The 144179-nt window shown below is 45.7% G+C and overlaps 1 protein-coding gene across 1 annotated transcript; it reads right to left on the reverse strand.

Moving 5' to 3' along the window:
* Positions 1-7657: 7657 nt before the first annotated feature.
* On the reverse strand, positions 7658-106272 carry LOC147737241 (uncharacterized). Its single transcript, XM_086923322.1, is given in 2 exon segments — positions 7658-9634; positions 105419-106272. Coding segments are annotated over 2 exon segments (2703 nt in total). The 3' UTR covers positions 7658-7785.
* Positions 106273-144179: the final 37907 nt, after the last annotated feature.

Consider the following 144179-nt stretch of genomic DNA (forward strand, 5'->3'; position numbering starts at 1 on the left):
CTTTGTGGCCGCAGGAATGTGCTGGGCCACCCTTTCGCGCCTTGAAGGTAACGAACCCTCCCCTGCCATTGGCAATGTGTGCTTACCAGGTTCGACCGTCGTGTCTGCCGCCTTTTCCCGGCTAACCGCAGGTCCTCCCAGTGCCACCTGTGGGGGAACAAGAGGAACATTCGCCGTCGCGGCCTCTCTCGACTGCCGTAACTGCTCGATTATTAGTCTGGCCTCCTCGGCCGGGTCCCCCGCGGCCACTGCCCCCCCCCCGCTTTCTTCTTGAGCCATGGCAACACTGCTGCTAACTGGATGGCTAGTTCAGGGGGCATCTCTTCATTATTAACAGGAGTAATTACAACGGGAATTGGTAAACCCATATCTGCGTTTGGTACCGGACTGTCCGCCGGTATGATGGGGCGATTGGGGGTACCTCGGGAACCGGATCTTCCCCAGAAACCGCCCTCCTCTTAATACGCTTTCCCCTACCCTCAGGGACGACTCCCGGCAATGCCGGGCCTATTACCTTCTTGGGACGGCCTGAGTTGTTCAGGGCCGCCAACTGTTTTTTCACATTGGCCAAACCTCGGCCGATCGTCTCAACTTTACCAAATTTTCGGTCCATAATCGCCATTCGGTTCGACAAGGTGCGCAGTACCTTCTCCAACTCAGAGCTCTTCCCTGCTTTCTTGCCGGCCATAGCTTCGTGTACTCCGCGTTGGTTGATCAACGAGGTCCTGATCTTTCGTACGCCAAATAACTGAAAGAGAAACAACAAGATTATAAGTTCTCAAAATTGCTGCTTGTTCCGTCGAGGGCTCACGAGCAACGAGTTGGTGCAGCCTTCAGAGCACAGGAACAAGAGGACGCTTCTTCGGATTCCCGCTCTTTTATCCGTCTGCGGGAGGGCGGGGACCCTCCTCCGGTACGCCTACTGGGCGTGGTCTTCCGTGCGGGTGTCTAGGACAACCCCTCCAGGGCGCGCCCCGGCTACGCCACTTCGGGCATACCAGCCGAGCCACGCCCCCCGCCCAAAATGGTTTCCCGGGGGGATCGGGGCACCCAACCATACGTTCGGGGGGACCGAGTGGTCGCCCCTTTCCATAATGAATGGATCAACATTTTTTGCACAACCAAGAAAGAAACAAGGGAGTGTGGCTTTGCTTTCTGTCAAGCATTCACACACGAGGTTCTTGTTGTTTCCTTCTTGGAGATGCATGCTCCCAACCCCCCTATGAACTAATCAGTCAGCAAGGAGTTAAGCACTTGCACAACTGTGCAATCCACAAGGGAAAAGGGAAGTGGATAGAGAAACAAGACAAACAAAACTGGATTTCTTCCTGAGATGGCAGCTCGGTTTCTCTTTGAAGTGTTCAGGACTTCAGGTTCATTTGTACCTTCACAAAATAACAGCGATCCTTCAAGTCTCAAAATAACACTTTGCTTTTCTTTTGAAATAATGCTAAAATTACTATTACACACCCATATCTGTGAAGCCCTTTCTAACACTCCTATGATTGTCAAGTTTCAATATTTCTGGATAATGCCTTAAAGAACAATACGCAAATAAAATGAATAATCAAAACAATGCACCAAGATATCAGCAATCATTGGTTAATGGTTAGTGTTTGATTTAGTATTCAATTTAACACCAAGCGTGGCCGACCTGACAAGTGTCTGCTGCTGTCCTTAAAAGGGATTCTGAGAATAAAAGACAAACAAAGAAACAACAACAATATCCTCCTTTTAGGAAGTTTAACCTCGGTCCTGTATACGAATTCTGTCCTGCATACGAATTCTCCTATGTCAAATTATACATTGAATACACATGACTTAAAGAATCTTCAAAACACTGTTTAGGGTATTTTTTATAAAACAGTTATTGTCGCTGCTGAAATGTCAATAACAATTTTCTATATTGATTTGTCCATCAACTATGTTCAGAAGAAATGACAATGGAAAATGAACTTGCTTTAAAGATATGCCAAGTTCCAAAAATCCGTTTTACAATCAAGAAAAAAGATTTTCCTGCTCTCGAGTCTCTTACAAATAAGAAGCTTGTCTTTACCAATGCTTGTTTTTTTGTCCTGAGTTGCTTGGTAACCAGATCTCTTACTTGTTTACACAGGAAATCGGATCAACGAGAGAAGGCTCAACCGGAACTGAAGATCGAGGGAACTGAAACCGCCGATGCCTTTCGGAGATCGGAGGGCGACGAAGGAATCACAAAAGGGGAAGGTACGTTTTTAAAGGGAAAACGGGAACTGAGGTTTTTTAAGGGAATCGGGAACAGAAGCTAGCAGGAAGAATTCCAGACGGGAGGGAAGCGGAACCAAAAGAAAGAGACTGAATCAGACCGGTCTCAGATGCCAAACAGGAACACTCGCGGTGATGCTGTTGCACGAAGCGAAGCGTCACTGTGAGCGAGGGCAGGGTATTTATAGTCTTTGCTTGGGCGTTCCTTCACCTGCTCACGTGTATTCAGGAAACCATTCAAAACGTGAGAATGAAAAGGCTCTTGTATTAAGTTCTACACCTGCATAAAACTTGAACAGTAACAATCATTGCTAGCTGCAAGAAAATGTACCAACAAACATTGCTAGCTACAAATGAATCACTAGCAGTACTTGCCACACAATAAACAGTACTTGTCACACAATACGAGAACATGCATAATTAAAGGGATTAACTTGCAATGGCATAAGAACCCACGACACCCTCACGGGTAAGTAGCGCGCTTTACAAGTACTCTGATTGATTGATTGATAAAAGTATCAGTTACTGTCGCCTTCAGATATGGCCGCAGTGCTTGCCGCACTATTGTAACCTCCGCTGCGCTGTCGAGCAGCGTTAATGTCCATGTCAGGTTCCGAAGCTGTGTTCTCACTAGCCGTGGCATACCTTACGGTTAACGCAGCAACTTTCTTTTTCTGAAAATAAAGGCGTTAACGAGGCAAGTCGTCCTGCTTGCCTTTACCATCAGAGGGGCGGGGCTGCTCACGTCCTTCTGGGGCACCCCGACCCCTGCCGTGTTCTCCGCCACCGGCTTGCGTGCCCGATGTTTCCTCTGAAGAACGACGAGAACGTTGCTCAGGTACCTGAAATCTATCAGGAGACCTAATTCTTGCGTGGTCGCACAAATCATAAGTGCGCTCAGTAGACACTAGTATCGGCGACGCCGGATGCGACCCCTGTTTCTATTGCTGCTTCCTCTGTTTTTTATTCTTCCAATTCTGTTTTGGAAAATTTGGACGGTCGTCTTTAGTAGACTTTGCCATCTGAGTCTGCGGTTGAGTTGCCGTTTTAGCAAAAGGCTTAACACCCAAACTATTGCGGCCAATGGTCTTATAAGCCTCTGCAATAATTCTCGGTAACGCTCGGGGTTTGTCGACGTCTGGGAAAAGGCGCAAAGCATTCGACACCTGAAAGTTAACCGCATCTCCCTTTACATTACAAAAGATGACATCAACAACTACGTCAAACACTCCAAAGAGCCTCATTCCCAACTCGACAGCCACCTCCGGACTGTGCTCATCCGGAACACGCTTGATCACAGAGGGCAAGACAGTCATAGACGGCGTGCCGAAACACTTTGCATATACTGCTGCAAATACTTTACCCCAAATCTCACAATCTGTTACCTCTGGCAATAAGTCTGTCTGCAAACTAATTGTGAGAATCCTGTGTTTTCCACAGGAGTGGTATTAGGAAACACTGCTTCCAGTTGGTGTCAATATCATCTCCTATGCGGACGACACCCAGATGGTGGTCTCCCTTGCACAGAAGAGCGGCCTCCAGTCTCCGCCAGATTTAGGGGCTTGCCTGGAGGATATAAAGAACTGGAAGATGAGCTCATGTCTGAAGCTCAACGACGACAAAACTGAGCTCATGCTCCTGGGCCCGGCGGCCCCTTCCACCTTGGAGCTGATATGGCCTCCAAGCATGGGCACGGCCCCACCCCCCAGAGATAACATCAAAAGCCTGGGAGTATGGCTCAATAAATCGCTGAGCCTTAATACACAGGCCACCAAGGTGTCAGCCATTTGTTTTGGCCTCCTTAGGGTGATCAAAAAAATCCTTCCCCTTCTTCCATTCGAGGCCAGACAAATAATCATACAGGGCCTTATCCAATCCCGTCTGGACTTTAATAATGTCCTCCATCTTGGAGCACCAGACTACACCCTACAAAAACTTCAGCGCACTCAAAACTGTGCTGCCCGGGCGCTATTGGGAGTCCCACGGAGGACCTTAATAAAAACTGGCCTAAGAACTTTACACTGGCTGCCTGTTAAGGACAGAGTGAAGTTTAAAGCTCTATGCATTGCCCACCAGACTTTTTGGAAAATTGGCCCAGAAATCAACCGCTCCCTGATTTCTCCATACCTGCCAAACAAGAATCTTCGTTCCTCAACCGCATCATTAGCCAAAATTCCCAGAATCTTTAGAGCCAGAGCAGGAGGACGCTCGTTCTCGTACAATGTATCCAAACTGTGGAACGCCCTCCCTCTACAGATGCAAAATAATTCCAACCTAACTAGTTTCCGGAAACAGCTCAAAACTCTCCTGTTCAATAAATAGTAACCTTGTGAGGGCATCTTCTGTTTTCCAGCGCCTGGACGCCTCAGGGCAACTGCAGAGCTCTACAAATCCCATTTTCATTGAATTTAATTTCCATTTCAAATTTTCGAATTAACCAAATTAACCACGACGGGACTAATCGGCATCCCCGCCGGTCCAACTTGTTGAGCTGCAAGGAACATAATGAACTAAAGCCCTATGTACCCCAACAAAAGAGGTATAAAGTTGACACAAGTCGTCAATCGGGGCATTGAGATAACGTGGATATGGTGTGAACCCGGCTAAGACTGGCAAAGTGGCCCCAGGAATTGACAAGGGACCTAACTGAACCGGAGTTACGGTGTGGGGGAGGGTACCATTAAACCAAATCTCTTGTGTCCTATATGGAGTATAGTTCATAGGAATCGCAGTGTAAGTGTATGTTTGGAATATATCCTCATCCGCATTTATTGCAGGAAACGTAACCCAAGAGAAGAAAAGCTTAAAGGGGAAGGCTGAATCAGCACTCACCACAAAGATAACAGACATACCATCGTCTGGTACTCCAAACTGCGTCAGATGACGCCGGAGCGCTGCCCGACTATGCTGAGCTATATCAATATCACACATAAGGATATAGCGAAGAAAAACAATTTAAATAAATTGCAGCACAAAAAGAGTAGTTATTCAAAATGTGAACCTTTTTATAAATCTCAAGCTTGAATTAACCTATAACACATTCTTATAGGTAGGGTAATCCGTCACGCCTGTTAACTGGAAACAGTGGTGAGGGTATTGCGGACAGATACAAGCACTAATCAAGACGTTGGGCGCCATGTTGCGGGGATTCTGCTCATGCACAGAACTATGCGCAGGAAACCAGGACCTCAGTGTATTGTGGTGTACCAAAACTCACCTCAGTGCCCAGAATCCCTATCCAACTAGCATTAGTGTCTCATTCGTTCTCCGTACTACAGCAAAGCTACCAATGATTAGAAAACCCAGAACAAGTGACTTTGGGACTTCTCAGGAATAGTGGGAATCAAGAACGCTCTTTCATTTTTATTCTCATAAATGTTTGCAATGTGAGTAATCAGAGACAAGGTATAGTTTAAAATGTTTATTTCTACTACGTGCTCTAAGATGCAGTATATTTGCTAACATAAGTAAAAATATGCAAAAAATCAATACAATCGGCATTGTTACAATTCCATAAAATACAAAGGGAGGAATCATATTATAATGATAGTGGAACCAGGTCTATAGCACCTTGTGTACCACCCTCCCCTTGCTAGGTATTATAATAATAGAGGATCTCTAGGTTAAAACGGGGACCGCATACCTCCAAAGTCAGGTGAAGTGAATCACATCCCAGATCAGCACAGCTCTTTGTCGATGGAAAGGTTTTATCCAAGTGCTAGTCTCATGTATGCAGTGCAATATTAAAAGCACCTGAGTTTCAGAAATGAGCAGCTGTGTTTGTGTTGTGTCTAGAGCGTGGGCCGATCAACCTGCATCAACAGCATACATTGTTATTTTAACCTTGAACACTTTGTGCAGACTTGAGGTTGCAGTGTGAGTCTGGAGGTGTGAAAAACAGATCATTCTCATGTGAAGGAAAAGCAAGCAGTTTGTCTTTATAAAAACAGAGACATGTAGTGTCATGTGCAAAAGCAGCAAAATGGCGTTTGAGCAACGAACCCACTTATACTAATATAGCAATGTGTGCAGGCAGAATCGTATTCATCCCTACACTTTTACAGGTAGCATGAACAGGAACACTTGGATGTTTTTCTTTGTAACTCTTCATCACTAAATAAAAACCACCAGTGTTTAATTTCTTTTATTCCACATTGTGCTAGTCTCCCAGTGGATTTCCTGTTATATCAAATTTTTTCTATGTGTACCGAAGTGAAAAATCACTGGGAACAGACACTTTTATTATTCTACAAATCTTTGGTTTTCTTCTTTTCTTTTAGTCGAGTCTTCATTCATCTGGTATTTGAATATCCCACATAATTATATATTTGTTCCTGTAATTCCTTCATCTCACAATAACTGCACTGTTCTGCTCCTGTCTATGTCCTCAGATGAGTCAATATTATTGTTAATGTTCTTAAGTTCTTTTTTAATTCAATGCAAAATCACTTCTGACATTCATTGCAATGCTCTTTTTTACTCTGTGTGAGTTAGTTGATGTATTCGTAGGTTTAATAACTTACTGAAGATATTCACACATTCACTGCACCTGAAAGGATTGTACTCTGTGTGCATTAACTGATGAATCCTTAATGCGGAAGATGTACTAAAGGTAATTCTACACTCACTACAGTCGAATGGTATTTACAGAGAGTATGTAAGCTGATGTCTACATAGGCTTGATAATTGACAACATTTGTTCACACATTCATTGCACTTGAAGGCTTTTCTTCTGTGTGTGTTCGCTGATGCCTGTTTAGGATTGATAATGGACTTCAGCTTTTCAAGCATTCATGGCATTTAAACAATTTTTTTCCTCTTTGTGAGCTCGCTGATAATTTCTTAATGCTGAAGAGTAAGTAAAACTACTTCCACATTCACTGCAATTGTATGTTTTTTCCCCAGTGTGCATTTGCTGAGGTCTCCGGAGGTCTGTTAACTGACTGAAGCTCTTTACAAATTCACTGCAATTGTAGGTTTTTTCCCCTGTGTTTATTTTCAGATGACTGTGGAGGTTTGATTGTAACCTAAAACTACTTACACATTCATTGCAATTGTATGGTGTTTCCCCAGTGTGTATTCGCTGAGGTATCCGGAGGCCTGTTAACTGACTAAAGCTCTTCACACTTTCACTGCACTGGTATTGTTTTTCCCCTGTGTGTATTCTCTGATGTGTGCGGAGGTGTGCAATTTTACTGAAGCTCTTTACATATTCATTGCAATAGCATGGTTTTTCCCCTGTGTGTGTTCGGTGATGTCTCCGGAGGTCTGTTAACTGTCTGAAGCACTTTAAACATTCACTGCACTGGAATGGTTTTTCCCCTGTGTGTATTCTCTGATGTGTGCGGAGGTGTTCAATTTTACTGAAGCTCTTTACAAATTCATTGCAATGGTATGGTTTTTCCCCTGTGTGTGTTCGGTGATGTGTTTGAAGTTCTTGTAACCGACTGAATTTCTTCACACATTCACTGCAATGGTATGGTTTTTCCCCTGTGTGTGTTAGCTGATGTCTCCGGAGGTCTGTTAACTGTCTGAAGCACTTTACACATTCAATGCAAAGGTATGGTTTTCCCCTGTGTGTATTCGCTGATGTCTTTGGAGGTGTTCTAACTGACTGAAGCTCTTTACACATTCATTGCAATGGTATGGTTTTTCCCCTGTGTGTATTCGCTGATGTCTTTGGAGGTGTGATAACCGACTGAAGCTCTGCACACATTCAGTGCAATGGTATGGTTTTTCCCCTGTGTGTATTCTCTGATGTGTGTGGAGGTCTGCAATGTTTCTGAAGCTCTTTACACATTCACTGCAATGGTATGGTTTTTCCCCTGTGTGTATTCGCTGATGTCTCAGGAGGTTGGTTAACTGACTGAAGCACTTTTCACATTCATTGCAATGGTATAGTTTTTCCCCTGTGTGTATTCGCTGATGTCTCCGGAGGTCTGTTAACTGACTGAAGCTCTTCACACATTCACTGCAATGGTATGGTGTTTCCCCTGTGTGTATTCGCTGATGTCTCCGGAGGTCTGTTAACTGACTGAAGCACTTTACACATTCATTGCAATGGTATGGTTTTTCCCCTGTGTGTGTTCGCTGATGTCTCCGGAGGTCTGTTAACTGGCTGAAGCTCTTTACACATTCATTGCAAAGGTATGGTTTTTCTCCTGTGTGTATTCGCTGATGTCTTTGGAGGTGTGCTAACTGAATGAAGCTCTTTACACATTCACTGCAATGGTATGGTTTTTCCCCTGTGTGTATTCGCAGATGTCTTTGGAGGTGTGCTAACTGACTGAAGCTCTTTACACATTCATTGCAATGGTATGGTTTTTCCCCTGTGTGTGTTCGCTGATGTGTTTGGAGGAGTGATAACTGACTGAAGCTCTGCACACATTAATTGCAATGGTATGGTTTTTCCCCTGTGTGTATTCTCTGATGTGTGTGGAGGTCTGCAATGTTTCTGAAGCTCTTTACACATTCACTGCAATGGTATGGTTTTTCCCCTGTGTGTATTCGCTGATGTCTCCGCAGGTCTGTTAACTGACTGAAGCTCTTCACACATTCACTGCAATGGTATGGTGTTTCCCCTGTGTGTATTCGCTGATGTCTCCAGAGGTCTGTTAACTGACTGAAGCACTTTACACATTCATTGCAATGGTATGGTTTTTCCCCTGTGTGTGTTCGCTGATGTCTCTGGAGGTCTGTTAACTGACTGAAGCTCTTTACACATTCATTGCAAAGGTATGGTTTTTCTCCTGTGTGTATTCGCTGATGTCTTTGGAGTTGTGCTAACTGAATGAAGCTCTTTACACATTCACTGCAATGGTATGGTTTTTCCCCTGTGTGTATTCGCTGATGTCTTTGGAGGTGTGCTAACTGACTGAAGCTCTTTACACATTCATTGCAATGGTATGGTTTTTCCCCAGTGTGTGTTCGCTGATGTGTTTGGAGGAGTGATAACCGGCTGAAGCTCTGCACACATTCATTGCAATGGTATGGTTTTTCCCCTGTGTGTATTCTCTGATGTGTGTGGAGGTGTGCAATTTGACTGAAGCTCTTTACACATTCAGTGCAATGGAATGGTTTTTCCCCTGTGTGTATTCGCTGATGTCTTTGGAGGAGTGATAACCGACTGAAGCTCTTCACACATTCACTGCAATGGTATGTTTTTTCCCCTGTTTGTATTCGCTGATGCTCTTTTAGGGTTTCTAATTGGCTAAAGTTCTTGACATATTCAGTGGAATTGCACGATTTTTCTCCTGTCCGTGTTTCCTGAAGGGTCAGCATAGTTAATAAACCACTTGCATTATTTTCACATTCCCTGTATGTGTGTGATATTTTTGGTGCTTGATTCCGATTTAACAATAAAATACAAGACTCACTAAATACCTGCCACCTTCATAATATCAGTAAGGTTTCCTTGTGGGTGATTGCATCTTTAGATTGGATAATGGCTTCGCATGCTTGTGGGTAAAGCTTAATCTTCCTTCCGGTAAGTGCAATTTGGGACAATATTCTGTACTTTAGAGAGCAGAACTCCCCTTTCCTTCAGCCTTCAGTTGTTAGGCTCCACTTTGTTGTGCTTTTCCCTGGTGCCTGTGGTTTTGGCTAGAAAGAGTTAACAATACACCTAGAGCACTGAATGCTGGTCTGTTACCAGTTTCGATAGCGAAGCACTGCTCTAGCCACATCATGATGGTGAAGCGACTCGTAATGTGTACAGCTACTCCAAAGAGTGTCCTGGGGCCAAGCACAGGTCAGAAAAGAAAGTAAATCTGCTTGTTTCAAACATGGACAAAAAGCCAAGTTTTCAATCTTTCTTTAAACATTGTCATGTTGCTGAAGAGGGAGTTTGTTCCAAGCTATGGATCCCAAATAGACACAAGACCTTCCTCCAACTCTCATACGGGCCTCATGATCAAAGCTGGTGTTGGATGCTTGTTTATACAGGAGGTGGTTTGTCTGTTTTGTTGCCTTAATTTTGTTGAGGTCACTTCTTTGTCTTGGGGTGTCGAGGTGTAGATCTCAGGCTCGGACACTCACTGAATTGCCTTTGACTGATTCTTCCTGGATCTGTCCTCTGTCTCTGATTGCACTGATGTTTTTGGAGCTCCTTATTTTTGATAATTTTTGCAGGTTTGATGTGTTATCTTCATTATTCATGATCAATCCGTGCATTCAAGGCTTATTTTCTGTTGGATGTAAAGAAATGCAATACTACTAAATTCAAATGTAATAGAATGTGAATACACAATATTTAACCAGCTGTAGAAGACATCTCTTCATTATTTGAAATTTAGTGAGGAACATTTTACCATACATGGATATTTCATTAAAACTGTGGTTGAACATGTCACATTGTATTTACTTCTGAAAAGGCAGTGATTTACCATTATTCACAGAGTAACTTACTAAAGAAAGGGCAGCCACAGAACACTTGTGCTACAGGTAGAGTTTTGGGTAGATACATATAGACAAGATTTCATTTAAACAGAACAGATTGTGGAACAAGCATTTACAATGCAATGGTTTCGCCTTTGGAAAAGTTAGAGCTATTGGCATTGTAAATGACAAAATTTGTATTTATGTGTTGGTTTTGAAAATGTTTAAATAAATGGCAGTGTCATTTACATTGCCATTAGCTTAATCTCTGCAGTTCCTCTGCAGTGCCTAGCACTCCCTATTCCCTCTGCACTCCCTATTCCCTCTGCACTCCCTATTCCCTCTGCACACTCACTACTCTGCACACTCACTACTCTGCACACTCACTACTCTGCACACTCACTACTCTGCACACTGCACAAAGATCCGTTACAATTAAAATAAAATAAAACAATGTGTAAAAGAATTATATGAAGTAATCTTCCTCGAGTTTTTCTAGCACCCGATTCTCTCCCTTCCTTCCCCCTTCTAGCTGCCCACCTCACCTTCTGCCCACACTTTTTCAGATAATGCTGTGAATGGGTGCAAGTATTTATTTTACTTAATGCAGTTTTATATAGCGTAAACTTTTCTAGCACCTGATTCTCTCCTTTCCTTCCCCCTTCTTGCTCCCCACCCCACCTCACCCTAATCAGGGCATATTACTGCAGAGACACCATTTGTACACAAACATAGCACCCCACTGCCCTCTATGGAAGTACCACCGAAAAAGTGAAAAATTTCCGGCAGATTAAAGATGACATATGAACCCCCATACCGATTATTTTAATGTTTCCATCTCATTTTGCCTCGTTTGTGTGAAGGTACGTTGAGTGGAGTAAAGTGATCTATAGTTACTAAGGCGACATTCCATACGATTAATTTATACGGCTCAAAGAAAACTATTATTGTGCCAGCAGAACAGCTTTATACTGTAACCACTACATCAAGCCCAAGGAGAAAGCAGATCAGCAATGAAGCAGAAGGTAAATTGTTGGAGCAGTGCAAACCTAAAACCATCTTAGTACAGGATGAGTTGTGAACATAAGTGTGGCAGAAGCAACTAAAAATAAGTACTGTCAACACCAATAGGTCTGGCTTAAATGAGCCAATACAGGCCCGAACAAACACAGTTTGCATGCGTTGCATACACAAATGCTATTCAGCACATTAAAGCTAGTCCTTCTGGATTTGCCAATACTGGAACAAAACAAAGGATGGGTTTCTGCATATAGCGCACACAGGAGATAGAGGTAACTTGAAAACAATGATTTAATATACTTTTCAGTATTTGCACTTTTCTGATGCCTCGTGCATCCCAATGGAAGCACTTTCTAGAGTGGAATGCAGCAGGACACAGCCAATGGCATGTGGTGAGAAAAACACTTGTAGATCAATACAAAGCTACGTATATTTTTAACAATATGGCTATGCAGCCAGAATCACTAACAAAATTCAATCAATACCACTAATTCATGCATCCTTTCCAACATTACAGGGGAGCCATTTGCTCCCGTTATGTGAAATGCACTTATCATAGGCTCCAATTTCAGAAACAGCTGTGGGATGGACGTGTCCAACCTGCCAAGGTCAATCAGCCCAGTGAATGAAGTATCAAGAACAATGCCATATTGGTGTGAACAGCTCCTGACTGCACTCATGCCTAGTCTTCACAGGCACGATCGCGCAAGTGCGACTTCAATAAATATTTCGAGCCCCTTTTCTTTTTTTAATTTACCAATCCGAAAATGGTCTTGAGATTAAAACAAAAATAAATAGTGAGCAAGTGAACTTACACACACACTCATTTATATCACAGCACTTTGGTGAAAGGAACTGAAGCACACACGGGTGGAGGAGCAACACGGAGCACAATGGAGAGCAACAAAATGCGCAGGGGAAAGAAGTACAAGCGACAGAGCAACAGAATGGCATGGTGGGTGCATACTTACAGATGGAAGAACAAAATACAGAGCAGAGAGAAGCACGAGTGAGAACAAAAAACATGCGCCATCACGGGGTTCTTAATAAAAAAATTTTTTTAAGTAGCTCCCTAAAAGCTAGCAGTGAAGGACACGCACAAGTTACGCTTAGGGGAAAGGACAATGCGGCATCATTTACATTTTTGACAAATAATTCTGATTTAGTGACATAATTTGGCCCACCATGCGTCAAAATCCTAGTGGGACTGACAAAGCGAAGGCAAAGATCTGCAGAGGGATTGGGAGCCATCACTGTGATAACCCCAAATGGACACAGAATTTAACCTATTTTGAATAATTCATGGCTTGCTGTGAAATACGTGTTTTTTTACCACTGTATTTTATGCCATAAAAGCACCTAAACCGGTATATATACATACACTTGAGCATTAGTTTCCCAAGAGCCAGCAAATAAAAGGCTGGAACTTAATTCAGATTCCAAAATGTTTGGTTTGTGCGAGTTTTTTTTAATAATGGACCTCTATACGAAGGTTTAGACATGGCAAAGTCACTATCCATGGGTCGAGTGAACATAAAAGGCATTCTTAGCACAAACAGCTGGTTAAGAAATTTTGCCTCCAGCTACTTCAAATACAAATTTACAATTCGCTAAATAAAGTACTTTCATTTGGGCTTGCAGATCCAGCCAAAAATCTCCAATACCGGCCACCACAGCAGAAACTCCTAGCACCACAAGATTAGGCGATTTGGAAAACATTTCTTAAGCCGTCAAGAAGATGTCTTTTCAACTCTTCAAATCCCCTACCACCTCCAAGAGTGTCTCAATTCCTCCCCATGATAACTAGGATAGTCTTGAACACCAGCAACCTGGTTATCTCAGTGAAATACAGCAATAGTGCGTCTCTGGCTACCAGTGGAAAAGGATACAGAGGTATATTCCCAGTAACCACTGACTGCCCTCGGATTCCATTAAAGGTCTTGTAGATACGCTATTCCCTAGACCATATCACTTGCGTCAGGAGACAACAGAGGTTATTTGCACCTCCCTGGCCTGGCCAGACCCAATTTCAATGGACTCTACGTGCGACAACGTGGCTGTTGGATTAGCAAATAACACATTGAAAGACCAAACAAAACCAGGGGCTCAAAGTGCAAGCCAAGAGCAACCGAACTGCTGGGATCCCGCCAGAGTCCTACAAGCAAGCCCCACTGCAGACAGAGCGACATGCTTTCGTCCGGACGGTGTGAAAGGTGAGTCCCTTTAAAGTACAGCATGCAAATAGGCACAGACATCAGGAGAAGAGAGACTGCAGAGTAAACCGGAGGAAAGCACCTTACCTTGGCTGAAAGCACCGGCGTGTACTGACTGAGTGGAAATGACATCTAAACATGCGTGTCACGTGTAGTAGAATGTAATTCGTGCCATTTCTTGTTTGGGAAGATTGCACATTAGTATGGATGGTGCTTTGAAATTGTGAAGCAAGCGTTTATATCAATTTCTGTTCTAAATATTTTAAATAGACTTGGACAAGACAAAATTGCATTTTGAAAGATAGTTAGGTCGCTGGCAGATGGACATTAGCTCCTGTGTGTCTTTAACATGCCAGCTCCTTCATGTCTGTTTAACCCTTGCATTATGGAGGAAAGAGCCTGCCCGGGATCCGGTTGGTGTTTGTTTTCGCTAATCAAATAGGCGTGTACCTCTACACAGGTTTTCTAGGTTTCTCATTCTACCTGCCTTTCCTCCCCACTATTGTCTATTTTTCCTTTCTACCTGCCACTCTCTCCTATCGTTTTCCTTTCTTTGTACTCTCTTCCCCTCTTCTGTCTCCTACTTGCTCATAACACCCTCCTCCCTTGTCCCTTCTCTCGCTGACATCTTTGTGTGTCACATTTCTCGTGTGCCCCCTACGGTCGTCCTTATCTATTTTCTCTCCCCTCTTTCTCCAGTTCTGTCATTTTTACCTTCAATTCACTCTCTTCTTTCTTTTGATTCCTCTCTCTTTCAAACCTCTCATCTTTCCTCCACTCCCACTATAACCACGAGCCCTCACCAAAGTGTAAACACAGAGCTAGGCCCCAGGCTGGCAGTGTAAAAAATAATCAGAGCCTGTGCCCCGGTGCCACCGCACCGGCTGCACCGATGCTAGCTACGTCCCTGTTTGGCAGTGTACCTGAGTCTGGCTGTGCTGATGCGTGTTTTGTCTGTCTCTCTGTCTAGGTTCGGGCTGGAAGCAGGCTCCATGTAAGCACCCTCGCCCCAGCTGCGAGTTTCTCAACCTCTGGCCGCAGTTCACGACTCCCCACAAGGGAAGACACTTGTCAGTCAGCATGAAGGCGCACTCCTGCATCCCGGCGCTGCTGCTCGCCCTCGCGTGTGCCCTGCTGGTGTTAGGGCAGGACAGCGGGCCTTCCAATGGCGAGGCCCCGGCCTCGGGGGCTGCGGCTGCCCCCGTGACCTCGGCAGCGGGTCTCGGCTCGCCCTCGGACACCTCTAATGTCGCTGCGCCCCAGAACGGTTCGAAGACGCTGAGGACGGCGGGGTCCAGGCCCCTCTCCCCTCCCATGTGCACTTCCGGCCGGCAGCGCTAGGATTGGCCGGCCGGCTGAAGAAACCCCCGAACGGGGATCGAGCAGGCCCTGGGTCCTAGTGCCTCCCACAGGGCTCGGGGGGGGGGGGCGGGCGGGAGAGGACGAGGGGGGCGGGAAAGGTCACGGACGTCGGGAGGGAGGCGGGAAACGTGGCGGACGTCGGGAGGGAGGCGGAAACGTGGGGACGGCGGGAGGAGGGACACAAGGCAGGACAGCAGCAAGCACGGCCCGGCCGGACCAGACTCGGGGGCGTTCCCGGCGTCGCGTGACGTCGCCAAAGCCAAAGAATCTCGGGAACGCCCCCGTGTCTGGTCCGGCATTGATGGACAGGCCCCTCGTCCAATGGCTAGGCTCCATTTATGGAGCTAGCCAATGGGACGGGGGGGCGTGTTCCATAGTGCTTACTGTACTCAATAGATTTCTCTGGAGGAGGAGCCTAACGGCTCCGCCCCCCAGCGAAACCTAAAAAGAGAGGAATCAGAAAGCACTGCCGTTAATTCAGTTTCAGAAAGTATCTTCCAAAGGTAGCTCTTCAGGAAGTGTATAACAAAGGTAGGTCTTCAGGAAGTGTATAACAAAGGTAACTCTTCAGGAAGTATTTAACCAAGGTAACTCTTCAGGAAGTGTACAACAAAGGTAACTCTTCAGGAAGTATTAACCCAAGGTAACTCTACAGGAAGTGTATAACAAAGGTAACTCTTCAGGAAGTATTTAACCCAGGTAACTCTTCAGGAAGTGTACAACAAAGGTAACTCTTCAGGAAGTATTAACCCAAGGTAACTCTTCAGGAAGTGTACAACAAAGGTAACTCTTCAGGAAGTATTAACCCAAGGTAACTCTTCAGGAAGTGTACAACAAAGGTAACTCTTCAGGAAGTATTTAACCAAGGTAACTCTTCAGGAAGTGTACAACAAAGGTAACTCTTCAGGAAGTATTTAACCAAGGTAACTCTTCAGGAAGTACACATAAAAAAGGTAATTCTTTAGGAAGTATAGATGGCAAAGTTAACTCCAGACACCGTCTTCCACAATGCTTTCATGTTCACACTGGATCAGCTCAAATGCCAACTCCTGCCTTTACCTTGCAGCTCATTAAGGCCCTTACTACGAGTGCGGCGGCCCTCATGATCACCGTACTCACGTGGTGGTCCAACTGCCACCATCCTGGCGGTCTGACCACCGTATTATGAGTGTGGTGGGAGGACCGCCATGAGACTGCCACCCCACCAGGATCAAGGATCCCGCTGTGGAGGCGGTCTGCAAACACCCTGAATATGTTGGCAGTGCCGATGCCGACATCGCCGAGCATATTACGGTCTGCATATCCACCGTCCTTTTCCCTGGCGGGGACCCTACCATGAAAAGGATAAAGGACATGCAGGTAAGGGGGCCCCCACAGGGCCCCGGAGGATTCTGCTCCTGGGGTTGCATGCGGGGGGCACATGTTGCGCCACCCCATGGAATTGCGCCCTTGTCCCTGCACAGTGTGGCATGCATGACATGGTGCAGGAACGTGCTGCAGGCACTCTTAAGGTGGTGGTATGCTGTTTAGACTCTCCAATGAGCCTAATACAGCCGCCGCAAGACCGCTGCTGCACCGCCCACCCACCCTGGATTTAGGTCATAATCCGGCGGGCTCTCAATGGTCTTGGCAGTCTGCCTGGTACCGCCGCCGTGGTAGTCCCATTGGAAGACCGCCACACTTGTAATAAGCCCCTAAGTCACCTTCAACACATTTACAGCCCTCCGGGCTCAAGCATTTCTGGATCCTTCTAACCTGCAAGACTGGAGCATTATCCCGAGTTGAGGTGGATTTTCAATCAGCGGAATATATATCCATCTCCCTTGAACTATTGACTGATTCTGCCCTGAAAGACAACTTAAAAAGTAAGACTTTAGTTCTTCCTAAAGTAGGTAAAGTTAAGATCCTGTTGTATTTCAATCAGCAGCTCCTTCCAGGGTTTATTATAAAGGCCGTCTTTATATTGCGCACACAGATATGGCAAACACACATTAAATCATGACATTTATCATTCATTTATTTCTTATAGAGGATCCATCACAACCAATAATTTAACTGAAATATCAAGCATATTAATAATTGTTTTTGTTTTTCAACATTTACAAGATATTTGACTTATTGTTGTCTGTCTGAAGGCCAGGATGCTACTTTGTGACTCAACAGGGCTTTGGTAGAGCGGGAGGAGGTGTCTGTTGTCCACAGGTGAAGTCTCATTTCTCCCATCCCATCTTTCTTTTATCCAGGTATACCTCATTCCATGTCCACCTCATTCCATGTCCTTCAGCTCCCTACTCCCCTCGGTCTGTGTACTCATTTCACAGGGTTCATTGTTAGCTGTTACAGGGGACACACTTGAAGCATGCACACAGCGGATGCAGATAATGGCCTGATAGTCAAGAGGCCGTGGTTGGCAGTACAGAGCTCAGAAGCTTCATTTCAGAAGCTCACCTGGGAGGTACTAACTGAGGAGGTGCACAGGAAGAGGCCTATTAACTATAAACAGAGAGAGTGCACAGGTGAGTTCTTGTGAGGTATAAACAGATGAGGTGCACATATAGGTACCTATGAGGTATAAACAGAGCAGGTGCACAGGTAGGTGCTTATGAGGTATAAACAGAGCAGGCGCACAGGTAGGTGCAAATGAGGTATAAACAGAGGAAGTGAAGAGGTAGGTGCTTCAGTGCCTCTGGGACTATATCTGCCTCTAGGCCCTCTTCCTATAATGCTGGCTCTCGCTCCTTCTACAACACTTGCTGCAGACAAGGGGCCTGATTTAGAGTTTATCGGACAGGTATTTTGTCAAACATAACAGATCCCGTCTGTTTTATTACAAATGCCAGAGGATATAATGCACTTTTTATAGGGTGGACGGGATACCTGCCACATTTATGACAGAATAAACCATCCGCCTAAATATAAATCGGGCCCTTGGCGGACATTGTGTCCAGTGTCTTCTCAGTGTTGGAAAGCATCCATTTTATTAATGGCACAGTATTATCTCACCACTGCTGTGGCTTGCAGTCATAAGGCCATTATGAACGGACTAAGTTGTGTGCCAGAATGCCTGTGAATAGTTTAGCATGAGCGTTTAGGAGGGAGATGGGCCTTTATGATGAGCAGGACTAGGGGGCTTTCCAGGGCCTGTGAATAAGTGTTATTATTGTTTCTCTCTTGGTGTCAGTGGGCTTATCTGTGTCCCAAGATGAGTTGTTTACAGCTTATCTTATTTATGCACAAATAGTTGTAGTTTTTAGGGTTAAGCAACTCTTTCAACAATGTTTAAAAACAAAACTAGTCAAATGATCTCTGCCAGGTGTACATGTTTTGCATGCGTAGAATCACACACTAGTAAATGTAGCGCACTCATGCTTCGCCGTGCCAGTTTGTGAATGAACCCTAACTTGTGAGTAAGTGAGAATTCACAGACTCCAAACTGACTCTTTCTGACACTTAGAGTTTCACTTTAACAAAATGCGGGAGTAACTCTCTGCCCAGGGTAGGAAGAGAAATGGATCACCCTCTAAACGTGGTGGCGAGTAGTGCTATACAGTACATTGAACCATTTATCAGGGGAAAACTGGGGAAATGGTACAATGCGCTGGGAAAATGGCATGTGATGACAATGTGACATGACATTCCCACTACATGTTCTTTTGCACTTTTTTTGGGCTGTCTTTGTCCAGTTTATCAAGGCTCAGGGTTTAGTTTCAAGTCAAGAGATAGTGCAGGATTAGACTAATTATACCGTCATACATTCCAACAAATGCCTTTACCACGTATGCCTTTACCACGCAATGCCTTTACCACGCAAGTCTTTACCAGGTACCACGCAAGTCTTTACCATGCATATGCCTTGACCACGCATAAAGAAAGATTTACAAAAATGGCCCTGCCGATAAAGGGTGGGTGCCCTTCAGCCCACCCAAGGCACCAACATGATCATTATTGGGGGCCAGGGGGGGTCCCAAAGCCCCCGTGATGCCAGCGGGAGCCAGCATTGTTCCTACCCGTAGAGAGAAGCTTACAATCCTGTGCTCTACGGGCAGGAGCAATGCCCAGGTAACTATAACTGCTGAGTTTATATGGTTGTGTGTGTGTAAAATCTGATCCTAAGTAAATGCCCCTGTACCCTTTTTTTCTGTGAATTTCTAAAGTTTTTGATGCTATTTCCTACCTATAACGTCCCTGTAACCTTTGCTTTTTTCAGTGAAAATATCTCTCTTTCTCTTTCTCCTCTCTCTCTCTCTTTCTTTCCCTCTCTCTCTCTTTCTTTCTTCCTCTCTCTCTTTCTTTCTCTCTCTCTCGCTCTCTCTCTCTCTCTATATATATATATATATTCGCCTATTACACATTTAGTGGTATCCTTCTCTAATTCCTCAATTCTCTCACATTTTCACACACAAATGTTGGCAGTTTTCAGCGTTAAAGTAAATAGATTCTCTGTGTTTCTGAATTTCATATTTCCCATAAAAACCAAATAGGCTTCTTGTACTTAGGGCATGAGGGTACACGGGGGCTGACTTCTGGACTGCCCTGCGGCTTGTCTTAACACCTTAATATGGTGTACTTGCAGCACATACAGTCATACAGGTGGTGGCAGCTCCTGGGGCTCATTGGGGGCTCTACGACTCTGAAGCAGCATTGTTGGCTAGTAATACTTTTTAACCTGCAGTGATCGATACTGCTGACCATTTTAAACCACTCCTCATTTGTTTTTCAACTTTGCTGAAAGCAGTCAGCTCTCTGCTGATTCGTTTCGTTTTATTTTAAAACTGTATTGTTGCATTGTAATCTGCTTGCAATTACTTACTGTCTTGGCCTCCTCTGCCCCGGTCCCGCGCGGCTCCTAGTGCCGATAGCCTGGAGGGCAGCTCCTTCAGCGCGGCTTCCTGTGCCGGTCAGCTGAAGAGCAGGCGCCATCTTAGCAGTAGCCTGAAGGGCACGCACATCGCAGGCAGCGGCCTAGCGGCCCGAGGCTGCTCCCTACAAAGCGTGCATGTGTTATCGGAAGCGCAGCAGATGAGCGCAGCGGGCACGCCTTTTGCGCGCCGAAGGTGCGCCTAAGGTAAGCCCGTCTGCGCCCGTCCACGGCCAGACGGGGCAAGGGGCACGGCATTATGCCAATTTTCGCTCCTACCCGGCTGACCAACTTTGCTCTTATCAAGGTCTTTGGCACTTAGATTCTGCAATTCGGGGTCATGTCTGTGACATGGGCATTGCTAGAGTTCCAGCCTTGCCTTCCCTTACTTTTAATATACCCTCTTTGTTGCTGCCATCCACTTCCCCTCCTTCCGTGGCCACCCCAAACACTGTCATTATCCCCTCACCTCTCTCTTCTGGAATTTTACCCCGACTATTTCAGCCTTCTTGTTAAACACCCGATCGGCTGTTAAACATCAGTCAGACCTGTTTATTTTCTTGGACACCTACAAACTGGACCTATTGTTCCTAGCGGAAACTTGGCTACGCCCTGAATCTCAGCCTAGCTTATTTGCGGCTCTGCCCACCGCATACTATGCTCTGCGAGTAGACCGGCCCTCTGGCAGGGTAGGAGGAGGGGTGGCCATGATTGTCCGCTCTGGCATTCAGTTCCAACTACTTTCTTTTCCCTCAATTTTAGAGGTTGATTTTCTGGTTGCCCGCTCTGTGTCTTTTAAAACCCCTATTACTAGTGTTCTGATGAATCGTCCACCCCAACTTATGTCCCATTTTCTCCCAGCTTTTCAGGAATTACTAGCTACTCTCGCAGTAAGCCATTCATCAGTTCTGGTGCTTGGGGACTTTAACTTCTGGCCCTCTGATTCAGCGGAAAATGCATCTTCCAGAGATTTCACTGAACTGCTTGGTAGTCTAAATTTTATCTCACAAGTTCATACCCCTACTCATGTTCAGGGTCATACCCTGGACCAAATCTGGTCCCTTAACATTCGTATTCCTGTCCCTATTGTTACCCCCTGTTTGTGGTCTGACCACTATTTGATCTCCTTCTCCCTGGATTTGAGGTCAGCTCAGAAGTCACCCCCTCCAAAGAACACCTGGGCGCGTAATTGGGGTAAAGTTGACATTCCATCTTTGTGCTCCTCTCTCTCAACCTCTAGTCCAGCCATTGACAACCTCTCTATTTCATCTCAAGTTGAGGCCATTAATAAATGGTTGTCTAGGACATGTGATCAGGTGGCCCCCCTTAGGCGTGTTAAGGTGAAGCGCCCTCACTATGCGAACAAGTGGTTTAACCAGGAGCTTAAAGAGAATAAATTGGCGGTCCGCCAAGCAGAGCGCACCTGGAGACGTACCTATAGTGAGACCTCTAAAATCTTGTATAACTCTATCCAGGTAAGGTACAAGAAAGCTATTCTTAAGGCAAAAACATCCTGTTTTTCAGGCAAGGTTCTCCAGGCGGAGAACAAACCGAGGGAAATTTTTTCCACAGTGTTCAAATTGGCCTCCTCGGACAGAACAACTGCCAAACCGGTTCCCTCCCAACAGTTGTGCGATTCCCTGAACGATTTCTTCATTAGTAAAATTGAAGACATCAAGTCCAATATCCCTTCCCCTTCTACATCATTCTCCGACATTGTCCCGCCGAATAACTCTTGTCATTTTGACCAAATAACTCTGCTATCTGAGGAGACTTTTCTCTCTATTCTCCTTAGTGTTAAATCTGGTTCACCTGCAGATGTTTGCCCAGCCTACATTATGTGTGACATCTTCCGGAGCTGCCCTCTCCCTCCCCTTACCTTTCTTAACGAGTCCCTAAAAACAGGAACTGTCCCTTCTTCTCACAAGTCAGCCACGATTGTTCCCATTTTAAAAAAGCCTGGCGCAGATCCTACAGTATTGGCAAACTATCGTCCCATCTCCCTCCTTCCCTACCTGGCTAAGGTTTTGGAGCGGTATATCACCATCACTCTTAGTTCCTTTATTGAGTCCAGTGGGTTTCTTGCCCCCTCCCAAGCGGGTTTTCGCCCCCTCCACTCCACCGAAAAGGTGGTGGTATCCGTTATGGATACACTCAGAGAGGGGCTTGATTCCAATCTCCCACAAGCAATGATTCTCCTCGATTTGTCTGCCGCTTTCGACATGGTTGATCATACCATCCTTCTTTCCCGTGTCGGGGCGGCAGGCATCGGGGGTTCCGCCCTGGCTTGGGTGACCTCATTTCTTAGTGATCGCACCCAAGCCGTCCATCTGGCGGACTTTTCTTCTATGGCTCATAAAGTACAATGTGGTGTCCCTCAGGGCTCTTCTCTTTCCCCGCTTCTCTTCAACTTGTATATCTTCCCACTTATTTTTGCTTTACAGCGGATGGAGGTCACAGTGTTTAATTACGCTGATGACCTCCAGCTTATTTTTACTTTGTCAAATTCATCTCACTCAGTTCACAACTTCCAGTCAGTGATGGTTTTTATCAGGGATTGGATGAATTCCAACCATCTGAAACTCAACCCTGATAAGACTGAGCTCGACCTGACTGGTGGTAAACGTAATCCTTGGTCTTCTGCTTTTTGGCCTTCCTCATTTGGTTCCCCTCCTCTTCCCTCTTCTTCTGTCAAAACCTTGGGGATCACTCTTAATCAACACCTTACTCTTCACTCGCACATTAGCATGGTGGTCTCTTCTTGTTTCTTTGTGTTGCATACTATTCGCAAGATTTCACGTTTTTTTTCTTTTTCAGCCCTTAAATTTATTGTCATGGCGATGGTTCTCTCTTGCCTTGACTATGGTAACGCACTGTACAATGGCATTCCCAGCTATGCCCTCCGTCGACTCCAGCTAGTGCAGAACTAAGCTGCCCGCTTGGTTCTTAGTCTACCTAGATCCCAGCACATTACCTCGTTTCTTTGTTCCTTACATTGGCTCCCTATAAAAGAAAGAGCCCTGTTCAAGCTTGGATGCCTGACTTTCCAGGCTCTTGCCGGGACAGCTCCGGCTTTCATCAAGTCTAACATTCATTATTACATTCCTAGTAGGCATTTACACTCCTCTTCCCTATCTCTTTTAGTGGTACCCCAATTTAAGAAAAGCAGGACAGGAGGCTGCAAGTTCTCTGTTCTCGCCCTGTCCTTTTGGAACTCCTTACCCCTCTCCATTCGAACATCAGTATCCTACATGGAGTTTCGTGGGAGACTGAACACTTTTCTGTTCTTACAGGCCTTCTCTACTTGATCCAACTTTGAGCCTGCATTTGAAATTGAATTGTCCCCGCAGCGCCATGAAACCACGAGGTAAACGAGCGCTATACAAATATTTTTAAATTCAAATTCAAATTCACATAGAGGAGATCACCATATCTACTTAAATTCACCAAAAGTTATGACAAGATCTTGAACACAGGCACCTATAATGCACTGGACAACCTCCTGTACTTAGCTGTGTTCACATTCAGTCCTGTTAGGCACTGCCATGCTCCCCGATGGAACTTCCCGCCACTGAGGGGCTGATAATCATTTCCAACTCTTAAGCAGATGTATTTCACAAGTAGAACAATATCCAACGAGGCTTTAGACTTCCATACAGCATCCCTCTCGCAAATAACGTTCTCCAGCAAGGCTAGGTGACAGCAGCAGCCAGTGTGTCAGGGGCTCTAGTCCAAGAAAGAAATGCCCTCTTTGGTCCCTGTTTAAACTGAGAAATACAGCAATAATTAGAGTTCAGTGGGCCCTGGTGCCACTGCACCTGCTGCACTAATGGAAGCTATGCCTCTAGTTTAGGCGTTGTATTTGAGAGTAGGAGTGGAAGATAGGCAATTTGTGTTGAGATAAAAATAATGATTTAGAAGTACTGTTTTTACACTGAAAATCTTATCCTAATAATTGATTGTGAATACATAGAAAATTGCGTGTGCTAATGTAATTTAATGAAATGAAATGAAAAATTCCACTTATATAGCGCATAACTACCCAGAGGCCTCGCAGCGCTGTTGACTGATTACTGTGTCCGGCCACCGGGTAAATTAGTACGCCTTTGAAAACAGGTAGGTTTTTAAATCTCTCCTAAATGACATCAGGTTGTCGTTTTGTCTGAGTCAAGTCAAGTCAAGTCAAAATATTTATATAGCGCACTATATACCCAGAGGGTCTCAGGCGCTTGAAGAGGGGTGGGGAACTACTTGTCGAATATCCAAGTTTTAAGTTGCTTTCTGAATGTTAGGTGGTTCTGAGTGAGACGAAGGTGAGTGGGAAGTGAGTTCCAGGTCTTAGCTGCCAGGTAGGAGAAGGATCTACCTCCCATTGTGGTTTTGTTGATGCGAGGTACGATAGCAAGGGCTTGGTTGGAAGATCGCAGCTGGCGGGGGGGGGGTGTAGAAGGAGAGTCGTGTGTTGAGGCATTCGGGTCCAAGGTCGTAAAGTGCTTTGTGAGCGTGGGTCAGGAGGCGGAAAGTAATCCTCTTATTGACGGGGAGCCAGTGGAGGTTTTTCAGGTGACCAGAGATGTGTTCTTTGCGCGGGATGTCTAGTATGAGCCTGGCTGAAGCATTCTGGATGCGTTGGAGTTTTTTCTGGAGTTTAGCTGAAGTACCGGCGTATAGGGTGTTTCCGTAGTCCAGGCGGCTCGTGACTCGTGCGTGGGTGACCGTTTTATAGTTTCGGTGGGGATCCAGCGAAATGTTTTTTTGAGCATTCGAAGAATGTTGAAGCAGGATGATGAAACGGCGTTGACTTGTCTGGTCATCGAGAGTGAGGAGTCCAGGATGACGCCCAGGTTTCGTGCGTGGTTCGTCGGGATGGGTGCTTTTCCATGGGCCTCTGGCCACCAAGAGTCATCCCAGGCGTAGGGGGAGGTGCCAAGGATGAGGACTTCTGTTTTGTCTGAGTTCAGTTTCAGACGGCTGTGCTTCATCCACTCGGCTACTTCTTTCATTCCTTCGTGTAAGTTGGTTTTGGCGGTGTTAGGGTCTTTGGTGAGTGAGAGGATCAGTTGAGTGTCGTCAGCGTAGGAGATGATGTTGAGATTGTGTTGGCGAGCGATGGCCGCAAGGGGGCTCATGTAAATGTTGAAGAGGGTGGGGCTGAGTGACGATCCTTGTGGCACGCCGCAGATGACTTCAGAGGCCTCAGACTTGAATGGTGCGAGGCGGACTCTCCGGGTTCTTCCGGTGAGGAACGAGGTGATCCATTGCAATGCTTTTCCTTAGATTCCGACGTTTCTTAGGCGCTGAAGAAGGGTGTTATGACAGACTGTGTTGAAGGCAGCGGAGAAGTCGAGGAGGATGAGGGCGACTGTGTCTCCATTGTCTAGTAGAGTTCGAATGTCGTCTGTTGCTGCGATAAGTGCGGTCTCAGTGCTGTGTTTGGCTCGGAAGCCGGACTGTGAAGGGTCGAGGGATTTGTTTGTTTGGAGGAAGGTGGCGAGCTGGTTGTTGACAGCTTTCTGGATGACTTTGGCCGGGAATGGAAGAAGCGAGATGGGGCGGTAGTTTTTGAGTTCGGTGGGGTCAGCTGTGGGTTTTTTCAGAAGGGCGCTGAGTTCCGCTTGTTTCCAGCTTTCCGGGAAGGTGGCGGAGTTGAGGGAGCAGTTGATGACATCTCGGAGGTGTGGTGCTATGATGGAGTCTGCTTTGTTGAAGATATGGTAAGGGCATGGGTCAGTTGGGGATCCTGAGTGGATGGAGTTCATCAGGCGGATGGTGTCCTCAGAGGAGATTGGGTTCCAGTCGTTAAGGATGTTCAAGGGGGGTGAAGGTCCTGCAGCAGGTTGGGTGGGTTGGTCTCCGGGTCGGTTGTCGAAGCTGTTGTGGATGTCAGCGATTTTGTTGTGGAAGAAGGAAGCTAGAGAGTCGCAGAGGGCTTGGGAGGGGATGATGTCGTTGGAGTTGGCTGATGGGTTGGTAAATTCTTTGACGATATTGAATAATTCCTTGCTGTTGTGAGCGTTGTTATCTAGTCGGTCTTTGAATGCGGCTTTCTTGGCAGACCGGATTAGTTGGTGGTGTCTGCGGGTGGCGTTTTTGAAGGCGTCTCTGGTGCTGGTGTTTGGGTCTTTTTTCCAGGCCTTCTCGAGGGATCGACAGAGTTTCTTCGATTTCTTAAGATCATCGTTGAACCAGGAGGCGATTTTGCTGCCTAGTTTGTTTTGACGTTTTTTCAACGGTGCTAGGATGTCAGCGCTGTTGGATAGCCATTGGGTGAGGTTGATGGCTGCTTGGTCGGGGTTTGAAGAGTGGGCGGGGGGGTTTAGAAGAAGCGATGAGGAGATCTGGTCGATGGTGATTTTGTTCCAGTTTCTTCGCCGGGTGGGTTGAGGATGGTTGTGGATTGTAGTCTTATTGTAGGTAAAGTGAACGCAGCTGTGGTCCGTCCAATGAAGAGCTGTGGTGTGGCTGAATGAGACATGTTTGCTGGAGGTGAAGACGGGGTCGAGCGTATGACCTGCGATGTGGGTGGGTGTAGTGACAAGTTGTTTGAGTCCGAGGTTGGCGAGATTGTCCAGAAGGGTGGTGGCGTTGCTGTCATTGCTCTTTTCCAGGTGAAAATTGAGGTCTCCCAATAGAATGTAGTCCTCGGAGGGGAGGGCGTGTGGGGTGATAAATTCAGTGATGTCGTCACTGAATTGTGCACAGGGTCCTGGAGGCCGGTAGAGGAGGGTGCCCCTGAGTGTGGTATTGGGGTCGGTGTGGATCTGGAAGTGGAGGTGTTCGGCGCTGGCAAGATTGACGTCTGATCTGGTTGAGATGTGGATGGAATTCTTATGGACGATAGCGATGCCTCCTTCTGTTTGCTCGATGCGGTCCTTACGGATGATCTTGTATCCTTCCGGGATGGCAATGGTGATGTCTGGGGCTGAAGAGGCATTCATCCAAGTTTCTGTTAGGAAGGCGACGTCCGGTGAGATGGTGTCTAGTAAATTCCAGAGGTCGATGGCGTGTCTGTGGACCGAGCGTGTGTTGAGCAGGATGCATTTTAGGTGGTTGGTGTCAGGTCTCTGTTTGGTGTTGGTGGAAGAGGAGTTGGTTTTGGTGCCGTCGAACTTGCAGGAGTAGCAAGAGAAGGGTCCATGGGTGTGTCCAGGAGCGGCTTGGGCGCAGTAGGGGGGTCGGCCGGGGTTAAGGGCTAGGAGGGTGGTGGCATCGTATGTAATGCGGGAGGGGTGGGAGGAGCGAGGACCAGGGGTTCTGGCGCTGGGCGCGGCCTTGGTGCGGACGGGGGTAGACGGGCTTACCTTTGGCGCACCTTCGGCGCGGCCGTAGCGCGTGGACGCTGCGCGTGGGACCATCTGACATAAATGGACAGTGGAGGGGGCGGAGCGTGGGAGGGTCAGCAGGGAGGCGGGATCAGAGAGGCGGGTCAGGGGAGAGCAAAACACAAAATGGAGGAATGAAAGTGAAAACAAACAGCGAAGGCACAGTACAATGCTCGCCAGCAATCTATCAAAGGCACCTAAATCCTGCACAATGTGTACACCTAAAGCGCTATCCACAAAGCAACCAACCTTGGAAGCGTTACACAACACAGATGTCAAAGCGATAAATACACAGCGCTAATTAAATGAGCACAATTGGGTTTCCTAAGCGCTACACGATAATGATCTTCAAATCGCAATTAGAGTAGGAGACGCTACGGTGCACGCCTTAATATCCCAGTGAAAGAAGCACAGAGCGCGAGGCAGATGATACAATGCAGTTTCCAAGGCGCTGCAAGAGCGAGAGCTTCAAAGCGCGACTATGCACAGAGCGCGAGGCAGATGATACAATAAAGTTTCCAAAGCGCTTCCAGAGTGAGAGCTTCGAAGCGCGACTATGCTGTCTGAGGCTACGATACCAGGTGCAGTTGGGAGGTCGAGGGTGCAAGAGGCTTCAGCTGCGGGCTGTAAGGGCTGCAGATAGATCGAGCAGGGAGCGTGGGGGAGCAACCGTTCCGGACGGAATCCAGGCGGTCACAGCTGGCCTTGGGCTGAGGAGAGTCAGCTATTCGTGTGTGGGAGGGTCAGCAGGGAGGCGGGATCAGAGAGGCGGGTCAGGGGAGAGCAAAACACAAAATGGAGGAATGAAAGTGAAAACAAACAGCGAAGGCACAGTACAATGCTCGCCAGCAAGCTATCAAAGGCACCTAAATCCTGCACAATGTGTACACCTAAAGCGCTATCAACAAAGCAACCAACCTAGGAAGCGTTACACAACACAGATGTCAAAGCGATAAATACACAGCGCTAATTAAATGAGCACAATTGGGTTTCCTAAGCGCTACACGATAATGATCTTCAAAGCGCAATTAGAGTAGGAGACGCTACGGTGCACGCCTTAATATCCCAGTGAAAGAAGCACAGAGCGCGAGGCAGATGATACAATGCAGTTTCCAAGGCGCTGCAAGAGCGAGAGCTTCAAAGCGCGACTATGCACAGAGCGCGAGGCAGATGATACAATAAAGTTTCCAAAGCGCTTCCAGAGTGAGAGCTTCGAAGCGCGACTATGCTGTCTGAGGCTACGATACCAGGTGCAGTTGGGAGGTCGAGGGTGCAAGAGGCTTCAGCTGCGGGCTGTAAGGGCTGCAGATAGATCGAGCAGGGAGCGTGGGGGAGCAACCGTTCCGGACGGAATCCAGGCGGTCACAGCTGGCCTTGGGCTGAGGAGAGTCAGCTATTCGTGTGTGGGAGGGTCAGCAGGGAGGCGGGATCAGAGAGGCGGGTCAGGGGAGAGCAAAACACAAAATGGAGGAATGAAAGTGAAAACAAACAGCGAAGGCACAGTACAATGCTCGCCAGCAAGCTATCAAAGGCACCTAAATCCTGCACAATGTGTACACCTAAAGCGCTATCCACAAAGCAACCAACCTTGGAAGCGTTACACAACACAGATGTCAAAGCGATAAATACACAGCGCTAATAAATGAGCACAATTGGGTTTCCTAAGCGCTACACGATAATGATCTTCAAAGCGCAATTAGAGTAGGAGACGCTACGGTGCACGCCTTAATATCCCAGTGAAAGAAGCACAGAGCGCGAGGCAGATGATACAATGCAGTTTCCAAGGCGCTGCAAGAGCGAGAGCTTCAAAGCGCGACTATGCACAGAGCGCGAGGCAGATGATACAATAAAGTTTCCAAAGCGCTTCCAGAGTGAGAGCTTCGAAGTGCGACTATGCTGTCTGAGGCTACGATACCAGGTGCAGTCAGGAGGTCGAGGGTGCAAGAGGCTTCAGCTGCGGGCTGTAAGGGCTGCAGATAGATCGAGCAGGGAGCGTGGGGGAGCAACCGTTCCGGACGGAATCCAGGAGGTCAAGGCAAGGAGTTCCATGCCTTTGCCGCTGAGTGAGTGAATGAACGGCCACCCCAACGGGCTTTCTTAATTTTTGCCTTAGTTGCCAAATGCAATGAAGCCGAACGAAGGGTTCTAGGCGGCGCATAAGGCAACACTAAGGGGTACAGCACTGCCGGGCCAGTTCGATGAAAAGATTTGTGCAGAATGTACATGGCCTTAAACAGTGTTCAGCCACTGGGAGCCAATGAAGCTCCTTTAGGGCAGTTCTCGCTGACTGCCAGCGAGGGATGTTAAACAATAGGCGTGCGGCACAGTTTTGAGTGACTTGGAGTTTTTTTGTCACTGTTGCGGGGGCCCCTAGGTATAAAACATTTCCATAATCCAGGCGAGAGAGTATCAGGGCCTGTACCATGACCCTTCTCGCCTGGAATGGAAGTAAGGGGAGCACTTTCCTGAGCATTTTCATTAGCCCCACACATACAGAGGCAGTTTTAGTAGCTTGGACCGAGAAATCCAGTGCTCTATCCAGCCAGATTCCTAAGCTCTTTATCTGGTCTTTAGGGGGAGGGGGAGCGCCGAGACACGAAGGCCAGTTCGACATCAGGGAGGTAGGAGAAGAGTTGCCTAGTAACATAATCTCAGTCTTCTCCCCGTTGAGTTTGAGATGGGAGAGTTGCATCCACCCAGCAACAGCCTCTAAACACGGGCCCAAGGTGTTAGACGAGCCCTCCTTGTGGTCCAAAGAGACCACAAGTTGGGTGTCGTCTACGTAGGTGACAATCCGCACACCAAAAGGGAGAACTATCTTCTCTAGAGGCTGCATATAAACATTGAATAATGTGGGGCTCAGGGAAGAGCCCTGTGGAACCCCACAGCTGAGCGGATGCTTTGATGATACCACCTCGCCTTCTAATACCTGGAAAAAGCGTTCCTCTAAAAAAGAGGTCAGCCACTTCAGGGCCGCGCCCAACACCCCATGCCCTTCAGACGATGTAGTAGTGTGGCATGGTTAACAGTGTCGAACGCGGCACTAAGGTCCAGAAGTATAATAGCAGTTTTTCCACCTTGGTCCATTATAGCTCTGGCTGCCTCTGTGACTGCCAGGAGGGCGGTCTCAGTGCCATGCTGAGGACGAAACCCTGTTTGGGAGACCTGTAGAAGTTTATTGGACTCCAAATAGTCCCCTAATGTTTTGTTGATATGTCTCTCCAACAACTTACTCATCCACAGAAGCAGCGATATAGGGCGGAAATTGGATAGATTGTTAGAATCCAAGTTCGGCTTTTTCAGCAAAGCCCTGACCAACGCACACTTCTACGTAGATGGGACAGAGTTGGAGGTAATGGAGGTATTAAGAACCTCCTGCATAAACGGGCGAATGGCGTCAATTGCTTTTACTAAGGTCTGGGGCGGAGCTGGGTCATTTGGGGATCCTGAGGTGACCTTCTGGACCAAAGTATCTAAGGTATTGGAATCCAGGTGAGGAAAGGTGACCAAAGAGCATGATACATGCGAATCTGAGTCTAAAGCAGAGGGGGAGAATATGCCATCGCCATTCATCGCTAGTTGGGAATAGATGGCCTGAATCTTCTGAGAGAAGAAAGTGGCAAGATCCTCACAGCGGGCCGGTGCACCCTCTGATGGTGGTCTTTCAGACAGAGGGGATATCAAAGATTTTGCAATTTTAAAAATTTCCCTAGGGGAGTTGGCTGCCATATTAATTTTAGTTTCATAAAATTCAGCTTGGGCAAGTTTTATCTGGCTCTTATAGTGCCTTATCGCTGATCTATACTCTGAACTCTTAAGTTGAGAGCGGTCTTTCCACCATGCTCTCTCTGCTTTCAGGCAAGCTTGTTTCAACGTCCTAAGGGCAGGAGAGTACCATGGAGCAACTTTAGGTCTTTTTATTGTTTGCAAAGAACACTTCGGGAGGACTGAATCAAGTGTGCTGGAAATCCAGTTGTGAAAATTAAGAACTGCTAGGTCAGGATTCTTAGTTTTTTGGGGCGGCTGTTCAGAGAGGGCCTGTTGCCATGTAGGAAGCGGAAGAGCGGAATAATTGTTTTAATGTGTAGGGCAGGCATGGGGAATACCTTATTAAAAGAGGCTATCTATCTTCTAAGGAAGAGGTTAAGTACATTGGTAAAGACATAAAAGAAATACACATACAAAGAGATGCACAGACCCACAAACACACACACCAAAAATGAACACACAGACAACTAACTACCCACAATGGTGCACACAAACACATAAATACAAATAGAAAAAAACTAACAGCCACAAACAGATATTCAAATAGACGCACACAAACATGCACACACAAGCAAACACACAGGCTAAAAGACACTCAGACACGTACACCAGCAAACAACTTTTTGACACTGGAGTAAATAGGTAATAATGAGACAGTGGCAGGCAGGGACATAGGTTGGGTAGTAAGATTGGAGGGGTGAGCTGTAGATTTTCCATGAATGGAGCTGGCATATAATGTTAAAACACATTATATGACAAGCAGGGGCAATGGAAAGGAGACACACGCGGAGTGAGAGAAAACACGTTATTTTGTAATACAACCAACATTGTTCAAGACTTTCAAAACAGAAAGGGAAAAGTGTGTGCGCGCGGCTGTGTCTGTGGGTCGATAAAAATTCCTGTTGAAATGCGACAGACATCTCACCATACCCGAATGAAAGCATTTGTGCCCAACTATTTAGCTGAAAATACACTTACTAGTGAGATGTAACACTCCAAATACCACCCACTGAAGCTGCGCCCCTGCTGGCATGGCAGAGAATGACACCGGTTATGAAATGAAGTAGAATTTCAAGTACAAGGGTCTCTACAGCAGCACACAGGCTGGGGGCCTAACTTGGCCTGGTGATCTAGGGGGTGCCGTTCCCACTAAATCTGCAGCCCATTATAACACCGCCCCCATCTCTCTCTGTTGTTAATTGTTAGTGCACACAGTCACATGTGACCACCTTGCATGCTTGACATCACTAAGCCTGGAAACCAATACATTACCCAATGGGATGTCCCCCAGGGCCGTCATTCATGCAGACCACGAAAACGCTACCAATGACGGCCCTGGGCTTGATTTGGTCAGCCCCTGTGGTTCCCATATAATGCAGGCACTGACGTGAGCACGTTCTCTTTTGCCTGCCTGTGCTGCGGTGACAGACAGATCGTCGAAAACACCCGAGACTCAGCGAAACCGCAGCCTTTGAAGACACATCAAAAGACGACAGAAGCAAAGGTAAGAGAAGACTTCACAACATCAGCCTCCACTGTATATTGTATATGCATAATGCTATTTTGTTCTCCTTCATATGGCTTTCATATGGCTTTCCTACCCCTCAATGGTTTTAAATTGTGCTTACATAATTGAAATATTTCTTTATAAGTCACAAGTTCCTATACACCTCTAATTTTAAAAATTGTGCGTGCATAAATTTCTGTGTTGTATTTCTGTACTACGCCACGTGCTTAGGCCTCTATTATTAATAATTGTGCGTCCATGATAGTATTTGTTTTCTGTGTCACGAGGCCGTCCCAGGTCTGTATTAAGTTATTGATCTTCCTTTGTTTGCTGAAGCTGCAACAGTCTCACTACGGAATATTAAGAATCCACATTAAAATTCACTTTTGAACGTAGTTACGCAACTCAGTTTACGATGACTAATCAAAATATCCTTTTGTATCCTTCACCAAACATTGTTCAGAAGCAACCACGGCCTATCGAGCAACAGCAATGGAATTGCCTCCAACGTATTGAATATACTTTGACGTATAGAAGCAGAGTTCAAGTTGAGTGGTGAACTCCGGTGGCCGCACTGTTTATACAAGGTAGGCACAGCAGCCTAGATCTACAAAGCCTTCATAGCAATGCATTAGAAATAAGTCGGCATAACGGGCGGCAGTAACGCAGTAGGTACTTCCATATAGACACCACTTGAACGTGGCACTATAACAACTGAAATGTACCAGGTATACTGCACTCGTAAAACTGTAGTGTTAGCTTTATTTGTGAAACGAGAGAGGGCCTTGGTGACAAAATTATCCCCACTTTATCGGCAGCAAAGTACTGCTAAAGTGGCAATAATGGGTTTGATAATATGCTCTATGCAATTCCAATCGAAGCTCATGTTAGATGTGAAGGACATCTAACATGAGCTTAGATTGGAATTCCATAGAGCATATTATCAAACCCATTATCGCCACTTTAGCGACACTTTCCTGCCGATCAAGTGGCGATAATTTTGTCGCCTAGGCTTCATATTATGGCCCAGAGTGCGTGGTGTACAGCAGCTTCTCTGTAAAATCTATAATTACCTCCAAGCAGTGACAACAGATAGGTTACAACAGTATGACAAACAGATCCACAACCTTATTATGCCACTTTTGAGTCACTTTTAACATGGGTAAAGTGATGCAAGGAGCTAGAAAATCTCCGTCTGACAATTCAAGAAAAAAATCTCAACTCCAGACTCTGTGACACAGTTTTAATGTTGTTTTCTCTCTCTTTCTCTCTCTCAGTCTCTGTGACATCATTTCTCTTTCTCTCTTAAACTTATAGACACTGCTGCCTGCTTGGACGTGTAGAAGATTTGTTCAAATCAAGTTCAGTCAGTCTGTCAGAATACTTTATTTCGATAAATCAATATCATAAAAAGGCAACGGTACAATGCAAAATACTCATTATTTACACGAATAGAATAGAAAATTTGTAACCATTAAAAGTTTCCTAAAAATTTCATAAGATTTCATAAAATCAGAATATAAAAAACCATCAACCAATTTAGTTACCTTTGCGATCAATTTTACAGGATGAAATAACATCATTCTAATTAACAACAACCAAATTCATTTAGGTACAATTAATCCTTTTCCTGATCCGGGCAGCACCCACTAAGAAACTGGCAACATGAAAAATAATACGGTGGCTATTTAGTAATTGTAAGTACAAGAGAGCAGGCTTAACTTTCAAGAACCCTGCCTCTTTGAGTATAGGAACCAAAAATGTCATCCTTAATTCCATATAATGTCCACAGAACATCAAGAAATGCATTTTGTTCTGAGTGGAAAAGTTGTCACAGTTACATGGCATAGCATTTTCCGGGGTACTCCATTTCGGGAAGTAGCCTAGGTTCAGGTGGATCAAATTAAAACGAAAGCGAGTTAAAAGATGCCTGAGATAGGGACGGTTCACCAGGTTACGGTAAGGTTCGGATCCTGATGAATTAACTAAGATGAGGTTAGCCCTTACAGTGTGTTTTCTTAGTTCTAAGTCCTCTCTCTCAAATGCCAGCATCTGTGACATAGCACCCTTAATTTGTGTAATATCCTTAGATGTTATTAACTCTGGTGAGGAGAAAAGCTCCGGTCTCCCAAGTTTATAAAAACTATTTTTAATATAAGTCAGCCACCGGATCTTACTTACATTTTCTAGTAGGAGACAATCTTTCATGATAATGTGGTTCAAGGAGATTTCCTGGTTCAACCAGGTCTTCATCCAGCATATTAAAGGAGCTATTTTTATCCTGTCAGAAATGGAGCCTGCCCTTGACTCAGAATGGATGGTGTATGAGGGAGTGGACTGTGGCACTGTTAGGACAGATCTCATAAATTTGTTCTCAGTCACCTGCATACGATCTAGGGCACTATAGCCCCATATTGAACTACCATATGTGGCGACTACAAGGCATTTGGCTTTGTACATCTTCTTTATGGCTTCTATTGGCCTTGCCCCCAGTTTTTTTGTGAAGCCCAGAAGTGCCGAAGTAGTACGTGCAAAGGCAATATTTCTATTTTTAAGTTGCGGGCCCCAGTTCCCTCTCTCGTCAAAGATGATACCCAAGTATGGGAATGTGGGTACTCTGCTAAGTTCTTCCTTGCAACAAAAAAAAAGGTTTTAACTTGTTTCTTCCTGGAACTCCTCCCCATGATCATAACTTGTGACTTTTTTGCATTAATTTTAAGATCCAGGGACCTCATAAAATTCCCAAAGGCATCTAGCAGCCGTTGTAATCCAACCCCCGTACGTGAAAGAAGAACAGCATCATCCGCGTAAAGGAGAACTGGAATACCAAGTTCCCCTATACGCGGTGTGTTGTGTGTTTCCTCCTTTGGCGCCTGCTTCAGGGCATTGATATATACCGTAAAAGGGAGGGGGGGCCAGGATGCACCCTTGCCTGACCCCTCTCTCTGAGTTAAAATGGCTGGAACAGCGCCCCTCAGCAGTGACCCGTACAGAAGCCAATAGGCCAGAGTGTAAATCCGCCAAGAGGTTAACCAAAGCCTGGTCAAATCCCATATTTAGCAGGATTTGCCATAACTTTGACCGATTTACAAGATCAAATGCCGAGGAGAGGTCCAGGAACCCCTGGTACATTGACCCCTCCTTTGCCTTGGTGTATTTGTCTAATAGTAATTGTAGGTTAAGGCATTGGTCTAATGTGCTCCTTTTGGATCTAAAGCCATATTGTACATTCAACAGTACCCCTCTATCGTCAAGCCAATCCTTTATTTTATGCAATATAACCCGTCACAGGATTTTGACCAATGAGTCTATTAGGGAGATAGGCCTATAACAGGAGGGGTCCTGCCTATCTCCCTTTTTAAAGACCGGGATAATAATGGATTTTTTCCAGGACACCAGTATGTTATTTTGGTTCAAAGCATTAAAAACACTACACAAGATCATGGACCAGAATTTCGGTGCGCATTTAAATATATCGGCACAGACCCCGTCGGGGCCTGGTTGCTTATTTTTTAAAGTCTGTTCTATCGCTCTTTCCACTTCTTTGACCTCAAAGGTCACAGGGGAACCCTCAATTCTGGGAAGATCAATAGTCGTGTGATTCTCAGAGCCTGGGGTGCAATATATTTTCCCAAAGTGCGCTATCCACCCCTCATCTGGTATATTGGACTCGAGGAACGAATTCTCATCAGCCGAGAACAGTGGTTGATTTATAATTTTCCAGAACTGTCCACTGTTTTTTAAAACCTATGGGGCAAGTAATTGTATCCAGGCCTCTTCTTTCAGCTCTTTTTTTCCTTTCTTGAATAGCTTTTTTATAAGCAATTCTTGTGCTAGCTATTAGTGCTCTATCTTTTGGAGTGGCCTTCAGGGCTTTGAGTAAATCTGCGTGTGCCCTAGAACAACTTTTATTGAACCATCTCTTACCATTATATCTAGTCTGTCTGGTTCCTGCAAGTAGACTATGGTTTATTTGTCTACAAATGTTATCAAAAGCAATAACCACATGTGTACTTTGAGCTTGCTTCTCTGGGCATATGGCCACATGATCTTCAACCCTGTTTAGTACTTCCTGCAAGAAAGTTTCAGTGACTATTTTTGACCATTTTAGCCTACGTCCTTGATCTTTAACAGTCAAATTCAAGCCGCCCTTATGTATCACAGTTTTGTAGCTCAACAGGTTCCCAAGCATCATCTCTATTAGAACAGGATTGTGGTCGCTAAAAACCGAGACCTCAGTCTTATACCATAAAACCTTGGATAAAATAAAAGAAGACAAAAAAATATAATCAATAATTGTACCGTCAGCTGTTCCTTTAAATGTAGGGGTCCTAGAGCCACATTCCCCGCAACCTGACTCATCGAGATTCCATGTCGCCAAAAAGTTTTCAAGGGCCTCCCCCCGTTTTGAGTGTTCAAGATGTATGGGTAGAGAATATAGGGGGCCCTCCTCTTCTATATTGGCACACGGTTGGTTGCAAGCGTGAATGTTAAAGTCCCCCATAAATATTATCTCAAAAGCATTTACAGTAGTGCTATATACTGGCAAAAATGTCTCCAATAAATCCAGATGAAAATTAGTGCTCTCATTGGCACACGAATTATAAAAATTGATAAATAAGATTTTGGAAGTATCGGAGGAGGATAGTTCCACTATTAGGCCCTTTTTTGTGTTAATTTTAAGATCCAGGGACCTCATAAAATTCCCAAAATTGAATTGCACTGAGTTAGCATACCCTTCAAGTCAAGTTTAAATAAACTAAGTAAACCTCCCTTGGCTCTACCTGCCTTTCTAGTGGTTGCTGGGATACAAAAATGTCTATAACCATCCAGGGAGAAGCTGTTTATTGGGTCCCAAGTCTCTTGGAGGGCTATGATATCAAAAGTTTTCAATGAGTTGACCCAAGTTTCATTTCCTGCTTTAGCCTTGATGCCAGCAATGTTCCACGTCATGATCCTACAAGTAGGGTGCGGGGGCTGTACATCAGTCCCCGAGTTATGTACTAGTCAATCATTCTCCTCCATTGTTGTGAAGGGACTATATTGATTGACCAATGGCAGGGCTTGATCAAGTTGTCTGTCAGGCAACGGAGGTGCAAACTGCACCCCGGAGGAACTCTGTTGGTGCGGGGAAACATTCCTTCCCTGCGTGTACGGTTTCTTTGGCCGCCCAACAATATGCCATTGTTTTTCAGTTTGGGGAGGGTAGAAATATCCCAGAGGGAGTGGCCTGATGCCTGAATTTTTTTAATCCGAGCCGTCCCAGAAAAGGTAGTCCGCCAGGTTATTTTTATCAAAGTTTAGGACAATACAGTCCCCATCCAAGTTCTTATGGGACATGCCTACCCATCCTACTCTTCGTGCCATGATGATGTTTTTTGATATATCTGTACCCCCACTAGAATACTCTCTGTACCATTTTTTAGATTTGTCCATCAGCTCTTGTGTGGTCTCCGTTGTTTCAGCCCCCAGTGGCGGAACTCCTGTTAGTACCGCCACGAGAGGAGCTGCGCTAGGAGGGAGGTTTAACTTAGTAGAACATGAACCATAATCCTGGTTATGACTCAGTTTGGCAGTATAACCCGCCATTTGCGAGTTTGCTTTAACTACGGGGTTGGCCAGGTAAACAGGAGACTTAGATCTTAACTCCGGAGTATCTGTGGTGGGTTGTAAAACAGCACTAACATGTGAATTACTTGTAGTAGCTATAGGGCCCTTTCCATGATTCTGCCCCACATTATTTAAGAGAGAGGGTTTCCCTGTCCCAAGCGCCCCACGATACTCCTGTATGAAGACATCAATAGCCTCACATCTGTTTAGTAGCCCTGCAACACAAGTATTTAAGGTATCTATTATATCCTTTGCCGTTGCCACCACGGCAGGTTCTAATATGGAAGTAAACATTTCCTCCATTTTCGAACTAAGTTTCTTAAGTATTGTGTCTTCAATGTGATTAGAATGGGGCAACAGATTTTTTTAGTCTTTCTCTGACATTTCTTGGTTGTTCGCCCCCCTTTCTCCTGTTGCTGCGGTAGTTTAGGATTAGATTTTTGTGGTGAGGGAGGTATTGGCAAAGTTTCCAGCCCTACATCAGGAATTATATCAATGTCTGAAGTCATGGGTCTGCTCAATCCAATACTGTGCAATGATTGCGATTGGTCAGTGTCTAGAGTCCCTCTGTCTGCAACAATATCCAAAGTGCTCAGGTCTGTCCTCGTGGCCAACATAGAAGGCAAAGCCAACTCTTTCTCTGCATCAGCAATTTCTTTTGTGAATACGCCCACCGCAGAGGTCAGATAAAAGATAATGGATTCAGCTGTCTTTGGTACTTTGGCCTTTTTCCCCCCTTGACCGTAGGTGCTCAGCTGTTTCCTCTTACCCATATTGTAGATGTCAGAGATGTGGCCCAGCCCGGCCTCCTCTGGCCCCTGATGGCCCCAGATGGCCCGCCCTTGTCCCGGGTTTCTCCCGGTCGCTCCTGCAGGTGACTCATGGGGGCGAGAGGCACTCCTGCAGATAAGGCGCCTCCTGGCGCGTGAACAGCGTCAGTCCTGCCGTACTAGCCCCGGGGCAGCTGGGTGTTGTGGTTCCCCAGCTGCGTGTGGCACCGGGCGACTGACGGCAAGCGCAGGAACAGTTCCCCTCACGGCAGGATTGGAAGGTGAGGAGCTGGTTTTCAACACCGTTTCCTTCACGGCTGGCTTGGTACTCCGGTTAGATGCCCCCCGAGCGCTTCGGCGCTCCTGCAGATAAGGCGCCTCCTGGCGCATGAACAGCATCAGTCCTGCCACGCGAGCCCCGGGGCAGCTGGGTGTTGTGGTTCCCCAGCTGCGTGTGGCACCGGGCGACTGACGGCAAGCGCAGGAGACGTTCCTCTCACGGTGGGATTGGAAGGTGAGGAGCTGGTTTTCAACGCCGTTTCCTTACGGCTGGCTTGGTACTCCGGCTCGGTACTCCGGTTAGATGCCCCCCGGTTAGATGCCCCCGAGCGCTCCAGCGCTCCGGCAGATAAGGCGCCTCCTGGCAAGTGAACAGCGTCAGTCCTGCCGTGCGAGCCCCGGGGCAGCTGGGTGTTGTGGTTCCCCAGCTGCATGTGGCACTGGGCGACTGACAGCAAGCGCAGGAGCCGTTGCCCGCACGGCGGGATTGGAAGGTGATGAGCTGGTTTTCAATGCCGTTTCCTTCACGGCTGGCTTGGTACTCCGGCTCGGTACTCCGGTTAGATGCCCCCCGGTTAGATGCCCCCCGAACGCTTCTGCGCTCCTGCAGATAAGGCGCCTCCTGGCGCGTGAACAGCATCAGTCCTGCCGCACGAGCTGTGAACTCCACTTTCTTATGTGTTTGGCCGCAAAGTTTACACAACGGTAAGCACTGAGGCCTAGATCTACAAATCCTTCATAGCAATGCATTAGAAATAAGTCGGCATAACGGGTGTCAGGAGATTTTCATAACTACCGAGTGAAATGGGGCCTTTTTCGCCCATATCGATGTTTTCTTTGTTTCTTAGTTCTAATTTATCATCAGTATCATTTACTGGGGCACAGCGATTCTTCGTGTTAAAACAAATTGCTATTACTCACGCCCGGTTCTCATTGCGTTACTGTTCATGGTCATGTGACTCTGGTCCAATCAATACCGTATGACCATAATAAATATGGTGACCTTCCTCCCGTTCGGTACCTCCCCAGTCGGCTTGGATGCTGGCGCGAAGTACCGAGGAGAGGTAAGTGACCGCCTGATGGATTTCTTCAAAGATCTGTTCTATACTTTGGGCTCAAACTATCATTTCTTTTCCTGATAGACACTTTGTTTAACGTCAGCCTTCTCCGGGGTACGCGGCTGGCTGGGTCTTTCATGAGCTGAGCCCTAGCTTCTGTCCGCCTTAAGCGCGGAGGTTCCGGAGTTTTTCCAGAGCTCCTCCTCCTCATTCGCTAGCTTTATGCTTTGGTTGCCAGCAGCATAAACCACTACCCATTTGAATTTGGCTAATGTGTCCACATGGTACTGCATTTTCGAGAACATTAAGGTTTTTATTTCAGGATTTGGGACATTCACCTCCGGGTCTTTGTTTCCCTTATCCTATTTTTTCTAAGCGGTGCTTCTTCCTCCTAAGTCACTGCCAGGTGGGGTGAGGCACATTTTTCCTGCACCAAAGGTAAGCAGGTTCTGCAGTACATCTTTATGTAGTAATCACTCTAAGATGTTACTGTATTCAATATTTTCACACATAGTTCGTGCTAGTGGGGTTCGACCACTTGGCGACCTAGATACTGTTGTCTTTTTTACATGTGTCTTTTTACGAGCGACTATATGGTGCATATTTTGACTTATCATACTATGTTCTTTTCCCTCTAGTGGTACAAATAAACCATGTGCAGGTTGAATACAGACACCTAGGATCACAGGTGATCACGTTCCTCTATATTTACTTATTTCACATTGTGTACTTTATTTTTCACTATTACACATTGTAGTAGCATTACAGACAAGGTCCTGAGGAAGGCAGGAACTATCTGTTCCATTTTTGCTGAAAATGTCGTTATTTGTTTCAAACTGCCCTATGCTATTTTGTTTTAATAATGGAGTATCGGGCATTAACAAGAATAAAGTATTAGTTGCTCCATCATCCAATTTTATTACACTTTTTTCACTACACACTAGCACTGCAATCCAATCACCCACTAGAAGAACTTTACTAAATCACTATATAAGGACCGCACTACGGGCTACTTGGTTTATGAAGGATTTTCCAACTTATCCTCATATATCACCTAGAGTCCTTATGTAAGCAGGTCCCTGAGGAGTCCCAAATGATGAAGGGCGGTACCGAGTGGCGTCTGATGGGTATCTCATTTGTTGAGGGTAGCTTAGGATTGTCAGATTTTACTTTCCTTTAGTTTATTGTTTTTGTAGTTGATAGGTCATTATGGCATCATTAAGTCCCTTTGTTCTGCAAACAATGCAATAACACAGACAAGGCACAAGGAGAATCTGATGCAAACAATGCAATAACACAGACAAGGCACAAGGAGAATTTGATGCAAACAACGCAATAAGACAGGCCAGGCACTAGGAGTATCTGATGCAAACAATGCAATAACACAGGCCAGGCACTAGGAGAATCTGACTCAACAATACAATAACACAGGCCAGGCTCTAGGAGAATCTGACTCAAACAATGCAATAACACAGGCAGGCAGTAATAGAATGTGACGCAAACAATACAATAACACAGGCAGGCACCAGAAGAATCTGATGCAAACAATGCAATAACACAGGCCAGGAACGAGGAGAATCTGATGCAAACAATGCAATACCACAGGCCAGGCAGTAACAGAATGTGACGCAAACAATGCAATAACACAGATAAAACATGAGGAGAATCTGATGCAAACAATGCAATAACACAGGCCAGGCATGAGGAGGATCTGACGCAATCAATGTAATTTCAGGTGCAGATGCTAGTTCTGTATACTATAGGTACAGATTCACACCAGGTCATGGTATCTTTGCATAGTTTAAGCCAACAAGGTTTCTGATCCACTAGATTGTAGGTCTACGTACTCTAGGTCTTATGGACTCTATTGTGACAGGCATTAGGTGAGACATGGCTCTAGTTCACTGGGTGAAAAAGGAGGTCTCCGCTCAGGGCTCAAATGGGTTCTTCAGACACCAAGCACTGGACTTGCCGATCTGAGCTCTTCTGTGAAATGATGTCCGTCACACCCTCTTCCATCGTCACACGAGGTGCAACAGGCTGGATTCTACAATAAGCCAAACCAGAGGACCTTTCTTGAATTTGCCTTTCAACCAGTCTCCAATCAGTCAAGAAAAGAGGATCTTTTTGTTTCACCTCTGCCAGGCTTCCTGCTCTGAAGTGTAGACAAGTGGGATGGAACAGGCTCCAGAAAGCCGGATGTGTATTCCACCTCTATGCCAGACATCCAGTGAACAACAAGGGGTTCCTCAGAGAAGCTATCAGGGGCTGCTTTCTGAAGCAGGCCACGTAAACAGAGACTGACCCTCATGTAGAAACTAATCCAATTCCCTCCCCTCTTAGACATTCACAAGATAAACAAGGTTCTGGGTCACACAGATTGAAGTATGCAGCACTGGTGAGTTTGGAAACCTTTGGTGGAATTATAGTGAATCAGCCTAGTTTATAGAAGGGAATATGCAAAGTGAATCTCCAGAAACTATCAGTTGGTAATAGTCTGAGTAACAGAAAGACTGGATATCAGAATGAATCTAGATCTAACCGAGATTATTCATGTCCTTATTTCCCTTCCACTGTCAGTAAAAAGCAGAGCCAGGTGGAAATATTACTTCTGCAAATGCCTCCTCAAAGTGAAGTAAAGTAAAAAGTAGTGCAGAGTAGCCATGTTGACCTCTGCAATCCTTACAGTGACAGTAAAATGCAGTGCAATGTGCACAGATGTGGTTCCGTGAATTCTGGACCCGTGTCATAAACATCGTCGGATCATGACGATTTTGGTATCAATAGACCGAGAATGACGAGAATACTATACACAAGTGTTTTCGTCATGTTCGAGTGACGTGATCAACCAGAAACCAGAGATTCCGTTCTGAACTCTCGGGTTCCATTTTGTGTACGGCAGCCATTTTGTGGTTGCCCTCAAATAGGCCGATGACTAAGGCCGAACGAGTCTTTGGGACACGTACACCTTTAACTGACTCCTGTGTGACCTGGGCAAGCTGACTCCACTGCCCGAAGCCAAACCTGTCCGGCCAGTTCCTTTCCCAGTGGCCGACCGAGATTAAGATCAAGGCACAGCCTGCCATAAACCCTTTACTGCACAAAACTATGTCTAATCTTACACACACCTGTCTCTGCTCCGTTCTTTATGACCTGCTTTACGATGAGGAGGTGCCAGTTTTTATTAGGGGTCCGACCATCTATCTGATGAAGAGTGTTGGGGTTCTGCCAAGTCATTGATGGTGGGCTGGACGATGAAAGGTGGGTTTGTCATGCAATACGTGATGGTGGGCTGGACAATGGAATGTGGGCTTGTCATGCAATGTTTATTGTACACATGGGATTGGTTTACAGTAAAGAAGAAATGTTTGCCTGAAGCATAATATTTCGTATAAAAAGGGTTCACTGACTTTGTACATTTGAGCAGTCTCCTACGACAATACAGCCACTGTACTTTGTGGACCTCTGTTACTGGTTGCAGCCAATAAATTAGAATTTTGACGTGACGTCACCAAGAAGTTGCCGCGTTTCTGTAACTCTGAGACAGATGAATCTAGGAGATTTCAGGTGTTTTCCCCTGGCACCACTGGGTCCATAAAAACCCGGTTCTCCACAGATTCCCTTGTATAATTAAAACTCATGGGTGTCAGCAATAAGTGGTGCAGTTTATAAATGTTCCCACATTAAATGCCCCTCGTAGTGTGAGTAAAAAGCAGCACACATATATTCTGCACTTTAAACACTTCTCGAAGTGTGCGTAAACATCCATGTATTTTACAGATCGATAGGTACTCTTTATAATGTAGTGAAAAGCATTGCTTTGTACACAGATTTCCTCTTTTGTAAACACCCCTCATTGTGTTTGGGATTTGGGACATTCACCTCCGGGTCTTTGTTTCTCTTATCCTATTTTTTCTAAGCGGTGCTTCTTCCTCCTGAGTCACTGCCAGGTGGGGTGAGGCACATTTTTCCTGCACCAAAGGTAAGCAGGTTCTGCAGTACATCTTTATGTAGTAATCACTCTAAGATGTTACTGTATTCAATATTTTCACACATAGTTCGTGCTAGTGGGGTTCGACCACTTGGCGACCTAGATACTGTTGTCTTTTTTACATGTGTCTTTTTACGAGCGACTATATGGTGCATATTTTGACTTATCATACTATGTTCTTTTCCCTCTAGTGGTACAAATAAACCATGTGCAGGTTGAATACAGACACCTAGGATCACAGGTGATCACGTTCCTCTATATTTACTTATTTCACATTGTGTACTTTATTTTTCACTATTACACATTGTAGTAGCATTACAGACAAGGTCCTGAGGAAGGCAGGAACTATCTGTTCCATTTTTGCTGAAAATGTCGTTATTTGTTTCAAACTGCCCTATGCTATTTTGTTTTAATAATGGAGTATCGGGCATTAACAAGAATAAAGTATTAGTTGCTCCATCATCCAATTTTATTACACTTTTTTCACTACACACTAGCACTGCAATCCCATCACCCACTAGAAGAACTTTACTAAATCACTATATAAGGACCGCACTACGGGCTACTTGGTTTATGAAGGATTTTCCAACTTATCCTCATATATCACCTAGAGTCCTTATGTAAGCAGGTCCCTGAGGAGTCCCAAATGATGAAGGGCGGTACCGAGTGGCGTCTGATGGGTATCTCATTTGTTGAGGGTAGCTTAGGATTGTCAGATTTTACTTTCCTTTAGTTTATTGTTTTTGTAGTTGATAGGTCATTATGGCATCATTAAGTCCCTTTGTTCTGCAAACAATGCAATAACACAGACAAGGCACAAGGAGAATCTGATGCAAACAATGCAATAACACAGACAAGGCACAAGGAGAATTTGATGCAAACAACGCAATAAGACAGGCCAGGCACTAGGAGTATCTGATGCAAACAATGCAATAACACAGGCCAGGCACTAGGAGAATCTGACTCAAACAATACAATAACACAGGCCAGGCTCTAGGAGAATCTGACTCAAACAATGCAATAACACAGGCAGGCAGTAATAGAATGTGACGCAAACAATACAATAACACAGGCAGGCACCAGAAGAATCTGATGCAAACAATGCAATAACACAGGCCAGGAACGAGGAGAATCTGATGCAAACAATGCAATACCACAGGCCAGGCAGTAACAGAATGTGACGCAAACAATGCAATAACACAGATAAAACATGAGGAGAATCTGATGCAAACAATGCAATAACACAGGCCAGGCATGAGGAGGATCTGACGCAATCAATGTAATTTCAGGTGCAGATGCTAGTTCTGTATACTATAGGTACAGATTCACACCAGGTCATGGTATCTTTGCATAGTTTAAGCCAACAAGGTTTCTGATCCACTAGATTGTAGGTCTACGTACTCTAGGTCTTATGGACTCTATTGTGACAGGCATTAGGTGAGACATGGCTCTAGTTCACTGGGTGAAAAAGGAGGTCTCCGCTCAGGGCTCAAAGGGGTTCTTCAGACACCAAGCACTGGACTTGCCGATCTGAGCTCTTCTGTGAAATGATGTCCGTCACACCCTCTTCCATCGTCACACGAGGTGCAACAGGCTGGATTCTACAATAAGCCAAACCAGAGGACCTTTCTTGAATTTGCCTTTCAACCAGTCTCCAATCAGTCAAGAAAAGAGGATCTTTTTGTTTCACCTCTGCCAGGCTTCCTGCTCTGAAGTGTAGACAAGTGGGATGGAACAGGCTCCAGAAAGCCGGATGTGTATTCCACCTCTATGCCAGACATCCAGTGAACAACAAGGGGTTCCTCAGAGAAGCTATCAGGGGCTGCTTTCTGAAGCAGGCCACGTAAACAGAGACTGACCCTCATGTAGAAACTAATCCAATTCCCTCCCCTCTTAGACATTCACAAGATAAACAAGGTTCTGGGTCACACAGATTGAAGTATGCAGCACTGGTGAGTTTGGAAACCTTTGGTGGAATTATAGTGAATCAGCCTAGTTTATAGAAGGGAATATGCAAAGTGAATCTCCAGAAACTATCAGTTGGTAATAGTCTGAGTAACAGAAAGACTGGATATCAGAATGAATCTAGATCTAACCGAGATTATTCATGTCCTTATTTCCCTTCCACTGTCAGTAAAAAGCAGAGCCAGGTGGAAATATTACTTCTGCAAATGCCTCCTCAAAGTGAAGTAAAGTAAAAAGTAGTGCAGAGTAGCCATGTTGACCTCTGCAATCCTTACAGTGACAGTAAAATGCAGTGCAATGTGCACAGATGTGGTTCCGTGAATTCTGGACCCGTGTCATAAACATCGTCGGATCATGACGATTTTGGTATCAATAGACCGAGAATGACGAGAATACTATACACAAGTGTTTTCGTCATGTTCGAGTGACGTGATCAACCAGAAACCAGAGATTCCGTTCTGAACTCTCGGGTTCCATTTTGTGTACGGCAGCCATTTTGTGGTTGCCCTCAAATAGGCCGATGACTAAGGCCGAACGAGTCTTTGGGACACGTACACCTTTAACTGACTCCTGTGTGACCTGGGCAAGCTGACTCCACTGCCCGAAGCCAAACCTGTCCGGCCAGTTCCTTTCCCAGTGGCCGACCGAGATTAAGATCAAGGCACAGCCTGCCATAAACCCTTTACTGCACAAAACTATGTCTAATCTTACACACACCTGTCTCTGCTCCGTTCTTTATGACCTGCTTTACGATGAGGAGGTGCCAGTTTTTATTAGGGGTCCGACCATCTATCTGATGAAGAGTGTTGGGGTTCTGCCAAGTCATTGATGGTGGGCTGGACGATGAAAGGTGGGTTTGTCATGCAATACGTGATGGTGGGCTGGACAATGGAATGTGGGCTTGTCATGCAATGTTTATTGTACACATGGGATTGGTTTACAGTAAAGAAGAAATGTTTGCCTGAAGCATAATATTTCGTATAAAAAGGGTTCACTGACTTTGTACATTTGAGCAGTCTCCTACGAATATACAGCCACTGTACTTTGTGGACCTCTGTTACTGGTTGCAGCCAATAAATTAGAATTTTGACGTGACGTCACCAAGAAGTTGCCGCGTTTCTGTAACTCTGAGACAGATGAATCTAGGAGATTTCAGGTGTTTTCCCCTGGCACCACTGGGTCCATAAAAACCCGGTTCTCCACAGATTCCCTTGTATAATTAAAACTCATGGGTGTCAGCAATAAGTGGTGCAGTTTATAAATGTTCCCACATTAAATGCCCCTCGTAGTGTGAGTAAAAAGCAGCACACATATATTCTGCACTTTAAACACTTCTCGAAGTGTGCGTAAACATCCATGTATTTTACAGATCGATAGGTACTCTTTATAATATAGTGAAAAGCATTGCTTTGTACACAGATTTCCTCTTTTGTAAACACCCCTCATTGTGTTTGGGATTTGGGACATTCACCTCCGGGTCTTTGTTTCTCTTATCCTATTTTTTCTAAGCGGTGCTTCTTCCTCCTGAGTCACTGCCAGGTGGGGTGAGGCACATTTTTCCTGCACCAAAGGTAAGCAGGTTCTGCAGTACATCTTTATGTAGTAATCACTCTAAGATGTTACTGTATTCAATATTTTCACACATAGTTCGTGCTAGTGGGGTTCGACCACTTGGCGACCTAGATACTGTTGTCTTTTTTACATGTGTCTTTTTACGAGCGACTATACGGTGCATATTTTGACTTATCATACTATGTTCTTTTCCCTCTAGTGGTACAAATAAACCATGTGCAGGTTGAATACAGACACCTAGGATCACAGGTGATCACGTTCCTCTATATTTACTTATTTCACATTGTGTACTTTATTTTTCACTATTACACATTGTAGTAGCATTACAGACAAGGTCCTGAGGAAGGCAGGAACTATCTGTTCCATTTTTGCTGAAAATGTCGTTATTTGTTTCAAACTGCCATATGCTATTTTGTTTTAATAATGGAGTATCGGGCATTAACAAGAATAAAGTATTAGTTGCTCCATCATCCAATTTTATTACACTTTTTTCACTACACACTAGCACTGCAATCCCATCACCCACTAGAAGAACTTTACTAAATCACTATATATGGACCGCACTACGGGCTACTTGGTTTATGAAGGATTTTCCAACTTATCCTCATATATCACCTAGAGTCCTTATGTAAGCAGGTCCCTGAGGAGTCCCAAATGATGAAGGGCGGTACCGAGTGGCGTCTGATGGGTATCTCATTTGTTGAGGGTAGCTTAGGATTGTCAGATTTTACTTTCCTTTAGTTTATTGTTTTTGTAGTTGATAGGTCATTATGGCATCATTAAGTCCCTTTGTTCTGCAAACAATGCAATAACACAGACAAGGCACAAGGAAAATCTGATGCAAACAATGCAATAACACAGACAAGGCACAAGGAGAATTTGATGCAAACAACGCAATAAGACAGGCCAGGCACTAGGAGTATCTGATGCAAACAATGCAATAACACAGGCCAGGCACTAGGAGAATCTGACTCAAACAATACAATAACACAGGCCAGGCTCTAGGAGAATCTGACTCAAATAATGCAATAACACAGGCAGGCAGTAATAGAATGTGACGCAAACAATACAATAACACAGGCAGGCACCAGAAGAATCTGATGCAAACAATGCAATAACACAGGCCAGGAACGAGGAGAATCTGATGCAAACAATGCAATACCACAGGCCAGGCAGTAACAGAATGTGACGCAAACAATGCAATAACACAGATAAAACATGAGGAGAATCTGATGCAAACAATGCAATAACACAGGCCAGGCATGAGGAGGATCTGACGCAATCAATGTAATTTCAGGTGCAGATGCTAGTTCTGTATACTATAGGTACAGATTCACACCAGGTCATGGTATCTTTGCATAGTTTAAGCCAACAAGGTTTCTGATCCACTAGATTGTAGGTCTACGTACTCTAGGTCTTATGGACTCTATTGTGACAGGCATTAGGTGAGACATGGCTCTAGTTCACTGGGTGAAAAAGGAGGTCTCCACTCAGGGCTCAAATGGGTTCTTCAGACACCAAGCACTGGACTTGCCGATCTGAGCTCTTCTGTGAAATGATGTCCGTCACACCCTCTTCCATCGTCACACGAGGTGCAACAGGCTGGATTCTACAATAAGCCAAACCAGAGGACCTTTCTTGAATTTGCCTTTCAACCAGTCTCCAATCAGTCAAGAAAAGAGGATCTTTTTGTTTCACCTCTGCCAGGCTTCCTGCTCTGAAGTGTAGACAAGTGGGATGGAACAGGCTCCAGAAAGCCGGATGTGTATTCCACCTCTATGCCAGACATCCAGTGAACAACAAGGGGTTCCTCAGAGAAGCTATCAGGGGCTGCTTTCTGAAGCAGGCCACGTAAACAGAGACTGACCCTCATGTAGAAACTAATCCAATTCCCTCCCCTCTTAGACATTCACAAGATAAACAAGGTTCTGGGTCACACAGATTGAAGTATGCAGCACTGGTGAGTTTGGAAACCTTTGGTGGAATTATAGTGAATCAGCCTAGTTTATAGAAGGGAATATGCAAAGTGAATCTCCAGAAACTATCAGTTGGTAATAGTCTGAGTAACAGAAAGACTGGATATCAGAATGAATCTAGATCTAACCGAGATTATTCATGTCCTTATTTCCCTTCCACTGTCAGTAAAAAGCAGAGCCAGGTGGAAATATTACTTCTGCAAATGCCTCCTCAAAGTGAAGTAAAGTAAAAAGTAGTGCAGAGTAGCCATGTTGACCTCTGCAATCCTTACAGTGACAGTAAAATGCAGTGCAATGTGCACAGATGTGGTTCCGTGAATTCTGGACCCGTGTCATAAACATCGTCGGATCATGACGATTTTGGTATCAATAGACCGAGAATGACGAGTATACTATACACAAGTGTTTTCGTCATGTTCGAGTGACGTGATCAACCAGAAACCAGAGATTCCGTTCTGAACTCTCGGGTTCCATTTTGTGTACGGCAGCCATTTTGTGGTTGCCCTCACATAGGCCGATGACTAAGGCCGAACGAGTCTTTGGGACACGTACACCTTTAACTGACTCCTGTGTGACCTGGGCAAGCTGACTCCACTGCCCGAAGCCAAACCTGTCCGGCCAGTTCCTTTCCCAGTGGCCGACCGAGATTAAGATCAAGTCAAGTCACAAAAATTTGTATAGCGCACTACATACCCAGAGGGTTTCAAGGCGCTTAGGAAGGGGAGGAGGATTATTTGTCAAATATCCACGTTTTAAGCTGCTTTCTGAACGCTAGGTGGTTCTGGGTGAGGCGAAGGTAAGCGGGGAGAGAGTTCCATGTTTTGGCAGCCAGATATGAAAAGGATCTGCCTCCCATGGTGGACTTGTTGATGCGAGGTACAGTTGCGAAGGCTTGGCTGGAAGACCGTAGTTGGCGGGGGGGTGTAGAAGGACAGTCGTGAGTTGAGGCAGTCTGGTCCGATGTCGTAGAGTGATTTGTGTGCGTGGGTAAGCAGTCGGAAAGTGATCCTCTTATTGACGGGTAGCCAGTGGAGGTCTTTAAGGTGACCAGAGATGTGTTTGTTGCGTGGGATGTCTAATATGAGCCTGGCTGAGGCGTTTTGGATTCGTTGGAGTTTCTTCTGAAGTTTGGCGGTGGTACCTGCGTAGAGGGTGTTTCCGTAGTCCAGTCGGCTCGTGACCAGAGCGTGGGTGACTGTTTTCCTTGTTTCGGAGGGGATCCAGCGAAATGTTTTTCTGAGCATGCGAAGAATGTTGAAGCAGGAAGAGGATACGGCGCTGACTTGTCTGTTCATTGAGAGTGAAGAATCCAGGATGACGCCCAGGTTCCGTGCGTGGTCTGTCGGGATGGGTGCTTTTCCGAGGGCTTCCGGCCACCAGGAGTCGTCCCAAGCAGAGGGGGATGTACCTAAGATGAGGACTTCTGTTTTGTCTGAGTTCAGTTTCAGACGGCTTTGTTTCATCCATTCTGCGACTTCTTTCATTCCTTCGTGTAGGTTAGTTTTGGCGGTGCTGGGGTCCTTGGTGAGAGAAAGGATCAGTTGAGTGTCATCCGCGTAAGAGATGATGTTGAGGTTGTGTTGGCGGGCGATGGCCGCGAGGGGGCTCATGTATACGTTGAAGAGGGTGGGACTGAGTGAGGATCCTTGAGGTACGCCGCAGATGACTTCAGAGGCCTCGGACTTGAATGGAGGAAGGCGGACTCTCTGGGTTCTTCCGGTGAGGAACGAGGTGATCCATTCAAGTGCTTTTCCTTGGATTCCGATGTTATTGAGGCGTTGTAGAAGGGTGCTGTGGCAGACTGTGTCGAATGCTGCAGAGAGGTCGAGGAGGATGAGGGCGACTGTGTCTCCATTGTCCAGTAGAGTTCGAATGTCGTCTGTTGCTGCGATGAGGGCGGTCTCAGTGCTTTGTTTTGCTCGGAAGCCAGATTGTGAGGGGTCGAGGGATTTGTTGGCTTCGAGGAAGGCGGCGAGCTGGTTGTTGACGGCTTTCTCGATGACTTTGGCCGGGAATGGAAGAAGCGAGATGGGGCGGTAATTTTTGAGTTCGGTGGGGTCCGCTGTTGGTTTTTTCAGAAGGGCGGTGAGTTCAGCATGTTTCCAGACTTCTGGGAAGGTAGCGGAGTTGAAGGAGCAGTTGATGACGTCTCGGAGGTGCGGTGCTATGACGGAGTCTGCTTTGTTGAAGATGTGGTGAGGGCATGGGTCTGTGGGGGATCCAGAGTGGATGGAATTCATCAGGCGGATGGTTTCCTCAGTGGAGATTGGGTTCCAGGCGTTAAGGGTGTTTACGGGGGGAAGATGGTCAGCAGGTGGTAGGGTGGGTTGGTTTCCGGGTTGGTTGTCAAAGCTGTTGTGGATGTCTGCAATCTTGTTGTGAAAGAAAGAGGCTAGGGAGTCGCAGAGGGTTTGAGAGGGGGTGATGTCGTTGGAGTTGGCCGAGGGGTTGGAAAATTCCTTGACGATGTTGAAAAGTTCCTTGCTGTTGTGGGCGTTGTTGTCAAGTCGATCCTTGAATGCTGTTTTCTTGGCTTTTCGGATCAGTTGGTGGTGAGTGCGGGTGGCGCTTTTGAATGCGTCCTTGGTGCTGGTGGTTGGGTCTTTTTTCCAGGCCTTTTCAAGGGAGCGGCAGAGTTTCTTGGATTTCTTAAGATCATCGTTGAACCATGAGGCCTTCTTGTTGCCAGGTTTGCTTTGACGTTTTTTCAGTGGTGCTAAGGTGTCGGCGGTGATGGATAGCCATAGGGTGAGGTTGGCGGCGGCTTCGTTGGCGTTAGAAGAGAGGGCTGGGGAGTTTCGAAGGAGCGATGCGGAGATTTGGTCCGTGGTGATTTTGTTCCAGTTTCTTTGCAGGGTAGGTTGGGAGTGGTTGATGGGTTTCGGCTTGTTGTAAGTGAAGTGAACGCAGCTGTGGTCGGTCCATAGGAGATCCGTAGTGTGGCTGAAGGAGACATGATTGCTGGAGGTGAAGATGGGGTCGAGTGTGTGACCTGCGATGTGGGTGGGGGAAGTGGTGATTGGTTTACAGTAAAGAAGAAATGTTTGCCTGAAGCATAATATTTCGTATAAAAAGGGTTCACTGACTTTGTACATTTGAGCAGTCTCCTACGAATATACAGCCACTGTACTTTGTGGACCTCTGTTACTGGTTGCAGCCAATAAATTAGAATTTTGACGTGACATCACCAAGAAGTTGCCGCGTTTCTGTAACTCTGAGACAGATGAATCTAGGAGATTTCAGGTGTTTTCCCCTGGCACCACTGGGTCCATAAAAACCCGGTTCTCCACAGATTCCCTTGTATAATTAAAACTCATGGGTGTCAGCAATAAGTGGTGCAGTTTATAAATGTTCCCACATTAAATGCCCCTCGTAGTGTGAGTAAAAAGCAGCACACATATATTCTGAACTTTAAACACTTCTCGAAGTGTGCGTAAACATCCATGTATTTTACAGATCGATAGGTACTCTTTATAATATAGTGAAAAGCATTGCTTTGTACACAGATTTCCTCTTTTGTAAACACCCCTCATTGTGTTTTCCTCTGTAGATGTTCCTGGTAGTGTAATACACAGCGGTGCACTGCACACAGCTTTCCTCCTGTCACTGCCCCTCATAGTATCGGTAAAAGCAGTGCAGTACTGACAGATTCTCTCTGTAAAGGCCCCTCAAAGTGTCATTAAACTGCAGTGCAGAGTCTACAGATCTACTCTTTTGTACCCACCCCTCATTCTCCTCCTGTTGTCCTAACACTGCTTCTAGTGCAGTGCCCAGACTTCCTCTTCTGTAAACGCGCCTCGTGATGTAGTAAATAACTAAGCAACGTGCACAGGTCATCGATTCTGAAAATACCACACTTAGGGGCATATCAAAGAGCTGCATCGGCCTTGAGCCGCACAATGAAGCGCAAGAGCGACGCAGCTCTTAAGTTAGATTTATCAAGACACGCAACCTCGCCCTGCATTTCCATATGAAGCCTGATAAATCTAGAGTAACGCACCGCAGCACAAATCGCTGCTTTGCTTTACTCTGCCCCAGTGACGGGTTCCATGGGCGGAGCCTGGGTGTTCCCACGCATCGCCCCATAGATTTTGCCGCATTCCCAGATTCACCAACACTGGCAGACCTGGGAGTGCGTCATAATGGTACGCATCCCCATGAACGGGGTAACGAGGATAAATATCTGCATTTCTCCTTGTTCCTTGCTTTCGTTGTGTGCTGGATTCTGCAGCACACATGAAAGAGGAAAATGCCTCAGGGGATTGCTTTTGTGCAGGAAGGTGCCCCTTTCTGCACAAAAACAGTCCTGTTTACAACGCACGCTTGCACCAAGGAGCAGGGGTGCCTGCTTTGGAGCTAGGTAGAACATTGTGCGCCAGCGCAGGGAAAAACAGGAATGTGCTGCATGAATTTTTGAATAAATATGCCCCTACGTGTAGTAAAAGGAAGTGCAGTATGGACAGTTTTTTCCCAGTGGAGAGTGAAGAGTAAAGAGCGGTGCAGCGCGCCCAGGTTTTCTCTTTTTTAAACGCCCCTCGAGCTGCTGTAAAACTGATTCCGTTTGCAGACCACAGATGGGCTCTAAGCATCCTTCACAGAATAGTCAAAGGAAGAGGAGTCTGCACAGATTTCCTCTTTTATTTTAAATCCCCTGCACAGTGTAATAAAAAGCAGTGCAGTGAGTGCACATCAGCTTTCCTGTCAACAGCCCCCATAGAGCAGGGAAAAGCAATGTAATATACAGATTTTATCGGTTCACAGAGATTAGTAATATAGCAGAGCACACATTTTTCACAAGGTAGCAAAAAGCAGTGCCCTTTTCATAGACATCCTCTTCTGTCAATCTAAGACACAAAGTGTAGTAAAAAAAATGACCAATGTGTGCAGATTCCTCATCATGAGGTACGATGCTTGGCAGGGTTCGCAGATTACTCATTATGCAGCACGATGCAGGGTAGCGTGAACAGATTCTTCATTATGCAGTAAGATGCAACGCAGTGTGCAGATTCTTTACAGTCTTAAACACAAATGATGCCCACAAAGACCACCAGGGCCAGAAGAAAAAGCCCCCCCCTCTCTCCCAGAGGTCCCAAGATAGATGAGCCCAGCTGAGCCCCAGGGGCCCCCGGATAGAGTAGCCCAGCTCAGCTCCAAGGCCCCCCAGATAGAAGAGCCCAGCTCAGCCCCAGGGCCCCCCAATAGAAGAGCCCAGCTCTTCCCCCAGGGGCCCCGGATAGAGGAGCCCAGCTCAGCCCCAGGGGCCTGGGATGGAAGAGCCCAGCTCAGCCCCAAGGGCCCCGGATAGAAGAGCCCAGCTCAGTCACAGGGGCCCCAGATAGAAGAGCCCAGCTCAGCCCCAGGGGCCCCCAGATGGAACAGCCCAGCTCAGCCCCAGGGCCCCCTGATAAAAGAGCCCAGCTTAGCCCCAGGGGCCCCCGGATAGAAGAGCCCAGCTCAGCCCCAGGGCCCCCGGATAGAAGAGCCCAGCTCAGCCCCAGGGGCCCCTGGATAGAAGAGCCCAGCTCAGCCCCCTCAGGGCCCCCGGATAGAAGAGCTCAGCTCAGTCCCAGGGGGCTTTGGATAGAAGAGCCCAGCTCAGCCTCAGGGGCCCTGGATAAAAGAGCCAGCTCAGCCCCCACGGACCCCCGGATAGAAGAGCCCAGCTCAGCCCCAAGGCCCCCGAATGGAAGAGCCCAGCTCAGCCCTGGGGCCCCCCGGAAAGAAGAGCCCAGCTCAGCCCCAGGGCCACCGGAGAGAAGAGCCCAGCTCAGCCCAAGGGGCCCCGGATAGAAGAGCCCAGCTCAGGCCAGCTTCTGGCAGTGATTTCTCATAGTTCTGTAAGATGCAGTGCACACAGATCCCCTCTTTAAAACAAATGATGCCCACAAACACCCCCAGACAGAAGGAAAGCCCCTCAGGGGCCCCCGGATAGAAGAGCCGAGCTCAGCCCCAGGGCCCCCGGATAGAAGAGCCCAGTTCAGCCCCAGGGGCCCCCGGATAGAAGAGCCGATCTCAGCCCCAGGGCCCCCGGATAGAAGAGCCCAGCTCAGCCCCAGGGGCCCGGATAGAAGAGCCCTGCTCAGCCCCCCCAGGGGCCCCAGATAGAAGAACCCAGCTCTGCCCCAGGGGCCCCCGGATGGAAGAGCCCAGCTCAGTCCGGCTCCTGCAGAGATTCCCTCCAGGATTATTCAGTCTATTTCTACAAACACAGCAGAAGGTGCTGACAATCTCCTACCTGAGCAGAGACCTGTGCAGACGTGTCCATGGCTCTCTCCTTCTCCTGCGGCTTGGGGGGGCAGAGCTGGGGTTTGAGGGGGGCAGATCTGGGGTCTGAGGGGGGGGGGGCAGATCTGGGGTTTGAGGGGATCTGAAGATGGAGGTAGCTGCTCACCAGACAGGGCTCCTTCCTCCTCTGCAGCACACGAGGAGAGACAGCAAATGATGTCACCAACGCTGCTGGTGCTGTCTCTGCCGCTGCTGACCCGGAAGAGGAAACTGTTCTCCCTTTCACCTAATGTGCAGCTCAGTGTTTCATCAGCAGGCGAGGAGCCCCCTCTGGTGGCCAAAGATGGAACCGCCGCCTCCAGTCTCCAGGACTGAATTTGAAATGACAGCCTGAATTTCATTAAATAGATGAAAATGTGTATGCAACTCACTGCTAGAATAAATCCAGACAGCGTTTTTCTAATTTCCCTGTTTCTGTGGGTAAATCTTTATATTTGTTAGGGCTGTGTATACTCAAACAGCATTTCAACGGTTTGCCCCAAATTAAGTTTTGCATTTGTCTGCATTGTTTACCACCTCACTCCCTTCAAAGTTTCACTTATAAAATAAAGAAAGATTAAGAAGATTGTAGTCACAATAACTTCATAATACAGAAAAATCAGGTTTGACTCAGACAGAGTTCTCCCTCAGTGGATGGTCCCATGGCAATGAGTGAACGGTGCCGGGCCTGAGGATGAGAGGGTATTCCAGCACTAACTACTGCCAGACTCCTTCATACAGGCTCTTATTAGAGTTACCACCTCTTGGTCATGTTTTAAGAATTTGCAAAGGCTCGGATATTATTCTTCAATAAGACTTTGTGTAAAATTGTTTGTATTATTTATTAACATGGCTCTGCTGTCTTTGTTTACTTTAACTATGAGTCATGATTCATTAAGGCAGTTCTAGAACACATTGAACAAGTGATTTTTACTTATATTTGATATTTTAACTTTGCACTTATTGAAGAAAACAATACCAGCGTTAGGTTATTTTCCTACTTATTGTACTGGCCGGAACATTAAAATACTGGCCATGCCACGCCTATAATATACCAGCCAGGTGGTAACCCTCTCTCCTGGCATAAGTCACTCCTCGACCACGCACCATCAATGTGCGGGTGCAGGAGGGCTTCGTAGCACTGTCAGGCAAGTTGCATTTGTTGCCTTCGCAGTGACATCAGATCCGACAGGCACACATCAGAGCATTCAAGTCTCACTCATCATGAGTGACACTCACACATTTAGAGGTTGTGCTGAAGTCTCACTCACACCTTGCTGAATCTTATCACTGGGAGACGGGCCTAGTACTCCATATGTTACTTTGCTCGTACTTCCACTGTGTGCGGAGTAGCCGCTTACAACTAAAGAGGGAGACACTATTCACTTCAGCAAACCCACTGTCCTACATTTTGATATCACTACTTTTTCAATATTTCACCTTGACGGCTGCACAGATTATACATTCCGTGTAATGTTAATTTTGATGTCTGTATTAATGATTAGGATTTTACCTGTGTACTCATCATTCCTATAATTTCACTAATATCTCTTCCTCTGACATTATCATAGTCAAATGTTATGTGACATCAATTCATGTGAGGTCATCAGTAGGATAGTTTATTTCGGCTCCTAAGAATGTAAAAGATTCGAGCTCTGTGAAGCACATACATGAGCGCTCCTTTGGAGTAAGGGCTGGCACACAACGCCCATAGGGCTCAAAGGGCTTCAGCCTCCCTCTCTCCCCCCCACCCCCCCGTCGTGGGTGTCAGCCCAGGCTGAGACAGCTTCCCGTGCACTCACACAGACAGTTTTTAAGCTGCTGTAGCCCGGCAGGTCTAGCGTCCCTCTAATTGCCGCCGCACATGAGTACTTCACAGGTCTTTAAAAGGCCATTTACTTGTTAGCGAGGCTGTGTTGCTTTTTCACCCCTTCTTAGAGCTCCTGCAACTCCACTCTGCCTATTGCTGGAAGAATTAGACCCCCCCCCGAAAATATTTGTAGCCCCCCACCCCCCTCGAAATTTGGTTCTAGTTGCGCCTCTGAGTAAGGGGGAGGAGCATGGTCTTTGCTGACAGATGAACACATCTGGAAGCAGTACAGGCGCTCCCCTGACACGTTTCTGCCAAGCTATGCTACCAGCATTCAGACCAGAAGAGTGCTGATCTCTGCAAAAAGATATGAAATGTGTGTTTCAGTTTAATTACACTTCATGTCAGTGTTGTTGAACTTTAAAATGGTCACAAAGTGCTTCCTCACTTGCGTTCCTACGAGTACCTTCAGTCTCTTAATTTTCACGCTGTGCTGTTTCTCCAACTAAATTGCCCTCCAAAAGAGCATACAGTCTTTTCTGAGAGAGAAGTAACAGTTATGTTTCCTGGAGAAAGTGGTTAAAGGCGTTGTCTATATTACTGCTGATTCTTGGATTTGACTAAAGTGAGTCAATTTCTGTGCAGAGGTGGGTTCACTAAGAGAAGCCCTTCCAAATGTACATTGACGCTGTATGAATATGGCTTTGTATATGGTTTGCCCACTAGGTTGTCATTCCATGCACAGAGATCAGGGGTTCCCCAAAAGTGTACAGGCCTCAATGTAAATCCCAAAGTGCTCTGTTAGTGGGAGTGCGGGCGAGCAGCCTTAGGCCTCAATGTAAATCTCAAAGTGCTCTGCTAGTGGGAGTGCGGGCGAGCAGCCTTAGGCCTCAATGTAAATCCCAAAGTGCTCTGTTAGTGGGAGTGCGGGCGAGCAGCCTTAGGCCTCAATGTAAAACCCAAAGTGCTCTGTTAGTGGGAGTGCGGGCGAGCAGCCTTAGGCCTCAATGTAAAACCCAAAGTGCTCTGTTAGTGGGAGTGTGGGCGAGCAGCCTTAGGCCTCAATGTAAAACCCAAAGTGCTCTATTAGTGGGAGTGCGGGCGGGCAGCCTTAGGCCTCAATGTAAAACCCAAAGTGCTCTGTTAGTGGGAGTGCGGGCGGGCAGCCTTAGGCCTCAATGTAAATCCCAAAGTGCTCTGTTAGTGGGAGTGCGGGCGAGCAGCCTCAGGCCTCAATGTAAATCCCAAAGTGCTCTGTTAGTGGGAGTGCGGGCGAGCAGCCTTAGGCCTCACACAGAGAGTGGAAGACATTTATTGCACAACATTGACCAATAATGGACACACGGCTCAATGAGGAGATCCACACCACTTTTGGAAAAATATACTTTGTTTGTATTTTATTTTAAGACCAAGATCTTCGCAAAAAGGTAAGTACGTTTTTAAATAAAAATACTTTTCGCTTTTAAAAGTTGGCATTTAGAATATGTTTGAAGCAGTTCAATGTTCCCTATGGTGAAAACAATAATGCAGTTTAACAGGTAAGTTCCACGCGTACAAATCCAGTATTCAGGCCCAAAGGTCAGCAAGGAGCACGGGTTAGGTGAGTACCAACACTGCACCACTAGCAGCACAGTGGCGGCTGAGTGCAGAGGTCAGAGTCAGAGTTCGGCCTAATGCTTTTCAATCAATCAATCAATCAGAACAATTTGTAAAGCGCGCTACTCACCAGGAAGGGTCCCAAGGCGCTGGTGGGGTTGTGGGGGGGGTCCGTTACTGCTCGAAAAGCCAGGTCTTGAGTTGCTTCCTGAAGGAGAGATGGTCCTGGGTCAGCCGTAGGTGAATGGGGAGGGAGTTCCATGTCTTGGCCGCCAGTTAGGAGAAGGATCTTCCTCCGGCGGTGGCTCTGCGGATGCGTGGTATGGTGGCGAGGGCGAGGCTGGTCGATCGCAGCTGGCGGGTGGGCGTGTAGAAAGTGAGGCGGTTGTTGAGGTATTTGAGGCCCAGGTCGTGGAGAGCTTTGTGTGCGTGGGTGAGGAGTCTGAACGTGATCCTCCTGTTGATGGGGAGCCAGTGCAGGTCTCTCAGGTGGGCGGAGATGTGGTTGTGGCGGGGGATGTACAGGACGAGTCGTGCGGAGGCGTTCTGTATGCGTTGAAGTCTTTTCTGTAGTTTGGCTGTGGTTCCCGCAGTCCATTCGGCTGGTGACGAGTGCCTGGGTGACCGTTTTCCTGATTTTGGTGGGGATCCATCGGAAGATCTTACGGAGCATGCGCAGGGTGTTGAAGCAGGATGACGATACGGCATTGACTTGTCTGGTCATTGCGAGGGTGGAGTCCAGAATGAAGCCCAGGTTTTGTGTGTGGTCCGTTGGCTTGGGGGTGGTGCCCAGGGCAGGGGGCCACCAGGAGTCGTCCCAGGCGGAGGGGGATGATCCCAGGATGAGGACTTCCGTCTTGTCTGAGTTCAGCTTCAGGCGGCTGTTCTTCATCCATTCGGCGACGTCCTTCATTCCCTCGTGTAGTCTGGCTCCGGCGTTGGCTAGGTCATTGGTGAGGGAGAGGATCAGCTGGGTGTCGTCGGCGTTTGGGATGATGATACGGTTCTGTTGGCGTGCGATGGCTGCGAGGGGGCTCATGAAGATGTTGAAGATGGTGGGGCTGAGTGAGGATCCTTGAGGTGCGCCGCAGATGACTTCGGTGACCGCGGATTGGAATGGGGGGAGGCGGACTCTCTGGGTTCTTCCGGTGAGGAATGAGGTGATCCACTCCAGTGCTTTCCCTTGGATTCCGATGTTGCTGAGGCGCTGTATTAGGGTGCGGTGGCAGACTGTGTCGAATGCTGCAGAGAGGTTCAGGAGGATGAGAACAGCTGTTTCCCCATTGTCGAGCAGGGATCTGATGTCATTGGTGGCTGCGATGAGGGCGGTCTTGGTGCTGTGGTTGGCTGTGAGGGGTCCAGGGATCCGTTCGTCTCGAGGAAGGCGGTGAGCTGTATGTTGATGGACTTCTCGATGACTTTGGCAGGAAAAGGGAGGAGCGAGATGGGGCGGAAGTTCTTGAGGTCAGTGGGGTCCGCTGTCGGTTTCTTCAGGAGAGCGCTGAGCTCGGCATGCTTCCAGCTCTCCGGGAAGGTGGCGGTGTTGAAGGAGATGTTGATGATGTTCCGGAGTTGGGGTGCGATGATGGAGCCAGCCTTGTTGAAGACGTGGTGGGGGCAGGGGTCAGTAGGGGATCCGGAGTGGATGGTGTTCATCGTGCGGGTAGTGTCTTCGGCGCTGACCGGGGTCCAGTTGCAGAGGGTGGTGGTGGGGGCGTTGTTTCGGTGGTTGGGTGCCTGGTTGGTGCGTCAAAGCTGTTGTGTATGTCGGCGATCTTGCGGTGGAAGAAGGAGGCGAGTGAGTCGCAGAGGTCTTGCGAGGGTGTGATGTCGTTGTTTCCCGCGCTGGGGTTGGAGAGCTCTTTGACGATGCTGAAGAGTTTCTTGCTGTTGTGGGTGTTGTTGTCCAGGCGTTCTTTGAATGATGTCTTTTTGGTGGTGCGGATCAGCTGGTGGTGTGTGCGGGTGGCGTTCTTGAGGGCGGTCATGTTTTCTGTGGTCTGGTCGTGGCGCCAGGCTTATGCGAGGGTGCGGCAGTTTTTCTTGGATGTTTTGAGTTCGTTGGTGAACCACAAGGCTTTTTTGCTGCCGTGTCTGCTGGGAGGGTTCTTCAGTGGTGCGAGGTCGTCGGCGCAGTTGATGAGCCACTGTGTGAAGATGCGGGCTGCTTCATTGGGGTCCGTCGTGTTGGTGGGAGGGTTCTGGCTGAGGGAGGTGGTGAGCTGGTCGGCGGTGATCTTGCTCAGCTCCTGCAGGGAACCTGTTGCGGGTGGTGGTGGGTCGTGGTTCTCTTGGTGCTGAAGTGGACGCAGCTGTGATCGGTCCAGTGAAGTCCGGTGGAGTGGCTGAAGGCGATGTGCTTGCTGAAGGAGAAGACGGGGTCAAGCGTGTGGCTGGCTTAGTGGGTAGGGGTGTTCACCAGTTGCTTGAGTCCGAGGTTGGTGAGGTTGTCCAGCAGGGTAGTGGTGTTGTTGTTCTCCGGGTGGAAGTTGAGGTCCCCTAGGAGGATGTAGTCAGAGGAGGCGAGGGCGTGCGGGCTGATGAAGTCTGCGATGGCTTCGCTGAATTGTGTGCGTGGTCCCGGGGGTCTGTAGATGAGAGTGCCTCTGAGGGTGGTCTTGGGGTCGGTGTGTATCTGGAAGTGGAGGTGCTCGGCGGCGGTGAGGATGTTGTCGGAGTTGGTCGTGGTGCGGATGGTGCTCCTGTGGACGATGGCGATGCCTCCTCTGGTCTGGTTGACGCGGTCCTTCCGGGTGATCTTGTATCCGTCCGGGATGGTTATGGCGATGTCGGGTGCTGAGGAGGCGTTCATCCATGTTTCCGTGAGGAAGGCGACGTCTGGAGATGTTGAGTCGAGCAGGTTCCAGAGTTCGATGGCGATTAAATGGTAACTTGATGGTTCAGCAATAAGTAACAGTGTTATATAAGCCAAACAAGGCAAGTTATCATGAGTAAATAGTTATTTTGGGTGCAGCCTGGCAACATGAGATTTGATTTTAGCGATAATAAAGCATTTTTGAAAATGTGTTTATTTGTTTTGTACTACTCTTAGTCACCGCCTCTTCAGAGGTCATAGAGGCTGGTGATGACGGTGTAGGATGGGAGAGGTGAGCAGGAGCCTGCTGCCGGTACTGAAGCATTCATGACACAGGGCTGTACGACGCAGACCGAGACAAAAGCATCGCAAAGCCAGCATTCCATCATTTTCAGCTCCCCCTCTACCCCCTTTCTTGCATGTGTGCAGAACACCAAAATCCAACGCCCTTGCACTTCAGGTACAGTAACACACACACAATGTACCATGCAAACACTAGTAATCTGTACACGCGCTTTCTTGCACAGAGTTGCCTATTTAGTGCCACACACAACCACGCAGTCATTCATACCCAGGCCTCTCTCATACAAATCATCACGTGTGTCCTTTTACTCTCCCATCACCAAAGCAGCTAAAATTGTGGCCACAAAACAACACAAAAGAAACAGCGGAGGTGGTTTCACATGATAGAGCGACATGCCTAGGGAATAGGGGGAAAGGGGATGGGGAGGGAGAGGGGTTTGTTCACTTTATAGTTGTTTAGATAGATATGTGTGTAGATGAGAACAGACAACCGAGAAGCTGATCTCCGATATAAAGACATTGAATGTAAAGTTGCGGGAGTTGTTCGGAATTTGGAGGGTGGTTGCCATTGCCGTGACAGTTATAAGGGGTGAGAAGCGGGGAGCAGGACTGAATAGATGCAACCAAGCTTGTTGACACCCGCTGCTTAAGTTAAGATGAGACACTCTTGTTGAAATGTACTGTGAATGCAATTGCATCCTGAATAACAACTGGCTTCTCATCACCACTGTAGTGGCCGTGGTGCTTCGTATTTGCTCCTCCATTCCTCATTTCTCCACACAAATCCCATCAACACCCATGGTGACTAACCGTCCCTACTTTTCACGGATTCTCCATAAGAATGACTTTATACAAAGCCACGTCCATAATTTTTATTATTTTGTGTGACAGCCAATGAAGCGTTGTGTTTCACCCTCTAATGGTCGCACCAGACTTTTTGTGGAGAGCTACTATGATTGTCTTGAAAGCCATCAGCCACTCCTAGTGCTTGCTGATCCACTGCAGGAATTATATGGACCAATGATAAAAACTTTGGTTACCCAGCCTTGGGTTGCTTTAGCTCCCGCAAATCACGCTTTCAGTGTTATTCTAAATTGTTTACAGTGTCCTGCACTTTTGAAACTGCAGCTCCGTTTGAAACCGGTCACCAAGTCAGCCATGGGCTTCATTACCCCCTTCAATCAACTTCTCCAAGGTAAGTGGAATAATTATGCTTTTCATGTTTTGAAGTTTTACATTTGCATTTAGTTTCAGTATAGTTAAATTAAATGTATCTATGGTCACAGTCTTTTAACTCTTTTTCTCTGTCTCCACATGCGTACTCGTTCCTTCGCTCCTTCCATCTTTCTCTTTCCCTATATCTCTCTGCTGGTTCCCATTCCCAGTGCACTAGGTCTCGCATTTACGAGAGTTTGTGTTATTGGCATTGCACATGATAATCCCTTTCATTTACGTTTTGTTTATTAAAACATAAATAAAAGGCAACGTCATTTACAATGCTTATAGCTGAAACTCTCACAGATAGGAAACCTATTGCATTGCAAATACTCATTTAATTAATTTAGTATGTCGCTGAGTCTGGTAAAGGCTGCCAAAACATATTGTTCAGGTTGAAACCAACCAATCAGGATTGACTACTTCCTCCTAATTTGGTTAATCAGAGCACATCTGCACACCAACTGCCAAAATATACAATTATTTTTGACACTTCATTTCTCAAAAACTACTAATCGGATCTACGCCAAATAACAAAAAGCTAAATCTGTGGGCCAAGATCTAGCTTCATGTCAAAGTTAGTGCAATGATGTTCAGCAGTTTTTGCTACAGCACTGTTTAAAGAAGTCAATGGAAAAACCCCTGTTTTTCTCGGCCCACATGATGAATCACCTCAAAACTTTCCAGGAAGGAGCTGAAATGAGAGGCCTACTTGTTTTTTATAATGCCCCCGGGTGGGCCTGATTCTGTGGGGTAATTAGCTTCAGAATTGGGAGAGAGGGGGTGCACGTGGCTCCACCTCCCCAGACCAGTTATGGCCCTGGAGACCACTATTCCCCAGCCATCCAAACTTAAGGGGAGGGGGCACGTGGCCCCTCTCCCGGGCTGATTTCAGCCCCGGGGACCACAATACCACCGGGGCCTAGCTATCCAAATCAGGGGTGAGGGGCCAGATGCCCCCATCCTGGGCAAATTTCAGACCTGGGAACCACATTACTTGGGGCCCAGCCGTAATTGTAATGAGGGGAGCCATGCAGCTCACCTCCCTGGGCCGATTTCGGATCTAAAGGGGGGCATCCCCAGGCACAAAGCAAAAATCATGAGGGAGGGGGAAACGCAGCCCCCTCCCTAAGGTCAATTTCAGCCCCAGGGACCCCATCCTGGGGGCAGGCTGTAAAAGCAAATGGGAATGGGGCAACATGCAACCCTCCCAGAAATATAAATAAGCCTGGGGACCCCATACTCCATAGCCGGCTTGGCTATGCACTGGGGAGCCCACACCCAGAGCATTGCAGTTTCCCTGCCCGCACTGGTCCGGACACGGAAACCTGTGTTTGCTCTCGCTTCGTGGGAGCAATTTTTAAGCTCCTGCAAAGCGAGAACAAACACTACGTCTGCGCCCAGCAGGCAGGAGCATTACAAAATACACCTGGCTGCTGGGAGCAGACTTTACAATTGCTTCCCTGCCCGCTGTGAAGTGAGCAGAGAAACAGATGAAAAAATTGCTCTCGCATGCAGGGAGCAGCATTTTTAGCTTCTCCCTGTGAGCGGGAGCAATGCTTTTTCATGCCGGAGGCGAGGTGCATCTGGGGGAGTGCCCTAAGGTAACTACAACTCGCACACTGGCTGTGCACTGCTAATTACCCCACATATTACATCACTCATGAGAACTTCCATGCCATCATTGATGATATAATTTGTAAGCATGGGCGTAAAATCCGTTCCGCTCGTGGATTTTCGGTAAATTCGCAATCCGCGAGATTCGCGAATTTCCCGCAAAATCCGCGAGCGGAACGGATTGGGTCAAGAGTTCAAGCTGACTTTTGTAGCTCTTTTAGAATGGCGCCGGCAAGCTGCCAGAGCCATTCTAAAATAGTTACAAAAGTCAGCTTCAACAGGAAGCTCTAATAGATAAAGTAAAGCAGGTACTGCTCAAATTCAGTTACACAATCGTTAATCACCCCAAACTTGGGGTGATTAATGATTGTGTAACTTAATTTGACCTTCAACTCGAGCACCAGCTTTACTTTATCTATTAGTGCTTCCTGTTGAAGCTATTTCTAGCTATTTTAGAATGGTGTTGGCAGCTTGCCGGCGCCATTCTAAGTGGGTATGAGGGCAGAATGGCACAAAAGTGGGGCAGAGGGGCACAGAAACGAGTGGTACAGAGGGCAGATGGGCATAAAAAATGAGAGGGTGGCAGTGATTAACCAGGCAAAAAAAAACCCCCGCGAAAACGCGAAGCGCCTCGCGAACACCAGCGAACACGCAAAGCTCCTCGCGAACACCCGCGAACACGCAAAAATAAAAAAATTCGCAAATTCGCGCGAGTTTGCAAATTTTGCGGATAGCGAATTCGCAAATCTGCGAATTCGCTGATCGCGAATTCGCAAAATTCGCTCATGCTTAATAATTTGCAGTAAAATTATTGATAAGAAAACTGCATGGTGGGCGCGCAAGTTATAGTTACCCGAGGGCATGTGTTATAGTTTCTTGAGATAACTCTAACCATTACTGCTGAATTTCTATGGTTTTGTGTTTAAATTGTTAACCAAACTATACCGTCCCTGTAACCTTTGTTTTTTTAGCTAATTTCTCAGGTTTTTAAATTCTATTTCCTAACTAGAATGTCCCTGTAAACTTTCTTTTTTTGTGGATAAATATATAAATATATATATAATATTTATAGTTAAGCACCCATAGAACTATGGAATTACTAGCCCCTAGACAACCTCATAAAATTCTCTTTTACAGGTAACTTGGCAAAGGTGTAAAACGATCTTACTCAGTAATCACAGTGAAGTAGCTCCATAGATAGCCTTTGTTGGGACTTTATCATTGTAAGAACAAACAAGGGCTCAGAAAAAGAGCCTCTCATACTATGAGAAAAAGTATAAAACGATGAGTTAGTCCGAGACCGAGGAGGAGCAACATTCTGGATTATGACCTTTGCAGGAGTGTTTCAACAAAAGCCAAAAAATCAAATATCCATTACTTTAAACTGCTGACCCTTCACCCTTACTTGGTGCTCATAGGTTTATGCGGAGCTCTTTGTACTGAGCTCCTCCATTTCACAATAATTCCGATCAATAATTGTGCTGTCATGCATTGATTCTGCCCTAAACCAGTTAGAATTTGGTTGAATCAGTCTCTTTAAATAAGAAACTCATAACATATATTTATATAATGAATCTAACTGGGGCTCATTTACACAGCCAGCGGTGACCAAGATCGCGCTCGATGATAAACACCTCTGTTATATATTATTCATCTAACCAATAATCATTTCCACAGCCAGTGGTGAGCCAAGATCAAGCTCAATTATAAACACCTTTGTTGTACACAATCCATCTAACCGTGAATCAGTTACATAATCAGCGCTGGGTGAGTTAAGATCCAGCTCGATGATAAACACCTCTGTTATATACAATTCATCTAAGCATGACTCGTTTTTAGAACTAGTGGTGAGTCAAGATCCTGGTGTAACCTAAGGAGAGGTTGGTGGACTATGGGCTTGCCTAAGCTTGTGCAGGGGGGAGAATTAACCAGCAAGTTGTAGATGCTGTCACCTTAGAGAAGTGTCCCGATTGTGGATGGACATTAAGCATGGGCCAAAAATCTGATCCGCTCACGAAATTTGCGGATTTTCAGCAATTTCGCAATCCGCAAACCTCGCAAAATTGCCCCAAAATTCGCAAATTTGCTCGCTGGTGGATTTTTTTTTTTGATGGCCAGCTCACTCAAGGGACCAAAGTTACAGGCACACACGGTCACTGGAGGCAAATCTTCTGGCCTTTTACGCAGCTGCAGTGTAGGAAAAGCACTATACATTTACCCAACGAGGTAGCACTTATTAATTAGCCAGTAGAAAGTACTCCAGTTCAGTCGAGGTATTGCACAAAACGGAGGCATCTTCGTGGATAACTATGCAGGGCAGGATTCATTCTGGCACGAAGGCTCCTGTCACAAAAATTAAACCTCAACAGGAAGCACTTACAGATATAAATAAAGCAGGTACCCGAGTTGAAGCTCAAATTCAGTAACGTTTTAATCAGCCCAAAACATTAGTGAGCACGGTCGAGACTGGCCAAGTGTGCTTTAACCCCATATCTTCAGTCGAAAATTAGCTGTAATACTCGAGGGAGGTCTTTGCATCCATGGGTTTCTCGAGCGCAATCCCCGTGTAGTTCCTGTGACCAGGAGGCTGCTTTCTCCTCACCTGCTGCCCTGCTCGCTCTCTGACCCTTTATACACAAGAGGCATGTTGACACACATAGAAGTCCCACTCGTTTGGCTCCGCATCACACACTAGCGGTATTAAATCACGTCAAGTCAAAAAGGCTTTAATGCGATAAAAGCATATCATAAAAGCTTCACATTAAAAACTCAATTTTAAAATAAAAACATGAGATAATCTATTTACGCCAATTTTTGAATTCATTATTTACAAAAAGACATTCCAGGCAATTAATTAAAATCCAATTAAATATTTCATTTACGGTAAGCCTTTTGGTTCTAATTTGCCATGCCCATGCTAAAAATTTGGACAGGCCACAAGCATACAGTGGCTGTGGGTCTGATATTAAGATGCGCAACGCCTCCCTCATTATGGGACCTGGTGCCTAACAGCCGACACAGTGGCTTCAGCCATCTATCTCTTGGGTGCGCGTACTCCAGACACATAAAATGCGCTATAGTTTCTGGCCTGGTTAGGCAGATGGGGCAAAATTCTGCTGTCTGGGCCGGGGGTTTCCAGCGAGCTGTAAAGGCTCGCACAGGAAGTGCCCCGTCCCTGAATCTAAAGTAAAGGGCCCTGTCGAATGGTTTGGAGATGATATCCAAATAAAGTTCGCGGATCGGTAGATCCTTAAACTTCAGGAAATCATCCGCAAGTCTGCCCAGATCGTGGTTATTGCGAGTTTGAAACGCAACCCAATTCCAATACAGACTCTTTAGTGTTGCTTTCGGGGGAGAAGACCTACCATCCCAAGCCTCGCCTAAACCCAGATTGCCAAGCAAGACTTTAAGGTCTTTTAACCACTTTATTTTGTACCATCCAGGCAAAGACATGACTTCTGATAGCCCTTTGGCGTATTTAGCCAATTCCGGTACTTGCCACAGCCGAGCCCATAAGAGCAACGGCCGCAGTTCTGCCAGGTCACTAATAGGACGACAACCTAGATCAAGGATAAGTGGTGTCATGGGAATGCTCTGGGGAAGTGACATAAGGGCCCTATAGAATTTATTTCCGGACCTTGTTAATTCAGTTACGCTATTTGCACCCCATAACTCTGCCCCATAGAGTGCAGCACTAACAGCCTTAGCTTTATAAATATTGATTACAGGGGCTATTGGTCTTGTTAAGCAGGAACGCTGCTCCTTGAGCAAAGCTCCAGCTACCCTCTTATGGGTTAGCAGCATTTTGCTAAGGTGTGGGGTCCACTGCATGGTATGTGATATTCGTAACCCAGGTAGCCAAACACAGTAACCCTTTCCAAGGGGACAAGATTCAGAGTAGGGACTCGGACAAGATTTTTAGGGGGGTTCATCCCTAGGTATTTTGTTTTATCGGTGTTAATTACTAGGCCCCGCTCCGAGCAAAAGGTCTGGAAGTTGTCGAGGAGTTTTTACAAGCCCATGGGAGATTTGGACTAGAGGAGGGTATCGTCCGCAAATAGGAGGGTAGGTATTCGGTCGCCCGCCAGGGATGGTTCATCTGAAGGATCTTTTCAAAGGTGCTCAACCACACCATTAACATACAGAGAAAAAAGCGTGGGAGCAAGAACACATCCCTGGCGGACCCCTCTCTCTACCGGGATTCTGTTGGTTTTTTCGCCCTCTGTACCCCAACTTATCTTGGCAACGTTGCCTTCATGGAGCCTGACCAGCTTGGAGAGAATATAAGAAGGTAGTCCCATGTCGGCAAGTACTCCCCCAAGGACCTCCCTCCGCACAAGGTCAAAGGCAGTCTTTAGGTCGATAAAAGCGAGATAAAGACTGCCCTTGCCTATAACCACCACCTTCCAATAGATTAGAATTAACCTGAACGCTTGCTCTATTGTGCCTGTTCCTGCCCTGAACCCCGCTTGGAAGTCGGAGAGAATTTCATTTTCTTCCATCCATTGTATTATTCTCTCCAACAACACCTTGCCAATAACCTTCTGAGTTGTGTCTAGCAAGCTTATGGGCCGATAATTAGAGGGGTCATCCCTCATCCCCTTTTTAAAAATCGGGATTACCTCGGCCCCTTTCCAAGACTGGGGAATAGCAGCACCTTTATCAATTGCAGTAAGCAGAGAGTGAATGAACTTCCCCCATTTCAACTTGTCCGAACGGAGCAGATCCCCTGGGCTGCCATCTAAGCCAGGTGCTTTTTGGGGCACAATAGTACTAATTGCATATTCCACCTCCTTAATTGTAAAGGGAAACTCATTTGGGTCACCTATCGAGGCATAAGATTTGGATATAGTTAAGACACTAGTCTGGTGCTGATCGGAATACAAAGCTTGGCTAGTGATACTACACGTAATAAGATCACTATCTGGTCTGTTTCTAGCTCTTATGGTGTCCCAGAAGCGCCTGGTATCCTTACTAGAGCTAGCCTCTTTTAGTGTTTGCCAATACTCATGTTCCCACTCCTTCTTGGCATTAACTAACGCCTGTTTATATTCTTTCCTGGCGTATTGTATCAAGGGTTGTGACTTTTCTTTAATGGCCTTAATCAGGGCAGATTTCTTATGACGACAAGTAGGGGTGAACCAATCATGCTGGCCCTTGGGTTTCTGAGTCCTAATGGGCTTACCCCGAGACACTTGCTTCAGGAATAATTTCCCTACTGTCTTAATAGTTTCCTCGAACACAAGTGTTGCCCTGGCCGGGACTAGGTGGGCTTGGAGGATAGTATCCATCTCCCTCAGTGAGGTTGTCATTGCTATGTCAATAGCTTTTAGCTTAGGTTCATCTAAAGCAACTTTACACCATTTAAGGCGTCTCCCACATTTAGATGGAAAATCTTTGGGGACAGGCTCCAACTTATTAGATGATTTTCCATTAGTTTTACTTGACCACAAACTTTTAAGAGTTAGTGAAAGGAGATTGTGGTCTCTATCTATAGTAGGTAAGAAAACCATATCCTTAACAAACTGCCATTGCATAAAGTCAAGGAGGATATAATCAATCCTTGACGTACAGTTCGTTCTGTTGAAAGTGTAAATGTAAATTGATATATGTAAATTGATACTTGTATAGCGCACTACTCACCCGCAAGCGTCTCAAGGCGCTTGTACGAATACCGCTGTGGAACCCATCCTGGCTTTCCCTGTGAGGCGTCCACTACTGGGCACCCCCAAGGTGGAGGCCAGGCATCCTTAGCGTTGTGGGGGCCGTTGTGGAGATTAAGCAAGCTGTTGCCCAGAGTTGCAGAGTGGGACTCCATGATTGGAATAGGCACCGAGGCGAGAATTATCAGGTCCATGGAATTTTTTGAGCCCAAGACCCGCCAAGGCGGGGAATTGAACCCTGGTCCCGGGCTAGACCTCTGCATCAGGGTCTGCCACTCTAATCATTGAGCCACACTTCTCCAAGTGTCGGCACCCAAAGGGTCCGAAATAGTTCGGCCATTTACAGCTCTTAATCCGTACTCCATAGTCAGTGCGTTTAGTTGGATCACTCTTTCAGACCATCTTTTGATTGGTTCGATGGATAACATGGGTATGCCCCTCCTTATGTCATCTTCACCTAGATCTAAGATGTCCTCAGTCGCAAGAGGCTCATATGTACAATTGAAATCTCCAGCGACCAGAACTTGGCTGCCTTCATTGCATCTATTGAGTTCGCTTTCAAGAATGGTTACAGTCGGGGACATAGAACCATTTTTTGTTCCCCTGGCATAGACGTTGAATAACTCGATGAATTGTCCCCTATTAGGGCCCCTCAGCAAAATTCTTAGAATGTCTGGGGAGTTAGTCTGTTTTTGTATAATATGACAACGCAGGGAGATGCTTACCCATATGAGATGTCCACCCGAAGGGCGGCCCTTCCCTGAAATTGGAAGTGTAGCAGGCAAGGAAAAAGTGACATAGCCAGCTCTGTGGAGGGGTTTCAGGCTCCATGTCTCTTGGAAAATACAAATCTAGGGTGAGTGATGGCGGACTGACGGACGCCGCCAATACAGAGAGCGGTTACTGCGAGGGTCTGGCTCTGTCTGGCTCTGTCTGGCTGTCTTTGACCATGAACGGCTACGTGAAACAGCTATGGCTAAAAAACTCCCTTTCTGAAACGAACGAGTGAAAGAGCCTGAGACAGACTTGAAAGGCTTGTAAGGATCTAACAGGAGTGACTTAATTTGTTTTAAATGTCCGGCTAAAACAAAAGAACAAAAGTGAGCTCAGCCCGTATTAACTGTTTCTGCCGGTTGATTGCATGGGCGGTCCCGGCTACGGCTCTGGCAGTGGTGTGTGTGAACGGAGAATGGTGGCGGCTGAATATTCACGGGAGATTGAACTGAGGTTGAACTGAGGTACTGAGACCGGCCGAGCCGAGGAATCCTGAGGCAAATGGTTGTGGCGGCGGCAAGCTCCGGAACATTAAAACATCAAAAAAATTAAAAAAACAAGAAATACTGGGACCAGCTGAAGTGTAGCAGGGGCAGCCTACCTGTTCTCTGGGACGAAGGCGGAGGCGGAGGCGGAGGCTCCAAGGGAAACGAGCAGAACAAGGCAGAGAGGAGGCTCTGAGCAGAGAGCAGAGAGGCTGATTGAGAGCCGAGGGAGCCGAGTGAGTGAGTCATATGAGAAAGGATATGAAGGAGAATTGGTAAAAACTGTCCTGTAGGGAGAAAGTGAGAACTGCGAGAGGGGCCAAGGCACTGATCTGGGGGCACCCAAAACGGATTTCTAAGCAGTGAGGGCTGGATGTGGCTGGATGTGGCGTCTGCGGCTGATTGAAAGCCCAGTAAAGGCAATACTTAGAACCATCCGACTACAACATATCTCCCCTATAACTTCAAAGGGCTGGACGGCGTTTGGTCTATTTAATCGACAGACTCACTGGGGGCTAAGCCTGGGCTCAGGCTTTGGATCTGTAACTACCTCAGAGAGACTCGCTATGGCACCAAAGCCCCCGACGACTACCAGGATTACACGTACCACAAAACAGACGGAGGTGACTACAGGAATGGAGAGCAATCCTGTACCTATACCTGAACCTGTACCTGTAATAGCAGGAACTGTCATGGAGATGATCGAGGCAAAAATCCCCGATGGCGGAAAGAAACCAGGTAAACTGGAGAAACCTGCGCCAAACGCCGGTAAGCCACCTAACTGTTTACCAGCTCTACAAACTTTGCCAATTCCTGTTAAACCTATCGCATCAAAAGCGCTTTCTAATGATTCTATACCGACACCGAACATCTCTCTTGGGACACAGGGCAAAACCCTAGTGAATCAAACAAAAGGGGAGAATAATTCTGTAATTACTGACTCAGATACTGTCTTAGAGAGTGCACTTAACACTTTAAACGGTTCAAATACAGCATCACTAAAAGGTTCTGTACAGGCTCAGTCAGCGGTCCAACTAGAGGCCCTTGTGGATATTAATATTAACATTAACGCTAACGCTATTGCCAAAGCCAACACCAAATCTTTTCCATCTATGCCGGCTCCTATATCAGCGGTAGTCTCTGGCGGTAAAGAAACAGCTGATGGAGAAGAGATGATAAGACCGGTAGGGCAGTTGTCAGCTGTAGGAGAGGAAATAAGAATACAAGATGTGAAGAGAGTAGCTGAGACTGAACAACTTACACCGGCTGAGCTTCTGTTTGAGCATCTGATGGGACACTCGGAAGATACTGAGACGGATGAGGATTATATTGATTACCCTGAACTTGGTAATAGCACACCCCCGTGTTCAGCTAAGGAATTCTTGAGCGGCATAAGGAAAGGGAGAGGTAAAAACAAGAAGAAGACGAAGAAGACTACATGCAAAACTAAAACTACTACAATAAAAGCAATAGCAGAGAGTAGCCCTATAAGGAAATGGGCACAGGCTAAATCTTTGGCATTAAAGCCTTTTGAGGACAGTCTCTCCGGTGCGGCTGCTATTCCTGGGGAGACAAACTGCCCCGCGGATGAGATTACTTCTGTGGTGGCATCGGTGAGAGGAACTGATAGTGTGATTGCTACGGCGGAAACAAAGGGTGCTCTGTCTTCTCCTCCCCCTACCTCCAAAATGTCAATACCAGGGGTGATCTCCACCCCTAGCTTTGTATCTGGAATATCCGGAATACCTGTGCCAGCTTTAGCTACAACCGCTAGTCATGGCTTCACTGGGGTAGACTGTACTAATGACATACCCCCCCTAAATATATCTCAAAATGAAGCATCCACTGATTGTAATCTTCATGGGGAGGTTTCCTCGTCTTTTCAAATGATCCTGCAGCTGCTCAATGAGCAGAAACATGAAGCGCAATCCCACTACCAGCAGATGCGGGATGACAGTAATAAGACTCAATCAACGCTACGTGAAATGTATCAGAAATTAGGGGCTATATCTCAAGAGATGGAAGAATTACAACAAAGGGTCGTCTTAACAGAAGAAAAAACAACCCGCTATGAAACAACAGTGAACAAACACGAGGCTCGGATCTGCCAAATGCAAATCAAACTTGAAGACTTAGAAAATCGGCAACGTAGACAAAATGTATGCGTATTTGGCATTGCGGAAGGGGCCGAGGGAGCTGATCCAAGAGCATACATCGTTCACTTGTTTCAGAGAGCTTTCCCAGAGCTATCAGATTGGGACTGGGACTCACAGATACAACGTGCCCACCGACTCCCTCTGACCCAAAGAAATAAAAACAGTCAGTACCCGCGCCCTATCTTGATTTTTCTGGGTAATTTTCTTCTTCGTTAAGCAGTCTCATCAAAAGCAAGACCAAACACTCCGGTCACTAGTGACTCAGTCACGTTCTTCGTACGATCGGATCTGAGTAAACTCACGATGGATCGTCAATGGAAACTTCGACAATACATTGACCCCATCAAGGAGTTGGGAGGTCAGGCTTACTTGCAAGAACCAGCTAAGCTAAAAATTCTAAAGAACGGGCGTTCATTTTTCTGTATGGAAGAAAGGGAGGTAGAGCAAATAGTGGATCAATGGAAATCGGAAAATAAACAATGAAAAAATTTCTGATCAGCAATCAAAATTAGACTGAACTAAGGCACACATTGGCTAGTTTGATTGGATTGTGGACATTAATTAAGAGAATCAAATACTGAATCTGAATATATTACTATATCATGATAAAAGATACAGTTGGATAACATACATGGTCTGGAGTTGGTAACATTATACAGCTAGACCCTCGGGCCGCAGCTCCGTCTCTTTTGCTGCCAGTACAGCGGCAGTTGGGTTAGTATATTTGGGAGGGGTACCCCTTTTTCAGGAGGAGGGAAGGGGTAGGAGGGGTGGGGGGGTCAGGAATGTTCGGGGGAGATTCTGTCTGGATGGAGGGGTGGTGAGGTTATAGGGGGAAAAAAAGCAACACAAGAAAATGAAACTGAAATTCTAGAGCACTTAAGGAGTTATGTATCAAATATGGTAATGTCATGGGACTGGCAAAATATATGTTATAACTTTTTCTATTTTAAAATGCTTCGAATAAAATGTTTGGCTTGGAACATTGCTGGCCTGAATAGTAAAAGGAAAAGACGTTTAGTCCGGGAAGAAATAGCTTTGTATAAGCCCAATTTAGTTTTCCAATCTGAGACACATGTTGCCTATGCTGATAGAAAAATCTTGGGATATCTGGGGCTCGAGGTGATAATTTGTTCGAAATTCAATGCATCTATAAGGGGGGTTGCTATTTTGAAAGATAAACGGGTTAAGCTAGAAGTTGGGAAGAGTGTTTGTGATAAAAAAGGGAGGTGGGCTATTGTTCAATTAATGGTGGAAAAAATTAAATATGTTTTTTGTATAGTTTATGGGTCAAATTTTGATGATGCTTACATTTTTGATCAGTTGAATATGGAATTATTGCAGTGGGCAGGCGAATTAATCATCATGGGTGATTTTAACTGCATAATGGATTACAAGATTGATACTACAAGGGGCAATGTAAATTATAGAATGCGGAAAACACGAGCTGCTATCCTTGAAATAGGGCGCATTCATAACATTAAAGATGTCTGGCGAGCTGCCTTTCCTACTACACCTGGGTTTACATACTACTCTGCCTCTCACAAGCTCTGCTCACGCATCGATATGGTCTGGGCATCCGATAGAGTAATGAGAAATAGCACCATCGAACTTTGCCCCAGAATTAACTCAAATCATAACCCTATTTTATTTACTTTTGATACTGAAAAGCGCTATATAACACTCCGAACATTCTCATTTCCCAGGCACTTATTTACCAATATCTTATTTTTTTCACAACTCAAGCTACATATTGCAGACTTTATTAAGATTAATCTTAACTCCACGACATGTTTAATGGTATGGGACTCTTGTAAGGCGAGTATCCGGGGCTTTACCCAGCAATTTTTATTTCATCAAAATTCCGAGCGGTTTAAAAAGGACAGAGCGTTGGTTAACAATATACTTTCTACTGAACTGTTACTAGCGGAGGCTCTTCGCCGAAAAGCCACGAATATAACAGAATTGGAACTACAATTAGGACGACTGAAATCTGCCCTAAAAACCATCTTCTGGGATGCAAGTAGCATTAAACTACACAAATTTCAAGTGACACAGTATGAGAGTGGCGATAAAGTCGGAAAGTTATTAGCCTATAAAATAGCTGATGAACGAGCTAATACTCTGATCAAGAATTTAAAGGGCCCTAATAATGATATAATCGATCAACCCAATCAAATTTTAGAACATTTCGCTGCATTCTCCAAAAAACTATACACTCCAGAAGACCAACCGACAGAGGTGGATATTCAGAAATATCTGGACGATTTTCAGGAGAAACCTGACTCCCTTGAGTTGGAACAACTATCTAATCCCATTAGTCCATGTGAAATAAGAAAGGCCATCTCTTCCTTACCAGCTGGAAAGGCATCCGGAGAAGAAACGATCCCACTAGAAATTTATAAGGGGTGTGCCGAGGAACTTATACCTCTCCTCTCCCAAGTTATTAATTATATTGGGGAAAACAAGTTAGCCCCGAAATCCTTGAATAAGGTAAAACTAGTCTTTTTTTTAAAAAATGGGAAAATCACCTGATCAGTGCGGTTCGTACCGCCCCATTTCGCTAATTAACGCGGATGCTAAAATATTTGCTAAAGTGTTAGCCACTCGATTAGCCCCGATAATACCGTAAATAGTAAGCCTAAATCAACATGGGTTTGTAATTGGTAGGGATACCACCGCACATATCAATCTGGCTGTCACAGCCTTTGATATTGCTGAAAAGGAATCCACCCCACTCGGTATGATTATGCTCGACGCAGAAAAGGCTTTTGACCGAGTGGGGTGGGATTACCTGTGGCTAGTTATGACTGGTCTTGGTTTTCGGGGCCCATTTCTGAACTGGATACAGTCACTGTATGATAATCCCATGGCTAGGATCAGCTATGCTGGTCTATTATCAGCTTCATTTACTATAGCTCGGGGAACCCGCCAGGGGTGTCCCTATCACCTCTCTTATTTGCCTTATCAATAGAACCATTTCTTTATGCTTTACGAATACAACCACTCATTATCCCTTTTAAGTTCGGTCCTCACTTATTGAATCTTACAGCTTATGCTGACGACGTCGCCATATATTCAACCGATATCGGTGAGGCGATGCAGGGCATCATACTAGAAGCCAATAGATTTGGGGACGTCTCTGGCTATAAATTAAATCTAAACAAAACCCAAATAATTGCTAATTACAAACCAGAAGGACTAACTATTGGACTGTGCTCGGCAGCTACTTACTTAGGGGTTAAACTATCTGCAAATATTAAGGATTTAATTAAACTAAATTACGATGACCTAGTTAAAAATACTATAATTTTGCTAAAAAAATGGCATAAACGTTCTTTAAATATCATTGGCAGAATCAACCTGATTCGTATGATAATTTTACCAAAATTTCTGTACTTTTTTCGTTCTATTCCCTTGGCATTATGCAATTCCCTTTTTAAAAAATCAGACGGGGTATTCAGTAGTTTCATTTGGGGATATCGCAAAGCCCGCAGATCGATGACACTATTAAAAGGCGCTATCGATATGGGAGGGTTGAACTTCCCGGACTTTAAGTTGTACTTCTGGGCAGCATTCGTTGGACGCTTACGATACTTAATTAACTCTGAAGGTACAGAAAAGCAACCTTATTTCCTTACATTTATGTTTGATCTAGATGAAAAAATGTTCTTATGGAGAATTAATGACCCCAACTATTACAAAAGAGTTCGTTTTAAGATAGCGAGGGATCTAGTCAAAATTTGGCGTAATATCCAGGCCTTCTGTAACGTGAATTTTTTCCATCCTAATTTGATTTTGTGGGGAAACCCCGGCTTACCGGGAATATTCAACGATGGATTAACTAACATATGGGGAACACATGGAATAAAAAAACTAGGGGATCTGTACGGAGCACAAGGGCTCCTAAGTTTTGAAACACTTAAAATACTATATAATATCCCTGACTCTACGAAGTTCAAGTACCTGCAGCTCTCTGACCTTTTTTCTCGAAAAATGAAACTAAAGAATATCTCTGATTCAAGCATATGGGATCATTTCTATTCACAGGAAACTAAATCATTAATTAGTGGTTGTTATAAATCTCTCAACACTTATAGAAACATAGACTGCAATATAATATCAGATAAGTGGAGCAGGATGTTAGGGACCAATATTACTCCGGCTGTAATAAGTTCATCTCTACGTAATATTAATAATTTGGTCTCATCGTCAAGTTTAAGATTGCTGCAATTTAAAATAACCTGTATGCTTTACCATACCCCAGAAAGAATAACCAAATGGGCCTCGAATAGCATATATAGTGAACGAACTAAGTGCCCGAAATGTGCGTTGGTTGCAGCAGATTTGGTGCACATATTTTACACCTGCCCCAAACTTTCAGAATTTTGGACATCTTTTCAGACTATAATAACACTGAAATTAGGGAATATACCCCCTTAGATTCTGCGTTAGTTATGTTAGACACTAATGGTAGGAATATCCAACACAAATCCTTATTTACTATTATGGTAACTTGTGCTAAACTTATAATTGCTCGCGCTTGGATCTCCCCTAATCCCCCACATATAATGGAATGGTGGTCTCCTCTTAATGAAATTCATAGTATGGAATTAGCGCTGGCTAGGCTTAGGGGTACCAAATCTCTAGCTAAATCCAATAAAATCTGGAGGTCTCTCATATTTTAGTTTAAAAAATCATGTTTAATCTAGATCACTATTGTCTTCTGTTTTATATGTGTCAAGATACATGTATATATTTTGTTTGGATCTAACAAGAAATTTGTCAAATGATCTAATGCCAACCTAACGTTAACCTTGTAGACGTCTTGATAATTTCTTTTAATTTGACTCATTTTTGTATACTGTTGGTTCTTGTGTTGCTAATAAAAAAAAAATTTAAAAAAAAGGAAAATACAAATCTAGTGCGCTTCTACCATGGTATTCCAGTCTGGTAAGCCTAATTTTCTATGAATACCAGCTACATTCCAGCTAATAACCTTGAGTAGTTTACTGTTATCTAGATCGGATTTTAGTAATGAGTCCGGTCGTGCTCTAAGGGAATGAATTTCGGTTTTAATTGGCTCTATGGCTGTAGTCAACCCGGGGGATATGGCCGAGTTTAGGGCATCTTTCTGGTTGGTTAAATGTGTTCCTAAGGTCAAAGGATCACTGGTAAGATTCCCTTGTAGGTGGAATAACAAGGAATCGGTATGTCAATGCCCTAAGCCAGGGCCATGATATTCACGCCTGTTGCCAAAGTTAGGGGTTGGCTCAGTACAGTGATCATTAAATGGCCCTCCCCAGGAAAGAAAACCATGATTCCACCATTGGGGAGGAAACGCTTGGATTTGCGGGTAGAAATACCCCAAGCCAACTACGCTTATTGTGCTATTGTCTGGCCCGTTATAATGATGGCAAATAGTCTTTACAGCGCATGTATTCCGAAAATTAACCAAGATGCAGTCGCCTGAGACATCTTTTGCTCTGTTGCCCACCCAGCTAATTCTTCTAACAAATAGAACCTTTCCATCAATATGCCTCGATAGAGGCCTATTGTTATTCAGCCAATATATAGTTTTGTTTTTTAATTCGGTATATGATTCTGTTTTACCAGGCAGTAGCTCTGGAACTCCTGTTAAAACAACCACATAGGGCAGGCTTGCAGGAGGCAAATCGATTTGGGGGGACCTGGACCGTTCACTAACTGTGACACCCAATCTATTGGTCGGATTTGTCCTCTCATTTACAGTATTACTAGGAATATTTTTATCTTTCTGGGTTTGTGTAGATGTGACGCTATTACCTTCCTTCCTTTCTTTGGTAGCTGTCTTTCTGGGGGCATTTTTGTTATTTTGGGGTTGGGTGGTTTCACTTTCTTTACATCCCTTATCCCTTTTTTCTACTAGAGTTTTGTTTGATTTGCTACCCTTTTTTGTAACAGAAGCTGGAGGGTTATTGCTATCTATTGTCCGAGAGGGACCTTTTTGGTTTAGCGGAGCAATGGTCGGTGTCTGGATCGATGTTTGCAAGTTTAGCTCCTTTGAGGGAAAATTATTTTTAGAGTGTAACTTGATAAGTGCTTTTACCGAGAAAAAGTTGTCAAGAGTTCTTTGCTCGAAGCTGTCAAGTCTTCTTGACCACTCTTTTACCCTCTCGAGTACCGGTAGTATTAGGGACTTCATAGTCTTTTCAATGTGGGCAATGAGTGGAGCATCTTTGGGAGGGCTTGATAAAATTTCTACATTCGATGTTTCACAGGACAGTGGAATAGTAGTAATATTTGGAGATCCACTGCTTGTTTGGGCAGAGGGTTTTTGCAACAAAGCCTCCAGGTGTTGCAAAGAAAGTTCTGCAGGTATGGGGTGTGAGAAGTTGGCCTGATATGTAATGTTCACTATTCTAGTGAACACTTTGTATCAGTCCAAACAACCCTTATGGTGATTGGTTGTAAGTCAACCTTATAGACCAGCTATCCTAGTAGCGTGGATACGAGCAGTCTTCGGGCTAAACTCTAGAGGGCGTGTTAAGCCAGCTGTTATACCATCACATATACCCCTTGAACACCAAGTGAAAGGACACCACACAAGTGTTATGAAAATAAACAGTGTATTTATTTAGATCACAACAGCCCTGTACTCTTTATGAGGACAGGGTACTAAGCACACAACAAAACTCTTACGAAAATACTTTAAGTTGCACAATTTACACAAATGCCCGAGGGGCACGGAAAACCATATACTCTAAAAGTGGAATGCGAAATTACTAGCAGGTAAGTACTGTACTAATAGGCTTTGGAACCGCTAGGACTACGTTACTGAACCTTCAGATTACTAGTAGGAGGCCTAGGGGACTCGGGTGCAGAGTGTGCACTCTCACGAGGGATGCGGGACAAAGTCTATGGGAGCTAGTAAAGACAAAGTTAGTGTTCTCGGGCGAACCCGATAAGGTAGATCGAAAACGACAGTGGATCCTGACCCTTGGATAGTGAGGCTATGCTGGGGCACCGAAATGCCGAAGTTACCTAGCCCAGGGGCTGCAGCTGCATAGGTCTCAAAAGACGTCGGGAATCCTCGTAGACGAACCAGGAGCCTGAAGAAAGAAGTTTCTGGCAGGCAACCAGTGAAGATTGTTCGAGTGATCCAAGCCTGGATCGAAGATGGATGACACCTGAAAGCAGAGGGGACCAAGTTCGTGACTACTAGCCAGTAGTCAGGTGGCACCAGGAGGGCACCGGATGATAGTCACCTCGCCTAGGTGAGTGGGCGACGCTGGGCTATGCAGTCTCACGGACCAGGAGGCGTTGTCGGTGACCAGGATGGAGGTGCGAGCTGTCCCACGATGGATGATGCTGTTGACGTCGCTGGACCCAGGATTGGGGCAACAAGTCTTGGCAAATTCAAGCCCACGCGGTGGACCATAAATGGCGTCTGGGGTGGACCAGGAGGGTCCGGGGTGCTCCTCTTTAACAAGGGAGCAAGGGCCAGTCTGGAGCAACCAGACCAGCAGCAGTGATGTCGTTGGGCATCGTTAAGAAGGCCACAAGCCAGCGGGCTAGTAGCCAAACAACGCGGTGAGCAGCAAAAAGCATAAGGGCCCCACGCAGGTCGTGGAGATGCTGGGAGGCTGGACTTCGGTGCTGGAGCTGCTCAGGGTCGGGGCTTCTCGGACCCCAAAGCACTCACCAGAGGATCCCTCGGCGGTCGTGCTGGATAGAAGTTGTGCAGTTCTGATGATGGCCGGTCCCTCGAGGTCTCGTCGCACCTACGGTTCTCAGCTTAGCTGTAGAGGTAGGGAGAGGTCAGAGGTCCCAGGGAAACCGGGTCTCGTCGTGCTGGTCGGTCGGATTCCTGAGGAAGGACGTGCAGCAAACCACAGAGTTCTTAGATGGTGCCTGCGGATGCAGGGTGACTACTCCTTAGCCACAAGGGAGAAATCTTGAGAAGAAGTCGAGAGTTCCTTTCGTAGAAAGTAGTTTCTTGATTCAAAGATGATCTAATTTGGAAGGGTCCCCGCTCCTGCCTTTATCCTAAAGAAAGGGGTGGGTACGTGACTAGGTCCTGCCCTAGGGGTGGGACCAGGAAGGGGGATGGTTACACCCCTCTCCCATGCCGGACTTTCCCCAGGCCAGGGGCTGGTGTGCCCCTGGAACTGGTTCTAGCCGGCAGATGCGTAGTGAGCACCGGGGTGCCACTTGCAGTCACCTTCCTGTAAAGCCCTGCCTACCCAGGATACACAAAACCCTGTCTGGGATGGTGCTAGCACCGCCCCTGACAGGAAACCCTTTGTCCAAGCTCTCCTCGCTGGAAGGACTCCCAGCAGCAGGAGGTCAGACTCGTGTCTGTGGTGGCAGTATCCATTTTGTGGAGCTGAGGCTTCAGTTAACTTTAACCGGGGTTCACAGTTACATACATGTCGTGTCCCTCTAGAAGGGTGGAATGCTAACCCCGTCGCCAGAATAGGCGAGGGGTTAGTATTCCAATTCGTATGACACCTTACTCAACATGTTTTGATAAAGCGATACCAGAGATAGCATTTAACCGCGAGGATTATAATGCACTTAATAGTATATGGTATGCGTTATCATGGAACAGCTATTAGGACTTGGTTCCGCAAGCTGCAAACGGGCTCAGCTCATGCCAGAGCACCATTTCACACGATTCCAAGCACTCTGCCTTCAGGATTGTCAAGGCCTGCCATAGGAGTGACTGATAGGAATCTGTGTGTCCATTTTTAGGGTTAGATATAGGTATACTATATCTAAAGCAAAGGGTGATTACACCACCTTGCCCCAGCTGTCGTGCAGCCAGTTGTGTCAGATTTAGATGGCCATCCAGGGGTGGCATAATACATGCTTCAGCCCCTGGTAGGCCCTGGGTACACCTATGCCCTGAGTTACAGGGTCTGATAAGGTGGGCCAGTACCAATTGGAAATGTACCTAGGGTACATGGAATCCATTTTAGAGAGAGAGCAGTAGGCCTGGGGTCCTGATTGGCAGGGCCCCAGGTCAACTAAGTCGGAAAACCAGCAAAACACCAGGCAAAAAGTTGGGGGCAACCATAGTCAGGTATCCACCTTCCTACATGGGGCTATCAGTTTCAGTGAAGTACGGTTGCAGAATCTGGCACATAGCTACTATTGCTCTTGTTATGTGGTGTTATCTTTTGTTTTTCGACCCTTTTATGTTTATTCTTTCTATTTTCTCCTGCACTTGCCTCTGGGCTTTGGTCAGAAGGATTATCTCCAAGAGCAACTTGGGACCTTAACCTGGCCAATCGCCCTCTAGTAGTTACACGGGGCTATTTGTGCCTTGGTCATCCTCAGAAATCGAAGTAGGGCTTAAAGATATTTCGATAATCTCGCTACTTTTACTACCATCTAATTGGGATAGAGGAGTAATCGGGGTCTGAGACAGCCTATCTTGCGGGGATAAGGGTAGTGTCGTAATAGGCACATGGCTATTAGAGGAAGATAAAGGTATAGTATGAGCCGGTGCGACCTAGCGAATACCAGGAAGGAAAACAAAGGAATGTGCCAAAATCGAGTCTTGAGAATTGGTGGTAAACATTGATGTATTTGAGGGGGGCATAAGTAGAGAAAAACCAACGGGCAGTGACATACGACGTTCTATGTTCTCAATGGCGTTTGCCACCACCCCAATAGTTTGTTGCCGCATACGATCTATCGCAGTCATACTGGGAAGCTTTTGGTTGGTAGCTACATTTTGTTTGGGTGCTGTTGCAGATCTCAAAGTTTTACGCCTTCCCATTCCGATGTAGTTATAAAAAGGGGAATAGGAACCAAAATCAAAATGCTGGGCAAGAATTCAACGCTAGTCAAAACTACCCTTTAAGCACACAGCCGCTCAGTAAGGGAGCGGAAATATTCAGTACAGTGTTACCGAGTTAAATTAACCCTTTGATGATGGCTATTTACAGTTGTGCTAACCAGATTTAACAGGTATTTCAATCCGTCCTATTAGGGCGCTAGGATGCGGGACTATAGGACCAGGAGGGGTGGCCCAGCTCAGCCTCTCCTGGCCACTAACGGCCACAAACGGTCCCGGCCTTGTACCGGGCTTCTCCCGGGACGCTCCCACGCAGCGGTATGCTATGCCTGCTATAAGGGATGGGAGAAGGTCAAGGGGCGGGGCAGGCAGGGAGAGCAGACCAGGTGGTGCAAATTGGTCGTGCAGTGACTCCTGGGAGATGGAGTCCCTGCGTCAGCGCTCGCAGCCCTGCTGCCGATCTACCCCTCACCTCTCGAGACCTCAGCGCCTTAGGGGCTAGTTCAAAGTCAGGCTCTTCCTCTCCTAGGTCTGCGAAGCGGGTCCGGCGAGCAGCAGGAAGAACCCCAATGGAGAAGAACAGCAGACGGTGTTCTCAACAAACAGCTCCTCCTCCTTAGGCAAAGTCAGTATATGGCAGTATCCCACGATGAAAGGAAGCTCTGCAGTTTTAAATCCTATGTGGTCAAGGGGCGGGGCAGGCAGGGAGAGCGGACCAGGTGGTGCAAATTGGTCGTGCAGGGACTCCTGGGAGATGGAGTCCCTGCGTCAGTGCTCGCAACCCTGCTGCCGATCTACCCCTCACCTCTGGAGACCTCAGTGCCTCAAGCGCTAGTTCGAAGTCAGGCTCTTCCTCTCCTAGGTGGAGGTTTGGCCATTGCCACTCGTCCCCCATATCATATTAAGACTCTTGATACACTATCTTCCTTCAATAAAGAGCTATTGATCTTGAGTGGTGGGGAGCTCTAGCATATCACCCCCTGGGAGGTATCAGGAAGGAGTTTTGTTCAGCACTGCTAGAACGGCTGGTCCCTTATACATTACAGACCAACAGGTTTCTATTGGTAGGGGACTTCAAACATCATCTGAAGGTTCTCTCCAATACAGAATCTGTCTGTCTGATGGCAGTGATGGAAACTCTTGAACTGACCCCTAGAGTCACTAGCCCTACACATGTGGCTGGACATGTGTTGGATATGATTTTCACCAGCATCCCTGAGTTAGTTGCCGAACCCCCCCTAAAGTTAGGCTGGGCTGATCACCTGGCACTAAATTTTTCTTGGGCATTGAAAAAACTTCCCGGCCCCCACACACTCACAAGAAGTTGCGTAGATCTTGGAAAAAGGTCACTTCTGCTGCGTTTAGTCGGGTCCATATCTCTCCCATACTTGAGAACTGTGACAATTGTGATACTATATATCAAAAAAGAGAGGTACCCCTTAACACATCAAGGGTATTGAAGTTCAACAACCTAAAATGACTGTATTACCCTGATAACCAGTTCAAAATGTCAAGATTTCAGCAATATCAACCTATAAAGTACAACTAGGTTAAAAAACAAAGTAATTTCTTTTGTGATTTATTACACATATAAAATTGTACATAAGCACTTAACACATCAAAATCTTACTGACAAAGATCTAAGATACCAAAAAAAACCTCATTAATTAAAAAAATCAATTATGACCTGCATAATTGCTATAACAGACAGAAAATAATTTGTGTGTCAACACAAAGGCCGGAAGCTTGAATTATACTGTGATGAATCACAGTATAATTCAATTTTATATGTATAATAAATCACAGAAGAAATTACTTTGTTTTTAACCTAGTTGTACTTTATAGGTTGATATTGCTGTATTCTTGACATTGTGAACTGGTTCTCAGGGGAATACAGTCATTTACAATTGTGAGACTGCCTTAGAAAGGTTCGAGGCCTCTATAATGGATGGCCTCGACTCTATTGCACATTTGAAGAGGGTAAATATGGTATTAAGACAGTCTTAAGAGAGTAAAGGCTTCATGCAGTGTGTTGGAGGAAATCCAACTTGGAGCATGAGGAATCATGCTACCGAGTGACTCATAGAGCCTATCTAAACAGCTGTAACATAGCTAGGCGATCCTACCTAGGTTCCCGCATTATGGAAGCTAGGAATTCCTCTCGGGAGCTCTTTTCAATCCTAAAGGAATTCACAAACCCGAGGTCTAACAACCCACTCCCGCCATCCATCCAAGAATTATGTGAGGATCTAGGGAGCTACTTAACTAGCAAAATGAACGTGATCTATCGCGCCTTTGGGCCTGAAGAGGTAGCTCTTGAAAAGGTCCCTGTGCCAGAAAACCACTGTCCTTTGAGCCTAGAATCTTTCCCAACATCTCAGGGGAACAAGTAAGACTGTTATTACCACAGGTGAAATCGGATCCCCGCTAGACCGGGTGCAGCCTGCTGTTATGTCTGAACTAACCCCAGTCTTATCTTATGTGGTTGCTCAAGTTTGTAACATCTCAATAGGCACAGTAACGGTGCCACGAAAATGGAAATGTGCTCGTATTAAACCATTGCTTAAAAAGGCATTAGCGGACCCTATGGATTTACAGAATTTTAGACCGATTTCCCTGCTTTCTGGTAGTTAAAAAATTATAGAAACACTAGTCAACCGGCACCTTTCCTGCTACTATTAGGAATTGTTGTTTTGAAACTATATCCTATGCAGACGACACACAGGTGATAGTCCCCTTTCAGGCTAACCCTTCAGTAACCAAACTTAAATTTATAAACTGCAGGATCTGCATAGCAAGCTGGATGAAGAAGAATTTCCTCCAACTCAACTCCTTGAAAACAGAGATCTTACTGTTTGGCAAGGCGGAGGAGATATGGACCCCAGATTGGTGGCCAGCAGAATTAGGAGAATCCCCTTCCCCTAGAGGATGGGCTAAGAACCTGGGTATCAAAACTGACAACAAATTATCCATGGAAGAACAGGTGAAGACCGTGTCAGGCACGTGTTTTGGTACCATGAGGATGCTCAGAAAAATCTTTCAGTGGATCCCGATAAATGCCAGAAAGACTCTAATCCAGTCACTCCTAGTTAGTCGACTGGACTATGGCAACTCTTTGATGGTGGGAGTAAGAGAGGACTTGGTGGCCAAACTTCAAGAGGTTCAATAAGCCTGCTAAAAACCCCTTCTTTACCTCTCTTGCGCCAACTGTTTTGGCTCCCCATTAGAAAACGAGCCATCTTTAAGCTGTTGTGTATGGTTTTCAAGGCGCTCCAGGGTATGGGCCCTTCATATCTGACAAAAAAATTTGATTGTTATCAACCCGTACGACAGCTTCGATCCAGCAACCGCAACCTGCTTTGTACTTGGAGAATAAGGAAGACCAAAATGAGTGGGCTAGCCTTTCCTTATCTGGCACCCAGTTATTGGAACTCTCTCCCCGAAGAGCCCCGTGCCTGTTCCAGTTTCTTTCAATTTAAGAAACTGCTTAAAACCTGGCTTTTCTAATCTGGTTCCCACTGTCAATAGGTTGTTCTCAAGCGCCGAAAGATCCCCCTGGGATGATTCGCTGCACCCAATAAATGACCAAAATATAATAAATAAACAAAATAAATGATAAACACCTCTGTTGAATCCAATCTATCTAACCATGAATCAGTTACAGTCAGCGGTGAGTTAAGGTCCAGCTCGATGATAAACACCTCTGTTGTATACAATCCATCTAATCGAGCATAAGCTACATAGTCAGCGGTGCGTAAAGATCAAGCTTGATGATAATCACCTCTGGTAAAGGGCCACTTTGATGGGTGCATTTACAGACATTGGCGTCACTTCTTCCAAATCAGGGTTTGGGTGGTAAATGCAGTGCACTGCAAGCATTAACCCTGAGAGTCACAGCTCACATTCTTCTCCTTTCATTCTTCCATGTCAGGGCCTGGGTGGTAAATGCAGTGCACTGCAAGCATTAACACAGAGTCGCAGCTCTCATTCTTCTCCTTTCATTCTTCCACATCAGGGCTTGGGTGGTAAATGCAGTGCACTGCAAGCATTAACCCTGAGAGTCGCAGCTCTCATTCTTCTCCTTTCATTCTTCCATGTCAGGGCCTGGGTGGTGAATGCAGTGCACTGCAAGCATTAACCCTGAGAGTCACAGCTCACATTCTTCTCCTTTCATTCTTCCACGTCAGGGCTCGGGTGGTGAATGCCGTGCACTGCAAGCATTAACCCTGAGAGTCACAGCTCTCATTCTTCTCCTTTCATTCTTCCACATCAGGGCTTGGGTGGCAAATGCAGTGCACTGCAAGCATTAACCCTGAGAGTTGCAGCTCACATTCTTCTCCTTTCATTCTTCCATGTCAGGGCCTGGGTGGTAAATGCAGTGCACTGCAAGCATTAACCCTGAGAGTCACAGCTCACATTCTTCTCCTTTCATTCTTTCATGTCAGGGCCTGGGTGGTAAATGCAGTGCACTGCAAGCATTAACACAGAGAGTCGCAGCTCACATTCTTCTCCTTTCATTCTTCCGTCAGCTCTCACGGACGTCCAGATCTCCCGAGGCTCTGCCGGGAGCAACAACGCTACCTGGTGTGGCGCAACTTTGTGTGTTTTAACTTTAAAGACTGCTTTTAAAAACTTACTTCCTTCTGCCTTGGGGCTCCAGACCTCGCGCACGCCTTGCCGCCACTTCTTCACCTTGGCTCCCGCCGTCGGAGCACCTACGCTGATCGTTCCCTCCCCCCTCTGACGGGCAGGTCACTGGGGCGGGGACGGGCGTGGCCACCATCTTGGGCTGCTCGGTGGTTGGCGGGCCAGCTCCTCTGTCCCTCCCCCCCTGGCAATTTCCTTCGGACTCGGTGAGTCCCACCCCAGCTCTCACGGACGTCCAGATCTCCCGAGGCTCTGCCAGGAGCAACAACGTTACCTGGTGTGGCGCAACTTTGTGTGTTTTAACTTTAAAGACTGCTTTTAAAAACTTAGGCAGGAAAAGAAGAAGGGAGTTAGAGGGTTACTAGCTCAGCTCGCCCTCCAGTCATTTAAGTCAAAAACAAAAAAGGTTTCTGTTTCCAGATACCTGAGAGCCTTGCTAGAAAAAAGACAGCCAGTACTCAATTGGGTTGGCTGTTGGGGTTGTGTATAATGTATAAAAAGGAAAAATTATTCCTTTTTTAGGTGTCCCCTCACTCACCGGGGTTGCCCCACGGTGACATGCTTCATCATTGGGGCCATCCCAGTCCTCTACGGGCTGGGGCGTGCTACGACTTGCGGAGTTACGTATGAGCACTTAAATGGACTATGTGTGGTGCATGTGTAATTGTGGGGAGTGGACTATGTGATGTGTTAAAAAATACCTGCCCAGTAGGTTACTAATAAACTTTATTCTGACCTCTAGGTGGTAGTATTAAAAACGGGGTGGGGAGATAGGCTGTACTAAACTTAATGTGTCCAGATGTACCTATCAACTCCTAAGTCGACATGTTTCGTGCATACCCCAAGCACTTCTTCGGGACTACACAGGGACCAGCCCTGTGTTCGCCACTCCTTAACTCTGTCACTGAGATTATTTACAAAAAGTTTTATAAACTGCAGCAAACTCTGCTAAGTGCATGCGTTTATACCTACGTATTTTGTTCCAAAAACACGTGGTTCTTTTTTTGAGACCTAACTGGGCCCCATGGAGTCGGAGCGGTATCGGTATCCTAGCAACTTTGTGCTCTGGTTACCTCCTGCATTCAGGCACCTACTCTGTCTCCCTCCGGACCGGACCACACATAGTCCATTTAAGTGCTCCTACGTAACTCCGCAAGTCGTAGCACGCCCCAGCCCGTAGAGGACTGGGATGGCCCCAATGATGAAGCATGTCACCGTGGGGCAACCCCGGTGAGTGAGGGGACACCTAAAAAAGGAATAATTTTTCCTTTTTATACATTATACACAACCCCAACAGCCAACCCAATTGAGTACTGACTGTCTTTTTTCTAGCAAGGCTCTCAGGTATCTGGAAACAGAAACCTTTTTTGTTTTTAAAAACTTAGGGCCATATGTATCAACACATTTTCCCATAGACACAGAATGGGTAAATCCCTTTGATGCATCCTGCCCATACTTCCTTCTGCCTTGGGGCCGCGCTCCAGACCTCGCGCACCCCTTCCGCCACTTCTTCACCTTGGCTCCCGCCGTCGGAGCACCTACGCTGATCGTTCCCTCCCCCCTCTGACGGGCAGGTCACTGAAGTGGGGACGGGCGTGGCCAACATCTTGGGCTGCTCGGTGGTTGGCGGGCCAGCTCCTCTGTCCCTCCCCCCCTGCCACACCCCTACAACATCCGGTGGCCTACTTTATGGCACTTCTTTCCCGGCCGCGCAGCGGACGAGCGCAGCGGGCGCGGCGAAGGCGCGCCAAAGTTGCGCCTAAGTTAAGCCCGTCTGCGCCCGTCCGCGACGGGCCGGGACCAGGGGCCACAGACCCTGCCCCCTCACAGGTATACACATCAGCGCAATTACTCTCTTGCTCTGCTGATGTGCCCCTAGACCACTCCCTCACGCAGCACCTCACTTCCTTAGGTATTTACACTTCCCATCCTAGCCGGCCCACTTCTTTGAGGCCTACCCCTTCCCTGTCCTCCCTGGATCCTATGCACTCTACCACTACACTGTCACCTTCTCACATTGCCTCTGCCTGCCTTCTCAATACTCGCTCTGCAGGCAAGCACCAACTGCAACTATTCAATCTCCTTACCTCAGATTCCCCTCATTTTCTGTTTTTAACAGAAACCTGGTTCTCAGAGGCTTCACTCCCTGATATCCTGGCCATCCTCCCCGACTCCTACTATGCCCTCCGGGCTGATCGCCCTGACGGCAGGACCGGAGGGGGTGTAGCCATGATTGGTCGGGCAAGTCTCCAAGTCCAGCTTCTCTCTCAACCTTCTATAGCTGGAGTGGATTTTTTGGTTGCCCGTTCTACTAACCTTCCCGCCCCTCTGACAGTTGTCCTTGTGTACCGCCCCCCCCCCCTGAACATGCCTTTGTTTGTGGCCTCCCTGCAGGAACTCCTCGCTAGTTTGGTAGTTAAGAACTCCTCGGTTCTCCTGCTGGGAGATTTCAATTATTGGTCTGGTGATCCCAGGGAGGACTTGGCGTCCAAGGACTTCACGGCCACCCTCCTGTGCCTTAATCTCCAGTCCCACGTCTCTGCTCCCACCCATATTCTGGGCCATACTCTGGACCAAGTCTGGTCATCTCAAGATATTGTTTCTCCCCCTAGCATCCTTCCCTGTACCTGGTCCGATCACTCTCTTATCAATTTCACTATTAATCTCGGCTCCCTTCATTCTTCCATGTCAGGGCCTGGGTGGTAAATGCAGTGCACTGCAAGCATTAACACAGAGAGTCGCAGCTCACATTCTGCTCCTTTCATTTTTCTATGTCAGAGCCTGGGTGGTAAATGCAGTGCACTGCAAGCATTAACACAGAGAGTCGCAGCTCTCATTCTTCTCTTTTCATTCTTTCATGTCAGGGCCTGGGTGGTAATTGCAGTGCACTGCAAGCATTAACACAGAGAGTCACAGCTCTCATTCTTCTCCTTTCATTCTTCCATGTCAGGGCCTGGGTGGTAAATGCTGTGCACTGCAAGCATTAACCCTGAGAGTCGCAGCTCTCATTCTGATCCTTTCACTTGTTCCTCTTCAGGGCTTGGGTGGTAAATGCAGTGCACTGCAAGCATTAACACAGAGAGTTACAGCTCTCATTCTTCTCCTTTCATTCTTCCATGTCAGGGCCTGGGTGGTAAATGCAGTGCACTGCAAGCATTAACACAGAGAGTCACAGCTCTCATTCTTCTCCTTTCATTCTTCCATGTCAGGGCCTGGGTGGTAAATGCAGTGCACTGCAAGCATTAACCCTGAGAGTCACAGCTCTCATTCTTCACCTTTCATTTTTCCATGTCAGGGCTTGGGTGGTAAATGCAGTGCACTTCAAGCATTAACCCTGAGAGTCACAGCTCACATTCTTCTCCTTTCATTCTTCCATGTCAGGGCCTGGGTGGTAAATGCAGTGCACTGCAAGCATTAACACAGAAAGTCGCAGCTCTCATTCTGATCCTTTTACTTGTTCCGCATCAGGGCTTGGGTGGTAAATGTTGTGTACTGCAAGCAATATACCCGAGAGTGACAGTTCACATTCTTCTCCTTTCATTCTTCCATGTCAGGGCCTGGGTGGTAAATGCAGTGCACTGCAAGCATTAACACAGAGAGTTACAGCTCTCATTCTGATCCTTTCACTTGTTCGCGTCAGTGCTTGGGTGGTAAATGTTGTGTACTGCAAGCAATATACCCGAGAGTGACAGTTCACATTCTTCTCCTTTCACTTTGCTTTTGGACACTGTTCTCTGGCCGCTGTCACTGAATCATTACTGTTGTAGAAAACAACCAAATACCACAATCAGCTGTGACTATTCACCAGTGTGTGCTTGTTAAATTAGTTCTTCTTGCAGGGACTCAGTCCAAGTTTTTTGAGTTTATAGGTTTTATCACTAATCCCTAAAGTTAGCTGAAAATACCCTTCTTAGTCCAAGCATTGTTTCTAGAGCTGCTTTTGCTGCGGGGATTCTGCTCATGCACAGAACTATGCGCAGGAAACCAGGACCTCAGTGTATTGTGGTGTACCGAAAAATCCACCTCAGTGCCCAGAACCCCGATCCAACTCGCAACAGTGTCTCATTCATTCTCCATACTACAGCGAAGCTACGAATGAGTAGACAACCAGAACAAGCGACTTTGGGACCTCTCAGGAATACTGGGAATCAAGAACACTCTTTCGTTTTTATTCTCATAAATGTCCACAACGTGAGCAATCAGAGACACAGTGTAGTTTAAAATGTTTATTTCAACTACGTGCTCTAAGATGCAGTATCTTTGCTAACATAAGTAAAAAGATGCATAAAATCAATACAATCAGCATTGTTACAATTCCATAAAATACAAAGAAAGGAACCATATTAAAATGATAGTGGAACCAGGTCTATAGCGCCTTGTGTACCACCCTCCCCTTGCTAGGTATTATAATAATAGAGGATCTCTAGGTTAAAACGGGGACCGCATACCTCAAAAGTCAGGTGAAGTGAATCACATCCCAGATCAGCACAGCTCTTTGTCGATTGAAAGGTTTTTTCCAAGTTCTAGTCTCATGCATGCAGTGCAATATTAAAAGCACCCGAGTTTCAGAAATGAGCAGCTGTGTTCGTGTTGTGTTTAGAGCGTGGGCCGATCAACCTGCATCAACAGCATACATTGTTATTTTAGCCTTGAACACTTCGTGCAGACTTGAGGCCGCAGTGTGAGTCCAGAGATATGAAAAACAGACCGTTCTCATGTGAACGAAAATCAAGCTGTTTGTCTTTATAAAAACAGAGACATGTAGTGTCATGTGCAAAAGCAGTAAAATGGCATTTGAGCAAGTAACTCACTTATGCTAACATAGCAATGTGTGCAGGCAGAACCATATCCTCAATACACCCTCCCTTGATGGGGTCAGTGCACGAAAAGAAACATAATAAGAATGCAGAGTTAAAGTTCATCCGAGAAAGAAATGAGTTCATTCTTGTCAAAGAAATGAAATGAAAAGAATGTCTATTAAAATAGAAAAAAAATGCAAGTGAGAGAAAGAAAAATAACACCACAGGGAGAAGCAAAAAACTTGAGTGATGCATTGCATGCTTTATCGTTGCCAATCTAATCCACCAGCGTGTATGCACAGAATGTCGCAACAGCCTCCAAAAGGAAGTCATTGTTATTGTCAGCAAAGAGTCCACTATTCAGTTTAGTAACGGAAATGAACATACAGGTTCTTCAATTGCAGGAGCCTTTAGCACGATCAGAGGACAACGTGCATTTACTTCAAGATAACTTCGTTCCTGGAAGTCATGCGCAGCCGTATATATGTCCCAATTTGCCAAAAGTCTGTGTGCCGCTGCACAGACCATAATCCCGATTACAGAACAGGCCAACTCATGAGCCACTAAGGAACTCATTAGATGGTCAAAATCTGGAGCAGGAGACACCGTATTTGAGAGACAGAGTTCTAATGGCCATTCGAGTTGCCAATCCAGGCAATGGAACACGGGCTGAGTGCAAGTAAAGTATGAAAAGCAAAATGATAATCCATATACCACGCCCAATGTGCCCAATGGCAGTGCTCCATAGTCTTCAAGCTTTCGATCATGAAGCTGTGTGAGCCTGGGTCGGCTGTCTCTTGACACAGACAGTGCATTCATTTTGAAGCAAGCAAATCAACAGCAGCACACCAGCAGCCAAGGCGAGAATTAGAGGGAAGCCGCCAAAGATGCTGGAAAAAATAGAATGAAAAAATGCCAGTATCACACCAAATATAGTTTGGAATGAGGTCACACGGCTGGAGCTAACAGTTTTAAAAAAGTGGGCCAGGCCTGTAGTGGTTGAGGCATTAAAGATAGTGTGGATTAAAGCACCAAAATGAAGAGGGAGATCCGTATTTAGAAGCATGTGTACTTCTGTACACGTTTTAGTAACATGAAGGAAAAATGTTTCATGAGAAGAAGTGAGAGAGACTTCTGTTTGAGACAATAAAGCTCTTATTCTGTTCAACTTGTTGAACTCTGCTTTCAGGGTCGGAATGGAAGGCCAAATCGAGATATCAAGCCGCCCATGCGGGGGCGGGAAAAGCACATTTTTACAGCAAACTACTTGTTGGCCACAACAGCAAACCCTCAGGATCCAGGGGCGAAATGTTAAAGGAGGAATTTAAAATGAAAGATTGTAATTCATCAAGGGATCTATCAGTATGATTGTTCCAATTAGGGTAAGCATGCAGATTAGGAATTTTAGGGGTATTCATGTGTTTTGAAGTGGCCGAACTAAGACAAGTTGTTTGTGAGATCGTACTATTTAAAAACAACATGTGGCCCGGAATAAGACATGCTCGGTGTAAAGCTTCAGTGCCCTGCACTTGCCAGGGTCTAGAACCCCAAACAGATTTAGGATCTATGGTATCTTTCCATAGCTCGTAGCCACCCACTACTTACTGATCCATAAAGGATTTGGAATACAACAATTTTGAGTGAGTAAGTCTCACTTTCTAATTAGATTTGTCATTTAATTTAAAATAAAATGAGCTCGGGTTAGAGCGATCAAAGTCAGTAAAATATGTGAATTTATTCAAAAGGGTATTTGAGCTGCCTTCTAAGGGAGTAGGACAATGTTCCCATTGGGTGTAATTAACCACATTTCTAAATGTATTAGCCTTATGCAGAAAGTAATGGCCATAGTGTTGGTAACAGAACAAGTCGGAGTAGTTTGTGGAGTCTAATATAAATCCTCAGCATGAAAGGCAGCATAATAATTCAAATCAGAAAAGAGAGTTTCAATGGCTTGGACATCCCAATCATCAGAACGTATGTTTTGTTTCACAACATCCCCCATTGAAACACGAAGTACATTAGGAACATTAACCACCTCTGTGGGTCCATGAATTTGAAATTTTACAGCATCTCATACAATCCCATCTAGCACAGGCTAGGCTGTGATGTTGACAAAAGTCTGGTCTCTTTTCATGATGTGTGATGAGGAGTGTGGGGCCAAAGTTCCATCAATTAATATGATTTTTGATTGTTCAGTTATATTGTGTCCATTTACCAGACGGAAAAATACCATCACAAATCCAATCGACATGAACAAAAAATGGAGATGAGAACCAACCAGATGTAAGTCCAAGGTGGAACCAAAAAATGTCTTTTAAACCAAGTAACAAAAATAGAAAACCTCAATGGTACACTCGACGGTATAGAGTCAGAGTCAAAGGAAAAATGTGACTGGTCAGCTAGACTTGTTTACACACCAGGCAATGACAAATCCGTAGGATATGTATTCTCAGTATCTTCATGTGGATCGCCAGCTGGCGAATTTAATAATGGATTAGTGACTGTGGACATCTCTATAGCAAGGTCAGGGATGTTGGTGTCAGCAGAGGCCAAAACAGATTTTCTCAGCAGTGCTGGACAAGAGACAGCAGGAGTCATACTAAGAAGAATTGGCCACTTGTTGTAGTTTGACATTGTCAATGGAGTCGTACCTGTTTCCCTTGTGACCAGGAAGTAGTGGTAAAATGACTGTTCTTGTGCCCTGCATGCCAAGCACTAGAACGGGTGCATGATACGAGGGGCTGAACTCCTTCTTGTTCTCCACCTTCTCACAGACGAGGTCACCGACTCAGGGTAGCCAGCTAACTACCCAAATCTACCGGAATCTGTAGAGCAGCTTCAGCTCCATATGTGGAAGGCAAGTGTTCCTTTGCAATACTGTCTCGAGTCTCTTGTAGGTTCTATAACACAGCAGAATGATTATCTACGTCAAAGGGTACGGCTGTCGCCGCCATGTCTAGACCATCAAGGTCCGGGACAAACATTTTTATGCCAAAGAGTATTGCGTACGGAGTCTGCCCACCCAGAGATCTTCTAGGAAGATTATTTAGGGCATGTAGTACCTAAAACCATAGCTGTCAAAGATTGCTTTAAGTCACGGTTCGATCGCTCGCCAACAGAATTGCCCTCAGGCCGGTATGGAGACAAAAATTTCACCTGCACCCCCAAAGACCCCATGGCTTCCTTGTATACCTTAGAGGTGAACGCTGGACCTGATCAGAATGGAAGGTGCCACATGCAAAAATTCCCACAAAGACATGCAAATCTCTGATGACAGTTCGAGCATCAGCACTCCTTTGTGGCCAAATGCAGAGAAAACGTGTGCATGAATCCACTGCAACTAAGATATACTTGTATGCAGTATCAGCAGAAAAAGGTCAGCAGTGCTCTAAATAAACACAGCCAAGTGGTCTATTAGATATGTACAGCTGAGTTTGTGGCGGCCGTGCAGCAGTTGAAGGTTTAATCTGCTGACATACATAACAAGAATGGACATATTCACAAGTTTATTTATACAATCCACGCCACCAGTAACGCTGCTGTAAGATAGAGACATACGCTGAAACGCCGGCATCAGCCGAGGCTATGCCTTCGTGAGCGACTGTTATCAAGGGTAGCCTGCGGTCCGCGCTGGGAATCAGCCTGTCACCAACGTTGTTAATTCTCACATAGGGAACTTTATCAGGACCTAAATGATAAGAGTATTTAGAGGGGAAACCCTTAGGGTAATTATCAACAATCTCTGTAGCAGCTATAGCTGCCAAGATGTCATCATCATTCTTACTGTTGGACCTTGTAACTGCTGCTACTACATATGTTGCGACTGCGGTCTTTGCTGCTTCACCAGCAAGACTTTTGCCAACAGCGTGTACTCCTACACGCTGGTGACCAAGAGTATGAATTACATTTACGAGAGGCAGACGTTCTTTATTTCTGCGACTCAAACCCTTACCACATGTGCTTAATTGTGCCACCTTTGGAATCACGATAGTCATTCTGAGTCCAAAATAATACATTTTTATTGAAGGACTGAAAACAGTAATAAGAGTCACCCACAATTAAAGTAGTCACACGAGGGTCAGCAAACTTCAATGCAAACACTAGAACACAGTTTGAGAAAGGTATGTCAGGGCAAGCTTTGTTTTTTATAGTCTATTATGGAAAAATTCCAATCACACGATGGTTAATTTTTTTGTTTAAATAAAGGTGTTACTATATTCGTGATAGTACGTAGGAGAACAGCCAACACTTGTTTCACCCCTTACATGGCCATCCGGCCTGGCGCTTCCTCAGGGCGTTATGAATCAGGTTGAAGAAGTATATCTGGTCGTTCTTTTCTGTGGATAAATAGGGATTCCGTGATTTTGGTGTAATGCCAATACGAGTCGTCTCGTGCGATTGGAATTTTTCCATAATAGACTATAAAATACAAAGCTTGCCCTAAAACACGTTTCTCAAATTTTGCTATAATAGGGGGTTAGGGCTTTCCCCATGCCGAGGTTAAGCTTGAAAAAAAAGAGGGACCATTGCTCAATAAATGGCTAGTAAGGGATTGGAACCTTTTACCCCTCATTCTCACTAACCCAAGCACTAGAGCACATAGCTCTGCCAACTGGGCAGTACAGTCACCTAATGTCTGCGTGTGCACAACATCAGACTTGAATTCTCCATTCACCATGGTACCAGCCACGATTGCGCAGGCCACTGAATAAAAATGCTTAGATCCTATCGCTGGTTGCGCCGAACCGTCAGTGTTAATAATTCAATGGTAATCCTCAAGCGTGCGCATGAACAGAGGAGCAGGATGAACAAACTCATACTGTAAGAACTCCTCAGTTTGCAATGAGGGGTCAAAGATAAATGTGACATTCGGAGATGTCAATGAAGTTGTCCATTGTATCCAATTAGGATATAAAACTTTAGAATTTGGTACACTGGCTTTCATCACTGCTTCAAACGCAGTATAAGGTGTAACAACCAACATATGTTTTCCTTGTGACTGCGCTCTCTCTTTTAGAAACGCCATCTGTACAGCTGTCAAGACTTTCTCGAAAGAAGAAAATCGCTTTTCCGCTGAAGTGTACAAGTGTGACTAGTAAGCGATAGGCACTGTGGCTCCTTCATTAAAAATCAAATACATGAAACCGACGGCACCAGGCAAAATTCTTATTACCAGGTTAGTGTGGTTATCATGAGTCAATAAGTACTTTGATTCAATAAGATCAGACTGCAAAAATTGCATAATAGCTGAATGTTCAGGCAGCCAGCATGTAGAGGTTTGATACCCTGGGCATAATCGGGAATATAAGTACGCCCGAAATTCAAAAATCCCGGCAAGGATTGTAGTTTTTTCAGAGTTGTAGGAGACCATAAACATGCGCGTTTCTCCTGGAAGTGAGGTGCAAGACCTATACCTTCATTGTTGAGCCCAGGACCAACACTGTGAACTCCGCAATGTCTGACTTTGCAAAGATAGATTCATAACCGAAGTCCGCAAACATAATTATGATGCGGTCAATGTGACACAGATGCGGCCATAATTCGTCGTCCATTAGATAAGTATCATCAATGTACGAGTACGCAATACGATCAATGCCATCTAAGAAAGAGACGACACGTGCGGCAAAAACACCTGGGCTGTTTTTATAACCCATGGCCAATCTTTTAAATTGTTTTTATTTGCCACCACAAGTGAACGCTGTCCATTGACTACTAACGGAGGACAGGTTATGACTGAAAAAGCCATTTGAAATGTCTCAGGTTATCTTAAATCTTTTTCGTATCAGACTGTTAACGAGAGCTGAACTGTGGGTGTTCTGTACCGCACATGTACGACAATGTGAATTTTAAAACACAAGAATATGTCTACACCCAATTAATTTCCAAAAACTTATTTCAGATCATAGGAGAAACACAAACTTATTGTCTATTTCGAAAAAAAAAATTCATTCTACTTTTGAAAGTTTCGCAAAAAAGGAAAAAACTGTACATTCAATACATTTAAATTCCAACATCTAATTATTTACAAACAAAATATTTACAATTCATATACCCAATTATCATACATTCCACAAAAAATTCACTATACAAACACAAACAATTGAAATTTTCAAAAAAGTTAATCTGAATTAATAAAGAATGAAAAGACAAAGTCAAAATGAAGGAGCACGTCCTAAAATAAGGATGACTTTTACAACCAGCCAGAGCTAGTTCAAATGCTTAGTGATATTGATTGCTCCCTCAGATGTGCCGACGCGTTTCTAGTCCGAGGAAACCAGTTCCCCAGACTGTCAACAGGGCTTTGTCACTTTTCTGTGTAAAATGCAGAAAAACAATACAATTTTAATTATCTAGCGTGAAGCCTCTATTCTTCCTGGTATTGCACTAAACAATCTAAAATATGTACCTGGATGTTGGAATTTAAATGTATTGAATGTACAGATTTCTCCTTTTTTACGAAACTTTCAAAAGAAGAATGATTTTTTTTCTCCAAAATAGACATGTATAAATAAGTATACCGGGTCAAATGCAATACGTTTGTGTTTCTCCTATGATCTGAAATAAGTTTTTGGAAAATAATTGGGTGTAGACATATTCTTGTGTTTTCTAGTTTATTACGATCCAGTCTACCCCATACCCTACATGGACCGAACTCCTTTGTTTCACAAAGATAATCCAAAACCAGGCAGTACGACCCATCAGGTTTGGTAACAGTGAAATGAGGATTACTCATGGGTGACACACATGTCTCAATCGCACCTTGATACTCTAATTGTTCAAGGATTTCCGCAACCGGGGCTTTAACAAATCGGCGCATGGGATATCGGGGTGGTGGCTGTGGCATATACCGCAATGGAATCTTGTGTCTGGGAGAAAGTTTATCCCACCCGACTTGAGTATGGCACAACGCAGGTGCAAGCACCAGAGCACACTCTTCTGCAAAGTTCTGCGGACTGCTCCTTGGGCACGGTGTGCTGAATGCTGGGGAGGGTGACCTCCTCCCCTCTTGGAGCGGCCAAAATGAAAAGCGGGGGCCAGTCTGACTCAGCTAACAGAATGTCATATGTAGAGGTCAGATGTTCCCCAAAAATCCCTTTTATTACACGTTGGATGTCACCTTCTATTAAAAGAACTATATCATATAGTCTGTCAGGGGGAGCCACCCTACTGTCAGCAGTTTCCATTGTGATAAAAGTGTCAGTTGCTTTCTTGCCGCACTATTGTAACCTACATGAAGGAATGAAAGAAGTAGCCGAGTGGATGAAGCACAGCCGACTAAAACTGAACTCAGACAAAACAGAAGTCCTTATCCTAGGTACCTCCCCCTCCGCCTGGGATGACTCTTGGTGGCCAGAGGCCCTTGGAAAAGCACCCATCCCGACGGACCACGCACGGAACCTGGGCGTCATCCTGGATTCTTCACTCTCCATGTACAGACAAGTCAACGCCGTTTCATCATCCTGCTTCAATATTCTTCGCATGCTCAAAAAAACATTTCGCTGGATCCCCACCGAAACTAGAAAAACTGTCACCCACGCTCTGGTCACGAGCCGCCTGGACTACGGAAACACCCTATACGCCGGTACCACCGCAAAACTCCAGAAAAAACTCCAACGCATTCAGAACGCTTCAGCCAGACTCATACTAGACATCCCGCGTAAAGACCACATCTCTGGTCACCTGAAAAACCTCCACTGGCTCCCCGTCAATAAAAGGATTACTTTCCGCCTCCTAACCCACGCTCACAAAGCACTCTACGAACTTGGACCCGATTGCCTTAACACACGACTCTCCTTCTACACCCCCTCCCACCAGCTACAATCCTCCAACCAAGCCCTTGCTACTGTACCTCGCATCAACAAAACCACCATGGGAGGTAGATCCTTCTCCTACCTGGCAGCTAAAACCTGGAACTCACTTCCCACTCACATTCGCCTCACTCAGAACCACCTAGCATTCAGAAAGCAACTTAAAACTTGGATATTCGACAAGTAATTCCCCCACCCTTCTTCAAGCGCCTTGAGACCCTCTGGGTATGTAGTGCGCTATATAAATCATTTGACTTGACTTGACTTGACTTGGCTACGCTGTCGAGCAGTGTTAATGCCCATGTCAGGATCCGAAGCTGTGTTCTCACTATCCGTTGCATACCTTACAGTTATTGCAGCAACTTTCTTTTTCTGAAAATGAGGGCGTTAACGTGGCAAGTCTTCCTGCTTGCCTTTACCATCAGACGGGCGGGGCTGCTCACGTCCTTGTGGGGCACCCGACCCCTACCGTGTTCTCCTCCACAAGCTTGCGCGCAATGTTTCCTGTGAAGAACGAGGAGAACGTTGCTCAGGAACCTGAAATCTATCAGGACACCTAATTCTTGCGTGGTCGCGCAAATCATAAATGCGCTCAGTAGACGCTGGTATCGGCGACGCCGGACGCGACCCCTGTTTCTATTGCTGCTTCCCCTGATTTTTATTCTTCCAATTCTGTTTTGGAAAATTTGGATGGTCGTCTTTAGTAGACTTTGCCATCTGAGTCTGCGGTTGAGTTGCTGTTTTAGCAAAAGGCTAAACACCCAAACTATTGCAGCCAATGGTCTTATAAGCCTCCGCAATAATTCACGGTAACGCTCGGGGTTTGTCGACGTCTTGGACAAGGCGCAAAGCATTCAACACCTGAAAGTTAACCGCATCTTCCTTTACATTACAAAAGATGAGATCAGTAACTACGTCAAACACTCCAATGAGCCTCATTCTCAACTCGACAGCCGCCGCCTCACTGTGCTCATCCGGAACATGCTTGATCACAGAGGGCAAGACATTCATAGACGGCGTGCAGAAACACTTCGCATATTCTGCTGCAAATACTTTACCCCAAATCTCACAATCTGTTACCTCTGGCAATAAGTCTTTCTGTAAACTAATTGTGAGAATAATGTGTTTTTCCACAGGAGTGGTATTAGGAAACACTGCTTCAAGTTGGTCAAATTTCTCAGCAAGCAAATAAGGCATATCGTACTTAGTTTGAGGGTGCTTGCCCATTACCGAATTAACCGAATTAACCATGACTGGACTAATCTACATCCCGGCCAGTCCAACTTGTTCCGCTGCAAGAAACATATTGAACTAAGCCCTATGTACCCCAACAAAAGAGGTATAAAGTTGACACAAGTCGTCAATCAGGGCATTGAGATAACGTGGATATGGTGTGAACCCGGCTAAGACTGGTCAAGTGGCCCCAGGAATTGACAAGGGACCTAACCGAACCGGAGTTACGGTGTGGGGGAGGGTGCCATTAAACCAAACACGATGCTACCATGCCGAAATTGGAATCTCTTGTGTCCTATATGGAGTATAGTTCACAGGAATCGCAGAGTGAGTGTATGTATGAATCCTATCCTCACCCGCATTTATTGCAGGAAACGTGACCCAAGAGTAGAAAAGCTCAAAGGGGAACGCAGAATCAGCACTCACCACAAAGATAACAGACATACCATCGTCTGGTACTCCAAACTGCGTCAGATGACGCCGGAGCGCTGCTCAACTATGCTGAGCTATGTCAATATCACCCATGAGGACATAGAGAAGAAAAACAATTTATATAAATTGCAGTACAACAAAGGGTAGTAATTCAAAATGTGAACCTTTTTATAAATCTCATGCTTGAATTAACCTATAACACATTTGTGTAGGTAGGTTCATCCGTCACGCCTCTTAACCGGAAAAGGTGTTGAGGGTATTGTGGACAGATACGAGCACTAATCAAGACTTTGGGCGCCATGTTGCAGGAATTCTGCTCATGCACAGAACTATGCGCAGGAAACCAGGACCTCAGTGTATTGTGGTGTAAATCCACCTCAGTGCCCAGAACCCCTATCCGACTAGCAACAGTGTCTCATTCATTCTCCTTACTACAGCGAAGCTACCAATGAACAAGCAACTTTGGGACCTCTCAGAAATAGTGGGAATCAAGAACACTCTTTTGTTTTTATTCTCATAAATGTCCACAACGTGAGCAATCAGAGACACTGTATAGTTTAAAATGTTTATTTTAACTACGTGCTCTAAGATGCAGTATCTTTGCTAACATAGGTAAAAAGATGCATAAAATCAATACAATCAACATTGTTACAATTCCATAAAATACAAAGGGAGAAATCATATCATAATGATAGTGGAACCAGATCTATTGTGCCTTGTGTACCACCCTCCCCTTGCTAGGAGCTAGGTATTATAATAATAGAAGATCTCTAAGATAAAACCGGGAACCCCATACCTTCAATGTCAGGTGAAGTGAATCACATCCCAGATCAGCACAGCTCTTTGTCGATTGAAAGGTTTTTTCCAAGTGCTAGACTCATGCATGCAGTGCAATATTAAAAGCACCTGAGGTTCAGAAATGAGCAGCTGTGTTTGTAGTGTGTCTAGAGCGTGGGCCGATCAACCTGCATCAACAGCACACATTGTTATTTTAACCTTGAACACTTTGTGCAGACTTGAGGTCGCAGTGTGAGTCTAGAGATATGAAAAACAGACCATTCTCATGTGAAGGAAAAGCAAGCAGTTTATCTTTATAAAAACAGAGACATGTAGTGACATGTGCAAAAGCAGCAATATGGCGTTCTCGCAACTAACTCACTTATGCTAATATAGCAATGTGTGCAGGCAGAATCATATTCATCCCTACACTTTTACAGGTAGCATGAACAGGAACACTTGGATGTTTTTCTTTGTAACTCTTCATCGCCAAATACAAACCACCAGTGTTTCTTTTCTTTTATTCCAAATTGAGCTAGTCTCCCAGTGGATTTCCTGTTAAATCACGTTGTTTTTTCTATGTGTACCGAAGTGAACAATCACTGGGAACAGACACTTTCAATATTCTACAAATCTTTGGTTTTCTTCATTTCTTCTAGTCGAGTCTTCATTCATCTGGTATTTGAATAACCCACATAATTATATACTTGTTCCTGTAATTCCTTCATCTCACAATAACTGCACTGTTCTGCTCTTGTCTATGTCCTCAGATAGGTCAATATTATTGTTATTGTTCTTAAGTTCTTTTTGAATTCACTGTATCACTAGGATTATTTCTAAGTGAGTTAAATGAAGGCGTGTGTTCGCTGAGGCTATGTAGGATCAGAAATTGACAAAAGCTCGTCACACTTTTAGTGCAATTGTAAGGTTTACCCCAGGTGTGTTCGCAATTGGCAAAATCACTTCTGACATTCATTGCAATGCTCATTTTTACTCTGTGTGTGTTAGTTGATGTATCCGTAGGTTTAATAACTGACAGAAGATATTCACACATTCACTGCACCTCAAAGGTTTTTTCTCTGTGTGCATTAACTGATGAATCCTTAATGCAAAAGATTTCCTACAGGTACTTCTACACTCACTACAGTTGTACGGTATTTACAGAGTGTGTGCAAGCTGATGTCTACATAGGCTTGATAATTGACTACATTTCTTCACACATTCATTGCACTTGAAGGCTTTTCTTCTGCGTTTGTTTGCTGATGCCTGTTTAGGATTGATAATGGACTTCAGCTTTTCAAGAATTCATGGCATTTAAAAGATTTGTTTTCCCTTTGTGAGCTCGCTGATGATTTCTTAATGCTGAAGAGTAAGTAAAACTACTGCCACATTCACTGCAATGGTAGGGTTTTTCCCCAGTGTGTATTCGCTGATGTCTCTGGAGGTTTGATTGTACCCTAAAACTACTTCCACATTCACTGCAATTGTATGGTTTTTTCTCAGTGTGTATTCGCTGATGTCTCTGGAGGTTTTTTAACTGACTGAAGCTCTTTATGCATTCACTGCACTGGTACAGTTTTTCTCCTGTGTGTGTTTTCTGATGTGTGTGGAGGTGTGATAGTACTCTAAAACTACTTCCACATTCACTGCAATTGTATGGTTTTTCCCCAGTGTGTATTCGCTGATGTCTCTGGAGGGCTGTTAACTGACTGAAGTTCTTTACACATTCACTGCACTGGTATGGTTTTTCCCCTGTGTGCATTCTCTGATGTCTATGGAGGTTTGATAATTGATTGAAGCTCTTTACACATTCCTTGCAATAGTATGGTTTTTCCCCTGTGTGGGTTCGCTGATGTTTTTGGAGTTCTTGTAACCGACAGAAGCTCTTTACACATTCACTGCAATGGTATGGTTTTTCCCCTGTGTGTATTCTCTGATGTGTGTGGAGGTTTGAAATTTGACTGAAACTCTTCACACATTCACTGCAATGGTATGGTTTTTCCCCTGTGTGCATTCTCTGATGTCTATGGAGGTTTGATAATTGACTGAAGCTCTTTATACATTCATTGCAATGGTATGGTTTTTCCCCTGTTTGTATTCGCTGATGCTCTTTTATGGTTTCTAATTGGCTAAAGTTCTTGACATATTCAGTGGAAATGCACGATTTTTCTCCTGACCGTGTTTCCTGAAGGGTCAGCATAGTTAACAAACCACTTGCGTTATTTTCACATTCCCTGTATGTGTGTGATATTGTGGACGCTTGATTTCCGATTTAACAATAAAATACAAGACTCACTAAATACCTGTCACATTCATAATATCAGTAAGGCTTCCTTGTGGGTGATTGAATCTTTAGATTGGATAATGGCTTCACATGCTTGCGGGTAAAGCTTAATCTTCGTTCCGGTAAGTGCAACTTGGGACAATACACTCTGTACTTTAGAGAGCAGAACTCCCCTTTCCTTTAGCCTTCAGTTGTTAGGCTCCACTTCATTGTGCTTTTCCCTGGTGCCTGTGGTTTGGCTAGAAAGAGTTAACAATACACCTAGAGCACTGAATGCTGGTCTGGTGCCAGTTTAGATAGCGAAGCACTGCTCTAGCCATATCATGATGATGAAGCGACTTGTAATGTGTACAGCTACTCCAAAGAGTGTCCCGGGGCCAAGCACAGGTCAGAAAAGAAAGTAAATCAGTTTGGTTCAAACATGGACAAAAAGCCAAGTCTCCAACCTTTTTTTAAACATTATCATGTTGCGAACAGCTCAAAGCTGAAGAGGGAGTTTGTTCCAAGCTGTGGATCCCAGATAGACACGAGACCTTCCTCCAACTCTCATACCGGCCTCATGATCAAAGCTGGTGTTGGACGCTTGTTTATACAGCAGGTGGTTTGTCAGTTTTGTTGTCTTGGTTTTGTTGAGGTCATTTCTTCGTCTCGGGGTGTTGAGGTGCAGATCTCAGACTCGTACACTCACTGAATTGCCTTTGACTGCTTCTTCCTGGATCTGTCCTCTGCCTCTGATTGCACTGATGTTTTTAGAGCTCCTTATTTTTGACAATTTGTGCAGGTTTGATGTGTTATCTTCATTATTGGCTTATTTTCTGTTGGATGTAAAGAAATGCAATATTACTAAATTCAAATGTAATAGAATGTGAATACACAATATTTAACCAGCTGTAGAAGACATCTCTTCTCTGCCATATTTGAAATTTAGTAAGGAACATTTTACCATACATAGATATTTCATTAAAACTGCGGTTGAACATGTCACATCTTATTTACTTCTGAAGAGGCAGTGATTCCTGGTGGTCTGACCGTCGTATTATGAGTGTGGTGGTGGGACCCCCACGAGGCCGCCACCCCGCCAGGATCAAGGATCCCGCTGTGGAGGCGGTCTGCAAACACCCGGAATATGTTTGCAGTGCCGATGCCGACATCTCCGAGCATATTACGGTCTGCATATCCACCGTCCTTTTCCCTGGCGGGGACCCCGCCATGAAAAGGATAAAGGACATGCAGGTAAGGGGGCCCTCACAGGGCCCCGGCCGAATCTGCTCCTGGGGTTGCATGCGGGGGGCACGTGTTGCGCCACCCCATGGAATTGCGCCCTTGTTCCTGCACAGTGCAGCATGCATGACATGGCGCAGGAACGTGCTGCAGGCTCTCTTAAGGTGGTGGTATGCTGTTTAGGTTCTCAAATGAGCCTAATACAGCCGCCGCAAGACCGCTGCTGCACCGCCCACCCACCCTGGATTTAGGTCATAATCCGGCGGCGGGCTCTCAATGGGCGTGTCAGTCTGCCTGGTACCTCCGCTTTGGTAGTCCCTTTGGAAGACCACCACACTCGTAATAAGCCCCTAAGTCACCTTCAACACATTTTACAGCCCTCCTGGCTCAAGCATTTCTGGATCCTTCTAACCTGGAAGGCTGGAGCATTATCCTGAGTTGAGGTGGATTTTCTATCAGCGTAATATATATCCATCTCCCTTGAACTAGTGCCTGATTCTGAACTGAATGACAACTTACAAAAGTAAGACTTTAGTTCTTCCTAAAGTAGGTAAAGTTAAGATCCTGTTGTATTTCAATCAGCAGCTCCTTCCAGGGTTTTTTGTAAAATAGAATGAGGGGTTATTCTAATGGCCCGACTTTATGTTGCGCACACAGATTTGGCAAACAAACATTAAATCATGTCATTTATTATTCAACGATATCAGTCATTTATTCCTTATAGAGAATCCATCACAACCAATAATTTAACTGAAATATCAAGCATCCAACAGATGTGTGCATATTAATAATTGTTTCTGTTTTTCAACATTTACAAGATATTTGACTTATTGTTGTCTGTCTGAAGGCCAGGATGCTACTTTGTGACTCAACAGGGCTTTGGTAGTGCGGGAGGAGGTGTCTGATGTCCACAAGTGTCATTTCTCCCATCCCATATTTCTTTTATCCAGGTTTACCTCATTCCATGTCCTTCAGCTCCCTCATCCCCTCGGTCTGTGTACTCACTCTACAGGGTTCATTGTTAGCTGTGGCAGGGGACACACGTGAAGAATGCACACAGCAGATGCAAATAATGGCCTGATAGAGAAGAGGCCGTGGTTGGCAGTACGGAGCTTACAAGCTTCATTTCAGAAGCTCACCTGGGAGGTACTAACTGAGGAGGTGCACAGGAAGGGGCCTATTAGATATAAACAGAGAGAGTGCACAGGTGGGTGCTTGTGAGGTATAAACAGATGAGGTGCACATATAGGCACCTATGAGGTACAAACAGAGCAGGGTCACAGGTAGGTGCTAATGAGGTATAAACAGATGAAGTAAAGAGGTAGGTGCTTCAGTGCCTCTGGGACTATATCTGCTTCTAGGCCCTCTTCCTATAATGCTGGCTCTCGCTCCTTCTACAACACTTGCTGCAGACATAGGGCCTAATTTAGAGTTTATCGGACAGGTTATTGCCTCAAACATGACAGATCCCGTCTGCTTTATTACAACTGACACAGGATATAATGCACTTTTAATAGGGTGGACGGGACACCTGCCACATTTATGACGGAATAAACCATCCGCCTAAATATAAATCGGGCCATTGGCGGACATTGTGTCCAGTGTCTTCTCAGTGTTGGAAAGCATCCATTTTATTAACGTCACCACTGCTGTGGCTTGCAGTCATAAGGCCATTATGAATGGTCTAAGTTGTGTGCCAAAATGCCTGTGAATAGTTTAGCAAGAATGTTTAGGAGGGAGATGGGCCTGTATAATGTGCAGGACTAGGGGGTTTTCCAGGGCCTGTGAATAAGCGTTATTACTGTTTCTCTCTTGGTGTCAGTGGGCTTGTCTGTGTCCCAAGATGAGTTCTTTACAGCTTATCTTATGTATGCACAAATAGTTGTAGTTTTTAGGGCTAAGCAACTCTTTCAACAATGATAGAAAACAAAACTAGTCAGATGATCGCTGCCAGGTGTACATGTTTTGCATGTGTAGAATCACATACTTCGCATTGCCAGTTTGTGAATGAACCCTAACTTGTGAGTAAGTGAGCATTCACAGACGCCAATCTGACTCTTTATGACACTGGAAACAGTTAGAGTTTCACTTCAACAAAATGCGGGAGTAACTCTCCATCCAGGGTAGGAAGAGAAATGGATCACCCTCTAAAGGTGGTGGCGAGTAGTGCTATATGGTACATAGCACCATTTATCCGGACACAACTGGGGAAATGGTACAATGCACTGGGAAAATGGCATGTGATGACAATGTGACATGACATTTCCACTAAACCTGCTTTTACACTTTTTTTGAGCTGTCTGTGTTCAGTTTATCAAGGCCCAGGGTTTAGTTTCAAGTCAAGAGATAGTGCAGGATTAGACTAATTATAATGTCATAGATACCAACAAATGCCTTTAACACGTATGCCTTTACCCTGCAATGCCTTACACACGTATGCCTTACACACGTATGCCTTTACCACGTAACACCTTTACCATGCATATGCCTTGCCCATGCATAATGAAGGATTTACAAAAATGGCCCTGCCAGTAAAGGGTGGGTGCCCATGAGCCCATCCAGGGCACCCACATGATCAATGTTGAGGGCCCCCAGAGACCCCATGACGGCAGCAGGAGCCAGTATTGTTCCTACCCATAGAGAGCAGCTTAAAATCCTGTGCTCTACGGGCAGAAACAATTTTTTTGATGTGTTTCTCTGCCCGCTTTATAAGCTGTGCATTGTGCTGTGCATTGTGGGGAGTGTAAGTTATAGTTAGCCCAGGTAACTATAACTGCTCAGTTTCTACGGTTTTGAGTATGTAAAATCTGAACCTAAGTAAACGTCTCTGTAACCTTTGTTTTTTTCGGTGTATTTCTAAGGTTTTTGATGCTATTTCCAACCTATAACGTCTCTGTAAACTTTGGGTTTTTTTCAGTGAAAATATCTCTCTCTTTCTCTCTCTCTCTGTCGCGTCAGGCTTTCACTACTTTTAAACTGGACTCTGCCTTTCACATTTGCGATGTGTTTCTGCACATTAAAAACGAGGATTTAACCAATCTGCTTGTGGGCTCTTCAAGTAAAGGGGCGAATTGTTGGATAGTTGTAACCGGCCGGTCCCGGCTGGTGAGGAGCCCAGCCACTGAATCGTGGTACGCGCTACTGCTAGGTAGCTTACAGCGCGAGTTGAGCAGAGAGGTCGTGGTGCAGAACATCACTGGCATCGCACATCAGTGGGAGACACTTTCCAGACCCACTTGGGATCACTCAGCATCACAGTAACTCTGGGAGCCACGCACTGGCGGAAAACGAACTCCAAGCACCAGAAGGCTCCGGGGGAGCCAACGCCCACTGGGACACGTGCTCATGGCTTAAAACATCGGCTCCAGACAGAGTTTGCTTAGCCTCTGAAGAAGTGCTCAGGCGAGCACGAAACGCGTCAGGCTTTCACTACTTTTAAACTGGACTCTGCCTTTCACATTTGCGATGTGTTTCTGCACATTAAAAACGAGGATTTAACCAATCTGCTTGTGGGCTCTTCAAGTAAAGGGGCGAATTGTTGGATAGTTGTAACTGGCCGGTCCCGGCTGGTGAGGAGCCCAGCCACTGAATCGTGGTACGCGCTACTGCTAGGTAGCTTACAGCGCGAGTTGAGCAGAGAGGTCGTGGTGCAGAACATCACTGGCATCGCACATCAGTGGGAGACACTTTCCAGACCCACTTGGGATCACTCAGCATCACAGTAACTCTGGGAGCCACGCACTGGCGGAAAACGAACTCCAAGCACCAGAAGGCTCCGGGGGAGCCAACGCCCACTGGGACACGTGCTCATGGCTTAAAACATCGGCTCCAGACAGAGTTTGCTTAGCCTCTGAAGAAGTGCTCAGGCGAGCATGAAACGCGTCAGGCTTTCACTACTTTTAAACTGGACTCTGCCTTTCACATTTGCGATGTGTTTCTGCACATTAAAAACGAGGATTTAACCAATCTGCTTGTGGGCTCTTCAAGTAAAGGGGCGAATTGTTGGATAGTTGTAACCGGCCGGTCCCGGCTGGTGAGGAGCCCAGCCACTGAATCGTGGTACGCGCTACTGCTAGGTAGCTTACAGCGCGAGTTGAGCAGAGAGGTCGTGGTGCAGAACATCACTGGCATCGCACATCAGTGGGAGACACTTTCCAGACCCACTTGGGATCACTCAGCATCACAGTAACTCTGGGAGCCACGCACTGGCGGAAAACGAACTCCAAGCACCAGAAGGCTCCGGGGGAGCCAACGCCCACTGGGACACGTGCTCATGGCTTAAAACATCGGCTCCAGACAGAGTTTGCTTAGCCTCTGAAGAAGTGCTCAGGCGAGCACGAAACGCGTCAGGCTTTCACTACTTTTAAACTGGACTCTGCCTTTCACATTTGCGATGTGTTTCTGCACATTAAAAACGAGGATTTAACCAATCTGCTTGTGGGCTCTTCAAGTAAAGGGGCGAATTGTTGGATAGTTGTAACCGGCCGGTCCCGGCTGGTGAGGAGCCCAGCCACTGAATCGTGGTACGCGCTACTGCTAGGTAGCTTACAGCGCGAGTTGAGCAGAGAGGTCGTGGTGCAGAACATCACTGGCATCGCACATCAGTGGGAGACACTTTCCAGACCCACTTGGGATCACTCAGCATCACAGTAACTCTGGGAGCCACGCACTGGCGGAAAACGAACTCCAAGCACCAGAAGGCTCCGGGGGAGCCAACGCCCACTGGGACACGTGCTCATGGCTTAAAACATCGGCTCCAGACAGAGTTTGCTTAGCCTCTGAAGAAGTGCTCAGGCGAGCACGAAACGCGTCAGGCTTTCACTACTTTTAAACTGGACTCTGCCTTTCACATTTGCGATGTGTTTCTGCACATTAAAAACGAGGATTTAACCAATCTGCTTGTGGGCTCTTCAAGTAAAGGGGCGAATTGTTGGATAGTTGTAACCGGCCGGTCCCGGCTGGTGAGGAGCCCAGCCACTGAATCGTGGTACGCGCTACTGCTAGGTAGCTTACAGCGCGAGTTGAGCAGAGAGGTCGTGGTGCAGAACATCACTGGCATCGCACATCAGTGGGAGACACTTTCCAGACCCACTTGGGATCACTCAGCATCACAGTAACTCTGGGAGCCACGCACTGGCGGAAAACGAACTCCAAGCACCAGAAGGCTCCGGGGGAGCCAACGCCCACTGGGACACGTGCTCATGGCTTAAAACATCGGCTCCAGACAGAGTTTGCTTAGCCTCTGAAGAAGTGCTCAGGCGAGCACGAAACGCGTCAGGCTTTCACTACTTTTAAACTGGACTCTGCCTTTCACATTTGCGATGTGTTTCTGCACATTAAAAACGAGGATTTAACCAATCTGCTTGTGGGCTCTTCAAGTAAAGGCGCGAATTGTTGGATAGTTGTAACCGGCCGGTCCCGGCTGGTGAGGAGCCCAGCCACTGAATCGTGGTACGCGCTACTGCTAGGTAGCTTACAGCGCGAGTTGAGCAGAGAGGTCGTGGTGCAGAACATCACTGGCATCGCACATCAGTGGGAGACACTTTCCAGACCCACTTGGGATCACTCAGCATCACAGTAACTCTGGGAGCCACGCACTGGCGGAAAACGAACTCCAAGCACCAGAAGGCTCCGGGGGAGCCAACGCCCACTGGGACACGTGCTCATGGCTTAAAACATCGGCTCCAGACAGAGTTTGCTTAGCCTCTGAAGAAGTGCTCAGGCGAGCACGAAACGCGTCAGGCTTTCACTACTTTTAAACTGGACTCTGCCTTTCACATTTGCGATGTGTTTCTGCACATTAAAAACGAGGATTTAACCAATCTGCTTGTGGGCTCTTCAAGTAAAGGGGCGAATTGTTGGATGGATATATATTTATATATATATATATATATATATATATATATATATATATATATATATATATATATATATATATATATATATATATATATATATCTGTATGCAAAGTGATCCTTCAGCCCTCTGGACGCGCTCAGCAGTGTGTGCTCTGCCTAGGGGTCGGATCCTGACCCAGGAAAACAAAGGAGGCGGCACAATCAGGATGTCTTTGTTAAGCCTTATTTATTTCAAGACCTTTCACCCCACCAACGCGTTTCAGCCTTACACGGCCTTGTTCACGGTTGGTTAGTCCCTCTACAGTGTTTGTATTTATACTGGCCCATAGTTAGCCAATTATGAGGCATTATGGGATATGTAGTTTTTGTTACATTTCAGTGAAAAAATATTTTTAAAAAGAAAAGAAAGACTTGGCATGCTTGTTAATCTCAGCATTTTGGTAACATTAATGTAATGTTCATAATTCTGGGTATAGTATATTAGAGTCTGAAGAGGTTCATCGTATTATCACATGAATGATATCATCAGTGATGTGATCAGTAATGTCAAATGAGATGTCATCAGTGATGTCATCAGTGATGTCATTTGAGATGTCATCAGTGATGTCATTTGAGATGTCATCAGTGATGTCATCAGTGATGTCACTGACCATGTCATGAATGATGTAATATGTGACATCATCAGCAGTGGATTGCGGGTGCGCGATATATAGTTAGTGCAACTAACTATATATGGAATTTCAATGGTTTTGTGTGAGTAAAATAAGGTTTTGTAAATGCGAATTCCTAACTATATATGGTCTATAACCTATGTTTTTTTCAGTGAATTTTCAAGGTTTTGTAAATGCTAATTCCTAACTATATATGGTCTATAACCTATGGTTTTTTCAGTGAATTTTCAAGGTTTTGTAAATGCTAATTCCTAACTATATATGGTCTACAGCCTATGTTTTTTTTCAGTGAATATATATATATACATACATATATAAACATATATCATCTGTATATCTATATAAATATAAACATAAATGCATGCATACATATACTTATATGCATACAGATGCATGTTATTTACATGAAAGTTGAAAAAACACTAATAAAAGCAAAGCTAAAAAGCCACCTCATTACAAACAGAATGGCTTTAACTTAAACGAGGGCGAGATCTATTGCATTTTCAATGCTTGTTTACTTTGGTTCCATCAAGAAGGCATTCAGATGTGTCACACATTTGCCATAAATTCTGAATGTTAGCACTCTAGTTGCACATTAGATCACTGTAGTAAAGCTACTGCTCACCAGGGACGTCTGCTGCTGGTATTCAAAGTGCATGTTTCAGTCTGCATGTCAGAATTTTTTTAATGAAATAGAAGAGGATTTGAGAAGTCACTCAAAATGATCCCTAATTTTTCTTTCTGAAGCACTAATCATACTTTCTATGGCAAAATTAACCCCCTCATGTTGTTCCTTTTTAAATTGAGTGTTTTCAGACTTACCACTTCATTCCAATCAAGATGGCTTCTGGTGTGCCATACTTTTGTCATAAGTAAGACTGTTAGCACTCTAGTTGTTGTTTAGAACACTCTGGGACATTCTGTCATTGGGCTATACTTGGGGTACATCTGGGTGATATTTGGGCTACATTTAAGCTCTTTTGTCTCTGGTGGCCATCTTGGGAGGCTGTATGTCAGAATTGTTTAATGAAATTGAAGAGGGTTTGAGAAGTCACTCAAAATGTGCCCTAATTTTTCTTTCTGCAGCACTAATCATAATTCATATGGCAAAATATACCCCCTCATTTTGTTCCTTTTTAAATTAAATGTTTTAAGAGTTACCACTTTATTCCAATCAAGATAGCTTCAGGTGTGCCATACCTTTGTAATAAGTAGGACTGTTAGCGCTCTAGTTGTTCTTTAGAACACTCTGGGACATTCTGTCATTGGGCTGTACTTGGGCTACATCTGGGTGATATTTGGGCTACATTTGGGCTCTTTTGTCTCTGGTGGCCATTTTGGGAGACTGCATGTCAGAATTTTTTAATGAATTTAATGAAATAGAAGAGGATTTGAAAAGTCACTCAAAATGTGCCCTAATTTTTCTTTCTGCAGCACTAATAATACCTTCTATTGCATAATATACCCCCTCATTTTGTTCCTTTTTAAATGAAATGTTTTAAGAGTTACCACTTTATTCCCATCACGATGGCTCCAGGTGTGCTATACCTTTGTAATAAGTAGGACTGTTAGCGCTCTAGTTGTTCTTTAGAACACTCTGGGACATTCTGTCATTGGGCTATACTTGGGCTACATCTGGGTGATATTTGGGCTACATTTGGGCTCTTTTGTCTCTGGTGGCCATTTTGGGAGACTGCATGTCAGAATGTTTTAATGAAATAGAAAAGGATTTGAGAAGTCACTCAAAATGTGCCCTAATTTTTCATTCTGCAGCACTAATCATACTTTCTATGGCAAAATATACCCCCTCATGTTGTTTCTTTTTAAATTAAATGTTTTAAGAGTTACCACTTTATTCCAATCAAGATGGCTTCAGGTGTGCCATACCTTTGTAATAAGTAGGACTGTTAGCGCTCTAGTTGTTCTTTAGAACACTCTGGGACATTCTGTCATTGGGCTATACTTGGGCTACATCTGGGTGATATTTGGGCTACATTTGGGCTCTTTTGTCTCTGGTGGCCATTTTGGGAGACTGCGTGTCAGAATGGTTTAATGAAATAGAAAAGGATTTGAGAAGTCACTCAAAATGTGCCCTAATTTTTCATTCTGCAGCACTAATCATACTTTCTATGGCAAAATATACCCCCTCATGTTGTTTCTTTTTAAATTAAATGTTTTAAGAGTTACCACTTTATTCCAATCAAGATGGCTTCAGGTGTGCCATACCTTTGTAATAAGTAGGACTGTTAGCGCTCTAGTTGTTCTTTAGAACACTCTAGGAGGCTGCAGTAGAACACAAAGGAATCAACTGACAGTCTCTGTCCTTGTTGGATGTACATGTTTTACTGAGAATGTCAGACTTCATTTTCACATGACTGAGAAAGATAATGTGAATTTACAGAAAATAGCTTTCAGTTTAGCTTATAGATCCCCTTCCAAACCACTGTGGGAAAATCATGAGATATTAGTTTTCTTTCAAACAATATTCATGATATCACAGCAGAAGTTTTTTTCACATGGTAAAATCACCTTAGAACCCACCACAATTCCTAAAACGAGTATGGTACCATCAACAAATGATTTATAATGTAACTAAAGTCCTAAAACCCTCTATTAACTACAATGCTTTTTAATGAGGTGCTATCATGTGTATTGGTCCCAAGATGGCTGCCAACACTTCTTGGATGAAGTGCTGACAGCCAATCAGATCAGATGTGTGGTTAGGCTCCGCCCAGATATATATCTTTTTTTGAACCTAAATTACTCAAAATCCACTGGAGCACATATATTGAGACCTAGCAAAGGCACATCGGGCTAACAGTCCCTACAATTTTGCCAAGTTTCGTGCAAATCCATTCAGCCGTTCGAGCTAAAAGTGAGGCCAACCGCCCTATGGAAATTAACATGGGAAAAAAGCGTTTTGGGACCCCCCTTTTTTCTCGGCCCCCCCTTGATGAAACCCCCCCCAAATTGTCAGGGGCTGCTCAGAAACAAAATGTTCCATTTTCCTGAAAATTTCAGCCAATTCCGTCCACAAATGCCAAAGTTATTAGACATAGAATTTTCAAAAATCCCATAGAGAAAAAATCCTAACTATATATACCTACTGGCGACCGCCAGTAAGTAATATATATATATATATATATATATATGAGAATCCCCAATCCTGAAGCGCCAAAAACAGCAAACGGACACAACCAGGTACAGACCACAAGGCAAGGATTTAGAGATGAATGGTGTGCTTTATTCCATCAATGGGGACGGCAACATGACGCGTTTCGTCCGGGAAACCCGGACTTGATCACATGACAAGACCCAGAGACATGAGTGGTTAAGTACTTGTAGAAAACGAGACTCCTCCCACAAAATAACAGACATAAAGGAAATATCCTTCAGCATACAAAACAGTCAACCAGAATGCAATGTAAAGTGCAAATTAGTGCATAAAATGCAGAAAATATTCACTATACAATACAAACAAAATAAATCTGTTAGAAACATATAGGGCAAGTGCCCAATGGATGACCACAGTATAAAATATATATTATGACTGAACAATGTAAACTAATGTCGGTGGGACATGTTGATAAACCAGTAAATAGATGTAAAAACCACAAATAGAATTTTAGTGCAAGAAGTAAAGTGCAGGGTGCATAATCCCAAAAATTGGGAGCGAACAATGAATATCCAGGTAGAAACCTGGAGCAGAATAGAAACATTAGTGATAAAGTGCAAGGTGCAAAAAAAGTGCAAAATGCGGCAGTGCAAATATCTGAATAGGGGGGGGGGAAAGCAATCACACATTATTAGATCAAGATATAGCAGCAAGAAATCGGGCCTACCTAAAATTCATAGTAATACAGCTGGATTATGAGTAAAAAGTATGAAATTCATCATTAATAATAAATTGATTATCAGAGTAAGCAATGTATATCTTCATAAACCATCCTCGACATGAAAAAATAGATTAAAACCATATAAATAGGTATAAAATCCATTATAAAAAAGTCATGCATATGATGGAATAAAATATTTACCAAAAGTTATTAAGATCTTCTCCCATGTTAAGGCCATTAGGGATCTTACTGTTTAACCTCAAAATGTATTGACTTTCCAACTGTCTAAGTCTCTTCTCTCTGTCTCCACCTCTTTTATTAGGGGGGACTGCGTCAATAACAAAGTATTGCAGGTATTTAGATTATTATTGTGCACCAGCTTGAAATGGCGTGCCACTGGATAATTGGGGTCAGAATTAACAATGGCACGGAGATGCTGTAAGATTCGATATATATATAAAGTCGAATTTTTTGACACTTCCTCTCCGTCAAAAAACACACGAACACCTTTTTCTTTTTTGAAGAAACGCTTTAATGCAGGTTTCTGGCAATAAACTCTACGCGTTTCAGGAGCTCACCTCCCTTGTTCACGAGTGACAGTATTGTGTTCACGATAGGGTTTTAAACAAACATGTGACATTTCAGTGCATGAACATGAAAAGCAGACTAGCGCTGCAAAATTAAATAAAAAAGTGTGAAGATACTAATGGTAGTGCCGAGTAAAGACCTGACAGTGCTTTTAAGTTTATATATTTTTCTTTGGGGCTTCTTGACCTAAATAATAACATTTGCATATACATATTCTATGCTCCATTCTCCCCTAGGATGAAATGTTTAACATAAATCATATTTTGTATACTTGCTACTTTACTTGCCCTCGTGGCAGATTTTCATCAAGTGCCATAGAGATATTTTGCCCTAGTGGGCTTATATCCATACCCTCTTCAGATGTATGATTCCTTCATTATTTAACAGTTGCTTTTCTATACTCTTGTAACCAAACTCATAATTACAATAATATCCCTGTATTTTTTATAGTGTATAATTCTACCAACTCTTTGATTGGTTTCAGTTTTTTTGAACCATAGAGAATCCTTTTGCCCCAGTGGGCATACATTTTGTTCTTCTGGGCAACAAATTATCATTTCCACGCGGTCAGTTTCAAGTCCCCATTTTCACTCCTTTCGTCCTCTTAGTACTCGGCTGACATATATTCCAATTCATTCCTCTTCCATTCTTCATTAGTATCTATGAAAATACATAGACAAAAATTATATTAACCACATATATTCCAGCTTCACCCTGTGAATTAAAAAAACAATCATAGTTATTATACTGGTCTGAGACAAACAAACTCATTTTTCTGTCCTATAGACTGGAGTGGATCAAACATTGGGATTGCATATTCAAAGTGACATAACATAATATTTCTTAATGCTACGTTAGGTCATATCGCCATTACTCATAACTACAGAAATGTCATCTCTGTGTTCGTTACAAATCAACTTCTCACATCTCCAATGTTTCATGTTATTAAACATAAAGTTCACAGTTAACAGTCCTGGACTCAAATTCCTATATCTGTATTCATCAGTTCTTAGCCTAGATGAGTTTCCAATTCCTCATCGCAATTATGTCCAATCGGTACTGTTGTTTGATATTTAATAATCAGCCTGGATTCTAGTCTCCGTAGTTTTTGGATCTTATTTCCCCCTCTATCATCATGTTTAAGCATGTCTAACACACAGAATCTCAGTAAGTTTGTATTCTGGTTATGTTCTGTTTGAAAATGCCTTGCGATAGGGTAAGCCTTATCACAGTTCTTTATGGCCCTTAAATGCTCCAAAATCCTGATTTTGGCTTTGTGTATCGTGCTGCCGATATAGGCCTTGTCACAAGGACAGAACAAAGCATAAACTGCAAACTCCGTGTTGCATGATGTATGATCTTGTATCACAAAGGGTTCTGTGTGTGGTGAGAGTTTAACTTCCTTACAATTTCTGCTATGCTTGCACGCTTTGCAGTTTCTGCAAGGAAAAAATCCTTGTATCCCCATTGGTTTTTCTTTTACTGGAATTATAGCACTACATAGTTCATCCTTTAAGGACTTCGATTTTTTGAAAGTTATCTGTGGATAAGATTCTACATATCCTGCAATCTCGGGATCTGTTTGCAATACAGGCCAAAATTTCTTTAAACCTCGTTTAATCATAAACGCTTGGCTGCTGTATGTCGTGATGAAGCGTGTTTTTAGATATTCAGTATCTTCCAATGTTTTGTCCTTTTCCCTTAGCAGACTTTCCCTGCTTCTTTCATCCACGATCCTTTTGGCCCTGTTGATTATTTTTTCAGTGTATCCTCTCGCTCTAAATATTTCAATCATTGTATTTTCTTCTTCCTTAAAGCTTGCAAGTGTGCTGCAGTTCCTTTTCGCTCTTAATAGTTCTCCTATTGGAATGCTCTGTATTAATGAGCTCTGATGGCAACTGCGTGCATGTAGCAGACTATTTCCTGCCGTTGTTTTCTGTATAAGGTGCTTTCTAGTCTGTTGTTTTCCACCTTTAGTCTTAACCCCTTAAGTGCTGCTGACGGCCAATGGTCGTCAGCAGCGCTACCTCCCCAGTGCTGCGCACGACCATTGAACGTCCATTCAGCACTAGTTCTAATGGACAGCGCAGCACTGGGGAGAAATGTTTACACGCAGCTAAGGTGTTAAATCAAGGAAATCTAGACTTTTCTCTGCCCATTGGCTGGTGAATTTTAATTGAAATCATTGGAGTTAAGCTCCTCCACAAAGTTTTTTGCTTCTATCTCTGAGCCTGACCAAACCACAAAAATGTCATCGATGTATCTGACCCATTTGATGACACTCTTCTTATACACCGATGACCTATATACCACTTCCTCTTCCCAGTACCCCATGAAGAGACCCGCAAAGCTCGGCGCAAAACAAGTCCCCATGGAAGTACCGAGGATCTGTCTATAGATTTTAGAATCGAAGAGGAAGTAGTTTTGGGTCAGACACGGTTCCATTATCTTTAGAAGCATTTGTGTGTGGCAGAGGTAAGAAATTGATCTTCTGGATAAGAAATGTTTGCACGCTGAAAGCCCAGTGTGTGTGGGATACAAGTGTATAGCCCCACTACATCAAGTGATAACAATGTGTAGTTCTCTTCCCATTTCAGTGTCTCCATGAGCTTTAGAAAAGCTCCTGAATCCTTTACAAAGGATGGCAAACTCTGTACCCAACTCTGTAGAAAAAAGTCTACGTATTGTGAGGCATGTTCTAGGCAGCTTCCTATTGACAAGACTATTGGCCTCCCTGGTTGATTATTTCTGTCCTTATGAATCTTCGGTAGAAGATATAAGGCTGGTAGTCTAGGGGACTTGCACTCAAGAAATGTGAACTCTTCTGTCTCTATCAGTCCCTTCCCTTTCCACTCCTGGAGTAAAGTATGGAATAACCTAATTGATGTCTCATATTCCATGCGGTTGCTTCTGCAATATTTAGTCTCATCTGAAAGCTGTCGTAGTCCTTCCTTTATGTAGTCAGTTTTAGCCTGCACTACTACGTTGCCCCCCTTGTCTGATTTTTTTATCACTATGCTGGGGTCATTTTTCAAGTTAAGCAAGGCTTTCCGTTGTTGGTTATTTATGTTGCTCCAGCATTTAAATTTCTTATTAGAAATATGTTGTAGTTCTTTGCACATACCCCGCTCAAACATATCTATAGCATCATTTTTCAGTTGGGGGAGAAAAGTTGACTTTGGCTTAAAGCCACTATTAGCACTCATATCTAAGGCTATACTTTCAGTTCTGTATCTTTCGTAAGGGCAACTTGTGTCCTCCACTTCCTCCGCTAGAATTCTTAGTGAGTGTTCTAATTCTGCCTCCGCCATACTTATGCTACTGGCTTTTTCTCTAGGTGCTATAGATTTATCTGTAACCTTGCAGGCAAACCACTTTCTTATTCTAAGTTTTCTCGTGAAGAAAAATAGGTCTATGCGGCTTTGCGTAAAGTTAAAGGTTCTAGATGGACAAAAACTTAACCCCAGAGATAAAAGTTCTACCTCATAGTTGGTGAGATTCCTCTTCGAGAGATTCACGACAGTCTGTCTCTCCATTATTTTGCCTTCAATTGGCCCCTTGTTCTTCGTCCCACTGGGCTTCCTAGATCTCCCATAGCTGAGGTATTCCTGTTTCTGCCTCCTCTGTTTCCTCTTCCTCGACTTTGAAAGGATTGGCCGTTGTTTGCCCCTCTTCCCTTCATGACCATATTGAACTCCGTTAAAACATCGTTTTTTTCTCCTAAAAAACCTTGTATGCTGGATGCATCACTTCCACTCATTAGGCTTCCTTCTGTTGATGTTTCATTGTTAACTTGCAATCCACTTTCCTCTGATTGCGTTGCCGTTGCTGAATTCGCGGTGCTTTTAGCTTGCATTTCTCCTCTTATTTTATCATATTTTTTGGCGAATGTTATTATTTGACCTTTCTGATAGTCAACTAAGTCTCTTTGAAATGTACGTTGTTTCTTCATTTTTATGTCCTTTTCTATTTTATCAAGGCTGGTTTCCATTCTTTCGATCTCTTTCTTAAATTCATCTTCACTGCATAGATTTTTCAATTCAGTGCTTAGATCTTCAATCTCTTTGCTCAGCCTCTCCACATCCTTTGAAGCATAACACACTTTGCTAATTTTCACATAAAGGTGTTCATTAAAAACCTTTAGGTTAAATGTGTGTTTGTATATATATGAACAGAGGGTGCGTCGTCAAAAACGGACCACCGTAGCAAGGTCCGGTATTATGCTTCAACTCCTCCCAACAAGGAAGGACGTCGCCGTGTTCTGGTTCAAATAGTTTTAATTCAGCCGGCTGAATTAAAACAATTTGAACCAGAACACGGCGTCGTCCTTCCTTGTTGTGAGGTGTTGAATCATATTATATATATATATATATATATATATATATATATATATATATATATATATATATATATTACCTACTGGCAATAGCCAGTAGGTATATATAGTTAGGATTAATTCCCTATGGGATTTCTGAAAATTCTATGCCTAATAACTTTGGCGTTTGAGGACGGAATCGGCTGAAATTTTCAGGAAAATGGCACATTTTGTTTCTGAGCAGCCCCTGAAAATTTGGTGGAGTTTCGTCAAGGGGGGGCTGAGAAAAAAGGGGGGTCCCAAAACGCGTTTTTTCCATTCATTTTTCCATAGGGCGGTTGGACTCACTTTTAGCTCGAACGGCTGAATGGATTTGCACGAAACTTGGCAAAATTGTAGGGACTGTTAGCCCGATGTGCCTTTGCTAGGTCTCAATATATGTGCTCCAGTAGTTTTTGAGAAATTAACGTTCAAACCAAGATATATATCTGTAACAGCGCTCCGGGCAGCGATCCGGTCCGCTTACTTTTCGCGAAACGGAACTTTGCGCGCAGAAAGCTGATTGGCTCTCCGGTGTCTGTCAACATTCTAAACAGTCCGGAGCGGCCGCCATCTTATCTCTCGGTAGGATCGAGAGAGAAGAGGTGAAAAACGAAGGGGGAATTTATTGAAAGGGTGCAAGGTATACCCCTCTTGACCCCCTAGGATTGTTGTTGGGGTTATTAAAGGGTCCCGTGGGGAAAATAAAAAAGAATGATTTTTCACGGTAGAAGCGTTTCCCGGGCCGCGAACTGGGCCGCAAACTGGTAGCGAAACGGGAATTCGCCATTTTGTGCTTCGTTTTAATTGTTTAGAGACAAAAATTATCGCCGCACATCGGCCACAATGCATGAATATCGTTGAAAAGTCAGCGATATTCATGCATTATCGAGCAAATGCTCTTAGCCATGTTATCCACCTTCCATTGGATAACAGAAAGCTGATTGGCTCTCCGGTGTCTGTCAACATTCTAAATAGTCCGGAGCGGCCGCCATCTTATCTCTCGGTAGGATCGAGTGAGAAGAAGAGGTGAAAAACGAAGGGGGAATTTATTGAAAGGGGGCAAGGTATACCCCTCTTGACCCCCTAGGAATGTTGTTGAGGTTATTAAAGGGTCCCGTGGGGAAAATAAAAAAAAAATTATTTTTCACGGTAGAAGCGCTTCTCGGGCCGCGAACTGGGCCGCAAACTGGTAGCGAAACGGGAATTCGCCATTTTGTGCTTCGTTTTAATTGTTTAGAGTCAAAAATTATCGCCGCACATCGGCCACAATGCATGAATATCGCTGAAAAGTCAGCGATATTCATGCATTATCCAGCAAATGCTCTTAGCCATGTTATCCACCTTCCATTGGATAACATGGCTAAAAACCGCTCTGTGCGTGGTTTTTTTTTTTTTTTTTTTTTTTTTGCTGCGTGACGTTTGTTAACGTTCGATTCGATGGAAATCAGGAAGTGTTGAACACCATTTTGTCACTGCGAGTAAATATTTTGTTATAAATGAATCCTTATTGATAAACATTGTCTGCGCCATCTTGCGTTTTTGTCCAATGCCACAATTTTGTCGTGCACGGCAGCTATTTTAGATGCCTTGACCAGACCCACTCTCTGCACGCCGTCGATTCTCAGCATGGCTCCCCACCCTCGCACGCATCTCCCCCACGCAATGGTCACCCCCGCTCTCTCTCTCTCATGCATGGGCCATATACTTCCCCCATCTGCGCTGCTCTTCTCTGAGAATCACACCCTGTGCCCGTTCGACACCTCCCTTTCACCCTATTCACTACCGCACCCTCTGACACTTCTCTTCCTCTGTGTCCGATTGTCCAGGCCGGACCTAGGCTATCACCTAGCCCTGCGGATGTAGTGTATGGCTCCAGCTGTAGAGTATCCAGACATGCCAACCCTCCCGATTCAGGTGTGAGACTACTGATTTCAGTGCTAGTCTTTCGCTTCTCGATTCCTGCAAGGAAAAATGCGGGGGCATATTACCAACAACTAGCGGTAATTTTTTTCTCTAACTTGTTTAGAGACAATAATTATCGCCGCACTTCGGCGAATTTTATCGCACATAAACCTTGCTATTAGCAAGGTTTATCGCAAATGCGATAAAAAACGGCCGCAATGCATGAATATCGCTGAGAAGTCAGCGATATTCATGCATTAGACAGCAAATGCTCTTAGCCATGTTATCCACTTCCCATTGAACAAGCGCATGGTCTTTTAAAGATTTGTGAAGTACTCGGGGCGGGGGGGGCACTGGCACAATTTGCAGGCCAGGCAGTGTTCAACACGTGCATCACCCTTTCTCTGCCTGCTATTGCGCTCCATGTTTCGGAAAGGTAAGAAAATGAACGTGCATTTGAGTTTGAAATGTCCGATCTTGTAGCAGTACACTTGCAAAGCCCACACATGACAATAACCCGATTCAAGGCCCCATTCACCCGATTTTTTAAAAAAATATAGTACTCCAAGACAGTTACATTTTAAAACTTTATTAATATTTAAATATAACGAACGCAACAAAAACTGTAAATATATTTAACCATTTTTTTAAATTAACCAGAACTATAACGATAACAACAACAACAACAATAATATAACTTTTATGTCTAAATTACGCAAACATTTAGCTAATCTGCTAAAGGGGGGAGTCGCCATTTCTTTACAATAATCAATAATGAAAAATCCACATCAATAGGGTTGCCCGTTTTGTCGATGCAGCACTATACACAGCACCTGGGGTGTCAAGAGTGAACAGGTCTTTCTTTGTTCCTTAAGATGTTATCTCCGAGAATGCTGATGCATTGGTGTCTGTACACTTCTTTGTCAATTCTGTCAAGATGATAACTGCTTTATAAACAGACGATATCTTTGTTTCGTCATTAGTGTTAAGTGTGTCTGAAACTACAGTGCCCTTCTGGTTTTTTTTCTTCTGGCTCTACAGAGTTTTGTGTGTTGTTCTTTTGAGCGACAATTATTCCAGAGGTTTCAGGTTCACTTGTTTTGTCCTGCAGTGAGTTAACAGCTTTAGAGAGTTCATGTTTATTTGCTATGTCCTGCTGTTCGTGAACTGCTTCAGAGACGTCAGCCTCATTTTTTATGTTTCAGTAGATCCTGGACCTGCCCGGCCGCGCCCAAAATGGCGCCGGTGTAAATGGGACTCGTAACTGCTTGTTCTGTACTGGTTGCCCAACCTTGATATCACGAGATACATATGCAGTTTTGAAGCACATGGCGGAGGCTTGTCTGCTGTAGTGGGGCGCCCCTTTATCGTTTCAGTCGCCATTTCGCCCGCTTTTGCTACACTGTGCCTCATCCGCCATTCAGCTGTTTACCGCCCGCTCTTACGGCTACAGCGTCTCGCTCACCATGTAGTTGAGTTGCTCCCACTCTTGCGGTGCAGTGGTAGGCGGCTTCCACAGGACTCTTAAAATGGCGGCCGGCTCTTCGGATTTGGGCCTGGTCCAGTAAAATGGCCCTGGGACACCTTGGAACTCGGTCGCTTGTCTGCCAGGGCTTGGGTTCCATTCTCGAAAGCGTCCCCTCAGCCTTGAAGATTGTACAAAAGTCTTGGGGGCCCTCGACTCCCGCAGGCTTCCGGTGGGGAGCGGCTGCCATGATTGCTTGCGGAATGGCCACGACGGAGCTACGAGATGGTGGTGCTCTCATGGTGACGCCAGCTTCAGTCTGAAACATCCAGAAACAAGGTGGGGCTTTTATCGTTTGGTGAAAAAAAATGTTTTAATCCAATGAAAAGTGTTATTTTTAGGTCACATGACCTAGTCTTACATAATTAGGAAAAGAAAAGTAAAATGAACCAATGAAAAGTTTTATTAACAAGTCACATGACCTGTTATGCTTACGTTACGCGCTGCGCGGCGCGCTCTGGATCGTTTCCGGGAAGCTGCGCCTTGCGCACCGGAGCACATCCGGGTGCGCTAACGCGTCGCGTCATATGACGCATTACGCGACAATGCAGGTGCAGAATATAGTCAAAATGTCTCCACCAACCAGCGGTCGGAATTCCACCGCTTTCAGCAGTCCAAAAAGTTCGGTCAAATCTTAAGAGCGGGAGCACCTCAACTACATGGTGAGCGAGACGTTGTAGTCGCAAGAGCGAGCGGTAAAGAGCTGAATGGCGGAAGAGGCACAGAGTACCAAAAGCGGGCGGAATGGCAACTAAAACGGTAAAGGGGCGCCCTGCGACAGCGTGTCTTCAGGTGAAACGGATTGTGGGACAAGGTCCAGAATGAAAGATTCTTCAAAAGGGAAAAAATTCCGCCGGACCCCGGGAGCCGGCCACCTATGCCGGGGGCGATCTCAGGCCTCACCAGGGCAACACGACTTGGGGAGGGGGCAGGAGCCAAGCGCCCCCTCTCAGTCCGCGCCATCTCACCGCCCCTCGGGAGCCTCCGTCAAGCGGTTTAGGGAGGCACCGTATCACATTGTTTTCCAATGCAGTCAGGTCCACAAATGGACCCCACTACTTTGAATAGTGAAGCTGCAGCAGGTGCAAATAAGGTTTAAACAGTGTTACAAGAACTGCTTAGAACTCTGAAGTATGGCACTCAATAACCAGGACTTATGTCATTTATGTAAGGCAGTGACATGGAAGCAACTCTGGGACAAAAAGCATGAACGAACATTCACGTATGAAAATCTTATTTGGAGAAGGGGTAGAATCCAAACGCCCTCTGCCAGTTCGCGCCACTACACTGTATGTGGAAAATCTGAAGACATCATTCTACAAACTCTCAACGCTTGTTATCAGTGCATGACTTTCATGCTCGATCGATTGAGCTAGCCGGATCGGGCAATAAAAAGTATAAAATAGTTATGTAAATAGTTATTTAATAAAATGTTTTATTCTGTTTCTTTGGTGGTGTGTTGTGTATATTTATAATATTTGCATAGGGTTTGCCGTTATTTTTGGCGGTGTGGGTGGCGGAGTCGAGCTGTTTTGCAGCCCTCATGGTGTGGAGCTCAATTCATTTCACTATTTTCGTATTTCTCATGAAGGGTTATTCCTAATGTTTGTATTTTACCGAGGTTAAAAAGAGATCGAATTAGTGGTCTACTGATTTTGCTCGATTACTTTTATTTTTTTACACGATTTTTCACTATCTGCAAAGACTAAACAGAGTATTGCGACTTTGTGCTTGTTTGTAAATAGACAATGATGCAAAGAGAACCAATTGTAAAACAGTAAATGCTTGGATAATAATCAATCAAATGGAGAGACAAGCAGGTACGACGGATTACAACAGGGGTAAAGGTCTGCGTTAACTACCGTTCACTATCTGCAAAGAGAGAGTACTACTAAGAGAAAAGAGGGGAGTGGGGGGGGGGCAGCGTTCAAAGCACATCAGCGTGCATAAACACGAAAACGTTTTTACCTATCACGTACTTGACATTTGACAGCTTTTGATGTTTGCTATTAAAAAACCATTGAAATTCACAGAAAAAACCATAGGTTATACTCGATATATAGTTAGGAATTTGCATTTACAAAACCTTGAATATTCAATGAAAAAACCATTGGTTTTAGGCCATATATAGTTAGGGATTTGCATTTAGAAAACCTTATTTTACTCGCATAAAACCATTGAAATTCCATATATAGTTATAAGCGCTAACTATATATCGCGCACCCGCAATCCACTGCTGATGATGTCACATATTACATCATTCATGACATGGTTAGTGACATCACTGATGACATCACTGACACATAAATAAAGCTGCTGCTCGCGTGCTACTCAAGAGGTGGACAACCTGGAGCGACAATTTACATGCGGCAGTCCAGCCGCGGAGTATGCACCACCCCGTTAACGTGGGGGTCACGGCAGTGAAGTAGCAGCCGTACATGGGATCGAGGACGGGCCCACTTGTGGAGTCCATACAGGACTTGATTGTGTGCTTTCCGTACTACACTTCCCAGAAGTCTCATTGGAGCCTCCCATCGGCGGGTGAGTTATATGAAATTGGAGAAGTGTAGCGGGTGCGCACACCGCTTCCGTTAAAGCCCCTGAAGAGAAGCAGATGGAGCTTCGAAACGCGTCGGGCAGATCCATTACGGAGCGGCGTCTACAAGCGGATCCCCGTCCTCACCTACACATAAATAAAGCTGCTGCTCGCGTGCTACTCAAGAGGTGGACAACCTGGAGCGACAATTTACATGCGGCAGTCCAGCCGCGGAGTATGCACCACCCCGTTAACGTGGGGGTCACGGCAGTGAAGTAGCAGCCGTACATGGGATCGAGGACGGGCCCACTTGTGGAGTCCATACAGGACTTGATTGTGTGCTTTCCGTACTACACTTCCCAGAAGTCTCATTGGAGCCTCCCATCGGCGGGTGAGTTATATGAAATTGGAGAAGTGTAGCGGGTGCGCACACCGCTTCCGTTAAAGCCCCTGAAGAGAAGCAGATGGAGCTTCGAAACGCGTCGGGCAGATCCATTACGGAGCGGCGTCTACAAGCGGATCCCCGTCCTCACCTACACATAAATAAAGCTGCTGCTCGCGTGCTACTCAAGAGGTGGACAACCTGGAGCGACAATTTACATGCGGCAGTCCAGCCGCGGAGTATGCACCACCCCGTTAACGTGGGGGTCACGGCAGTGAAGTAGCAGCCGTACATGGGATCGAGGACGGGCCCACTTGTGGAGTCCATACAGGACTTGATTGTGTGCTTTCCGTACTACACTTCCCAGAAGTCTCATTGGAGCCTCCCATCGGCGGGTGAGTTATATGAAATTGGAGAAGTGTAGCGGGTGCGCACACCGCTTCCGTTAAAGCCCCTGAAGAGAAGCAGATGGAGCTTCGAAACGCGTCGGGCAGATCCATTACGGAGCGGCGTCTACAAGCGGATCCCCGTCCTCACCTACACATAAATAAAGCTGCTGCTCGCGTGCTACTCAAGAGGTGGACAACCTGGAGCGACAATTTACATGCGGCAGTCCAGCCGCGGAGTATGCACCACCCCGTTAACGTGGGGGTCACGGCAGTGAAGTAGCAGCCGTACATGGGATCGAGGACGGGCCCACTTGTGGAGTCCATACAGGACTTGATTGTGTGCTTTCCGTACTACACTTCCCAGAAGTCTCATTGGAGCCTCCCATCGGCGGGTGAGTTATATGAAATTGGAGAAGTGTAGCGGGTGCGCACACCGCTTCCGTTAAAGCCCCTGAAGAGAAGCAGATGGAGCTTCGAAACGCGTCGGGCAGATCCATTACGGAGCGGCGTCTACAAGCGGATCCCCGTCCTCACCTACACATAAATAAAGCTGCTGCTCGCGTGCTACTCAAGAGGTGGACAACCTGGAGCAACAATTTACATGCGGCAGTCCAGCCGCGGAGTATGCACCACCCCGTTAACGTGGGGGTCACGGCAGTGAAGTAGCAGCCGTACATGGGATCGAGGACGGGCCCACTTGTGGAGTCCATACAGGACTTGATTGTGTGCTTTCCGTACTACACTTCCCAGAAGTCTCATTGGAGCCTCCCATCGGCGGGTGAGTTATATGAAATTGGAGAAGTGTAGCGGGTGCGCACACCGCTTCCGTTAAAGCCCCTGAAGAGAAGCAGATGGAGCTTCGAAACGCGTCGGGCAGATCCATTACGGAGCGGCGTCTACAAGCGGATCCCCGTCCTCACCTACACATAAATAAAGCTGCTGCTCGCGTGCTACTCAAGAGGTGGACAACCTGGAGCGACAATTTACATGCGGCAGTCCAGCCGCGGAGTATGCACCACCCCGTTAACGTGGGGGTCACGGCAGTGAAGTAGCAGCCGTACATGGGATCGAGGACGGGCCCACTTGTGGAGTCCATACAGGACTTGATTGTGTGCTTTCCGTACTACACTTCCCAGAAGTCTCATTGGAGCCTCCCATCGGCGGGTGAGTTATATGAAATTGGAGAAGTGTAGCGGGTGCGCACACCGCTTCCGTTAAAGCCCCTGAAGAGAAGCAGATGGAGCTTCGAAACGCGTCGGGCAGATCCATTACGGAGCGGCGTCTACAAGCGGATCCCCGTCCTCACCTACACATAAATAAAGCTGCTGCTCGCGTGCTACTCAAGAGGTGGACAACCTGGAGCGACAATTTACATGCGGCAGTCCAGCCGCGGAGTATGCACCACCCCGTTAACGTGGGGGTCACGGCAGTGAAGTAGCAGCCGTACATGGGATCGAGGACGGGCCCACTTGTGGAGTCCATACAGGACTTGATTGTGTGCTTTCCGTACTACACTTCCCAGAAGTCTCATTGGAGCCTCCCATCGGCGGGTGAGTTACATGAAATTGGAGAAGTGTAGCGGGTGCGCACACCGCTTCCGTTAAAGCCCCTGAAGAGAAGCAGATGGAGCTTCGAAACGCGTCGGGCAGATCCATTACGGAGCGGCGTCTACAAGCGGATCCCCGTCCTCACCTACACATAAATAAAGCTGCTGCTCGCGTGCTACTCAAGAGGTGGACAACCTGGAGCGACAATTTACATGCGGCAGTCCAGCCGCGGAGTATGCACCACCCCGTTAACGTGGGGGTCACGGCAGTGAAGTAGCAGCCGTACATGGGATCGAGGACGGGCCCACTTGTGGAGTCCATACAGGACTTGATTGTGTGCTTTCCGTACTACACTTCCCAGAAGTCTCATTGGAGCCTCCCATCGGCGGGTGAGTTATATGAAATTGGAGAAGTGTAGCGGGTGCGCACACCGCTTCCGTTAAAGCCCCTGAAGAGAAGCAGATGGAGCTTCGAAACGCGTCGGGCAGATCCATTACGGAGCGGCGTCTACAAGCGGATCCCCGTCCTCACCTACACATAAATAAAGCTGCTGCTCGCGTGCTACTCAAGAGGTGGACAACCTGGAGCGACAATTTACATGCGGCAGTCCAGCCGCGGAGTATGCACCACCCCGTTAACGTGGGGGTCACGGCAGTGAAGTAGCAGCCGTACATGGGATCGAGGACGGGCCCACTTGTGGAGTCCATACAGGACTTGATTGTGTGCTTTCCGTACTACACTTCCCAGAAGTCTCATTGGAGCCTCCCATCGGCGGGTGAGTTATATGAAATTGGAGAAGTGTAGCGGGTGCGCACACCGCTTCCGTTAAAGCCCCTGAAGAGAAGCAGATGGAGCTTCGAAACGCGTCGGGCAGATCCATTACGGAGCAGCGTCTACAAGCGGATCCCCGTCCTCACCTACACATAAATAAAGCTGCTGCTCGCGTGCTACTCAAGAGGTGGACAACCTGGAGCGACAATATATATATATATATATATATATATATATATATATCACGCTAGGAGGGATTAAATAAAGGTGTGGCCGTGACCGTGCCTGTAACTGCAAGACTCCCTTTGAAAAAGAGCAAGTCTCGAAACGCGTCAGGGTGCAGTTGCTGATTTACTACACGGACCAGCGCGATTGTTTGTACCTCAATAAAGCTTTGGGGAAAAGCTACTCTGTGTGCGAGTGCTGCCTACTGTTGGACATCCCCGTGGAGCGTGATATATATATATATATATATATATATATATATATATATATATATATATATATATATATATATAATATGCTTCAACACCTCACAACAAGGAATACTATATATATATATATATATAGTATTACCTAGTGGTGTTGTCACTAGGAAATTACAGATAGGTCTGTTTTCCTAGACAGAATGTTTTCGCGTGTTCTGGTAATAACTCTGGCCCAATTTCCAACTTTCCAAAAAAGAGTTCATCCACCTCAGCTCCTTCCTGGAAAGTTTTGGGGTGACCCAGCAAGCAGTGGCCAAGATAAAAGGGAGTGTCACAAATCGCAAAATCCCCATGCATTTTTCATAAACTTCTTTAAGATGGGCTACAGCAAAAACTGCGTAATGGAATTACACCAAATTCTGCAGGAAGCTAGATCTTGGTCCACAGACTGCTTTTTTTTTATTTAATGTAAATTCATTCAGTAGTTTTTGAGAAATTAAGGTTAAAAAATGATTCTATATCTGGATGGTTGGGCTTGAAGGACTCTTGCAAGAATACTCTTACTGGCATTGAGCAAAACTACTTTGTCCCGATATACTCCTTGTGAAAGCAGAATGCTGTCACTCACAGTGAAGCCAGCCGATACAGAGAGAGAGAGACAACATTTTAATAAACGCAAAGCGTCATGGTCAACACCAGACCACATTAGGGGCTCAATTATTAAAAGGAGTCTATGTCCTTTGCATTAATTGCAGCTATACGGCTTTCATGAATTCCCAACAATTTACAAAAGTTGGACAAAAAATAGTACCCCTAGAAAATACTTGTGAACTGAATTTTGTCATGAGCAAATATGCATGTGTATCTTTGCTCATGCAAACATCTGAGTGTTCGCAAGTTCAGTTTCCTGCCTACCACTTTTATCCCCAACTCTGGAAGAAGGTTTACGTCTGCCATTGAAAAGAGTAAATTTCCAACATTTCTCAGTATGGGAAAAGATCAGAGAAGGGTTGTTGAAAACCCTTAAAATATGCAAGTTAGTAGTTTTGCACAGACTCAAAAGGGCATTCTAACCCTGGAACTATTGCTTACCACTACCTTCAGCCCCAGTGTGTAGATCTGCAGAAACGTGGCAACATAAGGGGACTGCAAGTATTCGAACACTACTCTGGTATGAACCCTGGCATAATCAGAGAGGCTATATCGGAGCTCTTATATAAGGAGATTGCTGCCATAATTTGTCACCACACTTCATAGCTCTAAAGGGACAAGTGGATTTTGGTACAGGACAAGTAGACTTATGAAGCAACCTGCCCCTTGGACAAGTAGATATTTTATTAAATTCCACACCCCAGGTCTAGATAATGTGACAGGATGGGGTTGGCTATGTCTTTGGCTTATTTAGATGCTGATTTCAGTTGTGCAGTAAGCTTTTCAGTTTATTTCAGGCTCTCTTTTTTGTCTTGATTACCTGGGATGAAGGTGATTTGTCTTACTTTTGAATGGTTTATAGTAGAAGCTATGATTTGTTGCTCCAGAGAAGTATTTATAGCTATAGTGTGTATTTTATAAGTTGTTTCTGTGTGGTGTGGGTATGTTATGTAATATTGGCAAAGGTCATCTATGTCCACCTCTAACATCTGGTTTGTTGTCCTGCTGAGTTGTGTTTAGCAAAGGCATAGAGATCCATCTAGGTGTGCTTGATACTGTGTGTTTGTGGTGGTGGGAGATCTATGCGGTCTCCTAGTTTCCTGAGCCGTAGTTATTTCAACTGCCAGCTTAAGGTTTGTCATGATATTCCATAATTCTTGTCTATTGTCAACACTACGTTGTTAACACATGCTTACACAGGTAGAAGTAGCATTGTTAGTGGTGCTGGGAAAGGAGACTCTTATGAGGGTGTGTGTGCTTGCTCTTTGAGATATTGCTTGCCTGGTTTGGGGAGTTGTGCGTAGAAGTTTACCGCACAGTGAGTGGGAGGAAGTTTTGATCAGACCCTTGAATAGCTTTCTGATTATTACTGATGTGCACAAAACTGTTCATCAGAGTTTCCATCTTTAGACCTCCTCAATCTAGTGTTCAAGTGTTCTCAAGCTTTCTTTCTCGAGAATGCCTAGAGCCCTCTCGTCCCTCGCCCAAAATGAACTCCGACTCTGGATGTCTGTATTAGGTTAATAAATGTTATTCCTTTGTTCCAGTTTGCATTCTTTAACAATCTCTATTTTTAAATCCACAGGTGATTGAAGAGTGGGCATAGAAGACAAAATGGTGATCAGTAATAAGCAAATAATTGAAAACTATTAAAGGACTGATGTTAAAGAAGTAAAGTTGCTTCAGAGCTCCAACAAGAGGAAAGTATGTAGAAAAAAGATGTGGTGAGAAACTTGGATTAGAGTAAAATAAAGAATGTGAAAGCAGTTTCTCTAAATAGATTTCCTGCTGCTCTAATGGTATATGAAGAATGCCCTGGAGATGCTAACCCAGGGCTGGAAGACGATCTGTCTCAACCAGAGAGGACAAGCATCATTCTAAAGTTCTATCCGGTCCAAGAGAAGAAAATACACACAGAACAAGTGGGACTTGAAGAGTTTTTAATAGACCTCAGCAAATGGAGCTCCATATCCAGTGAAATGTCTTTAAGTCAAAAACAAATATTTGTTCATCACTTATACAGTGTAAACGAAGCTGCTTAAAAGATAGGTAGTCAGGTTAGCACTAAGATATCTGCTTGTTACGAACTACCGATGTGGGTAAATCTTGGACAAAGGGAAGGAGAATGAGGGGAAAATAAATGCACCTCTGTGACCAATGTAGTCCGGGTCCACATGTCCACTACCATTCTTGCCCATTAGAAGTGACCTCTGGTATCTGTTACCGGGCAAGACCTGGAAAATCCTTCACATCCTCATTGTAGTCTTATATACAGAGATAGAAGACATCTGTAAGAAGGGTGACAAGAAACAATGTGCTGCTACTGATACAAAATAGTATTCTGAATATAAATGTAAAGATATGTATATCCGTATTCGTAAAGCGCAAACTACTCACCCTTATGGGTCTTAAGGTGCAGGGGGCTGTCGTGGAAATTAAGTGAGCTATTACCCAGAGTCACATGGTGCTGAGCTGCCGCCAGAGTCGGAGATAGAACTGTGAACTCTGTGCTCCAAAGTCAGCTGCCCTGGCCGCTGCACCACACCTCTCCATACCAATACATTATGTGAATATGTACCTAGCTTTGAAATACTGAACACCAACCAAAGACCTAATCAGTGCTTCATTAACTCATAAATAAATAAGTATGAGAAAAGGGTTAGAGAATCCACATGGATGTAATGAAGAGGCAATAATCAATCAGAGTACTTGTAGAGCGCGCTACTTACCCATGAGGGTCTCAAGGCGCTGAGGGGAGGGGGTGATGCTACTGCTTGAAGAGCCAGGTCTTGAGGAGTCTTCTGAAAGCGAGTAGTACTTGGGTCTGCCGTATGTGGGTGGGGAGGGTGTTCCAAGTCTTGGCGGCGAGGTAGGAGAAGGATCTGCCGCAGGAGGTCGTTCTTTGGATGCGGGGGACAGCGGCGAGGGCGAGACTGGCAGAGCGGGGCTAACGGGTGGGGGTGTAGAAGCTGAGTCTGCTGTTCAGGTAGGCTGGTCCGGCGTTGTGGAGTGCTTTGTGTGCGTGGGTGAGGAGCTTGAAGGTGATCCTCTTGTCGATGGGGAGCCAGTGTAGGTCTCTCAGGTGGGGGGTGATGTGGCTGCGGCGGGAAACGTTGACGATCAGTCAGGCGCAGGCGTTTTGGATGCGTTGTAGTTGTCATAGGTGTTTGGCTGGGGTCCATGCATAGAGTGCGTTGCCGTAGTACAGTCTGCTGCTGACGAGGGCCTGTGTCACAGTTCTTCTTGTTTCGGTCGGGATCCACTTGTAGGTCCTGCGGAGCATGCAGAGGGTGTTGTAGCAAGAAGAGGAGACAGCGTTGATCTGCTTAGCCATGGAGAGGGAGGAGTCGAGGATGAATCCTAGGTTGCGTGCATGGTCGATGAGTGTTGGTGCGGTTCCCATTGTTGTCCGCCACCAGGAGTCGTCCCAGGCTGAGGGGGTGGGTCTGAGGATGAGTACCTCCGTCTTATCCGAGTTCAGCTTCAGACGGCTGTTCCTCATCCAGTCGGCGACGGCCTTCATTCCCTCGTGGAGGTTGGTTTTGGTGGTGTGTGGGTCTTTGGTGAGGGAGAGGATGAGCTGGGTTTCGTCGGCGTAGGAGATGATGTTGAGGTCGTGATGGTGGGCCACTTCCGGCCAAGGAAATGGTGGCTCGGGCACTTATCCTCACCCGTTTGGATTACGCGAATGCGCTCTTTCTGGGCATCCCGGGTTTCCTGGTGAATAAACTGCAATTTATCCAGAACTCGGCGGCTGGACTCTTATTTAACATCTCTAAGAGATCTAGTATTAAATCACATCTGAGCGACCTTCATTGGCTGCCCGTGGTCCAGCGGGTGCAATTCAAGGCCCTTACTTAAGCTCACAGAGCTTTGCACGATGTAGGCCCCTCCTACATAAAGAAACAGGTGCGTTTCTACACCCCCGCCGTGCTTTATGATCGGCTTCTCTTCGCTTGATGGCTACCCCCCGCTTTCGCCACTCTAGGATGGGGAGGTCAGTCCCTTTCAGTCAAAGTAGTAATTCTGTGGAACAGCCTTCCTGTCTCGCTACGCCACATACAGGACTTCCGCTGTTTTAAGAAACTTCTTAGAACTCATCTTTTCAAACAGGCCTTCTAGCCCTTTACATCTGTATGTCTGTAGCCCATTACGCGCCATGATACTCCCGAGTAATTGTGCGCGCTACAAATCCCCATATAACATAACCTAACATAACTTGTGCGAGGGGGGCCATGTAGATTTTAAACAGTGTCGGGCCGAGGGATGATCCCTGGGGGACACCGCAGATGATGTCAGAGACTTCGGATCGTAAGGGTGGGAGGCGGACGCTCTGGGTTCTGCCGTAGAGGAAGGACGTGGTCCAGTCACGGGCCTTCTCTTGGATTCCGGCTTCTAGGAGGCGTGTCTTTGGAGTGCGATGGCAGACCGTGTCGAAGTCGGCCGACAGGTCCAGGAGGATGAGGGCTGATGTTTCGCCGTTGTCTATTTGGCGCCTGATGTCGTCTGTGGCTGCACTGAGGGCTGTCCGGGTGCTGTGGTTTTGTCTGAATTCGGACTGGGACGGGTGCAATATGTTGTTGTCTTCCAGGTGGCAGGTCAATTGTCTGTTGATGATTATTTTGATGACCTTTGCCGGGAACGGGAGCAGGGAGATGGTCCGGAAGTTCTTGAGGTCCTTGAGGTCCGCCTTGGGCTTCTTGAGGAGGGCGTTGATTTCGGCGTGCTTCCAGCTTTCCAGGAATGTCGCTGTTTCAAAGGAGATGTTGATGACCTTCCGTAGTTGGGGTGCGATGGCTGCGTCTGCTTTGTTGAATACGTGGTGTGGGTACAGGTCTGATGGAGATCGTGAGTGGATGGAGTTTATGACCTTGCGTGTCTCGTCGTCATTGACGTTGGACCAGGAGGTCAGGCGGATGTCGCTGGTGGTGTTCACAGGGGAGGTGGAGTCTGGTGTAAGTTGGGGCGGTCGTGGTGTTGAAGCTGTCGTGAATGTCAGCAATCTTGCGGAGGAAGAAAATGGCTAGTGAGTTGCACAGTTGTTGTGAGGGTGGGATGTCGTTGGCGCTGGGGTTGGAGAGTTCCTTTACGATGCTGAAGAGCTCTTTGCTGTTGTGTGCGTTGTTATCCAAGCGGTCTTTGAAGGAGGATCTGTTGGCTAATCTGATGAGGTGGTGATGTCTGCGGGTGGCGTCCTTGTCAATCAATCAATCAATCAAGAGTATTTGTAAAGCGCGTTACTCACCCGCTAGGGCCTCAAGGCGCTGGGGGGGGGCTGCTACTGCTCGAAAAGCCAGGTCTTGAGTTGCTTCCTGAAGGAGAGATGGTCCTGGGTGAGTCGTAGGTGGGTGGGGAGGGTGTTTCAGGTCTTGGCCGCCAGGTAGGTGAAGGATCTTCCTCCAGTGGTGGTTCTGCGGATCCGACGGACGGTGGCGAGGGCGAGGCTGGCGGAGCAGAGCTGGCGGGTTGGCGTATAGAACGTGAGGCGGTTTTTGAGGTATTCGGGCCCAAGTCGTGGAGAGCCTTGTGTGCGTGGGTGAGGAGTCTGAACGTGATCCTTTTGCTGATGGGGAGCCAGTGCAGGTCCCTCAGGTGGGCAGAGATGTGGCTGTGTCGGGGGATGTCCAAGACAAGTCGTGCTGAGGCGTTCTGGATGCGCTGGAGTCTTTTCTGTAGTTTGGCGGTGGTCCCAGCGTAGAGGGCGTTCCCGTAGTCCAGACGGCTGGTGACGAGGGCCTGGGTGACCGTTTTCCTGGTTCCAGTGGGGATCCAGCGGAAGATCTTATGGAGCATGCAGAGTTTAGTTTCAGGTGGCTGAGCTTCATCCAGTCTGCAATGTCTTTCATTCCGTCCTGGAAGCTGGCTCTGGCGGAGGTGGGGTCATTGGTGAGGGAGAGGATCAGTTGGGTATCGTCGGCGTAGGAGATGATGTTGAGGTTGTGCTTGCGTGCGATGGCTGCGAGGGGGCTCATGTAGACGTTGAAGAGGGTGGGGCTGAGCGAGGAGCCTTGAGGTACACCACAGATGATCTTGGTGACTTCTGCGAGGAAGGGCGGGAGACGGACTCTTTGGGTTCTGTCGGAGAGGAAGAAGGTGATCCATTCCAGGGGCTTTCCTTGGATCCCGGCGTGGCGGAGGTGGGTTGTTAGGGTGCGGTGGCAGACCGTGTCGAACGCAGCCAAAAGGTTGAGCAGGATGAGGGCGGCGGTTTCACCGTTGTCCAGCAGGGTCCGGATGTCGTCGGTGGCCGCGATGAGGGCAATCTCGGTGTTGTCGGAATCCAGACTGCGATGGGTCGAGGGAGCCGTTCGTCTCCAGGAAGGCTGTCAGCTGTTTGTTGACGGTTTTCTCGATGACTTTTGCAGGGAAGGGGAGGAGCGAGATGGGGCGAACATTCTTGAGGTCTGTGGGGTCTGCGGTGGGTTTCTTCAGGAGGGCGCTGATCTCTGCGTGCTTCCAGCTCTCCGGGAAGGTGGCGGATATGAAGGAGTTGTTGATGATTTCTCGAAGTTTGGGTGCGATGATGGAGTCGGCTTTGTTGAAGATGTGGTGTGCGCAGGGATCGGCTGGGGAGCCCGAGTGGATGGTGTTCATCGTGTGGGTGGTATCTTCCGTGCTGACCTTCGTCCAGGCGCACTTGGTGGGGGTGGGGGGGTGTAGGTTCGGTGGTGGGGTACGAACGCCGAAGCTGTCGTGTATGTTGACGATCTTACGGTGAAAAAAGGTGGCCAGAGAGTTGCAGAGGTCTTGAGAAGGAGTTGTTGCTGGCGTTGGGGTTGGAGAGCTCTTTCACGATGTTGAAGAGTTCCTTGCTGTTGTGGGTGTTGTTGTCCTGAGGAAATATAAATTTTTGGTCAAGTTATGTTCCCTAGCGTGTACCCCACCGTCTCCATGTACGAGGTTAAAGTGCATGTAACTTCCCTCCTATGCCAGCTATGAAGACGCAAATACATTTGCGTCCAACGTTAACATGTCCTCTTTCAGACCCGCCATGAACGGGTTGAATATTCAGTTCCTAAGTATGCCTTGCCAACGTCTTTTTGTGGTGTACTTTACACGTTTTTCAGCTCTGGCGAAGCAGGCCCCGAATTCTGCCATCGAGCCTTTTCCTGCCTTCTGACTCTGAAAGCCTCAGCCCAGGCTGCCTCTGTACCCGTGAACTCTGCCTTACTTCCAGCGCGGCCCTCCGCGCTTAGCTCAGCCTGCTGCCTGCCAAGATTGAATACAACCTTCGAGTTATCTATTCCGCTCCTCGAAAATGCATTCCTGCCTACTAGTTTAAGTAAACATTCCCCAGCTGCAGAACGAAAGGGCCCGGCCTCACTGTCTCTGTACAAGTAATTCATAGCCCCTGTTACCATGCTACCATGGAAGGCCCATGCCCCACGCTTCTCATGCAGACACTTAGGCGCTTATACACGCACTCACAGTCAGTATAGAATAGCTTCTGCCCCAGAAACCTTTTCCGCCCAGATAGCTCAGTTCCTAAAACATCAGATACCAGATATGATAGAAGCACAAGTTGATCTGACATGCCAGACTTCTGTCTCTTTCCGTCAGTGTAAATGTCAAGTCCCCAGCACCCTCCAGCTTCACGTCAATCACACGTCATGCAGCTGCGCGCGCATCCAGGCCTCAGATTTCTGCTGACATTGCAAGATTCTGCTTATTGTTGCCACCCACTTAATGACACCTACCTGTGACGTTTCTAGAACACACCTCTATGTTCACGCCTAGTTCACGCCTTCTAATTACGTTTCATTATCACGTGTGTGTTTTATCTCGTTTCTCTCAGCTGTTACGCCTACTGTATTGGTTTCTATGACATGTTTTAAGTATATAAGCTATGTATTGTCAATAAAATATTGCTCTATCCCTTCTTACACCCGTGTGGTGGTAAGAATCCGATAACCAGGTCATGACCATTCCTTTTTAAGGAATAAAACCCCTAAGAACTCTAACACCACGGACTCTGATTCTTTCTTTCCGATTGAGTTATTATTGATTAAGTACTTACCTGCATAGAAATTAAGACGGTAAATCAAATATTTACCACATTTATTTTGGCGCCCGAACAGGGACCCCTCCCCCACCTTACGCGCCGGTTGGTGCGTTGCACGCTCTGTCCCCTGCCATCAGCTAGACGGAAACTACGCGTACCGGCAGGATTTCCTGTATCTCCCTCTGGCCCACGGAGGTGACGAAGACTGCGATCAGTACCCAGACGAGGCGGTAAGGAGTGCGGAGGATCCCGACCAGAGCCTAGCCGAAAGAAGCAAGGTCCGAGGTGTCAAGAGGCCCACCAGTTTCCGAAGTATCCATATGTCGAGTCGAGTCGAGTCCGGTCCAGTCCAGTCGAGTTTTCCGAGGCCTTCTGTTTTCCGTGCTTCCCGGTGAGTACCATTGCTGGGACGTATCTAGACGGGTTTGGGTACACAAACACGGTCTGCACTGTTTTAGACAGTGTATCTGTACTGTTTAGCAGTATATCCGATGATTCAGGTTCTTGCACTGTTCTCAGCAGTGTATCTGTACTGTTTAGCAGTACATCCAGTATAGGGGGTAGACATATGTGTTCTCAAATGTTTTCATGTGACTAATGTCGTTGTATGAGTGACTGTTTTAATGTGCATTATTGTGTTCTTGTATAACTAGTTGTGTTTAGAGTCAAGCAGCAAGGATTGAGCATTCAGTATTAAGTAGACAAGATGCCGTTTTTCAACAAGTTAAAGCAGATAGGAACTAGGAAAGGGATGCTAGAGGAAGAAATTCCTATCCCCCCTAGGGACACGCCTGGAAATTTCATGTATCAGAAACATGGCATAGATGCCATATTGTATCTAGATTTATGGGCCGATTATACTAAGCATCTAGACGAGAGACACAGGTGGCCCGTTACCGGGTCATGGGTGCCGATAATGCTCTGAAACGTGTGTATGTACACACGCCTCTGACCAAGTTAGAACTATTGGAAATGAAGAAACTAGTACCATGCCATGATAAAGACCCTGCAGGTTTTCATAGAGAACTTAAAGACATGTTATTGATGGGGGATTATACATATGAAGATATCATGAAAATGCTAAAGGTACTGCTGCCCACGGGCATCTACGAGAAACTGAAGGAAAGAGAATGGGAGGTGGGAGAGAAAAAGATTGTATGGACAGAAATAGAAGATGAAGAGAAATTACGTACCCCTGGGCTAGGCCTTGGGGAGAAAACTAGAGCATTACCAGGTTTAATAGTACAGGTTCTGCCAAGATTACTGACAACTAGAAAGGAAGATTGGGACGCCATCTCGTCCTGTAAACAGAAACACGATGAAGATACTAGTGACTTCTATTCAAGATTCGAGAAATGTTTCATTATAAATAGTGGCCTTAAACCAAGTAGCGAGTCGTACCCGCATCTTTTTGTATCAAAATTAGTCGAGAATTCTCTGCCATTAGTTAAGAACCGAGTATACAAAGTTGAAAGTACATGGCAGGCAAATACGCCATCCCAGATGTTACAGATGTTACAATACCACCAGAACAGAATCAGGGAGGAACAGGATCAGGAACAGAAACGCATGAAAGACACGAAAATGAAAATGTTAGTGGCCCAATCGGTCCCAGCCGACGGCCAAAGAAAGGGTACGACCCAGACAGGTCATTCCGCAGCTCCTGTTAAAGGGACATGCAACTACTGCAAGCAACCAGGTCACTACGTACATGAATGTCCAGTCCTGAAGCATAATATAGCGACAGGTAAAACTAAAGAAAGACCGCATCCGCCTAGACAAGATCATGGTCAGCAACAGACTTCACAGAATACACAGCCTATGCATGCTTCACCACATGCAACACAGACAGTAGCAGTACCACAGAGACAGTCACAGCCACAGCCACAGCCCATTGCCGCGACTCAGCAAGTATCACAACAGATGTACCAGTATGCCCAATCCGATTACCCCGATTATCCCCGATATACATGAAACAGCCTAGAGAGGGAAGGTGGCTTGCCTCTTATTGAGATTCCTGTAGATCAAGAGGGTCCTTATGTACACAGTCAAGTATTGGGAAAAGACAGAAAGTTTTTGATTGACACAGGGGCAAGTCGCACCACAATCAGCCATGATGAAGTCCCAGGGGCACCCCTCTCAGGCTCACAGAATGTTTCCCTTGGTTTTTCAGGTCAGCCTATTGTAAATGAGGTATCGAAACCCGTTCCCCTGGCTGTGGGTCCATCATCACGTGTTACAGACCTGTTACTCACGAAGTCATGCCCAGAAAATCTGTTAGGAATAAAGACACTGAAGGCTCTAGGAGCCGTGATTTGCTGCTCTCCGGAAGGAGTTAGACTATTCTTAAGAGACTTTAAGGGTCATTACGTACTGAGAGATTTTGATATCAGATTGAAAAATGTACCGGATCACTTGTGGGCACAAGGCCCAACTGATGTAGGCTGTATGCACATTACACCATACCGTGTTACACTCAAACCAGGTGTTGTTTTACCACGAATCAGACAATACAAGTTACCACCCGATGCTGTAGTGGTTTTACTGAAAATCATTGAAGAGCTCATAGCCCAAGGAGTGGTCGTAGAGACCGACTCCAATATCTGTAATTCACCCATCATTCCGATTCTTAAACGTACTGATCCCAATGCACCGCCAGTATATCGGCTGGTGATTGATTTAAGAGAGCTAAACAAATGTATTGTTCCACAGTACCCTGTGGTCCCCGATATCTCTTCCCTATTGACTGCTATTGATTCAGAAGCAACGTTCTTTACTGTAATTGATCTCAAGAACGCCTTCTTCAGTGTGCCTATTGATCCAGAGAGCCAATATCTCTTCGGATTCAGTTTAAATGGACGAAGTTTCAAATTTTCACGCGCACCTCAAGGATTTACAGAAAGCCCCAGCATCTATAGCCAAGCACTGAAAAGACAACTTGATTGTATCATAATGCCAGTTAATACTGCCTTACTGCAATACGTCGATGATCTGCTGATCACCGCACGAAGCGAACCCGAATGTGAACAAGCATCACTGACAGTTTTACATTTCCTGGCCGACAAGGGACACAAGGTGTCTCCTTCGAAGCTACAATTCTGTGTTCAGCAAGTGGTGTACCTTGGGCACTTGCTGTCCAAAGTGGGGAGACAGCTCACT

This window comes from Lissotriton vulgaris, chromosome 1_1 (assembly GCF_964263255.1).
Source record: "Lissotriton vulgaris chromosome 1_1, aLisVul1.2, whole genome shotgun sequence".
Classification (NCBI taxonomy): domain Eukaryota; kingdom Metazoa; phylum Chordata; class Amphibia; order Caudata; family Salamandridae; genus Lissotriton; species Lissotriton vulgaris.